Source organism: Pinus tabuliformis, chromosome 2_2 (genome assembly GCF_031772625.1).
Source record: "Pinus tabuliformis cultivar Carrire ecotype Pingquan chromosome 2_2, CPIR1, whole genome shotgun sequence".
In the NCBI taxonomy this organism is placed as follows: Eukaryota; Viridiplantae; Streptophyta; class Pinopsida; order Pinales; family Pinaceae; genus Pinus; species Pinus tabuliformis.
In genome coordinates this window covers 317,795,771-317,939,949 of record NC_142300.1, presented here as the reverse complement: position 1 = coordinate 317,939,949, position 144,179 = coordinate 317,795,771, and positions in this window count along the sequence as shown.

Genomic DNA, 144,179 nt, shown 5'->3' with positions numbered 1-144,179 from the left:
CATGTGTATTGTTGTGTACCAGGAGCATCCAGTCTGAAAATTTATGAAACGTGGTCCATGGAGGAAGAGAGAAGGTTGTAGCCTTATGTAGGTCAGTGCCTACGTACTAGTAAACATATCGGCTAGTACAAGAGCTAGAGCGATGTAGCTCCCTTCTAGTAGAAGCTGGAGAATAAGAGAAGGTAGTAACCTTTTGCAGGTAGAAGCCTGCGTACTGGTATGAGTCTGCACCAGAAGAATGTTGTAAATAGATTTTCTTATTATTAAAAGAAGACAAAGACGACAACAGTAGGTGGTTTTCACCCACATTGGGTTTCCACCTTAAATCTTGGTGTTCATGTGTGTTGCTTATGTGTGATGGTTCATTTTGTTATTAACTACACATGGTTACTATTTAATGTTTAATAAAGTACTGATGCACAGATTAAAGATCAACATATGATGAATTAATTGAATCATTAGTTTTCTAGATATACGCTTGTTTCCTTAAACACACTTGCATGTACATGCAAGTTACCTTCATTGAAGTAGCATATATAAATTTGAGTATGAAAAGAAAAATATTATTGACTTGACTAATACTGATTCACCCCCCTCTCAGTATTATTTCCAATAATCTTTACCTCCCACGCAGGGGTTCCTCTACACTGTCAGGTCAAGCACACCATCAATCTGACCCCAGGTGTGTTGCTTCCCGATGGGCCAATCTATCGGCGCTTTGTTGTGGAGAATGATAAAATAAAGAGGCAGACTCAGGACCTGTTGCAAAAAGGTCACATTCGTCCGAGTTCATCACCCTGTGGGAGCTCAATCATGTTGGTATAGAAGAAGGATGGGACTTGGAGACTCTGTATTGACTATCGGGCGCTGAACAAGATCACTATCCATAATAGGTACCCGATCCCATGGATTGATGACCTCTTGGACCAACTAAAGGGGGAAAAATATTTTAGCAAGATCAATTTGAAGTCAGGATATCACCAAGTATCAATCAAACCCTCCAATGTGTGGAAGACTGCCTTCAAAGCCAAGGAGGGCCTTTTTGAATGGTTGGTTATGCTTTTTGGATTGACGAATGCTCCTGCAACCTTCATGAGGCTAATGGATGGCATCTTGCGGCCATTCACCAACTCATTTGTAGTGGTATACTTGGATGACATCCTGATATTCAGCCAAAGTTGGGAAGAGCACCTCCATCACATCCAATAGGTTTTCCAAACACTGCGGCAACACAAGTTATGTGCCAATTCGGATAAATGAACTTTTGGAATGATCCAGGTTCAGTATCTAGGATACATTATTAATGAACATGGGGTGCATGTCGATCTAGCCAAGATCCAAGTCATTCAGGATTATCCATCTCCAACCACTTTGATAGAGCTCCGCAGCTTTCTAGGTCTTGCCAACTTCTACCGCAGGTTCATGTTGGGATTTTCTCACATCATTTGGCCCTTAAATCAACTCACCAAGGGAGGAGCGAAAGAAAAATTCTTTTGGTCTAAATCTCAACAGAAGGCATTCACAGAGTTGAAAGATCGCCTATGCTCAGCACCAGTGCTCACATTACCAGACTTGCAACAACCATTTGAGGTCGAGACAGATGCCTCTAACTATGCTATTGGGGCAGTTCTTACTCAACACAGGCATCCAGTGGCATATCACACTGAGACACTTTTAGACACATTACAAAAGTATCCCACTTATGACAAAGAGATGTATTCCATTGTGTAGGCCTTCCGACAATGGAAGAATTACATTTTGTGGAAGGAAACAATCATCCACACAGACCACCAACCCCTGCAGTTCATACAGACCCAAGGGAAATTACAAAATGATCGCTCAGAAGTGGTCCACATACCTGCAACAGTTCCATTTGAATATCAAGTACAAGAAGGGCAGCACCAATAATGTTGTAGATTGCCTTAGTCGACCACCGATCATGGCATTAACCACAGTGCTCAACTCTTGTGGGCACGAGACTTTTGATTGGCCACTTCTCTACAAAAGCGTCCTAGAACTCAGCCACACATACCAGACACTCTTGGAGGTTTAACATGTTCAGAATTTTCACCTCCAGGATGCCCTGTTATGCCACCTGGGTCACCTTTGTGTTCCTTCAAGTGAGCATGCCAAGATGATTTGGGAAGGACACTACAGTCGGGCTACTAGGCATTTCGGGGTTGAGAAAATGGTGGCAGTACTGAAAAATTATTTCTATTGGTCGAATCTTTGACAGGATGTCAGGAAGTACATCAGTTCATGCACTTCCTGTGCCATTGCCAAACTGGCCATCAAGAAGCAAGGCCTCTATACCCCGCTACCTATCCCAAGTCGACCTTGGGAATCCATCTCCATGGATTACATGTCAAGCCTTCCTTCCACTAAGCATGGAAACAACTGTGTTTTTGTGGTTGTTGATAGGTTCTCAAAGATGGCCATTATGGCAGCTTGCAAGAAGAATATCACAACAGAAGCCACTACTAAAATATTCTTTGAATGAGTGTGGATTCCCAAAGTTTTTCATCTCAGATCGGGATAGCAGGTTCCTTAGTACATTTTGGTCCAATCTCTGGTCGATGCTGGACACCAATCTCAATAATTCCATAGCCTTCCATCCTCAAACTGATGGCCAGACAAAGGTTGTCAACAGGATGATTGTACACATTCTGTGCATGTAAAACTCAAAACATCCACGCACATGGGACAAGAGCCTCCCCTATGTTCAACATAGCTACAACCACGCTCTCCACAGCTCGACTGGCCACAACCCTTTTCAAGTGGGCTTGGGATTCCATCGACTATGTCCCATTGATGTGGCCATGCCATTTGCAGCTACTCACACAGATTCTGCTCAAGTCCACTCCGAAAAAGATAAGGAAAACAACTTCATTGAAAACATCCAACATATTCGCCAGTAGGTCCATGACATACTGGAGAAATAAAATGCCAAGTACAAGAAACGAGATGATCAACATCGGGTGCCACACACATTTCATGTGGGAGACAAAGTCTGGTTGCATTTGCAAAAGGAACGCCTTACTAGAGCCTATGGGAAACTCAGACCACTCTGATATGTTCCTTACACCATTACCAAGGCTATGGGAGACAATTCATTTGAGCTTCTCATTTTCCCATTCCTTGGCCTACACCCAGTGTTCAATGTGGATCACCTTCGGCCATACTTTCCACCATTACTAGACACATCCGACATTGCAGAACATCTCACACCCACAGAGTTAAATCCAGATTGCATCGAACAAGTTGCAACTGATCGGATAATGGACACACAGGTCAAGAACACTTGCCAGCAGAATATCCAACTGTATCAAGTTGTCAAAGTAGGCCAACACCTTCACCAGGGCAATTGGCTCACCAAGGACTAAGTTCAGCAGAAGTTTCCTCATCTCATGGAGGAACTCAACACAATGGGGACCATTGCTTCCTTAGGGGGGTGGAATGATCAAGGTGGATATTGGTGGCCACCCACCAAGTCCATTTGGACCCCCAGCATTGTTTCTTTCAGCTTTTCAGTTTCCTTAATTGTAGCACAGTTTACTATTTTTAGCAATTTTTTCAGGTCCTGAACTTTCAGAGATGTTTTGAGGCCCTAAACAAAGTTTTTTTGGGAAAACTGGGAGTAACATGGGTCCATAGACTGATTTTCTCTTCCTAAAGTTGTGGTTCTTAGATAGATCTTTCTAATGAGATATTGTGCGCATCAAACGAAGATCATATGCCAAAGTTACAACCCCGGGAAGTTGATGTACCAATTTACCCAAACCAAGCCCACAGTTTGGTGTTTCATCTTCCAGGGTTAGGTTTTGGATGTTTAGGGTTTTCCATTATTTCTCAACAATAAATAGGCCTTCGAGCCTCATTGTAATACAGTTCAGAGGCATGTAGCCGCCACATCTCTTCTCAGAGATAAGCTACCATCGCCCTAGCTGGTTTATTTCCATTTATGTCTGTAAGTATATTTCAGTATTTTACATTAATGAAATGAAGTATTATTTCCACTGCGTCTGTGTGTTTATGGTTATCTATGTAATTTGTTGCATTCCTGTTTAAGTCTCGATCACCACTAGATCGGTCTCTACTGAAGTTTTGTAGTGCTCCAGAGCAGTTGTTGCAAAAAAGGATTCCAACACTAGTAACTCAACTTAGCAAGGGCTCTAGAGTGTTTTTCCAACCAAGGTTTCCAAGACTAGTAACTCAATCCAAGTTGTTACAGGGATTTTAGAGCATTTGTCCAACCAAGGCTCCAGGAACTAGTAACTCAACCAACAGCCAAAGGAACATGAGCACCGACCAGAAAACAAATATAAAATGTACAATTCCATGGTTGTCCAGGAAATGGAAGGGCTAGGTAAAACCACTCTCAATCCAGGCAATCCTCCATGCCAATGACAAATCACAACCAAGAAACCACATGCATGCCAAAACTAACAAGGAAATCATACATGCAATTCGCTATCTACAAGAAAAACCTGTTGTAGTTGTTGATCCCGTTGTCTTCTTGTGATTTCCTACTTTTCCTTTGCCTTCTTACTCCAAATCCCACGTATGCCACACTCCTCCAAGAGTTCTCCCAGAAAACTCTAAGTGTCCAAGAGTATGAGAGAGACATAATAGAAGAGAAGGCTCCAAGATTAAACTCAAAAAACTCTGGGTACTGATCCTCAAAATCCTTTTTATCAATGAGGCCTATATTTTATTCGTTTTCCTCCTCACATGCAACCTGTGACCTTTCACCTTCTTTTTCTCCTATTGTCCATTATTTTCATAAAAAAATGTCAATAAATGCCTAATGTATTTCCAAAGATTTTTCCATTTCCTTTTCCAATTTGCATAGACATTAATTAATTACAAGTGATCCCCATCACTATGTTTCTTTCCCAACATTCATCTTGGAATACATGTCCTATGAACTTGGTTATTATTTTTCTTTTATTAACTTTATTACTTGGATTTTTAACCCAGGGTTGTTACAGACCCCTCCCCCTTAGGGGACAACCATCCTCGATGTTCAATAACACCTACAACTAGAAAGACTGCTAAAAAAGAAAAATATACTTCCTATTGAGCTTTATAATCTTATCACGTTGTGGTTTTTACAATGAAAAACTTGATAAAGAGCAAAACAACATGACAAACATAACAACATGACACCCATACCTCTCATTAGACCTTTATAACACAACTTGTTGTGGTATTTATAATGGAAACCATATATAAATATGTACATATACCAAAATTCCTTTGCCTCAACCGGAAAAAAAGGAAGGACAGATAGCACGTATCTTATCATCCATCTCTGATGTAGCTTCATCGGTCCCAAAGTGCTTCCAATGCACCTTAACCTGCTTGATTGCTCGATTCTGGAGCATGAGCACCTTTCTCTACAAAATGCACTGAGGTTCTAGCTAGAATTTTCCTTTTGTTTCCACTTGCAATACAGACCAATCAATAACATGATAAACATCTTTCACATATATTTTAAGCAATGAAATATGGAGAACATCATGGACTTTCATTTTCGGAGGCAGTGAAGGTCAATAAGCCACTGGTCCAATCCTCTCAAGGATCTCGAAAGGCCCACAACACTAAGATTCCAGCTTCGAACATGACCCAATCTTCAAGGAGTTCTTCTTGTGCTTGATGCACAAATACACATGTTCCCCAACCTGAAACACCTTAAACAAGCTTTGGTTATATGCATAACTTTTATTCCTATCCTGTGTTGCCTTAAGAATCTTCTTGATTACCTGCATTTCCTGTTCCATCTTTGCCATTATGTATGTTCCTATTAATACCATGTTCACTGGATCACTCCAATTGATGGAAGTATTACAACTCTTCCCACATAGTGACTCAAATGGACTCATCCTCAGTGACTCATTATACCCATTGTTGTATGAAAACTCAACCATTTAAAGATACCCTTCCCACTTTCATTGTTGATGCATCACATATGTTTGCAATATGTACTCCAAAATTATGTTGACCCACTCTCTCTGTCCATCTATTTGTGGATGATAAGTTGTGCTGAAGGCTAACTCTGTACCCAAACCGGCAAATAACTCTTTCCAGAACTTGGAATTGAACCTAGCATCCCTATCTGACACAATATTCTTCGGAACGCCATGCAATATTACTATATATTTGATGAATACCCATGCTACATCATTAGCTAAATAAGTAGAATTCATTGGAATGAAGTGTGCTACCTTTGTCAACATGTCAACCAAAACCATAATAAAATCATGTTGTCTAAATGTCGTCGCTGAATTGGCAATGCAATCCATGGAAATGACCTCCCATTTCCACTTCGAAATTAGAATTGGCTATAGTAATCCACCTGAATGCTTGCACTCTTCTTCTACTATTGAAAAATCAAGAACCTAGCCACACACTCTTCCACCTCCTTCTTTAAATTAAGCCAATAGTAGAACTTCTTTACCAGTGTCAATGTATTATAATATCCTGGGTGATCTAAATACAACGTAGCATGAAATTTTCTCTAGATAAGCACACTTCAGCTCACGTTTTTCTGGCACATAGATCTTATCCCTAAATCTGATCAAACGATCCATTATGAGACGATGGTCCACATCCTGATCACCTATATCCTATTTTAACCTACGCTTAAGCTCCCTATACCTGTCATCCTTTTAACCTTCTTGTAAGATACGATCCTATAAATCCGTCCCATAAGAAATCACGGCTACAATGTGATTTACTTGTACTCTCCTACTAAGAGCATCCATAGCCCTATTCTCTTTGCCTTTAATGTACATGGTCTCAAAGTTTAACTCATTAATTGTGGCCAACCATCTAGCTTGCCTAGCATTTAGATTCAGTTGGTCAAACAAGTATCTCAATCCACTATGTTTATCATCATTATAAACCTAGTTCGAAGAAGGTAGTGTCTCCACATATTCAATGCATGTATGTTCGTGCCAACTCAAGCTCATGTGTAACATAATTATGCTCGCGCTCATTTAGTTTCCTTTATTAATAACATAACACCCATCCCTTTTCATCAAGACTCCACCAATTCCTCTCTTGTAAGAATTTCTACACACTACAAACTCTTATTCTAGATATGCAATCTTTATAACTTGAACATTTGTCAACAACTACTTCAACTTCTCAAAACTAGCTACACATTCTTCTATCCATTCAAATTTCTTACCTTCCCTTTGCAACCATGTAATAGGATAAGAAATTTGTGAGAAGTTCCTAATGAACCTCCTGTAATAACCTCGTAACCCACAAATGACCTTACCTCATCTACATTACTAGGAGTTTCCAATTCCATAATATATTTTATATTTTTTGGATCCACTGTTGTGTCTTCCTTAGAAACAACATGTCCCAAGTAATGTACCTTTGTATGAAAGAAACTGCATTTGCTAAGTTTGGCATACAATTGAAGCTCTCTTAGAAATATCAGCACTAAAGTTAGATGTTCAGCATGTTCTTCCTCATTTTTATAATATATTAATATATCATCAATGAACACAGTAACAAACTTGTCCAGATAAGGACAAAACACACTATTCATCAAGAACATAAAAGTAGCTGGACCATTAGTAAAAGCAAATGGAACTACAACAAACTCATAATGCCCATACCTGGTCTAGAAACTAGTCTTGTAGATGTCCTCTTCTTTAATATGTACCTGATGGTATCCTCATCTCAAATCAATCTTCGAGAACCATGGAAAATTTTAAGGATGGAAAATTATCTTCAATTTTAAAAACGTTGACGAATATCACTAGTCCCTAATATGCAAACTATAAAAATTTTATTGATATATTTGTAAAACTATTCAAATTTATAATTATTTTATATATAGTCTCTATATAATGTTGTCAATTTTTAAGGTAAAATAATTTTATATTGTAAAATTTGGGCGAATCATTTGTAGAAAAAAGAGAAATTGGTGAATCTATTTTTTGGAAAAATTATCGAAAATTATCCCACCTGCAAATATTAGCCCCTAAAAACATCCATGTCGAGAACACTACTGCGCCCTTCAACTAGTCAAACAAATCATCAATTCTTGACAACGAATACATGTTCTTGATGGTTACCTTGTTCAAAAACCTATAGTTAATGCATAACCTAAGAGTACCATCCTTCTTTTTCACAAACAACAATGGTGCTCCCTAAGGTGACACACTTGGCCTGATGTATCCCTTGTCAAGCATTTTCTTTAACTGCAACTTCAATTCCATTAACTCTGTTGTGTTGATCCTTTATGGTGCCTTTGATGTTGGTGGTTCCCATGGAACCAACTCAATAGAAAATTCCACTTCAGTGAGGTGGTAAATCTATAATCTCTACGGGAAATACATCCTAAACATGTTGTAGAACTAGGTACCTCTTCAAAACTTCTTCATCCTCAACATCCTTACCGTTATCACTAGAAATATGAATTGCAAATAACACACACCCTTTCCTGTGACTATACTTTGCTAGCATAGCTCTCACCATTCTAGCTGATGTTGCCTTATTCTTACCCTGCAAGATCCTTTGTTCTCCTTTCTCATCCAAGTATCCAATATCCTTGTCACAAAATTCCACTTTGGTCCTATGAAGATACAACCAATCCATACACAACAACATACTATATGATCTCAATGGAAGGAAATTCAAATGCTATGATGTAGGCATACCATTCAATTCAAATGCAAAAGATCTTACCCAGTGATGAACTCACTTCCTTATACCTGTAGCCAACTACACTAACGAAAATTCTCCATGCACTTGTTTATTGAAACCACACTAATCCACCAGGTGAGGATTAACAGAAATATAAATTGATCCAAGGTCAATCAAAATAGAAATAACTTGATCACAAAGCTTACTATCCATCTCAACAATAGATGCTTCATGATCTGCATGTCTGTTATCCAGCACTGCAAACATCCAAGGAATACATTTTCCAACATCCCCCACTCTCTGTGCCTCTTGAGCACTGTAGATGTGTGGTCTACCACCTTCATTGTATGTACAAGCTCTCATGCGAATCTCTCCTCCATAAGACCAACACTACAAGGGCTTCCTACCATCACCCTTTTTCTTCTCCTCAGATAGAAATCCATGTCCTCTATTAGACGCATTGAACTTATTAGGTGGTGTTTCATTCTCTTCATTACCTGTGTCTTGAGGTCTTGTTCGCTTCTTATACCATTTTCCTTTATTCCTCTCATTACCTTTCCAATCCTCCTTAGTTTTAGATTTCCGCCTTGATTATTCATAACAATGCTTTATATTTCTGATGGCTTCCTCCAATGATCTAGGCTCATGAAACTAAATCTTGCCTTTGAGTTCTACAAGAAACAACTGATGAATCTCTGAATCTTTTCTTTCTCCTCCTTCAGATAAGGCACACACCTCAACAACTCCAAGATTATGCTAGTGTACTCCTCATCGGTCATGGATCCCATATTCATCTCATAGAATTATTTTTCCATGTCATCATAATATCTCTCAAATAGATACTTCTTCCTGAAAAGTCTCTCAAACTCACTCCAAGTAAATTATTCTTCATGAACCCTCTGAAATTATTTACATCTTCCCACAAAATTTCTGCTCTACCTTTAAGACTGAACATAGTTATTCTTGCCTTCATGTTCTCTGAGTAATCATCGAATATGAAGAAATTATTCATCCTAAGAAACCACGCTTCTACATCTTGTGACTTTTTCATTTCTCCATCTAATGTACGTGGCTTTGCTTTCTTGAACGCATCCGAAAAATATCCCCTGTCACTTCTCATATAAGGATGATAGTGATGATGGCCATGGTTCCTATTTGAACCAAAACAAGAGTAAAGCCCATGCCCACTACCTCATCTATCTGGTGTATCGATGAACATGCTATCTCTAATAGTGTCATCTCTATCCAACCTGAGCCAATTATGAGACCTGCTACCATATGCTCCATTCGATTTTTTCTCTCTTCCATGACTGATCCTAAGTGGTCCTTGTCTCTGTAACCCTAAAAAGCTCTGAAGGATAACTGCATTAACATTTTCTTATCTCACCTCTTCCCTGGCAAGTCTCTCTTGTGACTGAATTATTTTTTCATTATCTACTTTACAAATTCTTGTTTTTCGCTTCAAAATTCTCATAGTGTTTACTATGTAAGGAGAGTACCCATTACCATGTTTCTCATCTGATCTATAGGGAGAGTCTAGCGAATTGTAGTCTACCATTTTTCTAGTCATCTTTGATCCTGTTCTTCTTGCAAGTATATCATGCCAGCTAAAACAAAACATAAACATAACCAACATACCTCAGTATATTTCAGGGGAGGATATGCCATCTGCAAAATAAATCGAACTAGAACAATGCATGTATAAACATAATCATATAAGTATACAAACATCATCTCAATCATCATCCCAGTTACCATGTATGATGTCACAACTACAACACCAACTAGACATAATGAATGCACAACATCATATAGACACTAACATGCATAACCAATCCATATACAACCGACATGCATTCATGACATACACATCCCAAAAATAACGACATCAACTTCTATGTGGCAACATAACTGTAATAATGCTCAATGTCATGCACACATAACAAAAACATAGACCACAAGCATAATCAACACATATGCAACCGACATGTATACACGACAAACACATTCTTCCCATCAAATCCAAGGGTTGAATCATGCTCTAATACCACTCTATAATGCCCACCTCCAACATTTACCTAAGATAACCGCTCCACCGAGGTAAAAATGTGATGAAGAGTTACTATGATATGATTCAACTCCCAATGTATAGTTAAGGAAGCGGAACTAATAAGACAAGACCAATCTGACCTTCCTCAGGAGCTACAGAACCTAGAGGAGACAACCAACCCTTCAAGGTGCCCGACCCCTGAGACAACTTGATGTTTTACTTAAATAGAAGCCCAGGCACTCCCATGACAAGTATTCGACGTGACTAAGACCTCTAGTCTCCCCCATAACAAGGAATTCATTCATTGTGGCCCTTTTTAGGTAGTTTTGTGCCAATGAGCCCAAATTTTGAGCCACTTTTTTAAGGATAGGACTCAAGCCTCTGTCCATAACTTCATGAAAATTCTAGAGTTAATAAATAACAATGAAATAAGGCTACTAATACAAAAACTTGAACAAGGACTTGGCCTGACCCCTACTAGCCATGACAGGAATTTCGTCAAACATATCATAAGCATGTAATCTATAGGTCATAACAACATATCTAAACATAGTGACATCATACTTATATGAGATTTGTCAAGGAGAACTAATGTATCCTCCCAATAGCTATATTTTTATCTATTTGGTCATTAATTCATTAATATTTCATCTACTAACCAAAACATGATCAGTGTCATTCATCGAGATTATCGTGAAACATGCCTATAACCAACAAATAACCAGAGACATATAAATGATGAAACAAACATTAAAGCCACATAATCACAAGCGCGTTTACTCATCAGATACGAAAGGAAAAGGATCTCTTATTAACACATGTAAATCCAACCAATTCAGGGGCTTCCACGTACCACCTGACCATGGATTAGGATGAACCAAATCTCTCTTTCACGCAATCACCCCCATGCCATATTCGAAACATGAATGTGGGATCTCATGGAATGAACCAAGAACTCCAAAGCATAACTTCCAGAGGATAAACCACCTCAAACCTCAACCAGTGATTCCACCTCATGGTCAAGCATCACTAACCATCACCAAATTGGTCTCTACCCAAGTTGTCCAGGGCTCCAGAGTGTTTGTTCCAACCAAGGCTTCTAGGAATAGTAACTCAACCCATAACTATTGTTGGGATCCAAAGGATTTTTCTAACTAAGGATTCTAGGACTAGTAACTCAACCCATCAAGGAATCAAGAGGATTTTTCCAAGAAAGGCTTCCAGGACTAGTAACTCAACCAAAGCTCTTACAGGGTTTCTAGAGCATTTTCCAACTAAGGCTCTAACAACTAGTAACTCAAACCACATCCAGAGGAACATGAGCACCAACTAGGAAACAAAGATAAAACTCTCATCACCATGGTTGTCTAGGAAATGGAAAGGAAAGGAAAAACCACTATCAATATAGGAAATCCTCCATGTTGTTGGGTGTGGAGCGTGATTATCTTCCTGATTCCATGGTGTTTGTTTTAGTTGAATGTGTAACCCAAGAATATTGTACACCCTCCTCATGGGGGGTAATTTCCCCCCCATAGGAGGGACCATCCCCCCTGCTGGGGGGTTCGGGGGTAGCACCCTGAAGATTAAAATAGATGAAAAATTTCCTTGTAAAGTATTGTAATTTCATAGTTAATATGGGTCATTCATTAGGTGGATGATCTGATAGTAGAAGTTATGTTGATTTAAGGTTTTTCATCCTGGATGAAAATCCTCAGTTTATATGAGAGAATTGTATCATGACTATGTATTATTATTCTGAGTGAGAAAGAAAGAGGAGAATGTATGAGAGCGAAGAGGAAATTACAACAAATCTACTATAGGTTATATCTCTTCATTTTTCTGGATAATGTAAAACGAAGGGGTGTTTCTTTCTCTATGGATGTAGCCCAAATTTGGTGAATCACGTATGTCTATGTCATTCTTGTTTTATGTGTTTTCTAAGTTTGTTTTTCTATAATATTTTATGTGATCCATTGCTTTGTAATATATATTTCTAACAACTTGTATAAGAGCTGAAGCTCTCTTTGGTTGATAAAATCATAGGAAATATGGGTTCCTGGTTCGAGTGGGAGCAATGGTGGAACATTGTAGGTTAAGGGTCGAGAAATTTGATGGAAAAAATTACTAGCTATGGAAGAAGCAGATGGAAGGTATTTGTATCAAAAATATTTGTACCTACCTTTGAGTGGAAAATAAAAAAAACTAACAAGTATGATAGATGTAAAATAGGAGATTCTCGATATAAATCCACTTGGAACAATACGACTGTGTTTGGACACATCAATGACGTTCAACATTTCAGAGGAAATAATAGAGAACAGTTTAATGACAACATTGGCCAAACTATATGACAAGCCCTCATCCATAAACATGGTATTTCTTATGAAGCGTATATTTAATATGAAGATGTCAGAAGGTGGATATATTGTTGATCATTTAGATGAATTTAATACGGTTACCGGTCAGTTGAGTTTTGTAGGGGTAAATTTTGATGATGAAATTAGGGCTTTATTAATTCTATGATCATTGCTAGAAAGTTGGAATGCTTTAGTTATTGCCACTATTAACTCTGTCTCTGGATCCAGTACTTTAAAGTTTGATGATGTCATTGGTGCTATCCTTAGTGAGGAATTGTGATGAAAAATATTTTGTGAGACAACAAGTAATGCTTTAAATCTAGAGACTAGAGGCAGAAAAATGGAAAAAGGAAAGAACAGAGTAAATCACAATAAGTCAAGAAAAGGAAGATCCAAGTCTATATTGGGGATAATGTGCTAGAAATGCGGTAATAAAGGAATCCTGAAGAAAGACTGTAAGCCATGAAAGGGTAAAGAAGGAGATGGGCAGCAAGAGAACAATTATGAAGTGAATGTGACATTTGATGTGCTACAAGATGCCTTTATTCTTTCTTTAGAAAATATTATTGATTCCTTTGTGCTAGATTCAGGGGCATCATTCTATGCCACACCTAATAGGAAACATTTTCATGACTATGTTGAAGGAGATTTTGGACAAGTTCATCTGGGTGATGATAGACCCTATAAAATCGTTGGAATGGGTAAGGTTTTTATAAAAGAGCATAATGAAAATCAATGGCTATTAAAGGAGGTAAGGCATGTTCTAGGTCTAAGGAAAAATATAATTTCAATAGGGTAGTTTGGAGGTGAATGTTGTGTAACTACATTTATAGACAAAACCTAGAAGGTCACTAAAGGTTCCTTAGTAATAGAAAGAGGAGAAAAGGTTGGTACATTGTATATATGCAATGTAATTTCTAATTTTTTTAATAACTTAACCTCGTTCGGAGAATATATGAAATTGTGGCTTCATAGGCTTGGGCTCATGAGTGAGAAAGGAATGCAGATTCTTCAAACAAGAAATTTTTTGCTAGGTTTGAAGCATGTTGTTTTGATTTCTGTGAAAATTGTGTTTATGGAAAACAGAAAAGAGTCAGATATATCAGCGTTGGGAAGGAAACGAAGAGAAAAAAATTATATCTTGTTGATATAGATGTATGCAGACTTGCTCAGGTATCATGTTACTTTTATTGATAATGAAAATAGGAAAACATGGATTTATTGTATTTGAAATAAATATGATGTATTTGATACTTTCAAGAAATGGAAGGCTTTGGTTGAGAATGATACATCAAAGAAGTTGAAGTGTCTTAGATCAGAAAATGGAGGTGAATATTGTAGCAAAGAGTTTGATAACTTCTATTAAGAGCATGGAATTCATGAAGAGAAGATAGTTCCAGGTACACCACAGGAAAATGGTGTGTGGGAAGGGATGAAGAGGACAATCATGGAGCATGCAAGGTGCATGATATTCCATAGAAGATTGCCTTTACAATTTTTTGAAAATGATGTAGATATTTTTTTTATCTAATAAACAGAGGGCCTTCAATTTCCTTGGATGGTGGTATTCGAGAGGAGGCTTGGATAGGTAAAAAGGTAAAATACTCATTTTTAAAGAGTTTTGGTTGTGAAGTCTTTATCCACATTAATAAAGAAAACAAGAAAAATCTTGAGGCAACATCAATGAAATTGGGTATCACTTATATGATTATTAAAATCACAAAATCATTAGGAGTAGAGATTTCATATTCAATGAAAAGGTCTTGTATAAATATTAGATGCAATGAAAGAAACAAGAAAAGGGAAAAAAATTAATACACAATGCTTGATGAGATAAAATAAAAGGTAAAGGTGCACAAAAATCGTAACGATCAACAGCTAGAAAAACAACAACAATATGCACCTAAAACACCTGAAAGTGTTGTTAGAAGATCTACCAGGATAAGTAGACCCCATGACGGATACTCGCCTTCATTATATTATGTATTGTTGACTATTTGTGGTGAACCAAAATGTTATGAAGTAACAATCTAGGTAGAAACCAGGAATAAGTTGGAGCTAACCACTAAAGAAGGTATGGACTCATTAATACATAACCAGAGATGGTACTTAGTTAGGTTTCGTGCAAGTAAAACAACATTGCAGAACAAATGGGTTTATAGCTTGAAGGAAGAATATGGAGGTAAATAGAGGTACAAGGCTAGACTGGCTGTGAAGCATTTTGCATAGAAGAAAGGTATATATTTTGATTAAATATTTTCTCCATTTGTTAAAATGACTTCAATAAAAACTATTTTAAGTATTGTGGTAGCATAATATTTTCATCTTGAGCAATTAGATGTAAAGACAACCTTTATCCATGGGTATTTGGAGGAAGATTTCTATATGAAGAAATCACAATGGTATGAGGTCAATGTTGGCATTATGATACATATGTTGTACTTGATGGAAACCCACTCATCTCAGATAATAAATTATAGTGTAGAGAAAAGTTCACGCACTTATGTGCAGAGAAAAGTTTATTTCATGTAGAGAAAAGTTCACGCACTTTTATGTAGAGAAAAGTTTATTTCATGTAGAGAAAAGTTCACGCACTTTTATGCAGAGAAAAGTTTATTTCATGTAGAGAAAAAGTTCACGCACTTTCATGCAAGGAAAAGCGCGTATATGTTGGAGAACTTACCTTTGGTCCATGGTAGTTAGTCCTTGGTATTTGAACCTATGAGGAAAAGCACGTATATGTTGGAGAACTTACCTTTGGTCCATGGTAGTTAGTCCTTGGTATTTGAACCTATGAGGAAAAGCGCGTATATGTTGGAGAACTTACCTTTGGTCCATGGTAGTTAGTCCTTGGTATTTGAACCTATGGTTTTGGACCTTGGTACGCACTTTCATGCAAGGAAAAGCGCGTATATGTTGGAGAACTTACCTTTGGTCCATGGTAGTTAGTCCTTGGTATTTGAACCTATGGTTTTGGACCATGGTACCTCGTCAAAAGTGTTGATCTCACGCAATTTCATGGTTGGTTCATGGTATTAGTCTGACAGTTTTGATCCTATGGTTTTGGCCCGTGGTATTGCATCCAAAAGTGTTGATCTCACGTACTTTCATGGTTGGTTCATGGTATTAGTCCAACAGTTTTTTGATCCTATGGTTTTGGCCCGTGGTATTGTGAAAGGCCTAAGACTATAAAAGAGGAAGGAGATCATTTGGCATAGCATCTTCTGAATTATCGAATATCTGATAAAGTGCTAGATCTAGAATATTGTGATTGGGTTTTGGTGCAGATCTGGATCTGAATGAAGAAGGAACCTGAGCATAAGGAGAAGGATAAGTTCTATTGATGGGTCAAAATCTTAAGGCTGGAATAGTGGTATCTCTATATGATTTTGATCTGTGATATGTGGCATACGCTTGATCTATAAATCTAATAATCTGGTTCTGAATTATTGATGCATGTTTTATTTTACACATGTTATGATCTGGGTATGTCTGATGTAACAACTGCAAAGTTATAAGGAAATATTTGCAGATCTGTATGCGGGTTGGCTTTGGTGAAATCAGAGATTGATGATGCAAGTGTAGTTGATGGGTTTTTGATGTTCTTGGATCCAGTTTGAAAATTTATGAAAAGTGGTCCTTGACAGAAAAGAAGTAGGGGGTTGTAGCTCCCTTCCAGGAGAGACTGGAAAACGAGAGAGAGTTGTAGCTCTCTGCAGGTTGCAACCTGCATACTAGTAAAGGACTGCACCAGTACAAAACCATTGTAAAAGGAGTTTCTAATTTAAAATAAGATAGAGACATATTGCAGCAGGTGGTTTTCACCCACATTGGGTTTCCACCTTACATCTTTGGTTCTTTGGTGTGACTATCTGTTTTCTTTGTTCATGCTCATTATTTTATGGTACTGACATACAAAAATAATTCAAAGAATAAATAAGGAAGATTTATTAAAAGAACTTGATAATACTGATTCACCCCACCCTCTCAGTATTATTTCCAACAATTGGTATCAGAGCAGGTCCTTCAGAGAAGCTTGATCACTTGAAGGAAGATCATTCATCACGAGCAACTACAAGAGGGAAGCATCAATCAGGCCACCAATTTGATGGGACAAACTTCAATTATTGGAAGGTAAGAGTTACTGCCTATCTTCAATCTCTTGGTACAGAATTTTGGGATATCATAGATACAGGCTACACTTTTCCTTCAGCTACTCCTACGAATACGGCCGAAAAGAAGAAATATGAAACAAATGCTAAAGCAGTCAATACTCTGCTAGGATGCTTATCTCAAACAGAATTCGTGAAGGTTATGCAATATAAATCTGCAAAAGAAATATGGGACAAGATTGTCTTGAGCTACGAAGGAGATGAACAGGTAAAGCGTGCTAAACTTCAAACCCTCAAGATTCAGTATGAGAATCTCAGAATGTATAATGATGAAAGTGTGGCTAACTATTTCCTTCGGGTAGATGAGATTGTTAATTGCATGAAAAACTTGGGTGAAGAAATAAAAGAGGCTATTGTGGTTGAAAAATTTCTAAGATCATTGTCCCCCAAGTTTGAATCTATAGTGTCTGCAATAGAAGAAAAGGAAAATCTACGAATTCTTACTATTTCTCAGCTACACGGAATTCTAACTACTTATGAAATGAGAAAGGGAGGTCCATCAGACAGAAGAGAAGCTGCTTTCAAGGCTTCAGGCAAAGGAGACTATTATGAAGCAAGTCACGTGCTAGAAGAAGAAGAAGAAGAATCAAATTTTGTCAGAAATCTTCAAAGGGGAACTGGAAGGTTCAGAGGTAAGTTACCTTTTAAATGCTTTGCTTGTGGAAGAGTAGGTCATTATGCTGCAAAATTTCCTCATAAGGATAAAGGAAAGGAACCTGCTAGATGGAACAAGAAACATATTGCAAATAAGAAAAGCTACTACACTCATGAAGATAGTGATGGTCTATCAAATAGTGATGAAGATGAACGAGGTAATGACTATAAACTCTTAATGGCATTTGAAGATGATGATTACATGGATGCTATAGATGTGGATAGCTTTTGTGAAGAAATTTCTAGACTCAAGACATGTATAGAAGAAAAGAATAGGATCATTGATACTCTACAACTTCAAATTGATGAAAAAGAAAAATATCTTGAAAAGTTAGAAGGCGAAATTATTGGTCTTAGAAAAGAGATTGAGAAAACAAAGGCTATTAATCTTAAGTTTGTCAAAGGATCTGAAACTCTGGATGAGATCATCAATGTACAACGCTCTCCTCTAAACAAGACAGGTCTGGGCTATAATGGAGAAACTTCTCAAACATCCACCTCAAAGAGTTATCTTGATGCAGCAAGAAGGAATGAGCAAAAGCACAATGGAGATCACCAAGTAAAGCAGGGAACAATTACAAACAAAGACTATCAGGCAAATCAGGGGCAATCTGTCTTAAGGATGAACAAAAGCTACAACCAGCCACAGGTAAAATCCTCTCAATTTGCTTCAAGAATGAATGACAATAGAAATTACAACCGTTTGGCCGGAAGATTTGATAACTGCAGAAATTTCTTCAATTGACAATGCTTTTCTTGCCATAACTTTGGTCACAAAGCAGTTCAATGTGTTGCATATAAAACGATCATGACTAGAGAAGCTCAAAAACAAAGAAGTATGACCGGGATTACAAAAAGGACCTATAACAACTTTTCGGTTCTTGAAAATGAAGTTGAATGTTCTATTTGCAATAACTTTGGTCATGAAGATTCTGAATGCAGGAGCAGGTTTCAGCAGACAAAGGAACAAGCCTCAAGCACCAAAACATGGAGAATAAAGGAACCACAAACAGAAAGATGTGGGATAGCATTTTATGCAGAGGGACAGGAAAATCTATGGTACATTGACAGTGGATGTTCGAAGCATATGACAGGTGATAAATAAAAACTTGAATCATATTCTGCTCTAGAAAAAGGAAAGAAAGTTTCTTTCGGAAATGATACTCCTGCAACTATAAAAGGAAAAGGCACTGCTCAGTTAAAAGAAAAGGTCAAAGCTGGAAATGTTTTGTATGTTCATGGATTGAAACATAATCTTCCAAGTGTCAGCCAGATGTGTGATCAAAGAACCGAGGTGATATTCAGATCAAATGGATGTCTTGTTCGTGATCTTGATACAGGTAAAACAGTGATCAAAGGTAAAAGAACTCCAAATAATCTATACATATTTGAAGAAGGACAACAACAATGCTATCTGAGCAAGGATGATGAGCACTGGTTATGGCACCGGAGGTTGGGGCATCTAAGCTTTTGACAAATAAGGAAAGCATGCAAATATCAGGTAGTTCGTGGTCTTCCAGATATCAAAGTTCCAGACAACACCATATGCAAATCATGTCAGTTTGGAAAGCAAACCAGAACTACCTTTCCGAAAAAGGAAGGATCAACTAGCATGCCTCTTGAGCTAGTACGTACAGATACATGTGGTCCATTTAGGAAAAGGACACCTCGAGGAGAAGAATACTTGATATTATTCATTGATGATTTCTCCAGGTTTGTCTGGTTAGGACTTATGAAGCACAAAGATGAAGCATTCGAAAAATTCAAATCCTTTAAAGCCTTGGTTGAAAATGAATCAGGATACAAAATTAAGTGTCTTAGATTCGACAGAGGTGGGGAGTTTACCTCAAATGAATTTTTTGATTTCTGTGAAGAACATGGGATAAGAAGAGAATTCTCTACAGCTAGAACTCCTCAGCAAAATGGAGTGGTGGAAAGAATGAACAGAACTGTCCAACAAATGGCTCGTGCTATGCTTGATGAATCTGGAACTCCCGCAACTTTCTGGGGTGAAGCAGCACATGCTGTGGTTATTATTCTCAACAAAACAAATGTCCGAGTGAACAGCACTCAAACCCCTCATGAGCTCTGGTATGGTGAGACTCCTTCGGTAAAGCACTTCAAAATCTTTGGGAGTAAATGCTATATTAAAAATACTGATGAGCAACTTGGAAAACTTGAACCTAGAGCAGATGAAGGCATCCTTCTTGGTTATTCTCCACACAGCAAAGCATACAAGTGCTATAATAAAAGACTTGGAAGAATTGTTGACAGCATTGATGTAGTGGTTGATGAGAAGGGATACATTCCTAGGCAAGTAAATCATGAAGATATCGAAGAAGATGAAGGCCATCCTCAAAGACAGAATGATGAAGAAGAAGAACCTCAAGAAGAACCAGAGGAGCAGATAAGGATAGAAGAGAAGACTCCATCCAGATATGTTCAGAAGAATCATCCAGAATCTTAGATTTTGGGACAGAAAGAAGCAGGTGTACAAACAAGAAGAACAATTGTAGAAGCTTCAAGCTATTTGGCATTACTCTCTTCCACTGAACCAAAAAATGTGAAAGAGGCATGCAAAGATGAATGTGGGGTCAAAGCAATGGATGAAGAACTTGAGCAAATTGAAAAGAACAACACTTGGGAGCTGGTTCCTAGACCAAAGGATAAGAATGTTATAGGAACAAAATGGGTCTTCAAAAATAAATTGAATGAAAATGGAGAAGTAATTAGAAACAAGGCCAAACTTGTTTGTAAAGGGTATGCGCAGCAAGAAGGAATAGATTTTGAAGAAACTTTTACTCCTATTGCAAGACTTGAGGCCATCTGAATGTTCCTTGCTCTCTCAAGCTTTCAAAACTTCAAAGTATTTCAAATGGACGTGAAATTAGCCTTTCTGAATGGAGACTTGGAAGAAGAAGTATACATTGAGCAGCCAGATGGTTTCATTCTTGGAAATGATCCAAATCTTGTACGCAGATTGAAAAAGGCTCTCTATGGTCTCAAACAAGCTCCAAGGGCTTGGTACTATTGTTTGGACAAATATCTTCATCAACAAGGTTTTTCAAAAGGATCAGCAGACAGCAATCTTTATATAAAAGTTGAAAATGACAAATTGTTGATACTTGTTGTGTATGTAGATGACATTATCTTTGGCAGCAATGAAGAAGCTATGAGTCAAAGCTTTGCCTTGGTGATGCAGAAAGAATTTGAAATGTCCTTGCTGGGAGAACTGACATATTTTCTTGGTTTGCAAATCCAACAAAATGAAGGAGGGATCTTCTTGTCTCAAACCAAGTATCTCAAGCAGATTTTGAAGAAATATGGTATGGAAGAAGCAAAACCAGTATGTACACCCATGGTCACAGGATGTAACCTCAGTGCAAATGATGAATCAGCAGAAGTGCATCAACCAACTTACAGATCTATGATTGGAAGTCTACTTTATTTGACAGGTACCCGACCAGACATCATGCATGCAGTGGGAATAGTTGGAAGATTTTAGGCAAATCCAAAGGAAACTCATCTTCAGGCAGTAAAGAGAATCTTCAAATATCTTCAAGGGACTCAAAACTATGGCTTATGGTATCCTAGAGATACAGATCTCACACTTCATGCTTATACTGATGCAGATTGGGCCGGAAGCATGGATGATAGGAAAAGCACAAGTGGTGGTGCATTCTTTATGGGTTCCAGATTCGTATCTTGGTTCAGCAAGAAACAGAGTTCGATTGCCTTGTCTACAGCTGAAGCAGAATATGTTGCTGTTGCATCTTGCTGCACTCAACTCCTTTGGATGATGCAGACCTTGCAGGATTTTAAAATCACTTGTACACCACCCATCTCCATCTTATGTGATAATACAAGTGAAATCAGCATTTCAAAGAACCCAGTCATGCATTCAAAAACCAAGCACATACCAATCAAGTATCACTTTCTCTGGGAACAAGTGCTTGAACAAAAGGTCAAGTTGGAGTATGTTCCTTCTAAGGAACAGGTTGCTGATATACTCACCAAACCATTGCCTAGGAAAACCTTTGAATACCTCAGGCAAAAGCTGGGGGTTGTTGATGCATCATCTTGTTGTTGAATCTCTTCTGATTGTTGGTTGTACGCAAGGTTCATCTGAATTATATGCATACATGTGCTGGGTTGTGGATTGGTCAAAGATCGAATGGCACAGGTTTAGGGGGAGCATATCATGCACTGTTGGCATTATGGAGGAAGTACAGAAGGAGATCATGGATGCTGGTCTGAATATTGCTGCAATATGTCTCTATCTCTTTCATGGTCATGGATTATGGTTCTTCTTTGCAGATCTGGTTTATAGTCAGGGGGAGCATGTTCTTAGGGGGAGCATAACCCTTTGCCCTTGATGTCAAATGGGGAGAGTGATTGGTTGTTGTTGCCATCAAGTCCAAAGGGGGAGATTGTTGGCATTATGATACATATGTTGTACTTGATGGCAACCCACTCATCTCAGATAATAAATTATAGTGTAGAGAAAAGCTCACGCACTTATATGCAGAGAAAATTTTATTTCATGTAGAGAAAAGTTCACGCACTTTTATGCAGAGAAAAGTTTATTTCATGTAGAGAAAAGTTCACGCACTTTTATGCTGAGAAAAGTTTATTTCATGTAGAGAAAAAGTTCACGCACTTTCATGCAAGGAAAAGCGCGTATATGTTGGAGAACTTACCTTTGGTCCATGGTAGTTAGTCCTTGGTATTTGAACCTATGAGGAAAAGTGCGTATATGTTGGAGAACTTACCTTTGGTCCATGGTAGTTAGTCCTTGGTATTTGAACCTATGAGGAAAAGCGCGTATATGTTGGAGAACTTACCTTTGGTCCATGGTAGTTAGTCCTTGGTATTTGAACCTATGGTTTTGGACCTTGGTACGCACTTTCATGCAAGGAAAAGCGTGTATATGTTGGAGAACTTACCTTTGGTCCATGGTAGTTAGTCCTTGGTATTTGAACCTATGGTTTTGGACCATGGTACCTCGTCAAAAGTGTTGATCTCACGCAATTTCATGGTTGGTTCATGGTATTAGTCCGACAGTTTTTGATCCTATGGTTTTGGCCCGTGGTATTGCATCCAAAAGTGTTGATCTCACGTACTTTCATGGTTGGTTCATGGTATTAGTCCAATAGTTTTTTGATCCTATGGTTTTGGCCCGTGGTATTGTGAAAGGCCTAAGACTATAAAAGAGGAAGGAGATCATTTGGCATAACATCTTCTGAATTATCGAATATCTGATAAAGTGCTAGATCTGGAATATTGTGATTGGGTTTTGGTGCAGATCTAGATCTGAATGAAGAAGGAACCTGAGCGTAAGGAGAAGGATAAGTTCTATTGATGGGTCAAAATCTTAAGGCTGGAATAGTGGTATCTCTATATGATTTTGATCTGTGATATGTGGCATACGCTTGATCTATAAATCTAATAATCTGGTTCTGAATTATTGATGCATGTTTTATTTTACACATGTTATGATCTGGGTATGTCTGATGCAACAACTGCAAAGTTATAAGGAAATATTTGCAGATCTGTATGCGGGTTGGCTTTGGTGAAATCAGAGATTTATGATGCAAGTGTATTTGATGGGTTTTTTATGTTCTTGGATCCAGTTTGAAAATTTATGAAAAGTGGTCCTTGAAAGAAAAGAAGTAGGGGGTTGTAGCTCCCTTCCAGGAGAGACTGGAAAACGAGAGAGAGTTGTAGCTCTCTGCAAGTTGCAGCGTGCGTACTGGTAAAGGACTGCACCAGTACAAAACCATTGTAAAAGGAGTTTCTAATTTAAAAGAAGATAGAGACATATTGCAGCAGGTGGTTTTCACCCACATTGGGTTTCCACCTTACATCTTGGGTTCTTTGGTGTGACTATCTGTTTTCTTTGTTCATGCTCATTATTTTATGGTACTGACAAACAAAAATAATTCAAAGAATAAATAAGGAAGATTTATTAAAAGAACTTGATAATACTGATTCACCCCCCCTCTCAGTATTATTTCCAATAGTCAAAGAGAGGGATAAATTAGTGTGTTGGTTGAAGAAGAGCTTGTAAGGCTTAAAACAAGCTCCAAGGAAGTGATACATAAAATTTTTCATGTTTATGTCGGAACAATGTTATATTAGATGTCACTCTGACCACTTTGTTTATCCTAAAAAACAAAATGACTCAGCTACATTATATTGTTATTGTATGTAGATTACATGCTTTTTGAAAGGTCTAATATACAGGAAATAAATGTTCTAAAAGGAAGATTAGCAAATTCATTTGAAATGAAGGATTTGGGTGCTACAAAAAAAATCCTTGGTATGAGAATAACTAGAGATGGGAAAAATTGCAAATTAATTTTGTCTGAGAGTGAGTACATACAAAAGGTGTTGGAAATATTTAATATGAAGAATGAAAAACCAAATAGTACACCTTTGGCTAGCCATTTTAAACTAAGTAAGGGGATGTGTCCCAAGACCAAGGAAGAGATGGACTATATGTGTAAAAATGCATATACATCAACAATTGGAAGATTAATGTATGCAATGGTCTACAAGAGACCTGATAATGCACATGGAGTGTTAAATGTAATAAAGTACATGAAAAATCCATTAAAATAACATTAGATAGTAGTGAAATGGATTCTCAGGTATTTGAGAGGTACTAGAAATCAAGAATTATGATTTGGTGGTTCAAACATTGCTCTACATGGATATGTTGATGTAGATATCAGAGATGATAAAGATAATAGGAGGAGCACCATAGGGCATATGTTTACTATAGCTGGAACAACTATCAGTTTGGTTTTAAAAATGAAACGTGTTGTTGCACTTACAATAATGGAAGCAGAGTATATTGTTGTTACAAAGTTGTTGGGAAATAATACTGAGAGGGGGGGTGAATCAGTATTATCAAGTCAAATATTCCCTTTTTCAAATCCAGATAATATATGCTACTTCAGTTAATTAAACCCACGTAAATACGTAACTATGTAGAAGGAAACCCACGTATACAATGCAAACTTATAATTTACTTTATCTTTCAGATGTTGATTGTTAATCTGTGTATCAGAATTAAATAACCAGTAACCAGAAATAGTAAAACAGAGCAGAAGACAATCACACACAAGAACACAAGATATAAGGTGGAAACCCAATGTGGTTGAAAACCACCTGCTGCAATTCGTCTCTATCTTCTTTTAATTAGAAACTTCCTTTTACAAAGTACTGGTGCAGTCCCTTACCAGTACGTAGGTTGCAACCTGCAGAGAGCTACAACCCTCTCTCATTCTCCAGCTTCTCCTGGAAGGGAGCTACAACCCCCTTAGCTCTTGCACTAGCCAAGAAACTAGTACGTAGGTGTTGGCCTACAGAAGGCTACAACCTTCTCTTTCTTCCAGGGACCACGTTTCATAAATTTTCAGACTGGATCCATGAACATCAATCAAGAATTTATGCTTCAATCAATCACCTTTTGACCAATCAAAACTGAATAAAAAATAAACACTTCTCTGACAGCTGTACCTAGAACACAGTAACTGTAACCATACACTAATTTTGAACCCAGAACACTGCAGCAATAAACAGAAGTAGCTAGAATATAAATCAAGAGATGTACGCTACTTCACTGTTCAGAAACCTACGTGTATACGCTTCTGTGTCAAAGACAACCTGCGTATACGCTTCTTTCCCTACCAAAACAGCGTGTATATGCACCTTCACTTCACTAAACCTGCGTAGAGATCTATAAAGGATAATTCACTCTTTCAAATATTCAGACAGTAGTTAACCCAGATTTATAGATCAAACCTGCGCCACATATAACAGATCAAAATCATGCAAAGATACTATCATTCAAGCCTTAAGATTATGACCCGTCAATGGAACTTATCATTCTTTGTGCGCTAAGGTTCCTCCTTCATTCAGATCCAGATCTGCACCATAACCCCAATCACCAATATTTCAGATCTAGCACTTATTAGATATTCAATTAATTCTGATGATACTTTGCCAAATGATCTCCTTCCTCTTTTATAGTCTTAGGCCTTTCACAATACCATGGTCCAAAACCATAATAAACAATACCAAGGACCCAATACTTGGGATCAACACTTCTGACGAGATACCATGGTCCAAAACCATAGGTTCAAATACCAAGGACTAACTACCACGAACCAAAAGTAAATTCTCCAACATATACGTGCTTTTACTTGCGTGAAAGTGCGTGTATACGCATACGCGCCTTTGTAACATATAACCCACGTGTATACGCGACTTCGTCTAGGTGAACCTGCGTATATGTCTTTTTCTTCATTCTAAAAGCCTGTACTGAGATCTTGTCACCAAAGAGAGTTGCCATCAAGGACAACACCTGTGCCATAGCTCCAATCTTATGCCATAATGCCAACAATCTCCCCTTCTGGACTTGATGGCAACCCAAAGATCCTAAAAGTCATTCTCCCACTTTGTCATCAAGGGCAAAGGGTTGTGCTCCCCCTGAGTATATGCTGAAATTTCTGCCTTGTTGTGCTGACCATGCTCCCCCTGACTGTAGGCAAGATCTGTAAAAAGATGTTCTTCAAGAAGAGCCATGACTAATACATCATAAAAGACCATCCTATCACCAAAAGACTCAATACATACATCCATCACCCAACCAAGTGGGGATACATCAGAAATTTACATATGACAACCAAGTACATTACATCTTCATCCCAGGCATAGTGGGGAAACCAAAATAGGCTGTTACGTGACCTTGACACCTTAAAAGAGATACATGACATAGAGACGAAATAACTAGAGCAAGACTTATGGAAGTCACCAATAACTGATATCAGCAGCATTTGTCAATCACCATTCAGATTAGCAACCAAGATTTCCTTTTGTTCTCCCTTTGCCTTTGTTCCACCTGAAACCAACAATAGCTGTGAGCTAGAACCAAAAAGCTTCTAAGAGAATGCCAACAATGCATCATTAGAAGTTTATCTACTCCCCCTGAACCTGTGCCAGATGGTCTATGTCAGACCCATATCAGAATATCTTCAACCAGAGCCTGTCCCCACTGATATCCATCAAACCTCCATATACGTGACTGTCTCTGCACAAACCGGCGTATGTATGCGGATCCTCCTCAAGCAACTCCTGTACACCCATTTTTCTCTGAAACAGACAAGATTTAATAGCAAGATGATGCCTCAACTACTCCCAGCTTCTGTCTGAGGTATTCAAAAGTTTCCCTGGGCAGTGGTTTAGTGACAATATCAACAACTTTTTCCTTAGAAGGAACATACTCCAATTTGACCTTTTGTTCCAACACTTGTTCCCGAAGAAAGTGATACTTGATCGGTATGTGCTTGGTCTTTGAATGCATGACTGGGTTCTTTGAAATGTTGATTGCACTTGTATTATCATATAAGATGGAGATAGGTGGTGTACAAGTGATTTGAAAATCCTGCAAGGTTTGCATCATCCAAAGGAGTTGAGTGCAGCAAGATGCAGCAGCCACATATTCCGCTTCAGCTGTAGATAAAGCAATCGAACTTTGTTTCTTGCTGAACCAAGATACTAATCTGGAACCCATAAAGAATGCACCACCACTTGTGCTCTTCCTGTCATCCACGCTTCCGGCCCAATCTGCATCTGTATAAGCATGAAGAGTGAGATCTGTATCTCTAGGATACCATAAGCCATAGTTTTGAGTTCCTTGAAGATACTTGAAAATTCTCTTCACTGCCTGAAGATGGGTTTCCTTAGGATTTGCCTGAAATCTTCCAACTATTCCTACTGCATGCATGATGTCTGGTCAGGTACCTGTCAAATAAAGTAGACTTCCAATCATGGATCTATAGGTTGGTTGATGCACTGCTACTGATTCATCATTTGCACTGAGGCTGCATCTTGTAACCATAGGGGTACATACTGGTTTTGAATCTTCCATGCCATACTTCTTCAAAATCTGCTTGAGGTACTTGGTTTGAGACAAAAAGATACCACCTTCATTTTGTTGGATTTGTAGACCAAGAAAATATGTTAGCTCTCCAAGTAATGACATTTCGAATTCTTTCTGCATCACCAAGGCAAATTTTTGACTCATAGTTTCTTCATTGCTGCCAAAGATAATATCATCTACATACACAACAAGTATTAGCAATTTGTAATTTTCAATTTTTATATAAAGATTGCTATCTGCTCATCCCTTTGAAAAGCCTTGTTGATGAAGATATTTGTCCAAACGATAGTACCAAGCCCTTGGAGCCTGTTTAAGACCATAAAGAGCCTTTTTTAGTCTGCATACAAGATTTGGATCATTCCCAAGAATGAAACCATCTAGTTGCTCAATGTACACCTCTTCTTCTAAGTCTCCATTCAGAAAGGTTGATTTCACGTCCATTTGAAATACTTTGAAATTCTGAAAGCTGGAGAGAGCAAGAAACATTCGGATGGCCTCAAGCCTAGCAACGGGAGAAAAAGTTTCTTCAAAGTCTATTCCTTCTTGTTGAGCATACCCTTTACAAACAAGTCTGGCCTTGTTTCTAATCACTTCCCCATTTTCATTCATTTTGTTTTTAAAGATCCATTTTGTCCCTATGACATTCTTATCTTTTGGTCTAGGAACCAGCTCTTGAGCGTTATTCTTTTCAATTTGCTCAAGTTCTTGATCCATTGCCTTGACCCAGCATTCATCTTTGCATGCCTCCTTTACATTTTGTGGTTCAGTGGAGGAGAGCAATGCCAAATAGCTTGAGGCTTCTGCAATTGTTCTTCTTGTTTGTATACTCGCCTCTTTCTACCCCAAAATTTGAGATTCTAGATGATTCTTCTGAACGTACCTGGATGGAGTCTTCTCTTCTATCCTTATCTGTTCCTCTGGTGCCTCTTGAGGTTCTTCTTCATCATCAGTCTGATTTGAAGGATGGTCTTCATCCTCTTTGATATTTTCATAATTTACTTGCCTTGGAATGTTTCCTTCTTCATCAACCACAACATCAATGCTGTCAACTATTCTTCCAAGTCTTTTGTTGTAACACTTATATGCTTTGCTATGAGGAGAATGCCTTCATCTGCTCTAGGTTCAAACTTGCCAAGATGTTCATCATTATTCTTAATATAGCATTTTCTTCCAAAGATTTTGAAATGTTTACCGAAGGAGTCTCACCATACCAGAGCTCATGAGGAGTTTGAGTGTTGTTTACCTGGACATTTTTTTTGTTGAGAATAACAACCGCAGCAAATGCAACTTCACCCCAGAAGGTTGCAGGAGTTCCAGACTCATCAAGCATAGCATGAGCCATTTGTTGAACCGTTCTTTTCATCCTTTCCACTACTCCATTTTGCTGAGGAGTCCTAGCTGTAGAGAATTCCCTTCTTATTCCATGTTCTTCACAAAAATTGAAAAATTCATTTGAGGTAAACTCCCCACCTCTATCAGACCTGAGGCACTTAATTTTGTGATCTGATTCGTTTTCAACCAAGGCTTTGAAAGATTTGAATTTTTCGAAAGCTTCATCTTTGTGCTTCATAAGTCCTATCCAAACCATCCCGGAGAAGTCGTCAATGAATAATATAAAGTATTCTTCTCCCTGAGGTGACCTTTTCCTAGATGGACCACATACATCTGTATGGACTAGTTCAAGAGGCCTGCTAGCTGATCCTTCCTTCTCAGGGAAGTTAGTTCTGGTTCGCTTACCAAACTAACATGATTTGCATATAGTATTGTCTGGAATTCTGATGTCTGGAAGACCATAAACTGCCTGGTATTTGCATGCTTTCCTTATCTGTGAAAAGCTTAGATGCCCCAACCTCCAATGCCATAACTAGTGTTCATCATTCTTGTTCAAATAGCATTGTTGTTGTCCTTCTTCAAATATGTATAAATTATTTGGAGTTCTTATGCCTTGGATCACTGTTTTTCCTATATCAAGATCACGAACACTACATCCATTTGATCGAAATATTACCTCAGTTCCTTGATCACACATCTGACTGACACTCAGTAGATTATGCTTCAAGCCATCAACATACATAACATTTCCAGATCTTGACTTTTTCTTTCAACTGAAGAGTGCCTTTTTCTTTTATAACTGCAGGGGTATCATTTCCAAAAGAAACTTTCTTTCCTTTTTCTAAAGCACTATATGATTGAAGTTTTTCTTTATCACCTGTCATATGCTTCGAACATCCACTGTCGATGTACCATTGATTTTCCTATCCTTCTACATATAAAGCTATCCCACATCTTTCTGGTTGCAGTTCCTTCATTTTCCATCTTCTGGCATTTGAGGTTTGTTCCTTCTGAGTTGTCTTCCGAAACCTGCTCCTGCATTCAGAATCTTCATGACCGAAGTTATTACAAATAGAACATTCAATTTCACTTTCAAGGGTGGAAAAGTTGTTATAGGTCCTTTTCGTGATTCCAGTCATACTTCTTTGTTTTTGAGCTTCTCTAGTAATGATTGTCTTATAGGCAACATATTGAGCTACTTTGTGACCAAAGTTATGGCAAGAGAAACATTGGCCATTGAAGAAACTCCTGCGATTATCAAATCTATCAACCAACCGATTGTAGTTTCTACTGACATCCATTCTTGAGGCAAATTGGGAAGATTTTACTTGTGGCTGGTTGTGGCTTCTGTTTGTCCTTAAGGTAGATTGCACCCGATTTTCTTGATAGTCTTTGTTCATTCTTGAGGTATACTGTCCCTGATTTACCTGATGATTTCTATTAGGCCTTTTCTCGCTCCTCCTTGCTACATCAAGATAACTTTTGGAGGTGGATGCTTGAGATGCTTCTCCATTATATCCCAGACCTGTCTTGATTAGTGGAGAACACTGCACATTGATATTCTCATCCAGAGTTTCAGATCCTTTAACAAATTTAACATTAAGAGCTTTTGTTTTCTCAATCTCTTTTCTAAGACCAACAATTTCACATTCCATTTTTTCATGATGTTTTTCCCTTTCAGCCAGTTGACATTGCAGAGAATCAATAATCACATTTTTCTCTTCTAAACAAATTTTGAGATTAGAAATCTCTTCATAAAGACCTTCTTCATCTATAGCATTCATGTAATCATCATCTTCAAAAGCCATTAAAAGTTTATAATTATTACCTTGTTCATCTTCGTCACTATTTGAAAGTCCATCACTATCTTCATGAGTGTAATAGCTTTTCTTACTTGCATTTTGTTTCTTGTTCCATCTAACATGTTCCTTCCCCTTGTCAATCTTATCCTTATGAAGACATTTGGCAGCATAGTGACCGACTCTTCCACAAGCAAAGCATTTGAAAGGTAACTTACCTCGGAATCGTCCAGCACCCCGTTGAAGGTTTTTGACAAAAATTGATTCTTCTTCTTCTTCTGACATGTGTCCTGACTCATAGTAATCTCCTTTTCATGAAGCCTTGAAGGCAGCTTCTCTCCTGTCTGATGGTCCTCCTTTCCTCATTTCATAAGCAGTTAGAATTCTGTGCAGCTGTGACATGGTAAGGTTTCGTAGATTCTCTTTTTCTTCTATTGCAGAAACTTTAGATTCAAACCTAGGGGACAAAGATCGTAGAACCTTTTCAACCACAACAACCTCTTTTATTTCTTCACCCATATTTTTCATACAATTAACAATCTCATCTACACAAAGGAAATAGTTAGCCACACTTTCATCGTTGTGCATTCTGAGATTTTCATACTGAATTCTGAGGGTTTGAAGTTTTGCTCGTTTTACCTGATCATCTCCTTCATAGCTCAGAACAATCTTGTCCCATATTTCTTTTGCGGATTTATACTGCATAACCTTCACGAATTCTGATTGAGATAGACATCCTAATAGAGTATTGACAACCTTTGCATTTGTTTCATATTTCTTCTTCTCAGTCGGATATGTAGGAGTTGCTGATGGAAAAGTGTACCCTGTATCTATGATATCCCAGACTTCTATACCAAGAGATTGAAGATAGGCAGTAACTCTTACCTTCCAATATACAAAGTTTGTCCTGTCAAAAATTGGTGGCCTGATAGATGCTTCTCTCTCATAGTTGCTCATGATGATGGATCTTCCTTCAAGCGATCAAGCTTCTTCAGAAGGACCTGCTTTGATACCAATTGTTGGAAATAATACTGAGAGGGGGGGTGAATCAGTATTATCAAGTCAAATATTCCCTTTTTCAAATCCAGATAATATACGCTACTTAAGTTAATTAAACCCACGTATATACGCAACTATGTAGAAGGAAACCCGCGTATACAATGCAAACTTATAATTTAGTTTATCTTTCAGATGTTGATTGTTAATCTGTGTATCAAAATTAAATAACCAATAACCAGAAAAAGTAAAACAGAGCAGAAGACAATCACACACAAGAACACAAGATATAAGGTGGAAAACCAATGTGGGCGAAAACCACCTGCTGCAATTCGTCTCTATCTTCTTCTAATTAGAAACTTCCTTTTACAAAGTACTGGTGCAGTCCTTTACCAGTACGTAGGCTGCAACCTGCATAGAGCTACAACCCTCTCTCATTCTCCAGCTTCTCCTGGAAGGGAGCTACAACCCCCTTAGCTCTTGCACTAGCCAAGAAACTAGTACGTAGGTGTTGGCCTACAGAAGGCTACAACCTTCTCTTTTTTCAGGGACCACGTTTCATAAATTTTCAGACTGGATCCATGAACATCAATCAAGAATTTATGCTTCAATTAATCACCTTTTCACTAATCAAAACTGAATGAAAAATAAACACTTCTCTGACAGCTGTACCTAAAACACAGTAACTATAACCATACACTAATTCTGAACCCAGAACATTGCAGCAATAAACAGAAGAAGCTAGAATATAAATCAAGAGATGTACGCTACTTCACTGTTCAGAAACCTGCGTGTATACACTTCTGTGTCAAAGCCAACCTGTGTATACGCTTCTTTCCCTTACCAAAACAACATGTATACGCGCCTTCGCTTCACTAAACCTACGTACAGATCTATAAAGGATAATTCACTCTTTCAAATATTCAGACAGTAATTAACGCAGATTTATAGATCAAACCTGCGCCACATATAACAGATCAAAATCATACAAAGATACTATCATTCAAGCCTTAAGATTATGACCCATCAATGGAACTTATCCTTCTTTGTGCGCTAAGGTTCCTTCTTCATTCAGATCCAGATCTGCACCATAACCCCAATCACCAATATTTCAGATCTAGCACTTATTAGATATTCAATTAATTCCGATGTTACTTTGCCAAATGATCTCCTTCCTCTTTTATAGTCTTAGGCCTTTCACAATACCATGGTCCAACACCATAATAAACAATACCAAGGACCCAATACTTGGGATCAACACTTCTAACGAGATACCATGGTCCAAAACCATAGGTTCAAATACCAAGGACTAACTACCACGGACCAAAAGTAAATTCTCCAACATATACACGCTTTTACTTGCGTGAAAGTGCATGTATATGCATACGCGCCTTTGTAACATATAACCCGCGTGTATACGTGACTTCGTCTAGGTGAACCTGCGTATATGTCTTTTTCTTAATTCTGAAAGCCTATACTAAGATCCTGTCACCAAAGAGAGTTGCCATCAAGGACAACACCTGTGCCATAGCTCCAATCCTGTTCCATAATGCCAACAAAAGTCGAGTAAAGAAATGATTTGGTTATAAATATTTATGGATGAAGTGGGCAAGAAGTAGAAGATTGGTAGTTTATACAGTGACATCCATAGTTCCATTCATCTTGAAAATAATTCAACATTTCATTCAAAGGCTAAACCTATAAAACTCAAGTACCATTTCGGACAGACAGTGTTGGAAGGTGGACAATTGAAGCTCGAAAAGATACACACTAGTTAGAATCCTACATATATTTTAACTAAAGATCTAACTAGGGAGAAATTGATATTCTGTTTAATTTCAATTGTTCGTCAAGTATGATGATCAATATGAGAAACAACTAGGTCTAAAGTGGAAGCATTTTCGAGTAAGTGAAGTAATGTTGGAGTTGCTATAATCAGTCTCCAAGTGAGAGATTATTAGGTGTGGAGCTCAATTATCTTTCGGATTAAGAGGTCTTTGTTTTAGCCCAATGTGTACCTGAAGAGCAATGTACATCCCTGCACGTAGGGGGGACCATCCCTCCTAGATAGGGGGTTTATGGGTGAGTGGGCCCCTGATAAGGGTTTGGGGGAAGAGCCCCCAAAGCTAAAAATAGATGAAAAGTTCCCTTATAAAATATTGTAATTTCATTGTAAATATGTGTCGTTCATTAAGCGGATGATCAGATGGTAGAATTTATTTTAATTTAGGGTTTTTTCCCTGAAGGCAACCCTCAGTTTATATGAGGGAATTTTATTGTGTTTCTGTATTATTATTCAAAGTGAGAAATGAAGAGGAGATTGTGTCAAAACGAACAGGAAAATACAATAGATCTACTTCATGTTGTATCTCTTCATTTTGCTGGATATTATCAAAAGAAGGATTGATTGTTTCTCCGTGGACATAGCCCAAATTAGGTGAAAATATATATTTTTGTCTCTCTTATTTTATGCATTTTCTATGTTTGAGTTTCCACAATATTTTGTGTGTTTAATTACTCTGTAATATATAATTTTCTAACACATTACAATGACAAATCATAACCAAGAAACCACATGCATTCCAAAAGTAACAAGGAAATCATACATGCAATTTGGTACCTGCAAGAAAAACCTATTTTAGTTTTTTATCCCATTATCCTCTTACACTTTCTTTATTTTCCTTTGCCTCCTTGCTCCAAATCCCAGGTATTCCACACTCCTCCGAGAGTGCTCCAAGAAAACATTGTTTCCAAGAGTATGAGAGAGAGAGAATAAAAGAGAGAGCTCCAATGAGGCCTCTATTTTATTCATTTTCCATTATTTTCTTTCATTTTCCTCCTCACATTCAACCCGTGACCTTTGACCTTCCTTTTCTCCTATTTTCCATTATTTTCATAAATTAAATGCCAATAAATGCCTCATGCCTTTCCAAAGCCTTTTCCATTGGCTTTTCCAATTTCCATAGCCATTAATTAATCACAAGTGATCCCCATTACTATGCAGTTTTCCCAACATTAAGCTTGGAATGTATGTCCCATGACCTTGGTTACTGTTTTTCCTTTATTAACTTTATTACATGGACTTTTAACCTGGGGCTATTACAAAACCAATGACAGGAACAAAAGTTAGAGATAGGGAGAAGGTTATTTTGTGTTACATATTGTAAGATAGAGGGTAGAGAAATGAACATGATTCTAATAGCATAGTTGTTAATTTTTTTTCTAGAGTAGAGGGGAAAAGGAAAATTATATTGGAGTCTGGGAATGGTCTCCAGTGAAACACTGACAGCTCCAACAAATTCCTAAAATAAAAACAAATGAAAACTTCAAAACATAATGCGAACCTCTTTCAATGAACAATGACACAAATATTTCGACATTCTTTAGGCATTATACTTCACATGGTGGAGAATTTCTTTGTAAAATGGTCATGGTGGTAGCAACAATCTTGCAAGATAAACATAATTTAGTGTCAAGCATATTGAATCTAAAAGAAATGTAAAACAAGAATGAATGTTAGAGTTGGTTAGAGGGTTTCCTTGCATTTTCTATTGTCAGACAAAGACTAGATCCATGAACATAATTATAGAAGTGTCGTTGTTAATCTGTTTGTGGAGCAGAGAGTAAGAAAAAAACCCTCACGCAGGTCAGAAACTCAACTCATCTCCATGAGCACAAGAATTGATAATGAATGAGTCATCAATACTACTAGATAGTCATAATTTAGTGTTGAGCACAGTGAATCTGAAAGAAATCTAAGATATGAAGGAAAGTTAGAGTTCGGTAGGGGGTTTCCTTACCTTTTCTATTGTCAAACACAAAATAGAGCCATGAACATGATTCTAATAGCATCATTGTTAATCTCTTTGTGGATAAGACGAGAAGAACCAAACCTGGTCACTAGTTGAAAGCCTAGCTCGGCTCCACGAGAAAAAGAGTTGGCAATGAATGAGTCTTAGTTGGTTACCTTGGCGATAAGTAGGCAGAAATTAGGGCGAGGTTATTTTTTTTTTTGTCAGTAATTTTACTTTTGTAATGTTACTTTTGTATCTTAATTTTTTAAGATAATGTTATTTTTTTTCAATAATGGTTTTTTTAAGTGTTTACGAAGCATATTTTTAACATATTTAATATCATAATTTTCATGTTTAATAAGAAAAGTATTTTTAAATATTTTATCCTTTGCAATGTAACATACAATATTTACTTTGTTTTCAGGAAAGATGTTGATTTTGTCATGGATCCAAGTGTTTGGAGGTTTCTTCCATTTGAGATTGTAGACCTTATATTTTGTTGGCTTCCTTTATAGATGATAATAAAATTTCAATTGGTTTGTAAAGAATGGAGTGTTCTATTGGAAAACTTGATGTTTCTTGCTACTTGCAATCAATGTGCCAATAGAGAATTTGGATTTGTTTCTTTGTCAATTGATATCGAGCATAACTAATTTGTTGGATCATACCTTAATGATAAAGGATACATATATCCATTGCTTTTTCCTTTCCTTCATTCTGGATGCAAAGTTCAATGTACAGTTGGATCGATGATTATGCTTAATTCACATGAAAGTTCTTGGCATCGTAAGAAATATTTCATAGTAAACTATTCTACAAAGACCTTTAGAAATCTTGCAGCTCTGCATGTTGGAGGGTGCGGATTCTTTTCTTTGTTGGAGAAATTTAGTCCAAGGAAATATGATTGAGTTATGTTAAAACATGTGTAGAGAAACATAGAATCACTTTTTTTTGTTTGCACCACTATAGACATGGTTTGGAGAAGGAAAAGACGTCCTTTGGGTGGTGTAACAACCCGAAAGGAGGTTATCTTTCACAAAGGAAATTTGTTCTAGCTTTATTTAGACAAAGATTATGATGATTACCCTTCTTATGGTTATACTATCTATTGGTTGGATCTTATAAGAATCGAGTGGGGGTTTCCACTTGTTCCTATCACTTACATATGATATGAGTCATTAGGATTGTATGGGAGGTAGTTGCTTTATCTTGTAAACAATGATTATATGTTTGTTTGGTAACTTGAAGAGATAAACAATTTTGAATGTTACAAATATTCGAATGGATGAAGCTTATAATATTTTAAGGATGACTAGGGGAAAAGATGGATATTGCTTGATATTATCTCAATGGATATAAATAGTAAATTCCCATAATACCAACATTTTCATGTAGTTTAAGGAACACTACTTATGTTAGGTTGCATGGAATTGGAATTAAAGTTATATTATTTACATATTGGATTATGCACAACAAAAATTACTGATGGTGTCTCCCTCTTAGAAATATTTGGGTTCCATGTGTAATCAGTTGAAGGTTTCAATGATGTTATTGAAAATGGAAATATTTTCTCACTTTTTCCAAATACAGATTCTATTGTTGATATACCACTACTACCTTGGATATCACAAATTAGCCTTTGAGGCTTCAAGATGGTTTCTCCTAGACACTATTGTCAATGTCAACTTTGTTTAATCTTTCCAGATATATTTTGAAGATCATTGTAGTACAAATTTGGATTGCTTACTGAACTTACTTGCATTGATATGGTATTTTGTAGATCGAACAATGCACTTCAGTGTCAACTTTTGTTATCTATCGATGGATTATATACATTATTTTTCTATTTCTTATATTAAATTACATAATTGGTGGTTCTCTTTGTATTACAATATTTGAAATATTGTTTATTTATGTATATCTTTGTGATTTGAAAGGTTTATTGTTAGTATTTAAAATTATTTAGTATTGAAATTTAGTTGATGTATAAAGTTAGTGAACATTAAGATTTGAACTTGTTCAAGATGTAAGATGAGATGTAGGATTGAAAATCGAAATTACAAAAGAATTAAAAAAAATTTGTAGAAATTTTAAGTGAAGGAACAAGCAAGTGTACTTTGAAAATAAATTAGTCTCCATGTTCATGCGAAAGGGAGAATGAATATCACTAACAATAGTATCAACAAAATAAGGATGCAATAAATGCACGTAGAAGAGTTGTGTATCAAAAAAAAGAAAATATCTTCAATAAATCATCAACATGATGAAGTCATTAATTGTAAGTATGGGAAAATGAGTAGTATCATGCGAAGAAAATTTACTTCAAATGTTTGTTTTCACGGATATTGAAGATTTTCAAATTTTTCCACTATAGAAAGTTTTTCTAACAATAGTCTTCTTTGGGAACAGTGTGTTTACAAAGAGAGTGTTCATACTAGTGAGAATCAAGGCTCCTATGAAAAAAACATAAGAAATGGAATATTGGAAGATGGGCACAATGATGTCGATGAACAATTTGCAACATCTGGTTTATTTGGTGATAGAAATGTGCTTCCTAACATGCTTGAGAATTTTGAACATTTTGCTGGAAATCTCAGTTGGGGTATTCCTTTGCAAAAACTATATAGTGAATATCGTTATCCATCAAGAATCTATGTGCACTCAGTCTCTTGGAACAGAACCAGTGCTTCAAGTATATTTTCTGTTCATAGGATTTACACATCTAAATGGAATATATTAATTCTTATATGTTTTTTTTTATTTCGTTTATTTTTTCATAACAATGTTCCAACAAATATTGGTCCAGAAATAGATTCAGAACAAATACAAGCTTTATCCATTGCTCAAGTTGAACCTCGACCATTTAACTACCTAACTTAAATAAATCGTGAGAACGATGAACTATCTAACTATAACTATTAAAAGTCATCTATTTATTGGAAAGAACATTTCATTTAAATGTTTGTTTCCCTTGATGTTGTGCATCTCCTAATTTTTCATGTTTTTCAAATATTGTTGATATTAATCTTATTTCAAAACATTGTGTTTACATAGAGAGCCTTCATAGAAGTGGAAACCATGAGTGTTGTTGAAATGATGGAAGATATGTAATAATTCAAAAAATGCACAATGATGTCATTGAACAATTAGTGGCATAATATGTTTTTGCTGATAGTAGTATGCTTGCTAGGATGGTTGACAATTTGTGACATTTTGTTGCAAATGTGGGAACATGTGTTTCTCGACGCAACTCTGTAGACAATATTGTTATTGCTAGAGAATCTATGCATACTCTATCTCTTCAGATAAGATAGGTGCTTCAAGGGGATTTATTTTCGTACGATTTGTACATTTCAATATGTATCTTTTAACTACTTAGTGCATCTTTTATTTTTTTATTTTTTGTAGAACAACATTCGAGTGACTAATGGTGGAGAAATAAATTCAAAACCAAGGAAACATGTATTGGTTGGACAAGTTCATATTAGAGGATGCATTTTGAAAGAAAATGTATATGTTTTCTCTGTTCAATTTACTGTTCACTTCAAAAATTTAACTTCCCATTTTTTATATGTCATTTTAGCATTATAATTTATAATTTATGTAAGCAGAATGAGTCCAACTCCAACCAATTTAGAAGAATGGATTTCCATCATTTTATGGAAACAAATGTTTAAGTCATTCCTCCAATTAGGAAATTTGTTTCATATCATCCTCAATCTAGATTCTTGTTTGGCATAGAAAATGGAAGTGCTCGCCATAATTTTAGTAGAGATATGATTGAGGTGCATAAAACTTTCAGTACAAGATTGATAAATTGTCTGTTCTGCAAATGTTCCAACTGTGTAATGAATGTTATCCTGTTATACAATTTGTGAGATGGCATGAAGGGCCCATCTATAATATATGGAAGAGCGATAAAGGTTCTCACCATTTCTCTCATTTTAACATCATGGATCCTGGTGAACAACCTAAGGCTCTAAGAGTTTTAACAAAAGTTGAATAAATTCTAATAGAATGAGTAAATCCAATATTGCAAGTGACACTTGCTCATAGTGGGTAGTATAAATATAGTGGGCATACAATTAGTTTTCCATAAGACATATCTTTCGTTGCAAAGAAGCTTCAACGATGAGTAGAAAAACTTGATTTTCTGACTGCCAGAAAACATGGTGTTGACTCAAAATATTATAAATGTTATGTGAAGATACAATGTGTGATGGATGCATTGATTTACAAATTTCAGATGTATAAATATTGCAGGGATGTTGAAATTGATATGGATTATGTTGCTTCTCTCCCAGAAATACGTATTGATGTGTCTAGCAAGATACAATATGTAGATGATCATCATGGATGAAACATGGAGAGGCGATGAGTATATTTGTATGTTGGGGGCTAATTGTTTACACTCCCATCCATCATCATTTCCTTCTCGCATGCCTAATGAATGCAGGGAAGTGGACTGAATAAGAAGATTCATTGAAAACACAGATTCTAGAGTCGATAAACCATTGGATTGGCAAGATATTAGTACATCTCCCATCAACATATATAATATTGAAAGGTTTCTAGACATGGTATTCCCTACTTTATTCCCCAGCGGTGATGCTGATTGGCTACATCAATGTATTTGTAATTTTGAAATGCATCCATAGGATTTACATCTACTAAGGTATTATGATCAAATATTTTGAAATCATCCTCGATTTCAATGTTTCCTACTGAATATGATTATGTAGCATTGTAACCAAGGGACAAATTATTTCTTTTTGAAGAAGAATATCCATGAGAATGCACCCACAACTGTTTAAGTGTCATGCCAACAACTTGGGGATATTCCTGACAATAAATTTCCTAAGAAATTAATCCACTTGGTTATTGTCTTAGGGGTACAAGGGAACATTGGAAAAAGTGGCATTCTAAAATCATTAACATGATCACATAGTTGGGTTGCCCAACTTTGTTTTTTTATATTAAATGCACCTGCCATAAATGGCATGACTTGCATTATTTTATGCCTTCAAACACACATTGTAATCTGAAAAATGAGCATACAAAAAAATTTGAAAATGTTATTTAGTAACCTTATAGTTTCTAGGTATATGCACCAAAGAGATAATATATTTAATGAATTGGTTCTTCAAAAATATCTTGGAGCTAAATAATTTTCGTATAATTTCATCCTCGTTTATTTTGTTGTATTGTTTATGGGTTGGGAAAAATGTGTTTTCTCTTTTGGTTAGTTTATGTATCTTAACCATATATATTTTTTGGCGAGGTATGAGTGGTAGCATAGAGTTTCAACACACATCCATGGTTTCCTATGGTTTCCAAGAGATTTGAATATGGAAACACTGGATTGGTCTAATCATTTGAATGTTCATGCACAGAATTGCTACTTTCAAAAATATGTAATAGATTGGAATCCACATAACAACCGCCGTCAAAATGACATCGTTCCTCAAAGTCTTAATGATGACCCCTGCCTTTTGATGACCTCACAAAATTTTTCATGCAACCCTTACAAAGATTGAGCATTTGGTGAACAAAGTCCAAAGACACACAAAATTCAGTGTCAAGTCTTGATTACAGAAAAAGGGGTCTATCCTTTCATGCAATTATAATGATCCATTGAAGGTTCATGATGAGTCTAAAATATTCATAGATGAAAAAGGGAGAAAGAAATATGAAGCAACCTAGAATGATGATTGTTTAAATGTTCACAATGTTGATCTTATGACAATGTGGTGAGAAACTTTTGACTGTCAACTAGATGTCTCTCAACATGCAGTTTTGAAATATATTGCAAAATATGCTTCAAATGTAGAAATAATATCAAAATGTTATCATGAAATGTTGAAAATGGTTGTGAGTGCAAATGGATCTGACGATCCCACATTATCAACATATAGAAGGTTTCTTACAAAAACGCTTGTTGAGCATGACATTGGAACACAAGAAACATGCCATATGTTACTAAATCTACTTGTTTTTGTGTTTAGTCGCAAAATTTTTCCCTTGAATTTCGGAAAGAAGGTATTCAAAAATCTATTGGTGTATTCTCATGAAATTTCATGCAAAAAAATTTTGTTCAGGTTTATCAAAACTTCCACCATTTTCTACAACATTTGTGTTTGATAGAAACAACAAGATCATGGACTTTTAATGCCAATCATAGGTAAGATCCATAGAGACCACGAGATGTGCATTTTATTATTCATTTATGGAAAAGGTTTTATTTTATCATGAATGATGATTCACAATAGTTTGAAACATTTTGTTGGACTGACTTTCTTTTGTACAATCCATTTCGTTATATTGACTCAAATATAGGACATTCAAGTGAAACTATCATTTATAATTTGAGGAATTTAAGATATCATGTGTGGCATGTTGATCGATATTCCTTTCCAAATGAGATTAATGAACAAGATGTTTAGTCCCTTGTTCATGTAGGTAATGTTGATAAATATTTTGAAGAGTGGCAGGTTCTTTCCCGAGTTATTCCTCCAAACAACATTCACATTTCTGACCTTGAAAATCTTGGTAGAAAGGACTATGATATTCCTTGTAATTGGTAGGAAACAATGGTGTCAAATAAAATTGTAGAGTACGCTATTCATTTTATAAAATATTCCTAGTCTTCAGGTGTTTTCAATGGTGACTCAATGGGGGAGACAATAGTGTCACCTTCATCTTTATCAGAGAAACAACGAGATTATTTTGAAATTGTTATACACCATTTTGTTGATGTTGGAAGCAATGCTTATTTGAAAATGATTATGCAAGGAACAATTGTAACTATCTTGAGTCTTCTCTTATTCACTATATTTCTCATGCTCTTTTTGCTTCTACAATGGATGGTAGAAGACCACTCTTATTGCTCGCTCCAATTGGTATAACTTCTTATAATATACATGGAAAAAATGCACTCATATTTACATATTCCGATAAAATATATGAAACCGTTGAATGACTAGGCTCTAAAAATGTTTTAGGAAGAAATGAGGCACATTTGATATGTTTTTATTGATGAAATGAGCTTTATAGGTTCAAGGTTGTTTAAATAGATAGATTCACATTTGTGAGAAGCCTTTCCTAATAACAAGGCTTCTCATTTTGGTGGAAGGTATATGATTCTTGTGGGTGACCTTGGGAAGTTTCCTCTTATTAAGGGTAAACTTTTATATGTAGCGAAAAAAATAGGGAAACTGTTCTAAAATTTTCAATATTGTTGTGACTTTGGATAGAAATTTCACGCAACAAGGACATGATCCTAGAGAAGCCTCTTTTCATAATCTTTTAACTAATAACAAGAATTCATAACATTTTCTACATGATTGGGATCTTCTCATGTCACGTCTTGATAGTTACTTACGTCCATAGGAAAATATTTTATTTGATACTATAGTTCACCTGTTTACAATAAATAATTTGGTCAACTTGCACAATCAAAAAATGTTAAAATCATAAAATTAACCAATTGCAAGGTCTATGTAGTCCACACTAGAAAATAATAAATATTTGAGAATGATGATGATGTGTTGGACCATGAAGTGTTGTTATGTCATGGAGAGCATGTCATGCTGAAATGCAATTTGTGGGTTGAAGTTATGTTGGTTAATGGTGAACTTGGATATATTGAAGATATCTTCTATATACCTGGTTCAAAGCTTCCTAAGGTCGTAGTGTTCACTATAGTTATTTATGAAAAGTACAAAGGTGTTCCATTTGATATAAATTGTACAAGCATTGTGCCCATAACACCTATTTTTACCGGGAGTATTAAACTAGTTCCTTTAAAAATGGCATGGGCCTTGACTATAAACAAATTGCAAGGGATGACTTTGAAATGATATACTGTAGATATTGGAGATGGAGGGAGACATGGATTGAAATTATTAGATGGTTTACAAATTTCAGCACCTTTTTCTTTTCAATGTTTTGCAAAAATGAAAGAAACTGCATATGTCACACTTAGGAAGAGAGAGGACAAATGATTAAAGCCCATATCATTGTAACATGTTTTTATTTTCCTTATAATATTTTTTCATAAATATATTTGCATGTAATGTCAAAAATAAATTACTTGAAAATAACTTACATTGAAAATGAGAAGAACTAACTACATCATAGTGTGAATATAATGCTTCACTATCAAATACATATGTAATCAGAGAATGCATAGCAATTTTCTTTGGGAGAGAAAATAGACTTTAAGATATCCTAAGGAGTGTTTAATAGAATATCCCAGTACTTGGACATAGATAAACATGGATAAAGTTAATAATTGAGTACCAGATACATCCATTGAGAAATTAAAGTGCTGACAAGAAATCAATGCCATAGCTCAATACACATTCAACTCCAAATTTTGGTCTTCAAAAAGATTTCACTTCAAAAATTTATTGAAAAATACAAGTATTTTATCAAAAATATATGTGCATTTAATGCCATAAATAACTTGAAAATAACCTATCTCAAAAATGAGATAAATTTAGTGCACTATAGTTTGGATATCAAGCTTCATTACCAAATAGATATGGAATGACATAAGAGATATAAAATTGTAGTGAGAAGGAAAATAAAGTGTAACATTTTTTAAGAAGTATTTAACATAATATCTTAATATTCAACCACAACTAAACATGAATAAAGTTAATAAATTGAGTAGCAGATACATCCATTAAGAAATTAAAGTGATTACATGAATTAAATCTCATAGCTCAACAAACATTCAACTCTAAGTTTTCATCTTCATAAAGATTTCATTTTAAAAATACATTGAAAAATACAAGTCTTGAGCTTCATCCTGTTATGGAACATTACTGCAACGTAATAGATCATATAAATACAAATTAAAATAATTTTTTTTGTTTAATTGCCTTAAATAACAAAATTTACAAGATTTTCTCTCATAAAAAAAATAATCTTCTCTAAAAAATTAATCCTTGTTTAAAGAATTTTCTCTAGAAAATGTTATTAGTCCATTTAAACTTCCTCCTCCTCAGCAGAGTGTTTTTTCTCCATGTTGAGTAGATGTGGTGCATTTATCTCAATATACTTAACCCATTCTGAGAACACTTAGAAATTGTTGAGAAGTGGATAGGAAGAAAATTATTGATATTGACTTCGCACATTGATATTAAATTCTAAGCAATTTTTTTTATATTTAATTCTAAATTTAGAAATTAGCTTGATTTTCACAAAGAGAAACTATAGATATCATTGTAAATCTTCCTTAGTTCGGGTTTTAAGTCCATCTACGACTTACTGGTCATCTAGAGCGTTGTCTTTCAAATGATGTTTTATTAACCCAGATATTGCTTTTTTTAATAGTTTGGATCCTGAGAAATTGAATTCTTCTATAAAATTTGTTCCGATCTCCCATACTAACAGAAAATATTTAGTGGTCCTTTTGATGCATTATTTGATTCATTTGCCCTTAAACTATCGTTGATTCAAAGAAACATACATTAGTCTTTTAAACATTTTAGAGATTTTAGAAATGATTTTAGGCTGAAGCTGTGTTTATCATTTAATAATTCATGTAAATTTTTCTTTAATATACTTATCTTCTTCGACTAAAGATTAAATTCACTCTTCAAGATCCAAAGTATCTTGATAAAATATGCAAATTTTATCTATTTGTTTATAAAAAAAAAATCATCGTCTTTCCTTAGTATTTGAGTAACTTGTACTTCTTTCACCTTAAAAACCTTCAGACTATTTTTGGTTTTGACTTGATTGATAAAAAAGAGTTTCAATTTATTCCTTCATTTCCTTGGTCATGGTTTCAATGTTGTTTTCAGATTCTTCTTCCAATATTTTATTATGGTTTTCATGTGTCTTTTCAATTTCCTTGATCTCTATAGAACGCTTGAGCTTCAATTCATTTTGAAATTGATTCTGTAAGTTTCACTTTTAATGGTGAACCCTCCTTGAAGTGTTGCAGAATGGGATTTCCATATTTCTTCACATAATTATTTACACTTTTCTATTTCACATTCTAGAACATTGACCTTTTGTAGACTATTGGTATAGGCCATGAAAATTTGACCAACATGGTGTTGATTATAATTGAAAAAGGCTTCTAGAGTTTCTGAGGATTCTTCAACATTTTCATCAACATTTCCCATTGCCTGCCAATTGAATTCTAAAATCATTTCAAAAATTCCAAACTTCTTTTTCTTATTTCTTCTCACAGCTGAATTAGTTGGATAATTAAAGTAATACTCATTCAAGAATAGAATAGTTTAAGGAACAATTTCCACCTTAGACGCATGTTTAAGTAACAAAGAATCAAGAAGAGTTTCAGTAGAAATAGGAGTCATGGAAGTGTCATGAGAATTCTATGGAATAGAAATTTTAGTATTTTTCTCTTCCTTCTAAACAAACTCTTTTTCTCTAAAAGAGAAATCAGTCAATGTTGATTGAGGGTTGCTAGTAATTTTCTTACCTTTATTCGTATCAATCTGCATATTTTTGACTTTCTCATCAATTTTCTTGGACTCTATATATGCCTGAGTTGTGTCATCTGGACCATGAATAATAATGATAATCTGGAACTTTTCTTTTTTGTTACCTATTCTTTCTCTGGCTTTTGTTTTATCTGATCTTTGATTATGTGATCCTTTAACCCTATTGGTATATATGGCTATCTGGTTATTTTTCTTTAATAGTATTTTCTCTTGTTCTGCTTGTCTCTCAAGTTGTAAAAGAAACATTAGGAACATTTTCAACTTGAGATTCTGCTATTTTTTCAGAAGATGAAACAAGGTTTCAAATAATGTTATTGAAATTGTATTCTAGAATCTTAAGAGATTTCATCTCTTCAATTCGAATGTTAATATGGAAACTATTCTATTTAAGGAAGTCCTCTTAAATATTTTATCTGAACTCTTGATGTTTAGTTCTATCCTCCCTACTCAGCAATTGTCCTCTTTCACAAGCTTGCTAAAAATGATCAATATCAATGAAAATTTCATCAAAAAGAGGCTTTCGGTGTGTGAATTTTTCGATGAAGATGACAACCTTATAATTTTCATTAATGATTCCTCTAGGATCATAATATTAAAGGGTCAATGAGTAAAACCAAACATGTTGGAATTATTCAACCTCCTTAAATGCATGTCCTCAATCCTTGAGGCAAGTTTTTCCAAAGATGATTGGGAAGTTTGGCCAAATTTTCTTCTGAAGTTTGCTCACTTCCCAAGCTTGACCATTTAGGGGAGTTTGATTGGATACGTATCTTAAAGAAATTCCCTCTATAATATGTATAGGAAGAGAATGAGGGACAAATTCACTTCCATAGACTCTGATATATGTAAATAATTCTTCCAGTAACCAGATTCCTATTTCTTTTAATGCATCCTTAAGGGCTTGATTAACCCAAGGAGTGTTTTTTCCAAACAAAATGCCATGGAAAGGGATAATAACATAATTAAAAATGTCATAAAAATATAATTTGAAGCTACTATCCCACAAATTAGGGGCATAATTCTTAATAGGAAGTTGTTGATCGAGTGGGTAATTCCATTTCATCAAAGGAAACAAAAATGATGAAATTATAATATCCATAATATAGGCTGACATGAAAAACATATATTCATATTCTAGAGGTGATAAAATGGATAACTTTAGGGCATATTTTAAATTTTGAGAAAGAATATCAACCCAATTGAAACACTTTGAATCATTGAGTAGACTGTGTATTAAAGCCATCCATTGCAACTTGCAATGCTCAGGGTGTTTCTCTCCATATAATCAGGACAACATTTTGATGGGGAACCTAATGGGTTTTTTAAAAATGACAAGAGAATGTTATTTTGATGACTTAAATGTCAACCCTTCTCTATATTCTCGTAACCAATATTTAACAACTTTATCATAATTCCTTTCATAGTTTTGGAATACTCTGTGTACAACCCTAGTTAAAAATCCATGTAATAAAGTTAATAAACGGAAAATAATAACCAAGGTCATGGGACACTTATTCCAATAGGAAGTTTGGGAAAAACATCCTAGCAGGTGTTCATCTGGTCTGTTATGGCTAAGGGTAAATTGGCAAAGACAATGACAAAGGCTTTGGAAAGGAAAGTAGCAACAATTGGCATTTTAATTATGAAAATAATTGAAATTTAGAGAAAAGGAAGGTGAAAAGTCACAGGTCACATGTGAGGAGGAAAATGAAGGAAAAATAATGGAAAATGAAGAAAATAGAGGCCTTATTAATAAAAATGCTTCTGAGGATGAGTTCAAAACCTTTTGTCAGTTCAATTTTGGAGCTCTCTCTATTCTCTCTACTCTCTCATGCTCTTGGACACTTAGAGTATTCTTGGAGCACTCTAGCATTGGAGGAAAGAGGGCAAAGGAAGGAAAATAAAGCAAGAGGAAGAAAGGATCAAACAAGGAAGAGTAGGAATCAAGCAACTATAAAGGGATTACTTGCAGGTATCGAGTTCCATGCATGTTTTCCTTTCTATTTTTGGCATGCATGGTACATGCATGTGTGTATTTGGTTCTCTTGTTGTCATTGGCATGGGTTTTTCCAAGTGTGACAATGGTTTTCACCCTTGCCTTGTCATTTCCAGATAGCCATTCTGTCATGGGGTTCTCTTGTTTTCGTTGATCTAGATTTTTGAATGGTTTTTGAAACTAAGTGGGGTGGTCTTATCAAAGAAATACAAGGCCTAGGAAACCTTGGAACGGTGAAGGTGGGATTGTGGTAAATTCTGATTATTTACGACCTCAATAGGCATAGGAATCCTTGACTAGTGAATGGAAGGATAGAAGGTAAAGCCTAAAGGGTGGAGCCTCGTTGGGCCTAGGAATCCTTAACTAGTGAATGGCAAGATATACAGTAAATCCTAGAGGTGCAGACAGACAAATTCATCACAGTTTAGGTGGAGGCATCTGAAGGCGACATCTGAAGGCATCCATTCTTGTTTAAGGCCTAGTTATCTGGTGGGATTGTAATAAAGCCTAGATGTATTGAGGAGGTTTTTGGGCCTAGGAATCACTTGCTGGATACACAGTAAATCCAAAGGAAGCCTTGATTGGTTATATTATGAGTCCCACATTCATGCTTAGAATATGGCATGGGGGTGATTGGTTGAAAGAAATATTTGGTTCAGCCCAATATATGGTTGGGTGGTACATGGAAGTCCCTGACTTGGCTGGCTTCTGCATATGTTAATAAGATCACTTTTCATGTTGTGTTCTATGTGTAAATATCCTTGCTAATATGTGGCTTTTATGGCTATTCTACTCTTGTTATTTTGTTGGATATATGTTGGTTATAAACATGCTTCATGACAGACTTTGGTTATGGCTATCATCATGATGTGATTAGTACATGAAATGTGAACGATTATATGACCAAATAGATGATTATGTAGCTATTGTGATAAGAAGTCAATTCTTCTTGATGATTCTCATATAAGTATGAGACCTCTATCCTCAGATTTGTTGTTATAACATGTAGATTACATGTTGGTGACATATTTGATGAAATGCTTTTCATGGCTAGTAGGGGCCAGGTTAAGTACTTGTACCAGTTTTAAATTATTATCTTTAATTATTTGTTATTTAGGGCCTGAGACCTAGCCCTAAAAAAGTGGCATAGAATTTGGGGTCACTGGCTCAGAACTGCCTAAAAAAGGCCATAGTCGCATGTATTCCTTTTTGTGGGAGAAATTGAAGGGTATCAGTTGCATGCATGTCTTGTCATGGGAGCATATGGGGACCTAGCTCAGGTAACTGACAAGTTGTCTCAAGGGTTGGGCACTTAGAAGGGTTGGTTTTCTCCTCAAGGTTTTATATCTCTTGAGAAAGGTTAGATTGGTTTTGTTTTGTTGGTTTAACTACCTTAACTGTACATGGGGCATTGAATCACATGATAGTAACTCTCTGTCATATGTTTATGCTAGTGGATCAACTAACTTTGGTATATGTTGGAGGAGGGTGTTACAGAGTGGTATCAGAGCATGGTTCACCCCTTCGACAGGATGGGAGGAATGTGTTGGTCATGCATACATGTTGGTTGAATATGTGTTCTTTATTCTTGTGGTATATATACTTGTTATGTAGGCATGGCTCCATTTGTGTTTCCATGAGGAAGTTGATGGTGTTGATTGTTGGATATATTTGTAGCGAGTGCATGTCAATTATTCACTTGTTATGCATGTCAGTGTCTATACGTCATTATGCATACATTGACATGGTTATAGTTGTCGTGCATAAGGTTATGGTATGTGGTTGGTATAGTCATACATGGCTATTGGATAATGGTTGAAATGATGATTATATACTGATATGATTATGATAATACATGTATTGCACTAATCATCTTGATATTGTGGATGAGATATCTTCCTTGAACTATACTGAGCTATGTGTATTATGTTATCTTTTCGTTTAAGATGACATGGTATACTTGTAGGAAGAAGATAAAAGATGACTAGAAAGATGGTATACTATAGTTCAAGAGACTCTCCCTATGGATTAGAAGAGAAGCATGGTGGTGGGAACTCTTCTAACTTAGCGGACACATTGAAAAGTTTGAAGGAATAAATAAGAAGTTGTAAAGCATACAACGACAAAATAATTCATGCATAGGAGAAACAAGAATAAGTTAATGTAGTAATTCTTCAGCACTTGTCATACTTGTAGAGACAGGGACCACTTAGAATTAGACATGGGTAGGAGGATAAGACTAATGAGTCATATGGCAATAGATCTCATGGTGGGCATAGGTCGGACAGGGATGACACGATTAGAGATGGTAGGTTCTTGGACACACTAGCTAAGAGAGGTGATGGACATGGGTTCTATTCTAGTTTTCGTTCTAATAGGTATCATGGTCATCATCATTATCATCCTTACACCAGGAGTGGCAAGGAATATTTTCTAGAGGAGTTCATGAAATCTGAGCCACCTACCTTTTATGGGGATTTCAGGAAGTCATAGGATGGAGAGGCATGGCTAATTGGGATGAAGAATTTCTTTGAGTTGTGTGATTACACAGAGAACATGAAGGCCACAATAGCTATCTTTTGTCTCAAAGGGAAATCAAACATCTAATGGGAAGATGTGAAGTAGGTTAGAGAAAGTAGGACAAAGAAGTTGAGTTGGCATGAATTCAAGATACTTTTTAGGAAGACATATTTGTTAGAGAGGTACTACGACAACAAAGCTAAGGAATTCTATGAGCTAAGGATGGGGTCGATGATGGATGGGGTGCATATGACTAAGTTCTGAAGGTTTTTGAGGTATGTGCAGTATCTTAAGGATGGAAAATCAAAATTTCATATATTTGTCGGTGTTTTTCCATTAGCATTTAGAGATAGGATTGAGTATGATGAACCTGAGTCGCTTGAAAAAGTCATTGGGAAATTGAAGCATTGTTATGATAAATCAATGTGTAAGTACAAGGTTGAAGGTAAATGAAATTCAAAGCAAACAAGACCTTAGGATGTAGGTGAGAAATAAAAAGTTTCACCTTACAAGAAGTTTGATGGACCTCAGCCTACAGAAAATAGAATAAAGGTGATGGTAAGGGATGGTTGCAGTGTTGGACATGTAGTAAGTTGAATGGTATACCTACCTTAGCACATTTGAATTTATTGTCGTTGGGATCATCTATTATGATTTTGGGTATGGATTGGTTGTATCTTTAGAGGACTAATGTGGAATGATATGAAAAAGATATTGAATTCTTGGATAGTAATGGAGAACATAGAATCTTGCAGGGTAAGAAGAAAGCTACATCAGTTAGAATGGTGATAGCTATGCAGGAAAAGCGCAGTCACAGAAAAGGGTGTGTGTTATTTGCAGTGCATATTTCTAGTGATAAAGGTAAGGATGTTGAGAATGAAAAAGTTATGAAGAGGTACTCGATCTTGCAGTAGTTTCATGATGTGTTTCCAACAAATATTTTAGAGTTTCTGCCTCATAGAGAAGTGGACTTCTCTATTGAGTTGGTACCAGGGAAAACAACAACATCAAAGGCACCATATAGTATGAGCACACCAAAGTTAGTAGAGTTGAAGTTCCAGTTGACATAAATGCTTGACAAGAGACAAATGAGGCCAAGTGTATCACTTTGGGGGTCACCCGATGTTGTTCGTGAAGAAGAATGATGATACTCTCGGGTTATGCATTTATTACAAGACGTTGAACAAGGTGACCATCAAGAATAGGTGTCTGTTGCCAAGGATTGATGACTTGTTTGATTAGTTGAAGGGAGCAACAATGTTCTCGAATATTGACTTGAGATCTGGATATCATAAGGTATGCATTAAAGAAGAGGACATCTATAAGACTTCTTTTCAAACCAGGTATGGGCATTATGTGTTTTTTGTAGTTCCTTTATGTTTAAATAATGCTCAAGCTACTTTTACGTGCTTGATTGATAGTGTGTTGTGTCCTTATTTGGAAAGGTTTGTCATTGTTTTCATTGATGATATATTGATAAATTCTAACAATGAGTAAGAGAATGTCGAACACTTAGCAACAACTAAGATTGATAAGAGAGCGTTAGTTGTATGCCAAGAATAGAAAATGCAATGTCTTTGAGACAAAGGTACATTACTTGGGATAGGTTGTTTCCAAGGAACGCATAGCGGTGGGTACGGAAAAGATAAGAGCAATCATGGAGTGGGTACTTTCTAGAAACGTGGATGAGGTAAGATTATTTATGTTATTATAAAGTTATTATAGGAGGTTCATCATGAAATTCTCTTGAATTGCATATTCTATTAAGTTACTACAGAGGCAAGGTAAGAAATTTGAATGGAGGGATGAATGTGCAACAAGTTTTGAGCAATTGAAGAATTTGTTGACAAATGCTATAATTATAAAGATTGCAAATCCAGACAAGGAGTTTTTGGTGTGTATAGATGTCTGCAAGAGAGGACTTGGTGGAGTCTTAATGCAGGAAGGACAATTAGTGTGCTATGTGTCGCGAAAGTTGAATGAGCATGAGCAGAATTATTTGAGACATGATCTTGAGTTTGAAGCAATCGTCCATGCATTGAAGATGTAAAGGCATTATCTTCGTGGTTGGATGTTTGTATTGATGAGCAATCATGGTGGATTGATGTATATGCTTGACCACTTGAATTTGAATTCTAGGTAATCTATATGGATGGCTACGACTAGTGATTTCAACTTTGATATCAGGTACATTAAGGTAAAGGAAAGTAGGGTTGCAGATGCTTTTAACAGGAGAGTGCAGGTGAATCATATAACAATTATGAGCTCCTATGGGACAGATTTACAGGATCAGATTTTATATGTAGGGCAACAAGATGACGGGGATATGGATCTTAGGAATAGGGCACAGTAGGGTACAGGTGATCAGGATGTGGGTTGTCATCTCACGGTGGATGGTTTGGTAATATTTAGGGACAGGATCTATGTGTCAAATGAAAGTGAGCTCAAGAAGGCTATCTTGCGATAATTTCATGCAAAATCGTATCCAGGGCACCCAGGATATCAAAATACATTTGTAATGGTGAGTAAGTTCTATTATTAGCCAAATTGGAAGAAGGATGTGGCAGAGTTTGGGGCTACATTCTTAGATTGTCAATAGGTAAAATCAGAATGTAAGCACCTAGGTGTATTACTACAGCTGATTCTAATTCTAGAGTTGAAATGGGAGTTGATTTCCATGTATTTCATCACAATTTTTCTAAGGACATATAGACAACATGATTCCATCATGGTTGTGGTGGAAAAGTTGAAAAAGTTGGTGCACTTTATTCCAGTGAAGTCTACCTATTCATCTAGGGATGCAACATAGGTCTTCATCAGAGATGTAATGAGGTTGCATGGTGTTCCAAGGAAGATTGTGTCAGAGATGGATGCTAAGTTTAGGTCTAGAGTCTGGAAGGAGTTGTTTGTAGGTTTGGGTACATAATTAGCCTTTAGCACAACTTATCATCCTCCAATAGATGGACCAACAGAGAGCGTCAACATAATATTGGAGGAAATTTTGAGGATGTATGTGATGAATCGACAAAGGATATGGGAGGAATACCTTTTGTTGCTTGATTTTACTTAAAACTATGGGTATCAGGAGTCGCTAGGGATCAGTACGTTCGAGGCATTGTATGGGAGGACTTGTAATACTACCATTAGTTGGAGTAATCTAGTGAATAAGGTGTTGATAGGACCAGACATGTTGGTAGAGATGGAACAAGTGTTGGTAATCAAGAATAATGTAAAGGTAGCACAAGACATACATAAAATTTATGCAGATCAGAATAGGATGTTTAAGGATTTTCAGGTTGGGGAATAGGTATACTTGTGCATCAAGCCAAAAAATAACTACTTGAGGATTGGCTCATGTGCCAAGATGGCACCTCAATTTTTTGGATCGTTAGCCTATCGACTTGCACTACCTCTGACAGTGAAAGTGCATGATATTTTCCATGTGTCAATGCTTAAGAAGTATGTTAAATATATTGATCATGTGGTTGACTGGTCTGCATTGCAAGTGGAGTGAAATGGAGAATTCTAGTCGACAGTGTATTTTGCAGAGAAAGATCCTCACGCTTTGGAACCGTGCAATCAAGTAGGTTAAAGTGTAGTGGAAGCACTTTGGGCCCGATGGAGTTACAGGGGAGAAGGCATATCAGATGTAGGCTATGTATCCTTCTCTATTCACTAGTTGAGTGAATGTTTTTGGCATATGTTTTGGTATATGCATATATGTATATGGATGTAAATATGCTATGCGATTTGTTATAAAGATCCAATAAACGGTATGGGTTTCATGTCGTTATGGTTATCATGTTGTTATGTTCCTCATGTTGGTTTGTTTCTTAGCAGGGTGACCATTGTAAATATTGCACCAAGCTATGTTATAAATATCTATTGGTAGTATGTTTTGCTTACAACATTCTTATTGGTTGTAGGTGTCATTGAACACCAAGGACGATTTTCTCACAATGGGGAGGGTTATGTAACAACCTAGTTAAAAATGCATGTAATAAATTTAATAAAGGAAAAATAATAACCAAGGTCATCAGATACTTATTCCAAGTTGAATGTTGGGAAGAACATCCTAGTGGGTGTTCATTTGGTTTATTATGGTTAAGGGTAAATTGGCAAAGGAAATTGAAAAGGATTTGGAAAGGAAAGTGGTAATAATTGACATTTTAATTATGAAAATAAAGGAAATTAGGAGAAAAGGAACTTGAAAGGTCACAGGTTTCATGTGAGGAGGAAAATAAAGGGAAAGTAATGGAAAATGAAGAAAATAGAGGCCTCATAAATAAAAAGGGTTATGACAATCAATTGACAACCTTTTGTCAGTTCAGTTTTGGATCTCTCTATTCTCTCTCTACTCTCTCATACTCTTGGACACTTACAATATTCTTGGAGCACTCTAGCATTGGATGAAAGAATGGAAAGGAAGGAAAAGAAAGAGAGAGGAAGCAAGGATCAAGTAAGGAAGAGAGAGAATCAAGTGGCTATAGCAGGATTTCTTGCAGGAATCAAGTTGCATGTATTATTTCCTTGCTATTTATGGCATGCATGGTACATGCATGTGTATATTTTTTTCTCTTGTTGATATTGGCATATGTTTTTCTTGGTGTGATAGTGGTTTTCAACATTTCCTTACCATTTCTAGATACCCATGTTGTGATGGGGTTCTCTTATTTTGGTTAAGTTGGTTTTCTGGATGGTTTTTGAATCTGAGTGGAGTGATATCAAGGGAGAAACACAAGGCCTAGGAATACCTCAACTAGTGAAGGTGGGATTACAATAAAGCCTGATTGTGTATGCCCTTAATAGCCCTAGGAATACTCAACTAGTGAATGGAGGGATATAGAGTAAATCCTAGAGGGAAGATCCTCATTGGGCTTAGGAATCCTTGACTGGTCAATGGCAAGATATATGGTAAATCCTAGAGGTGGAGACAAACAAATTCCTCACAGTTTAGGTGGAGAGATCCAGAGGCATCCATGCTTGTTTAGAGCCTAGTTATCTAGTCATATTTTGTTAAGGCCTCACTGTATTAAGGAGGGTTTAGGTCCTAGAAATCCCTTGGTGGATATACGGTAAATCCTGACGAAGACTTGATTGGTTTTTTGTGACTCCCAAATTCATCCTTGGTATATGGCAGAGGGTTGATCAGATGAAAGAAAGATTTGGTTCATCCCAATCTATGGCCAGGTGCTACATGGAAGTCTCTTGATTGGTTGGCTTTTGCATATGTTAATAAGATCTCTTTTCCTTTTATGTTATATGTGTAAATATACTTGTTAATATGTGGTTTTTATGGGTGTTCTACTTTTTTTATTCTGTTGGATATATGTTGATTATAAGCATGGTTGATGGCAGACTTTTGTTATGGATCTCATCATGATTTGATTATTACATGAAATGTAAATTATTATATGGACTAATAGATGATAATGCAACTACTTTGATAAGGAATTAATTCTTCTTGACAATTCTCATATAAGTACGATACCCTTATGCTCAGATCTATGGTCATGACCTCTAAATTACATGTTAGTCATATATTTGACGAAATTCCTATCATGCCTAGTAGGATTTAGCTAAATTTCTTGTACCATTGTTGCATTAGTATATTTAATTCCTTTTTATTGATCATTTCTGGAAGTTTCATGAAGTTTTGGACAGAGGCCTGAGACCTAGGCCTGAAAAAGTGGCATAAAATCTGTGGCCGCTCTCTCAAAATAGCTTAAAAAAGGTCACAGTCACATGAATTCCTTGTTGTGGGAGCGATTGGAGGGTCTCACTCACATGCATGACTTGTCATGGGAGCGGATGGGGGCCTATCTAAGAAAAATGAAAAGTTGTCTTAGGGGTTAGGCACTTGCAAGGGTTGGTTGTCTTCTTAAGGTTCTGTAGCTCCTGAGAATTGTCAAATTGGTTTTGTTTTATCAGTTCAGCTTCCTTAACTGTACATGGGTAGTTGAATCACATCATAATAGCTATTTGTCACATGTTTATGCCAATGGATCGGTTATCTTGGGTAAATGTGGGAGGAGGACGTTACACTGTGTTGTTGAAATTATCTATAAATTGAGTAGTTAAGAAAACCTTGGGAGGACTAAGCTTATAAATTGCTGAAAGTATTTCCAATTTATTAGAGGATATAATATTTTTTCAACTGAGTGTTTTTCTCCATACTCAAAGTTTCTAAATTTCACCATATTTTATTCTCAAATAAATTCTAAATTTCTTCCCACTTTATCATACCTACCATCTGAGTTTTGAAGGTGGTGTCAGAAATCAGAGTTGGGTTGAGATTGTAATCTTCTGGTTCTAGATTTTTTCTCCCTTTAGTCATTCCTTAATCTATTGGATAGCCTAATTTGACGTGGTATATTTACCTTTCTTACCCATCTTATGTCCTAAGAAATAATTAAAAAAGTGAGTTTTCTGCAATGAATATTGAATTTATTAATGGAATTCTCTATCAGAGTGCATGTTCACCAAAAGTTAAAATCTTTAGAGTGATTTTGAACTTCTTTCTTTGTAATCATAGATAAGTTTCTGACAAGAAGTGTAAGTAGGGTGTGAAGAACATATTAGAAAATAGAAAGCGTAAAGGAGGAAACTTACTAAATTTCGTTTAAACCCCCAAGATGATCAACAATAAATTCCCGTGAAAGATGTTAATTTTTCATTAAAGTGATGAGATATTTCAACTGCTTTCATCTGAAAATCAATGTGAGGTTGGATGTTCCGAGGTCAGGGAATGATTTATTCAAACATAAGTGATGGTAATTTGTGATTTAATTTTAAAAAATAAAACAAAACTAAAAGAAAATTATGGTTGGCATGCAAACCAATAAATAAAACATTTTATTCGTAGTCGTGATGGAAGCCAATCAGATAGTCTAAAGTTGGCATGATATTAGTTATAAATTTATGGCAAGGGTGACCTTGACCCTGACATGCATCATAGTCGGGGTAAGATGGACATTGGGAGTCGGGTGGTTAGCTGCCAAGAAAGTTGTTTATTATGTTTGACTATGAAGACTGACCTTAGTTGGAAGTGAGAATATTTGTAACAAGAGTTTTGTTTTTACCAAATAAATAGGTCTGACTTCTGAATTTCATATTTTGTAATTGTTTTTTACTTTTTTCTGTTATCAATTTTTTTTGGATTTTGAGAAAAAAATAACTATTTACAAAATGAAGGGGTCCTTTTTAGAAAAGATTTTATTTATTTATTTATTTATTTTTATATAGGGTCATTTTTATTCCCTTTCTTTTATACAAATAATAGTGAAAAGGAGGTTCTTGTAGTCATAACAACACCGTTGTACAATGTCACATTGTTAGAAAAAATTTCTCAATATGGGAATACACCATGCTCGAACATCTCATTATGAAAAATATTGTCTTGATATGGAAATACATCATGCTCAACCATGCTCAAGCATCATTGAACGTCAAATTGTGACAACGATTTTCTCAATATCAAATGAACCATGGTCAACCATGGAGATCCATGTTCATTTAAGGGTTTATATTGTTTATCTTTGGGTTTATATACCTTGGGTTTATAATATAAATCACTTAGGTTTAATATTATTCACTTCGGTTTGCAATCCCTTGGGTTTTTAGAATTGATCCCTTGGGTTTATTATTCACATGGGTTTATAATATCAATCCATTGGGTTTATTAATATAAGGGTTCATATTCGTAGGGTATATTATTATTCATAGGGTTTATAACATTAATCCTAGGGTTTAACATAAATCCTTTGGGTTTATAATCATCGTTAACCATGGTTAAGAATGATCTAATGAAAAAGATTTTCTCAATATTAAAATCAACGATGTTACAACATCCCTTTATGACAAAGATTGTCTCCATATAAAAATCAATCATGCTCAAGCATGGTCAAATTTCGCATTGTGACAAATACTATCTCAATATGGAAATGAACCATGGTAAATCAGGTCAACCATGATTAATTTAGGGTTTATAATTTTTCTCTTATGCTTTATATATGTTGGATTTATAATATTAATCCTTTGGTTTTAATATTATTTTCTAGAAGGTTTATAATCCCTTGGATTTTTAAAATTTATTGTTAAGCCTTTAGGTTTATTATTCCCCTAGGTTTATAATATCAATCACTTGAATTTATTAATCTAATCATTCATATTTCTAGGGTATAATATCATTGATAGTGTTGATAATATTAATTCTTGGGTTTAATATAAAACCTTTCAGTTAAATTAATTAGCAAAAAATAATATAAATTATAAAAAATAATATTTAAATTATTAAATAAATAATAATAATTAATTAATTAACAATAGAACTATAAAAGAATTATTTCATTTTTATTAATTAATAATGATATTAAATTTAATGAAGAATATTATTTTTTTATAATTTATATTGTTTTCTACTAATTATTATTATTTTTATTATTATATACTTATGAATATGAATATTAATATGGTCATTAATATTAGATCTATACCATTAATGCCTATTGATGCTTTTGGACCATATTTACTACTGTGGTTGTGCGTGTGATTGATGTTAAACAAGCCTAGAGAACTTCATGATAAAAATAGAGGGTATTCTACATACTTTTATTAATCGGAGGAACAATATTCATACAATCAAATTTAAAGGGAGACATTTCTGTCTCCATAACTAGAAATATAGGAAATAACTAATATATTTCCTAACTATGATCTTATATATAGAATACTAAAGTATTGGTTAACATTTACCCACCTTAATTTGAAGGGACATCTGACATGCCAAGTAGAGATATGAAGGTTTCAAACTTTCCACGTCCCAACGCTTTGGTAAAAATATCTGCAATTTGCTCTAAAGTAGGATAATGTGTTAGATGATTTTGTTTGGCATTAACATGATGTCTAATCAAATGATACTCAGTGTTGATTTTTTCGGTTCGATGATGAAATTTTGGATTCTTAGAGAATCTAATTGCAGAAGAATTGTTATCGAATAACAAAGTTAAAGCCTTTTGTTTCTCCTGCAAATCATCAATTATTTTGCGACGCCAAATTATTTATTTTGTAGCTTGATCTGGTGCAACATATTCAGCTTTGGTGGTAGAATCAACATGAACAAATTATTTTCATCATCTCTAACTCATAGTTGTTGATCCAAAATTCATCAAATAACCAGAAGTTGAGACTCCATGCTCCTTATCACCGTCAAAATATGGGTTTGAGTAACCAGTAAGATGGAAGTTTTAAACTTTTGAGTATTTGATGCGATATGTTTGAGTCCCTTTTAGGTATTTAAGGATTCATTTTGCTACTGCCCAATGAAATTCCCAATGTTGATGCATAAATATGGAAAGTATCCCTATAGAAAAAATTATTTCAAGATGAGTCGATAAAGATAAATAAAACTTCCAATAAGTTGCACGTACTTTGTTGGATCTTCAAATGGTTTGCCTTCTTCTAAGGTAAGTTTCAAATTTTGTTCCATTGGAGTAGAAACATGATTACAATCCATCATTCCATATGTGTTCAATAACTTTACAACATATTTCCTCTAAGGGATAAAAATATGTTGAGGTTTTTGATCAACTTCAATTCCAAGATAACAATGAAGTAAACCTAAATCTATCATATCAAAAACCTTTTGAAATTCCTTCTTAATAGATGATATATAGTCATCATTGTTCCTTATAATCATTAAATCATCAACATTCTTAATAGATGATATATAGTCATCATCGTTCCCTATAATCATCAAATCATCAACACAGAGAACTATATATACAACTAATCTTACAACATTCTTAACAAAATGAGTTGCATCATCTAGGTCAAAAATTTTATAATCCAACATACGAAGATGTTTGGTTAGTTTCTCATACCATGCACAGGGTTCCTGTTTCAAAACATACAAGGACTTCATTAGTTTGCATACCTTCTGTTATTTACCTTTGATCAAAAGCCCTTCTGGTCAAAACATGTAATCGTCTTCCTTAAAATCTCTATTTAGAAGAACAATTTTTACATCCATATGATTAATTTTCCATCCTTTCTGAGCTGCGATAGTAAACAAGGTTTTAATAGTGCCCCATTTAGCTATAGGAGAAAAAATTTCTATGCAATCAAGACCTTAATTTTGTGCATATTCTTTTGCTACAAGTCTCATCTTGTACTTGTCAAGTGAACTGTAAAATTTATATTTCATTATATAAACCCACTTACAACCAATGGGTTTGATTACATTAGGAGGATCTACAAACCTCCAAGTGCCATTTTAATAAGTGCATCATATTCATTGCATTTTCCCATTCATTACAACTAATATCTTCTTCAAAACAAGTAGGTTCACTGTCAAAAGATAAATTATATTCAGAAACATGAGAATAGTTACCTAAAGAACTTACTTTTTCAAAATCATCATATTTTCTTGGAAATTTTCTAATACGAGTTGATCTTCTTAGTGGTTGATCATTTTGTGGAGGAAGATGATCATCTTGTGGAGCAGACTCTTCTACAATCCATGTACAATATGTCCCTGCAAAAACATTTCTATCATCGATTTTTTCTTCACTGGAATCATTATCATCATTTAGAGGAAAAATTATTGAAGGAAAATCCACTAACTGATCTAGAATGGGAATCCCCCCTTTAGGATGTGGAAGATTATTATCAGATTCATAATAAAATTCCTTAGACATAAAATTTTCTAAATAATTAAGTTGTCTATCAACACTAGATGTATCTTTATCAAATTCAAGAAAATCTACATCTCTTGACCAAATAAACTTCTTATTCTCTTCATCATATAACCTGTATGCCTTAGAAGTCATGGAATATTCCAAAAATATACATTTTATACTTCTAATGCTCAACTTATTTCATTGTTGGCTAGGAATTAACTCATAACATTGAGAACTAAAAACTTTGAAATGTTAAAAAATAGGAAGATGATTATACCATAATTCATTTGGAGTTTTATTGTTGGTAACAGAAGAAGGACAACAATTTATGATATAACCTGCACAAAGTACTACTACTCCCCAAAACATTAAGTTTACATTTTTAAAGAATATCATTGATCTAACCATATTAAGCAGCATTTTGTTCATTCATTCTGCAACCCCATTTTGTTGTGGATTATAAGGAATTGTTTATTGGTTGCAAATGACTTTCAAAAGAATGTGAATATACTCTCCACCATTATCCATTCTCAGAGTGCCTATATTAAGTTGTGTTTCATTTGAAGTCAAGAGATGAAATTTTTTAAATACATCAAAAACTTGTGAATTTTCTCTTAAAAGATCGACTGAACACATCCTGAAATAATCATCAATGAATGTTACTATAAATTGCTTACCAATTGCAGTAGAAAAAGGCATAGGTCCACATAAATCAGAATGTATGCGACCTAATTTTCTTGAACCTCTAGAAGTATAACTTTGAAAATATTGTTTATGGTGCTTCCCCAAAATACAAGCATTACATGGAGTAAGTTTTCTTCGAACTGTTGGAAGCACCTTAATTCCTTAATGTCTAATAATTCTTATACTGTGATAATTGATATGACCAAAGTGATCATGCCATAATAAACTTCAAGATAAGGTATCATTTTGCTGCACTGAATGAGTAGTATGCAATGCCATGGATGACATACCTTTCAACTTTAAGAGTTTGTCTTCTTCCACATAAGTCATTACAGTCTCAATATTAGCTTCTCTTTGAATCTCCAATTTTCCAGCAAATATGTGTATTGAATGTCCTTGTTGTCTGATTTGTATAAGAGACAGTAAATTCCTTTGAAATTATGGAATGTAACGATATCATTTAAGATATAGTCTGCAAGCCATGACATATTTATTTGAATAGATCTGATCCCTAATGGTTTAATTTGATATTTATTAAAAAAATAAACTACTCCATCAATGTTATCACTAAATTTTTTAAACAAATATTTCCTAAAGGTCATATGATGAGTGGAATTTGTGTCTAAGATCTAACTGTCATGCCATGAAGAAAAAGAGGTACTAAATACATCATCCATGTTAACATTATAATGGGAAACAACTTAATGTTCATTCGCAGAAGAATGACCTTTATCTGGAGGTGGTTGATCTTTCTTTTCATTAATTTGTTCTCTCCTTTTAGTAATTTTCTCCCAGAGAATTATACAACTACAAGATTATTTCCAACTTTACCAGATATAAAGCATTTCATAGTTGTTTTATTAGTAAAATTTCTTTGTATTTTATCATTTTGTTGTCTATCTCCCTAATTATCCCCCCCCCCCCTCCTCTATAATTCCTCCTACCCCGACCTCTTCCACCCTTATTATTTCTGGTTGATTTTTCTTGACGTTTTTGATATTTTTAAACGACATAAAGTTTTAGCATTAGAATTGGGTATGGCTTCTCTCTTGCCAAACCTTCTTTCTTTCTACAAATTTTGCTACTAATTTGCCAAAATCTAAATCTTTTAACTCTCCACTTGCTTTGAGAGATTCCAAGTAGTGTGAATAACCAGGGTAGAGGGATTTTATAAAAGGGGTAAACTGTATACCAACCTTAACATTAGTAGATTCAATTTCATGATTGATGGCTTTAATTTTAGAAGCAATTTTCAATGGCTCATTATCTTTCATCTCAATATTAAATAACTTCAATAACAATTGAATGATCTCCAATTTTGAACGTGAATCATAAAGTAATTTTAATTTTTCTAATTATTCATATGTTGTCTTACTCTGTATAATAAATCTTATTACCTTCTCTAAGATTGAAGTAGCAATTAAAGCATACGCCTTTTTATCCTTACTCTGCCATATTGCTAGTTGCTTTTCCTCATCGGGGGGCTATGGTTGAATTTCATTTTTTTCTTTAAAAACTCCATCCAAATATCATTAAAAATGAGTGTATTTATAATTTTTCTATACCACTCCCAATAATTTTCCTTTCCAGAAAGGACAACACTAGCTAGGGAGACTGAAGAATTCATTTTTACAGACAAATGTTGTAGTAAAAAAATGTGACTGTAGATAAATCCTTCTGCTGGAAAACAAATAAATAAATTTCCTTTTTGGTAATCTAATAATTAAATGATCTATATATGTTTAATGTTACATCTGATGGTGAATACAATGGCCTGCGGTCAAGCACAATAAATGGTTTTAAGAGTAGTGGTCCCACACGTAAGGGTCGAACTAAATCGATGGCACATAATGACTTTCAACTCATCCACGGTTTGCGTTGGCACAAAAATTTTCATTCTTTAAACTAGTGAGGTGGTCCCATATGAACCATAACGTTCACACAAAACTAACAGTTGAGATGACCCCTTCACATCCAACGGTGATAGATGGCACAACGATTTCCATATCTTAACGAGGTGAGTGGTCCCATAGGAAGTTTTTCTAAATGCCATATCGACGACACCCACTCAATTTTAAATACCACCAGAAGTGATTTTGAGAGTAGTTTCCAAAAACACCAGGGTCCTTCACATAGTCAACAGGACATGGTCCCACACACCAACTTTTCCAGGTACCCACGCACTAACTCTGCTAAGCCAACACCAACTCTTCTGGATCGGATCACCAACTCCACAATTAATCCACCTCACATTGTCCACATTGACCACATCAAGAACTTCTCCTCATCAATGGAGTTGGAACCAAGCACAACCAAGAACAATGACTTCAGTTCTTTCCAAACCTTTCTCTGATACCATTATTAAATAGGCCCATAGAATTTCATGATAAAAATAGATCATACTCTGTGTACTTTTATTAATCAGAAGAATGATATTTATACAATCAAATTCAGAGGGAGAAAATTATGTCTCCATAACTAGAAATATGGGAAATAATTAATCTATGTCCTAACTATGATCTTATATATAGAATTCCAAAGGATTAGTTAACAATTGATATACACCCATCAACGTATCTTAACCACATTTATTAATTGAATGTGGTTGTTCTAGTTATATGTATATACTATATTCTCATATTTAACTTATGTCAACCAATCTTCTCATATCTACTCTTGTCAATCTCTAAATGTTTTAGAATCCCTAAATTTTTCTAATTTCTTCCTAAATTTAAGCATACTCGGTTCCAAATTTCTCATTTTATGACCATTATATTTATATTTGTTAGACTACAACACTTCTCTAAGGTACTAATATGAAGGATATAATCTATGTGTGCATTCTTTCTAAGCTATTTGTAATTGTAAACTATATTTCCAAATATAACATTATAAATATATGTATTTTATTATTTATTCTTAATATTGACTTTGTAAAATATAGGAATAATATCGTTTTCGACTGCACGATTGGTTGGAGTTGATCGGGGAAACAATTCAATTTTGCATAACATGGGGAAAAACAAGCAATATGGACAAAGGTGACTTTTATGGCGGCACCAACTAATAACCTTAATTGTTTGACACCACCCACCTTAACTACCCCACTCAGAGGACCCGAATCCCCTTAAGTTTAATAATCTACCTAAAACATCATCCTTGTTACATGTCTTATTAAATAATTAACATTCAATAATCAAAATTTAGTGTAGTTAAAAATTTAACAGAGGAAATACTCGTATTTGTTTAGGAATATCTAGTCAACATTTTAGTAAATATTATATCACCCTTTAACTTCTGAAATGACCACATCAACCATAGTTCAATAGGGGGCCTAAAGAACTACACATTTGGTGGTGAAACATGACATCTGGAATAACTACTTTAGCTTTAAATGAGTGTGCAGGGTTTGATTCTAGGATATTTTAATGCATTCTTGGCAATGGGAAAAAGTTGGCAACTCCGAGGTAAGTCTGAGGACTAAGCCATGTTATAACTTGAAATAGTAATTTGTGATGCTGGTATACTAATTTGGATTATTGATATGAAATTGATTGTTTTTGTACATCATTTTCGAAGTACCTCCTCTTGGCACCATTGGTCATCAAGGCTACTCATACCAATTTCCTTGGAGGACAAGAAGAAGATAATTCTATGTTAGGTATTATAATTTTTGTGGTTATTCATTACCTTCATAACAAGTTATGCATAAGTACTTATCGGTATCAGAATACAAGGATTAAATTCCAAATTCATTCTAAAATTATCTAGTTTAAACAAGATGATCGAAAAGGATCCTGGTAGGTTCATCTCTTATGCAATCTAAACAAAAATATTATTGATTTCTTTGAGTTTTGCAATAATTTATCATCATTTATGTCATGGGGTCTACTTCATGGAAGATTATGTTCTATTGTATGAAGATAAGGTTTCTTTTCCACAATTCCATGCTTCTTATTTTCTTTTTGTCTGATGTTTTCCCAAAACCAAAACTATTAAGGATGGTAAAATGCACCCAAAACAGAAGGTTCAAAAACCTTTTCTTTAAACAACTTTTCCAGAGTAGGTAGAACTTTATGTTATCACCAAAAAATTGATCATCTACCCTAATTTACTAGAGGGATCGATGTACACCATGTAGAGCCAATTTTACCATAGTAAAATTGCTTTCACTGTGAGAAATTACTTAATAAAACCACCTTTGTTAAGTAATTTATAGTTAAAACCATGAAGAATAATTAAATAAATGACTATTTATTTGATTTTCTTCTAGGAATAATTAATTAAACCATTGTTAAATTATTATTCATTTTCATATTTGACTCAATCATTAAAAATAAACATATAAAGCATTAATTATCTTATTTTTGTCTAATAATAATTAATTAATCACTAATTAATTATTATTCTTTGTCAAATTTGACTAAATCACTTAGGAATAATTAAACAAATTCTTATTTTCTTATATTCCTTAACTAATTCCTTGAGATGATGAATAGATCATTTATTTATTTATTATTTCTAAATAAAAGTTTAAATACTTTTTCCCTCCTAACCCAAAATAATAAAATATTCCAAGTGGTTATTCCAAGAATGGGGTTAATAATATTTTATTATTGCTCATTATTCAAGGATAACTCAATGTTTTGTTATAAATAGAAGGGTTTTCCATTCATTATTCACTTTTGATTATTTTCATTATTGCACTCACTGTTGTACCTTTGCTTATTTTCATTGTCACACACCATATTTTTGTTGGGTTTATACATTATAGAGGAGAGAGACTCTACACAAGCTGAAGACGTTTGAGGATAGCCAAGAACCCATCCCATAGAGGGGGACTGGTAAGATTTATTTGTCCCCTTCACAGGTGTTATAATAAAATTGTTCTTTGTATATCTAGTTTCCGTTGGATGATTGGAGTTATTATTATTTCTTTTTGCTTTTTAACTATGACTGTGGTATAGATCAGAATTTTGGCAAGTTTTTTTTTTATCATTTGTTGCATATCTACAATGTTTAGCAGCCATTTATACTGTTGAGAATTTTTTTCATCCACAATCTTAAGTAGGTTCTTTTCGTACATCTTTGAGAAGAAAACACTACAACAAAATTGGCGACTCCACTGGGGATTTTCTAATTGTTGCCAATCCAAAAATTGATGACTCCACTCAGTTTATACTTCAAATCCAGAAACCTAGGTGACCTTTGACTTTCAGCTTTGGGTTTCTTCTTTTTTCAATTCTCTTAATGTTTCCTCTTTTTTTATCCCTAGATCTATTAAAATTTTGATTTCCACAAGCTTTCTGGTCTTTTCCACAGGTCATATGAACCAGTTGCGGCAAAGGTGGCAGTTTTTTCCAAGATTTTCCAACTGGGATCCATGGAGTAGAAATCACACTATTTAGCCCACAAAGTGAGACATGGAGGCTACAACGCACTTATCAGCCCAAAAACTGTGATCCCACTAAAACAGGTTAGTACCTGCGATTTTTGGGTTTTAGGGTTTTCTCAGATCTGTTTCTAGGTTTTGCAAAGAGTTGTCTGTTGGGTTGTCTAAACTCTATCTCATCCCTCTTAGGCCTTTATCTACTCTAATTTACTCGTTGAAGTGGAATTTAGCCCCCCCTAGGGCTTCCAGTGCGCTTCCACCTTTATATGAGGAGTTTAGCTAAGTGAGTAGTCTGAGTTTCTGCAGCGGTTTCAGCCATATTTTCTAGATCTGTACCCTTCTATTTTAGATATATAAAGATAGGTTTTTGGTGGGCCCCAGTATTGTAGCAATAATGCTACAACTCCTGGGGCTTACTATCTCTAATTTTATCAACCCGGTAGTTCATACAAACTTGGAAGCGATGGTGCTGTATGCACAAGTACTAGCTCTTGTCGCAGCTGTCACTTGGTCAGCTGGCACAAGTCCGCTAGGGCTCAAGCCAACTTCTATATGTTCTCAGAAGAAGCTTTCTAAACGATGGACGAAGGCTATCTCAAAGGAAATTAATCTACTTTGCAAAAATGAACTAAAAGCTAATCAAGACATGGAAACCCTAGTAAACCCTAATCTGACTAGTTTAACCTCTATGATGCAATAGTGAGAGTGCAAACTTCTAGAAATGATGCCATGACTGCTAGTGATATGAAATGCATGAACTTAAACTACTTCCATTGAAAAGAACATTGTTTTTGTATTTTTGCTTAAGTGGTTGGAGTGATTATGATTTTGTTTCTTATTAGGGTTTGGCTGTGCAGAGGTGGTGCGAAGGGAAAGAAAGCTTGGGAAAGGTCAGGAGGGCTAGGAGAGGTCCCAGGGGATCCCTAACATCATTCCACAGGAGTCCACAACATTCAGATGCTCGGCAACCGAGTTTGCAGGCTTCTACAGGATGTCTGCAGGGGATCCTACAGGAAACTCAGGAATTCTACAGGAAGTCTGCTAACTTCTACAGGATGTTCTACCATGGGAGTTTTGGGTGATGGTGAAGTGATGGAGTGGTATGGGTGGATGGGTGAGATGGAGATGGAGCTTGTGATGGCTCAGGGGCAGAGAAATCAGATGGAGAAAGAGTGCATGAAGTTGGTTGGTGGATAGCAGAATGGAAGCAACGAAAGGTCAAGAAAATGGAGCTACGTGGACAATGAAAGAGTTGGAAGGTAAACGAGCTGAACAAAGGTCGAGTAGGTGGCTTCAGGCATGGTTAAGAAGAAGAAGAAGGAAATGGGATGATGCTGAGCAGTGTAAATAAAACAAATTGCTTACGTCTTGCACCAAAAACGAGAATTCATTAACCTGTGCTACCTGTGCTATTAAACAAATGAACAACAATGTAAATCGTGAAGAGAAGTCGTGCATGGAGTTGGAATGAAGAAGTATGGCTCAAGATCAGAGTGCATGGATGGATCTATAATTAAAATGACTGTGTTGCAGCTTGCATGAAAGTAAAAACACTGCGCTTTTTGGTGGTTGGTATAGACTGCACCCCAATCTCTAAACAGAGATGGCAGTGAAGGCACTATCAACCTATTCATGGAGCTCCAATGAATTACAATCCTCCTACTCTAATCTAAGCAACTGAAAGCGATTTAACCATAAGCTAATCCTTCTCAATCTCATTAAAGAAATCAAATCAGCGAACTGTAAATTCTAAATGCATGTCAAAACAGAGGAAATAAAGTGCTGCAAAGAAAGGCAAATAACACTACAAAGAAGAGGAGGTCTATTGCTCTCAGGTTGGGCCTTAACCTGAGAGCTATAGCTCCCTTAAAAACTCAGAATTAGATCCAAATCTGCTTGCCTTTATTCATAATCAAGAATCTAATGTCATGCCAAAACTGGCTTACAAAAACAAACACCGAGCTGTAACTTGTGCTCAGAAATTACAATAGTAATTCAAAAGTTCAAAAAGCTCCTGTCAAAGGCTACGGCCTTCATATTTATACACAATGAAGATCAAGCTGGGTTCCTCCATTCGTGGAGCTTGGCTGTCCAACTAAAAGTTAAATTGCTGATCCTGTAGAATCCGTTGGTTGCCTTTAAGCTCGGTGGGGAGAGCTGTTGGAGCTCGGAGTTAAGGTGAAAATCACGAGGAAGGTCATCAAGACTGTGGACAACCTCCCTATGAACCCGCAATGTCACCTTTGCTGTCTCCTTATCTCCATTTATGTGGTCTTTGCTCCCTTTAATGCCAAAAAACATGAAATCATCATGTATTAGCCACATAGATATAATGCCTGCCCCTCTTCCTACAAATAACACGAATATACCAAGAAATGAATGCATAAGTGATAAAAGATGGATGGTTGAGCAAGGTAAGTAGGCCAAATGAGCCCAAATTGTACCAAAAATTGGGGCTCATCATCACCCCCCAGCTAAAATATTTGCTCATCCTTGAGCAACTTTGCTCCAGCTCCTTGTCCTTGGCCGAGAACTAGGGCCCGGAACATGCTCTTCCTTTCCTGTTCTTGGTGGCCCTGCCTCTTCTGTCCCTGGCGGTGACGAGGGTGGCGCTTCTTCCCTCTTTTCTGTTTCCTTGAGCCGGGCTTCGGAAGCCGATTGGTCTATCCTTCGTGTCCAGGTAGTTATTTTTGGGCTTCCCCTCTCAGGGGTGGCCAATGTTTTAGAGGGGGATCTCTCACTAGGTGAAGTAGGGACACCCCCTGAAATGGTTTGGCTGCTGGGTGGAGGCTGCGGCTTGCCCGTTTTTATTCTCTTACTTCTCCTAGCTTCAAAAGGTAGAGGGATCTCCCTCTCTCTCTTCTCCTTTGGTTTTGGAGGTGTACTGAGGGCGGCCAGCGCAACTGCTGCCTCCTTTTCGAGAATGCCAGCCTTCTCTTTCTTGCGTTTTGCTTTCCCAGGGCTCCCTGTAGAGGACCCTGCCTTGACCAATTTCGGGCTTCCTGTAGGAGACCCCTTCTCTGTTTTCGGGCTTCCTGTAGAAGCCTGTTTCTGCTTTCCTGTAGACACAGGTGTCGCCACCTTGGCTTGCTTTGCTGCATGGGTTTTGCTTTTTGCTTTGGTTGTGGGTGCTGATGAGGTACTTGGGCTGATGTGGACCATCTCATCTTTGTCCGTTCTGCTCTGCAACCTCTTCTCTCTTGCTGACAAGATGGGTGTGTCACCTTTTTCTTTGTCATCCTTTTTCTCATGCTTCTTCTTTTGTTCTTTCTTCTGCACTGTGGTCAGGGTCTTCTGGCCTGTTTCCTTCTTTCCCTCGGCCACTGATTCTTTTTCCTCACTACTGGAGGAACCACTTTCTTCAGTCAGCATCCTTATGTCTCCGTCTCTTGTCAAATTCCTGAATGCTTCCCATGAGAGGGGAACCTTATATAAATGAAGCGCATCCTCCACAAGAAGTTTGATCAATCCATGGTGGGCTACCTGATCCGGTATGCCTTCTTTTAGCTTTGTGGCACACTCAATTAGAGACTGTAGCAGGAAATAAGGGATGCTCAGTTTCTTTTCTACAGTAAGATCAATCCGGTGCCTCAATTCAGTGAGCAACCGAAAGTGATATCCGTACACGATGCTATAACGGCCTTCATAGGTTATATACTTCATGATCTATAGGCTAACTTCATTCCATGGTGGCAACAAGCTTGTTCTCTGCACCCCATTTTTGTCCTCCGAGAATTCCTCCTCAGGTGGAAAGAATTCTTTCTTGGCCTGCTGGCTCAACTTCCTTTCTTCCTTATCCCACGGCAGACCCATTGGAAGTTCAGTAATTCGATTGATATATTGCGGGGTGAGCTTGAGGCTTAGGCCCCTGAAATTCACTGTGGCCAATGTTTTGGATTTCGGCCTCAAGGCTTGTAAAAATTTTTCTGTCACTTCGTCGTCATAACCTTGCAGCTTGTCACAAAAGGATATCCATTGTGCTCGTGTGAAGAGCTCCACCACCTCCTAGTTTTCTCTTAATTTTAATGAATCAGTGGGTTCCCGTCTAATAAACCCGCCCGGCATGATAAAAATTGTTGCTAGAGGTGGCGAATGCGGGAGAAATTTAGCTTATTGGGACAGGGCATAGAATTACGCTTTTGTTGTGCAAATAATCCACAAAACTTATCCCTGAGGACCTTAACACAGTTTAATTCACTGACATCCTGTAGAACGACAGTATAGGCACAACAGACAACAATTTCACCAATTTTCTATGACCAGACTGTGGAAGACGATTCTGCCACCTTTAAAAACCAATTGCATGAAGAGTTCAGGGTTACCTTTTTAATTTGCCACACTTTTACGTGAGGCACCCGCCTTCCTATAGAAACTGTGTTCCTGTAGAAAGAGCGTTCCTGTAGGAGCAGCGCGCGATTTTCGGGAAAGACTGCAGTTGGTCTGCGCTCTGGGTGTGCTTCACAAGCATTCTAATAGCCAAAGGCTCGGTGTATCGAACTGCAGAAAGATTAGGATAGCCACTCGAGTTCAAAACGGTGGTTGATAAATGCATGAGGGCAATCTAGCCGATTAGATTTTGAATCGGCGAAATCCGTGGCGTGGGGGTGAGCTGTCCCCACCGGACCGTTGGGCGACGTCACCCCATCATTTGCCTGCGAGTTCCCTTGCTGCCGCATCAATTCCCGCAGATCTGCCGCGACCTCTTCTGTTAAACTCATTTTTTTCGATGGGATTGCTCTCACGTGCGTGCTGCCCATTCTTTTTGTCATGGCCGCCACCCAAACATCCAACTAGACCATTAACTAGCCGACGTGGCCGGCCAAATGGCCATATGGCCGCTCAACCCATTCACCTTTACACTTTGCAATCGATTCAAAGTGAAATTCATGCAATCTGATGGAAGGAAGGGTCGAGACACTTACCTGTGCGGCTGCACACGATGTTTCAGATTTTGGACGCTGGTGAGTGGATTTACCTGCTGCTGGCGAACTTACACAGGCCCGGAGGTTCATGTTTACAGGCTGCCGACGATGGATTGGATGCTTTGGCTGCATGCGTCCGCGTTCATTGCATATGGTCAGCGCTGTGAAGAGTATAAACTCTAGCAGGCTCAACTATTACAGGACTCCTGCAGGATGTCTTGTAACAGTTCTTCCTCCTTGGGTGCATGCTGCACGACGAAGGATCTGGCCTCACGATCACGCTCCCGGAGCTTCTGGATGACTGGGATGAATATGGTGTGAGATCTCCAGCATTTTTTTCATTTGAAATTTGCTTTTTCTTGAGGACTCATCGATCTGCTTTGCTGGTGCAGGTAACTTCGTTGCATGTCGACAAGGATGGCAGGACGAGGTGACAACAATGTGCAAGGGAGTTAACAATAGCTTGCATGCGTCCAAACCGATCCTTAGTCGTTAGATCTCCTCACAAAATGGATTCTGGGCCATTCTAAGCTTCTACAGGAAGTTTTCCGTAGAAATACAGAGCTTCCTGTAGAAAGGCTGCGCTTCCTGTAGAAAGTCTGCACCTTCCTGTAGAAAATCTGCATCTTCCTGTAGAAAATCTGCGTCTTCCTGTAGAAGACTCAAGCTGTAATAAAATTGCACATACCTTGGAGAAAATGAGTATTCTTGGAGGAGGTGCTTGTGAGATGTCCTGACTGCATGATAAGGATCCTTGGCTTTGAGTTGAGAGGCTCCCTCTCCTCCATAGAACACCTGCAATCTGCATGCAATTTCACATGATAAACTTGTTGTCTTTGTCTTTCTTGTTTTTTCTTCTTTCTTCTTTTTCTTTTTCTTTTTTTTTTTTGAAAGATAACAGGGGCACCTCAATGAGGTTTTCACCCTTGCCATCTGCCCTGAGCGCCTCAGAAAGGTTTTCACTCAAGGATCTTTTCCAAATTTTTCTCTTTTTTTTTTTTTGAAAGACAATAGGGGCGCCTCAATGAGGTTTTCACCCCTACCACCTGCCTTGGGCGCCTCAGAAAGGTTTTCACCCAAGGATCTTTATTATTTATCTATTTTTTTTTATTTTTTTTAGATTCTTCAGGGTATGCCCAAAGTAGAGGCAGAACCCTTCTCTATGACCAACACTACCTTCTCCATAGTTTTGATGAACTCTTGTCTTGAGAGAGGCTTCCTGTAGATCTTCAATCGATGCCCATTGACAAGCATGGGGATGGCTTCCTCATCAATGGTCCGAATAAGAACAGATCCATTATCATGACATTTTTCCATTGCATATGGCCCTAGCCATCTGGTTCTTAGCTTCCCCTTGAAATCTTTGTATCTGGAGTCATACAACAAAGCCCAATCTCCCGGCTGAAATTGCTTGTCATGGAGTTGTTGGTCATGCCACACCTTTCTCTAAAGTTGAACCACTTCTGAGTGAAGGAGGGCCTGCATTCGGTGCTCATCCAGCCCATTCAGCTGCAATAACCTCTCTTATTGTGCATGGCTGAGATCTAGGTGCAGCTGAGCTGCCATCCTCAAAGTGTTGTATTCAAATTCAATGGACAACAAAGCTTTCTTCCCATAGACCACCTCATAAGGTGTGAAGCCAGTGGTGGTCTTCCAAGTAGTGTTGTAAGCCCACGTGGCTTCAACCAGGCGATCTGCCCAGTCCTTTCTGCTGCTGCTCACCACCTTAGTCAAGATCCCTTCTAATGCTCTATTGGTGACTTCCACCCGCCCATTTGCTTGAGGGTGATAGGGGGTGGAAGTCCTATGCTTGATCTTTTGATGAGCTAGTAGATCTTCAACCAGGTTGGAGGTGAACTGGCTCCCTTGATCGGTGACCAGCTCTCTTGGATAGCCAAACTTATAGAAGATGTTTTCTCTTAAGAACTCGACCACCTTTTCTTCTGTTGCTGCTTTGATTGCTTTGGTCTCTGCCCACTTTGTCAGGTAGTCAGTGCACACAATGATGTAATGCCTTTGCCTCGAAGGAGGGTTGATTGGGCCCACAAAGTCCAGTTCTCAAATGGCTCAAGAGTCACCTGAGGTTGGAGAGGCATCTCATCCCTTTGGGTCGGTTTCCCCATTCTTTGGCATTGGTCACACTAGCTGACATATCTTCTGACATCTTGATGAAGTGTGGGCCAATAGTAGCCTGCCTGCAGGATTTTGAAGGCAGTCCTCTTTGCTGCAAAGTGTCCTCCACAAGGCCCATCATGACAGGTGAGGAGGATATCAAAGACTTCCTCCTCCCTTACACAACGCCTTAAGATCTGATCGGTGCCAAGCTTGAACAGATTGCCCCCGATCCAAGTAAATGAGGCACTTTTTCTGATGATTCTGCTCTTCTCTCTTGAACATAGGTGCGGAGGGAACTGTGCTAAAACAAGGTAGTTTGCTATATCAGCAAACCATGGAGAGAGTACTGAAATAGCAAACAGATGTTCATCAGGCATCTGGTCATCCACTGTTCCATCCTCATCTGCAGACAAATCCAATCTAGATAAAAAGTCAGCAACAACATTTTCTCTACCTGGTTTGTCAACAATGGTCAAATCAAACTGCTGCAATAAAAGTAACCATCTAATAATACGAGCATTCACATTTGGTTTATTCATTAAATATCTAATTGCAGCATGGTCAGTATGTACAAATGTTTGATAGCCAGTGATATAATGTCGGAACTTGTTCAGTGCATGGACCACAGCCAAAAACTCTTTCTCGGTTACAGTGTAATTCAGCTCGGCTTTGGACAAGTTTTTGCTAACAAAGTAAATGGCATATGGAAGTTTTTGCTCAACTTGTCCTAAGGCTGCACCTATGGCTTTGTTCGAGGCATCAGTGTGGATGTGGAAAGGTAGGGCCCAGTTTGGACCTCTCAGGATTGGGGCTGACACCAACTTGTCCTTTAATTCATTCAAAGCCCTCTGACAATCATCAGTCCAGTTAAACTCCACATCTTTTGCCAACAGGCCAAACAATGGCGAGGCTAGCTTGCTGAAGTCTTTAATGAATCTCCGGTAATATCCTGCTAATCCCAAGAAACTCCGAACATCCCTTACTTTTTGACGAGGTGGAACCTTCTTGATGAGAGCAATTTTGTTAGGATCCACCTGTAACCCTTGGCAAGAGATGGTATGGCCTAGCACGGTCCCTTCAGTCATTAGGAATTCACATTTTTCAGGACTAAGGGACAAGTTCATCTCAATGCATTTGGTTAGGACTTTTCCCAGATTGGACAATGCTTCCTGGAAGTTGGCCCCATAAGGAGTGAAGTCATCCATATAGATTTCCACTGCATCATGGACCAGCTCCAAGAAGATGCTCAAGACAGCTCTCTGGAAGGTAGCAGGAGCATTGCATAGCCCAAAGGGAAGGACACGGTAGGCAAAGGTACCCCAAGGACAAGTGAAGGTGGTCTTATCTTGGTCTTCCGGGCTGATTTGAATCTGGTTGTACCCGCTAAACCCATCCAGGAAAGAGAAGAACTTCTTTCCTGCCAGTCCATCCAACACTTGATCTATGAAAGGTAGATGGAAATGGTCTTTCTTGGTAGCTTTGTTCAGTTCTCGGTAGTCCACACAGATTCTCCACTTCCCATTTTTCTTGGGAACCAAGACCAGAGGGGACACCCACTCACTATCTGAGATGGGGTAAATGAATCCGGCATCCAACAGTTTTTGCAATTCTTCCTTGACAATGTCCTTAAGGGCTGGATTCATTCTCCTCTGAGGTTGCCTAACCGGCTTACAATCCTCTTTGATGTATATGTGATGGGTACAGACCGAAGGATGAACTCCTTTCATCTCCTTATAGCTCCAAGCAAAAGCATCTAGGTGGCTGGCCAATAGGCTACACAACTCCTTTTCCTGAGAAGGAGATAGGGAGGAGCTGATCTTTAACGTTCTCTCAGGGCCGAACTCCACATTTTTGACTCTGGGAGTGACAGGGTTTGTTGTACAAAGATCCACTAAGGTGCTGGCTTGGGCATCCTCCACCAATTTTTCTAAGGATAGTGCACTGGAAGGTGGATTCTGGATCAAGGTCTCGATCAAGTCATCCTCGGTTGGGGGGTCTCTTCTAGTGGTATCTAGGGTGCACAGAGGTGCTGAGTACACCTCGTCTTCCTCTCCTTCCTCCAACCAGAGTGGTAAGTCATGCTCTAAGGAGGGTTGGGCAGGAGGGTATAGGACTAGCTGCTTGGACATAGGACCATTTTTGATGGTCATATTTCCTGCACGACAACTTATGTAAGCATCTGCAGTGGCTAACCAAGGTCTTCCCAAAATGAGAGGATATCCAGTAAGCTTTGCCTTTGGTTGCAGAACCAGGAAGTCTGCAGGGTATTCCCAAGAGTCAATAGAGACCAAGACATCCTCCACAATCCCTTCGGGAGTCACAGTGGAGCGATCTGCTAGTTGCAGTACTGTCGAGGTCTTCCTCAAGGAACCCTGAAGATTGAGTTTGAGCATGGTATCCCTGGTCATCACATTAATGGCAGCCCCCAGATCAATCAAGGTGTGAGGTATGATGGTGCCATTGATGTGGACATCTACTACAGGACTCCCAGGATCTAGATACTTCGGGCAGATGACTTGTCCTAGCATAAGGTCAGAAAGTTGTCCTATGACATTGATGGTTGAAGCATCTTTCTTCCGCCTGCCTGGGTGTTTGAAACACTTTTCCTTAACCAGTTTGTTGTATATTGGCACATCCTTGATGGCCTCGAGAAGTGGTATTTTCACACACAATTGCTTGAGCTCACACAGAAGCTCATCCTCCTCTGGGTTGGGTTGTGTGGTGGCTGTTAGTCTCTCAGGAAAGGGTGGAATAGCCTTTGGTTCACTTTCCTGTTTATCTTCCTCATCCTCTGGGGGAGGAGGTTGGTGATCTGGAAGAGTCTTGCCAGATCGAAGATTGATCTCCTGGATCTCCACAGCATAGGTAGGGCATGAGGTTTCCCCAGTGTATACCTACTGGGCTTGTCTATTGTTGGGGTTCGGGTTTGGTTGAGCTGGTATTTGAGGTTGCCTTGGAGGAGCAGGAGGTAATGGTTGAGGTTGAACTGGTGGTGGAGGCAAAATGGCAGGAGGAGTGTTGTATTGGGGCCTCCACCCTGACTGAGGTGCATTCCACTGAGGCTTTGGTTGGGCATGTGACTGATATGAATGAGAAGCAGGTTGAGTAGGGTACTGAGGTGGATAAGACCACGGAGGAGGCATGGACCAGGAAGGATGAGCAGGGGGACCCCAGGAAGGCATAGGAGTCGATTGGTTGGGGCTGTAATAAGCTTGAGGTGCCCCTTGCATTCCCTGCTGATAAGGTCTAGATCCTTGTGGCCTCCTTTGGTTGATGAAATAGAGAGGTTCAGTGGGGGCTTCTGTCCCTTGGTACATTGCTTTAGACCCAGGTAAGGTTGGACACTGATTTGTGGGATGGTCCTCCTCACAAACGAAACACACTTCAACCGAATGCAATGGGCATTCGTTCTTAGGGTGTCTCCTTGTGCACCTAGGGCAGAAGACAGCCAAGGCTCTCTCAGCTTCTTCTTTCTTCTGCTTGATCTTGAATGTGTCCAGTTGCATGGCAATGGTCTGTCTCACCTCACTCTTAAGATCTTCTAATTGATTTGCAAGCTCATGTTTGGAGAAAGGGACACCAGTTGAGAGGAGGTTTCCTCTACCTCGTTTCCGTGCTGCCCTGGAGTGGTTTCTAAACACAGTCTTGATGTCCTCATAAGGCAGTTGGTAAATCTCCCCCCCAGCTAACATGTGAAGGGTATCTAAGAGGTCTTCAGGGACTCCTCGGAGCGGAACCAACTTGAGGGATTCAGGGTCAAGTGTGCACCTGGCCCGCTTATAGCTAAGTTGGAACCTTTCCTCATAATCCTCTAAGGACTCATCATTTCCCATGGTCATCTGAAAGATTTCTCCCTTGGTTTCCTTGGACCTATAGTAGTCCCGGTACTTGGTATTGAAAGCTTGTTTCATCTGAGCCCAAGTGGTGATACTATTCCCAGGTAAGCCCATGAACCAGCGTAATGCTGCATCCTTAAGAGTTGAAGGGAAGAGTTTTAGCTTCTGCTCATCTTCAGTATAGTCATAGGTTCTACAAAGGACAACAAACTCAAACAGGAAGGTATCAGGATCTTCAGTAGTCAGTCCATGGAAGTGAGGTAAAGCGGAGGGGCTAATGTTCTTCATTTTCATCTCTCCATTGGTCTCTCGGATGGGGAAGGCACCTTCTATTCTCTCATCTTCTCCTCTATTGTCAGCCATAGCTTCAGATGGAGTGGTCTCTAACTCTTCTTCTTCTATAGGATCTTTGTATATCTCAGGAGGTTCACCTATAGGTTCTTCTGGGTCACTGTCACCAAAGAAGAGAGAAGGGTGACTCAGTGATGTGGTGGGGGCGTTGGGTAGGAATTTGCCTGATTTATCTCGGTTCCTACGAGGCATGAAATGGAAAAGACTTTCTTTTTTGATTGCTTTTGCTTTTTTCTTTGGTACCTACAAAACTGAAACAGATTGATCTACAACTAACTATCTTATTGAAGTGAAGATGCAGAATTGAATTGAAAGCAGGAAAGAACTAGTCTACTTTGCTCAAATGAAATTGCAGGAATGGAAATGCTAGTCTACGCTTGCAGAATTGAAATGCTAATCTACGCTTGCAGAATTGAAATTGCAGAATTGAAATGCTAATCTATGAAAGCAGGAAATGCTAATCTATGAAAGCAGGAAATGCTAATCTATGAAAGCAGGAAATGTCTATGCTACTTTTGCAGAATGGAAATGAAATAAACTACTGAGCAGAAGGCAAGAGTAAGAAAATAGAAGAAAAGCAACAATTACTAATACTCTGATGCTTCCCCGGCAACGGTGCCAAAAAGATGGTGGGCCCCAGTATTGTAGCAATAATGCTACAACTCCTGGGGCTTCCTATCTCTAATTTTATCAACCCGGTAGTTCGTACAAACTTGGAAGCGATGGTGCTGTATGCACAAGTACTAGCTCTTGTCGCAGCTGTCACTTGGTCAGTTGGCACAAGTCTGCTAGGGTTCAAGCCAACTTCTATATGTTCTCATAAGAAGCTTTCTAAATGATGGACGAAGGCTATCTCAAAGGAAATCAATCTAGTTTGCAAAAATGAACTGAAAGCCAATCAAAACATGGAAACCCTAGTAAACCCTAATCCGACTAGTTTAACCTCTATGATGCAATAGTGAGAGTGCAAACTTCTAGAAATGATGCCATGACTGCTAGTGATATGAAATGCATGAACTTAAACTACTTCCATTGGAAAGAACATTGTTCTTGTATTTTTGCTTAAGTGGTTGGAGTGATTATGATTTTGTTTCTTATTAGGGTTTGGCTGTGCAGAGGTGGTGCGAAGGGAAAGAAAGCTTGGGAAAGGTCAGGAGGGCTAGGAGAGGTCCCAGGGGATCCCTAAAATCATTCCACAGGAGTCTACAATGTTCAGATGCTCGGCAACCTAGTTTGCAGGCTTCTACAGGATGTCTGCAGGGGATCCTACAGGAAACTCAGGAATTCTACAGGAAGTATGCTAACTTCTACATGATGTTCTACTGTGGGAGTTGTGGGTGATGGTGAAGTGATGGAGTGGTATGGGTGGATGGGTGAGATGGAGATGGAGCTTGTGATGGCTCAGGGGCAGAGAAATCAGATGGAGAAAGAGTGCATGAAGTTGGTTGGTGGATAGCAGAATGGAAGCAACGAAAGGTCAAGAAAATGGAGCTACGTGGACAATGAAAGAGTTGGAAGGTAAACGAGCTGAACAGAGGTCGAGTAGGTGGCTTCAGGCGTGGTTAAGAAGAAGAAGAAGGAAATGGGATGATGTTGAGTAGTGTAAATAAAACAAATTGCTTACGTCTTGCACCAAAAACGAGAATTCATTAACCTGTGCTATTAAACAAATGAACAGCAATGTAAATCGTGAAGAGAAGTCATGCATGGAGTTGGAATGAAGAAGTATGGCTCAAGATCAGAGTGCATGGATGGATCTATAATTAAAATGACTGTGTTGCAGCTTGCATGAAAGTAAAAAGACTGCGTTTTTTGGTGGTTGGTATAGATTGCACCCCAATCTCTAAACAGAGATGGCAGTGAAGGCACTATCAACCTTTTCTTGGAGCTCCAATGAATTACAATCCTCCTACTCTAATCTAAGCAACTGAAAGCAATTTAACCATAAGATAATCCTTCTCAATCTCATTAAAGAAATCAAATCAGCAAACTGTAAATTCTAAATGCATGTCAAAACAGAGGAAATAAAGTGCTACAAAGAAAGGCAAATAACACTACAAAGAAGAGGAGGTCTATTGCTCTCAGGTTGGGCCCTAACCTGAGAGCTATAGCTCCCTTAAAAACTCAGAATTAGATCCAAATCTGCTTGCCTTTATTCATAATCAAGAATCTAATGTCATGCCAAAACTGGCTTACAAAAACCGAGCTGTAACTTGTGCTCAGAAATTACAATAGTAATTCAAAAGTTCAAAAAGCTCCTATCAAAGGCTACGGCCTTCATATTTATACACAATGAAGATCAAGCTGGCTTCCTCCATTCGTGGAGCTTGGTTGTCCAACTGAAAGTTAAATTGTTGATCCTGTAGAATCCGTTGGCTGCCTTTAAGCTCTGTGGGGAGAGCTGTTGGAGCTCGGAGTTAAGGTGAAAATCACGAGGAAGGTCATCAAGACTGTGGACAACCTCCCTATGAACCCACAATGTCACCTTTGCTGTCTCCTTGTCTCCATTTACATGGTCTTTGCTCCCTTTAATGCCAAAAAACCTGAAATCATCATGTATTAGCCACATAGATATAATGCCTGCCCTTCTTCCTACAAATAACACGAATATACCAAGAAATGAATGCATAAGTGATAAAAGATGGATGGTTGAGCAAGGTAAGTAGGCCAAATGAGCCCAAATTGTACCAAAAATTGGGGCTCATCAGTTTTCACCATCCATAATTTCACATTACAACTTGTTTGCTCATTGGCATTAGGGTCCCATCGGTTTCCCTAGGTTTTTCACCCATCTCCCTATATTTTTGTAGTGATCTTCCTCTCTAGTCTTTTGTTGTTACTCCATCACTTTCTAGTAGCTTAGTGTCACTTGATCCCAGTCAAACTAAAATTTATACCTCTTGATTGTTTTAGTGTGTTTACCATCAATTTAGCCACCAACTAGGACAGTGTTTGCAAACTCAGTTTGTGTGGGGTTTAGTTAATGGTTTTACTGTTCATTTTATGTTGTTAATTGTAGTTTATTTTCAGCAAACTTTTTTCTTTTTTAAAAACGTGATCTGGGCTTAATGAATAAATACACTTGCACACATAAGCACACCTTAAGAGAAGGGTACTTGGTTTACACCACCAAGCCAAGACTTAACATAATAAATTTATGTCCCCTCATCGAGACAAAGGCATATTTTTTATCTCCCTTCACGATTTTGTGTCACGTGTGTCTTACCACCATAGTGCCACCAAGGAGTTTGTTGCAGAGACTCTTAGGCCTTGACCCCTAGTTTCCACTTGGGTATATTACTCCTCCCCATCAGGTTCGATTTCATAGCCCTCCGAGTCCCCACATCGACTCTTCTACTGGTTCATATGATTCCTCATCTGATTCCGAGCCCCCTTCATTACATATCGTCACCATGTTTGGACCCACAACTAGTGCAGGAACCCAACATGTTGTTGGCTCCAGTTCTATCCTAGTGCTCACATCAAGTGGAACAGTCTCAGGAACCATTTCGGCAACCCCCATGCTCCCCTTTATGGCTAGCTTAACTGTACTAGATTTTAGCGAGTTGAGAAATGACCCCATACACCATGATGTTGGTTGGCCTTCTATGCTGACTAAGCTTCCCTAAGACATCACAAAGTTTGAGGGTAATGCTAGAGAGGATCCTACCGACCATGTCCACTCCTTCCACATGTGGTGTTTGTCCAACTCTATTACCGATGACTCCATTCATCTTCGACTATTCCAATTCATGCTCACTAGAGATGATGTAAAATGGTATGTAGACCAGCTCGCTGCATCTCGTTCTGTTTTCGCGACACTTGCTAAAGTGTTCCTCCCATATTTTCAGTTACCTCTCCAGTACGATAATGGTATGGATCTATTGACCTCATTCCGTTAGTCCTCTGCCATTCGCCTTTCCAACCATGTTCAAGAGTGGTGTCAAAGGAGGAGAACATGTCATTCCCCGCCCTTCGAAGACTGTGTCTATCTAGATTGGTTTCTTAAGAGCCTTTTATCTCCCATTGGAAAAGATGTCACGTCCCATTTTCCTTAGACTGAGGAAGAATCTCCCCAAACCGCTCTAAGATATGACCTAATTTATGCGCAATATGGTTATGTCTATACCATCATTCCAGGCCTCCCATGTCTTGGAAGTTTCAATCCACCAAGAGCATCTCACGCCATTGATGGTATCATTGGAACCTTTTCACACCCTTTTCCATATACTCGAGAAAGTTATGTTTATCCACAGGGGGGCACTAGTTCTTCCAACACTTATGCCCCTCCTACTAGCAACATGCTTTCAAGGCCCCAACTTGTCTACCAAATTGTTCCTCCTCTTTATGCATAACTGAGTGCTCCAGCCCCTCAAGCATTAGTGTTGCAACCTCCCATGCATCCTCAACCCCAACATCCATTGCCCCCTCAGGTTCAGGTGTTTTCACAGCAGAGTGCGACCAATCCAAAAAATTTGAAGAAAAATAATAAGGGGAAGGGTAACAAGGGTAACTAGGGTAAGCAAGGTAATCAGCCTAGTGAACTCAAGGGGAACCAAACTAACACCAACAACCAGCAACAGGGCAACCAACCCAAGCAGAACATGAATATTTGTAGAAACAAGACTTGTGCATGTTGTGGTGTACATGGCCATTATATACATGAGTGCCCTCTCTTATCCCAGATGTGCCAAACGTGGGAAGCTCAAGCAACTTATATAGGTCAACAATCACCTTAGAATCCTTCCCATCTCAACCGACAATGCTCACAAATCCTTTCCCTCAACAAGGACTTGTTACTACTGAACCTCACCCAAATCAAGCAACCCATCCTCCCCAACCTTTTGGTCCTAGTGAATACTAGATCCTTATGATGAACTCTGATGAGGTTAATCCCTCAGATATCAACCTAAAAACTTGGTCACGTCAATATGACAAGCCATTGACTTCGTCCACCATTGAGTCCAAAACCAAAGCATCTGCTGAGCCTGTTATGACACCAGATAGTCTGTTACAAATCCCTCATACTAAATTTTAGGACATCCCCAAGATCCCAAAGGTACCATTACGCCATAATGCGGCTTCTAACGAGCTTCCCATACATAGAGTATAGTAGATGACTTGGCGCAATCACTTGCTTCCATGTTGACACTGGAAGTCCTCTAGTCATGCCCATCTCAAGAGAAATATCTACTAACTACCTTAGGTGCATTAGATCCTTCTAACGATGGTTTGATTTTCTTCCCAGTTGATACATTAGAACATCCACCATTTCCTTCCTCTGTTTCTTTCCAAATATCAGTTTGAGTCCGCAATGCCATCATCTCCTGATGCATTATTGATGAAGGTGCATCCACCTGTGTGATCTTTGCTACCATTTGGAAATAACTTAAGTCACCTGATATTTCCCCCTCCACCATCACTTTGTGTGCTTGGGACGGACGGTCCTCCCAGGCCCTTGGCATGTATTGCAACTATCCAGTGACCCTTCCAGGAAAGACTATTCATGTCAACATTGACGTTATTGACGCCCCTTTCGATTATAAAATTATGTGAGGTCATAGTTACACATATGCCATGCCAGCTGTCGCATCTGCGGTTTTCCTCAAGGTCTGCTTCCCTTATCAAGGGAAGATATTCACTATCGATCAATTAACTTACTACGAGCTAGCATCTGTGACCTCCCTCGAGAACATTATGTCGTTCATGTCAGATAAGCAATCCTAAAATACTCTCACTGGTGTTTCACCTGGTGTCTATAAAGATTCCGCATTTATGGGTTCTTTCCCTGGTCCTCCCCCACTCATATTAGAACCTAACTCTATGAATGTTCGCATGTTACAATTGTCATGGGCTACTCTCAAGTAGTCTGGTACATCCGATCAACAGCCAGCTCCTGAGCACCCTATTATTTCCATCCCAGCTAAGCCCTCTGGATCCACCCCACCAGGACCTCCTCCATTTTCAGGTACCTCTCCTATGTTTCCACCAGAACTGTTCCTCCAGGTCTCAACCATCCAGGAGCTATTCCACTGGGACATTACCCTACAGGCCAGATACCTCTCATATTCCCCCCTCTAGGAGTATTTTATGTCCTTGTCATGGCTTCACTAGTCCTTCCTAACATGACTTTGGGGATTTGAGTATGGTAAATAGATCCCCCTGCAAGCATTTCGCCTGGTCAGCTAAGACCTTATCATGCATTGACCGCTATTCAACCGGTCCCTATAGCCCCTACCACTGGTTCAGTTCCATCACAACCTCAATAGGAACCCACTCCTATTGTGAAAGCATCCTAACAGGGGAGAAAATCTAAGAGGAAAGAACCTAAGGACAAGGCTCCCTAAGCTACTCCAGCCGCTAAGGCCCCAAAGTCATCACCTTCGTACATTTTATGTAATGTTGTTGGGCATGCCACCAACAATTGTCTTGAAATTCCTCAACTCAAACCTTTGGTTCATGAAACATTCCCTCAGTCAAATATCCTTGAAGTCCATGTTAACTTGCCAAGTCCACCCAAAGAACTCAAAACATTGCACACAAATCACCCTTGTGCCCTGTGTGATCATCATGATCACTATTCCGATTATTTCCCTCATCTCGATGAATTTTGCGATTACCTCAAGGTGCTTCACGAATATGAGGCCACTCGTAGTGGATCATCTACTCCTCTAACTATGAATTTTGGCACTCCTAGTAAACCACAATAGGAAGACTCTAGTCCCACCATCGTGATCCCTCCCCTTGATGTTGAGATGATGGACACCACAGGCCATATCCTTTACCTATGATCATCCTTGAGTTCCTCACAAGTAAACCTTTCTAAGGTTTTTGCACACACTTCTATTGAACCTCTTTCAATAGAATTTGAGGTCTCAACATCCATAGATCCTCCATCTACTAGCTCGCTGTCTACCATTCAAAATTATGCGTATGTGAACCTTATTTCTCAGGTTGATGCCCTAGGTAACACTACCGCATCATCCAGTTAATCTTCCTTGCGTCTAGCCATCTCCCAGTATGATGAGGACATCATGCAATATATGTCTACCCCTAATTACCCTTGCACTTAGGCAAGGGGGTATATTTTGGAGGATTCTGAAGGCCATTTCCTTCCTCATTCTCCCTATTTTCTCTACCCCAAGAAATTTTGATTATAACACATCCCTTTGATTTGCGTGTCTTTATTTTTGCCATGAATTTAGGTGGATTGCATCATCTCATCCATTATCTTTTGCACCTTTCAGATGGATCCACCATCCACACCATATATCGGTCATGCCGATGGTGCGAGTCACTTCTCCAGGAATCTAGCCTCAGCAACCTAGGCCATTTTTAACCCCTTGAATACATTAGTCCTTTCGAATGGCGTGTGAATTGGATGTGCCACTAATAACCAAGCTAAATATGATGCACTGATAGGTTTGTTAGTCGATGCCCTCGCTCATCGCATCCTTCATCTTCATGTTCGCTTAGATTCCTTGCTCATTGTCATGAAATTAAATGGTTTTTATCATGTGCATAACCAAGTCCTATTTAGAAAATATCTACGAGTTATGTTTTTGGTATGGGAATTTGAAACCATTACTTTCAGTCATGTTCCCAGAGCCTAAAATAACTATGTAGATACATTGCAAATAACATTCTAGATTGGCATTTATCACATGTATCCCATAGAAGACAACCATAAACAACATCACATGGTGAACCATCATCGTCATATAAAAATTCATAATCATATTATGTATCACATAAAACATATACATGTTTGGAGTCCACCACTCTAAATACATCCAGTACGCCCATAGCATACTGGGGGCACATAGGCCCCTACATCTCATTATCATCATTTAGAGGATCTCGTGCCAAGTTCGGTCGAGATGCTTGAATCCCTTTTTCGAGCACTCGAAACACAATGGCGCTCCACAAACTCCTCCTACTAGGGGTCATGATGGTTTTCTCCTTGCCATCTTCTCAATTATGTCTCGACCTAGATCCCACCGAATCTAGGTATGGTCCATTATCCTCCAATTCCTTGGATAGTTTGTCCTACTGGCCACTCCAGCAAGCCATATGAACATCACATATCATAGATGTTTGATACCATATCTTCATATATTCTACTCTATGTCCACATAGTCCTCATGCTTGACTTCGTCTGTGAGGATGATTCTAGACCTCCTCTGGTAGTTCATTCTCGTTTCCCTCTTCCCTTAATTCTTCACCAGGAACTATAATTCCAAGAAGCATTAAGGTCATCTTCAGACAAGTAAGGCCACTTTATTGAAAGACGTAGATCCTAATTTCGATGGTCATTTTTTCCGCTAAGATCTCCATAAGATTTAGGGCCTTCTCCTCCTTTCAAATTGGAGGGAAAACACCCTTTTATAGGAAAACCCACAATTTTCCTGTCACACATTGAAACTAGACCATAGCTCCCTTTGAACAACCATCAACGCCGTTGGAAATTTCTCATCGAGTACTATAATGGCTCCTCCTCAGCTTTTGATGTTTTGACACTTCACCAGCAAGTCATTTTTCCAAGAAGGGTCACGTTATCACCTCTCAAAATTCAATTTCTTCATAAAGAAACACTTTTACTTTAAGGTCCGCCTCTTCTTAATACTTGGCATACCATGTGTCGATTTTCCTCATGAGTAACCATCACTTACTCATGTTTCCATGGTCCCCACTGGGCCTATTCTGTGTGGCAGTGTCATCGAGTCACCCTTGTTTAGAGCGTCCACAAAGAGTCACCCTTGCATCCATGGAGTGTGTTTAATGTCACATTATATCATGTCATAGTATTCCATCCATATTTTCATATTGTTCATCCTATGTTTCTCATATTTACCTCTAGTCATATTGTCCCCATCGTCTCTGGAGTTGAGTGAGTCGCTGCTAGGTCAACCATGCACTTTATGCTCTGACAAGGAAAGTCGTATGTTTGTCCCTTGGTCTTAATTTTCCCCATTATTCCAGGTGTCAGTCCATAAGTCACATTACTATTTTCCCATGTTCCTTAGTTGAGGATCCTCATTGCCTCACCTATTGCGGGCCCTATTCTGTCGACATCAGCTCATTTATTCCAGAAGAAAGGCCTAGAGGGCGGTGTATCTTGGTTCCAGCATCCATTCTTGTTTGGCACCTTGGATCAAGTAGAGGGACTCATTATTGCCCTTTGACTTGGCCATTTCATGTTCGTGATTCATCCACTTGATGTTCTAGTGGTGCAATAGACTGTACCAGTGATTCCTATGTGTGTGAGATGTTTTAGACCTCATGAGGTGGTGGCCTTTCAGGTAGCCCCGCTCATGCCTAGATGCATTCCTATTGTGTTACAAACTCAGATGTAGTTCCACGGAGTTTATGGGTTCAATTACTACCGATCATAGTGTTCATAGCATGCACGTATGCTTTAGATGATCCATTCAGTTTTGCAAAGCCCCTCCTTGTTCAACAGGGCTTCTTCAGTTGTTTTACCCTCCCTCCAACAATTGTATTGAGGGAAGGGCCTCTGTATCCAATGTACTCATATATTATTGTATTAAGTCCTGGCTCAAGTTTTTTCCAGGTGCATTATGTATATGGGACACATTATATTATTTTTTGGCTCTGTTATGCCAACATGTCATGTACCATTCAGCATGTACTTCATTGCTAAGTTTTATGTTTCTGGGTGCACCATTATTTTTGTACTAAGTTATCTTGGCAGATATGGGTATGCCTCCCTCGCCTCATTGAGGTCTAGTACCACAACATAAAAGGAGACTTGCAATAGTCTCGCCCCATCTGTCTGTATCCTCTTTCACTTTTGCTTTATTGGTCTCTCTCTCTCTCTCTCTCTCTCTCTCTCTAATTCCCCTGTGTTGTCTAGTGATTGTGTCTTTACAATGTACTTCAGTCATACATTTTTCTCCTAACATTCGTACATTAGGGGGCAATTTGTTATCACCAAAAAATTGATCATCTAGCCTGATTTACTAGACGGATCGAAGCACACCATGTAAAACCAATTTTACAATAGTAAAATTTCTTTCACTATGAGAACTTACTTAATAAACCACCTTTTTTAAGTAATTTATAGTTAAACTGATGAAGAATAATTAAATAAATCATTGTTTATTTGATTTTCTTCTAGGAATAATTAATTAAACCATCGTTCAATTATTATTCCTTGTCATATTTGACCAAATCATGAAAAATAAACAGATAAATCATTAAATATCTTATTTTTCTCTAAGAATAATTAGCTAATCATTAATTAATTATTATTATTTGTCAAATTTGACTAAATCCTTTAGGAATAATTAAATAAATTCTTATTTTCTTATTATTCTTTGACTAATTCCTTCAGATGATAAATAAATCATTTATTTATTTATTATTTCTAAATAAGAGTTTAAATACTTTTTCCCTCCTAACAAAAACTAATAAAATATTCCAAGTGGTTATTCTAAGAATGGGGTTAATAATATTTTATTATTGCTCATTATTCGAGGATAACTAAATATTTTGTTATAAATAGAAGGGTTTTCCATTCGTTATTCACTTTTGATCATTTTCATTGTCGCACACCATTTTTTTGCTAGGTTTATAAATTATAGTGGAGAGAGACTCTACACAAGCTGAAGACATTTGAGGATATCGAAGAACCCATCGCATAGAGGGGGACTGGTAACATTTATTTTTTCCCTTTACAGGTGTTATAATAAAACTATTCTTTGTATATATGGTTTCCATTGGACGATTGGAGTTATTACTATTTCTTTTTTCTGTTTAATTATGATTGTGGCATAGATCAAAATTTTGGCAAGTTTTGTTTCTATCAGTTGTTTTAGTTCTACAATGTTTAGCAACCATTTATATTGTTGAGATTGTTTGTCATCCACAATCTTAAGTGGGTTATTTTTTTGTACATATTTGAGAAGAAAACACTACAACACTTTAATCATATGAATTATTAATCCTTTTCTAAATCTTGAGGGAGGTTCCTTTTTTCTTTTACAGACGAAACATTAATCTATTTTTAAATCTTCACGGAGGTTACTTTTTTCTTCTTCCTTTCCCTTTTGTCTTTTCCAGATGAAACTTTAATCTATTTTTAAATCTTCCAGGAGGTTCTTTTTGTCTTCTTCCTTAGCATAGTTATATGATGGAAAATCAAGTTTTACATGAGTTAATTGATTAGATTTATCCATTAGGGGATCATTTTTTATCCATATTATTGATATATTTTCTAGGTCAATTTAGTAAGGGGTGGTTTATCTATTTTCTTTTTCTCTATTGTAATTGGGCTACCTACCTTTTCTAGTTTATCTATTGTCCTGAATGACTAGTAAAATTTCTGAAATGTCATTATCAAAACTATCTTTGTATATATGTGGAAAAATACATCAAGATTGTTAATATGAGTGATGGATACTGTAATATACTTATGGACTATTGTCAAAACTTTTCAACAAGATTAGCAGTCAACAACAATCTTCTTCATAGTGAAGACCTCCTTCCACTTTGCTAGTTTTGAATCCCTTGTTACAGAAATAGCTGCATATGACAAGTGTGGACACTCATGTTTCTAAACTTTAAAGAAACTACTCCATATTATGTTTGAGACTCCAACCTTATTCTTCCAATGGCCCTCCGAGATGCATTTGTAAATTTGGCCACTTATTGATTTTTCCACAGACTTCCAAAACAAATTAGGGTTGAGTGCCTGCTAAGTGAGCAAATAGATATAACATTTTTTATTAATATTTTAATAACTCAATTATATTTAAACAAGTCCCTCCCTCTCCCATGAAGGTTCAAATAACAACATACTAGCTAGAAAACAAACTCTGACAATAACTCGTAAAATTTCAATAAAGATTTTGTTGTGAAATTTGAATTTAAAAAAACAAAAAAATAATCTCTAAATCTAATATACTTGTCTCTTTAGTTTTTTAAGATTTAATTATTTATACATAAAAAATTGTATTTAAAAATAGAAATAAAAATAAATATTTAAACTATTTAGATAAAATATACAATTCTATAAGTGTCATATTTTTATTACTTTTAAATAATAACAAGAGATGTTTTCCATTCTGAAAATAATTATATTTGAGTGTGAGCTTCATAAGTTATGGTAGTGTGTTGAAATTTAGTTGATTCATCTCTGTAAATGAAAATGAAAATGAAAATGAACCATTATTGTTTGAGTAAATTGTTCATTTATGTTTCATGTCATCTCATAATATTGGTGTTTAACTAGATGTTTTGGTTTCCACAGACAATAAAGAATCCTTAAATTTATCCATCTTTGTAGTCTTTCTTAAAAATTAATGTTCCTTATTTGACTATACAGTTGTACCTTTACCCGCCTTCTAAACTTGTATAAATTCATTTAATATATTATATTCAAAAACAACTTATGTAAATTTACATAATAATTTATTACAATTAAAATAAATTATGTCAAATATATTGTATACAATTTTTTGTTGAGTTGAGCAGCGAAAGCATAACATGCAAATAAATTGAAATTGTAGAAAATAATGGAAAATAGACAAAATAACAGAATAATCAAACACAAATATTTATACAATGTTTTACGTGGTAAACCCCTCCTTGTGAGGGAAACATCCACGAGGCAATGATAATCCGTATTCTTAATATTTAATGGATATTTACAACGACCAACTCACAAGCATACATTATCCAATCATTCAAACCACTCTCCATTTATTTTATGTTTATTTTAGGCTTACATGGATAAATAACAACTTGTCAGTATTTTTCTAAATCCTACCACAATTTTTAAAGCAATTACATAAGAAATTTCTTACATAAAACCAAAAAGGTTCATTTTATAGGTTTTTTCCAAAACCATAGATTAAGAAAAACAAACCAAACCAAAGGAACCAATGTTAGCTATTCTCATAAGAATAGGGGGGCTTCACTCAGTGAACCTTCGACATAGCACATGCATTCATCACATACTAAACAATACCTTTAATTTAACTATATATTGGAAAATAGCTCTAAAAGTCACTTTATTTAACCCACTACCAATACGAACCCAATAAACCTTCCCAATTTAAAAAACTCCTACTTTAACTAGATATTGTATGTATCCATTTTTTCATTAAAATTTTTTATACCCCTTTATATTTTTTCATTAACTTTGAGCTCCATTTTTTATACACAACATATAAAAACCCTTTAACCCATATTATATGCTCAATATATTATGTCAATTTTTCCTCGATATATATCCCCCAATATGAATGCATGTGGTATGGTATTTGATCTGATAATGAGATCTAAGACAATTAATAAGGTTTTATCGACTCACGTGCATGGATTTGTCTATGTTATTTTATGCAATGGATGGACAAGATTGCGAAACACACAGACAATGAAGCAGTAAACAAAACATAATAGACAACACATAACACAACAAATTTAATAAGGAGTTCACCCAATACTCCTGGGCTACATCTCTTGGTCCAGCCTTCAGTGGTGGCCTCTCTATTATGTCTTCAAGCATAGTTTTTACAATAGTATGAGCTTAGTTTGAGACTCAATACACAACAGTTATAACAGTAAGAGTTTGGTTGAACCTCTCAAGCTTTCTCCGAGTGCACTGACTCTTTGAATCACTCTCTGTCTCTATCTTAGCTTTGTCTCGACACTGCCTACTCTCTCTTCTGTTTGCTATGGCTTTAAAGCCAAAATAGCCCTGCCTGTTTGTTTCTTCTGCTCAGCTTTCTGTCTCCTAGGCCTCTGTCAACTCAAATCCATCTTCCAATATTACGCAATCATTGCATAACACCTAAAGGGGAGGTGGCCACCTATTCACAATGTAAGAGTGCCTCGGCCCTTGAAATCTTTCAGAATCCCGAACGCGGTTGTTTTTTGTTTCACACAAGAAAATGCATGCATAACTGTGAAATTCCATCGAACACAATTCATTTCAGACTTCAAAAGTCCTTAAACATGGTTTATTCCCCTATTGGGTCCATCCCTAATCACTATCTCAAGTCGCTCCGGCCTCTGTCCAAGGTTCCCCTTTGTATTTTTCAAATATGTTAAAAATTGCGAAAATGCATTAAAATGGCCTTTCTCTGGGCTTGAAATAATATATAATAGCCTTAAGGGACCCTTTCAGGGCTGACCTATCACATCAGCCTTCCTCCTTCATATTTCATTTAATAACCAAAAACTATGAAGATACATTAAAACTAGCTTTTCCGCAAATCTTAAATCTTATGAAATATTACCGATAAACTCGTTGGGTCCAGTTCATCGGATCACAGCTAATGGTTTCCCCAATTGCGATATCTTAATTTCTCATCGGAACAACCCCTGGGCCATTGTAAGTGCTCTTGTAATCGCCGATAGTGATCCTGTGATGTAATATCGGCCCTCGATCTAGTGCTTGTTCGACGATCCATATTAACTCTGCCAATCGTCGTCGCCATATATATATGTTAAGTGTTGATATCTCTGTCTACGAGTGCCGATTGCGATTGCCGATCAGATTTGGACCGTTGATCGGCCAGATCTGATGGCTTCTGTGCATCTATTGTTCCATGCCTCCATACTCTATTTTTTTCACGATTTTCTCTAGTTTTTACCTCCCGATAGTGTTTCTCAACCATTCTAAAGGCTCTTGGCATGCGGTTATGTTGATCTTTGGCATGATTTTTTTTATTTTTTAAGACTTAGAGAGTGTTCTAGGATCCTTTTGGATCACGACTTCCCACTGAAAAAGGCTTTTGGACCACCAAAATTTGGTTTTAAAGCATCACTTAAGTGAGGGTATAGCTACCTCACTTGCCCAATCTCTATCCATTTTGCACTGCTGGGTTTTGAACCTTTGAGTCCAATACTTAGGTACTCAACATCCCCTCTACGTGTAGTTCTCACCTTCCTATCTAGAACTATATCTTCCTTCAACTCATTGAGATCTTCAGGCAACAGATCATCAATATAAGGCAATTGACTTTGCTCTTCGGGATCTTCAATTAGTGAAGCTTCAAACAGTCTTAAATTTTCTGCATTTGCTACTGAATAGATGTGCATGTATGGTGGAAAATAAAGGTGAAAGGCATTCTCACCAATTCTCTTGAGTACCTTAAAAGGCCCATACCTTATTGGCTTCAGTTTCTTTCCTTCACCTTGCATTCTGTCCTTACTGATATACAGCCAGACTTGATCACCAACTTGGAAGCTGTGCTCCACTTGATGTTTATCATGCCTTACCTTGTACTTGGCTTGGTTCTTTTCCAGCTGTTCCTGCACTACCCAGTGAAATTCTTGGATCTGTTCAATGAACCTGGTTGCTTTATCCACATCATTGTGTCCAACAACTATTATGTCTTTTTCAAAGACAAAATCCAAGGGAGACCTTGGTATAAAACCAAAACAGGTCTCAAAAGGAGATCTCTGTGTAGAAGAATGTTTAGCGTGGTTGTAAGCATGTTGCACATAACATAAATGTTTAACCCAAAGCTTTTGATTCTTACTGCAATAACCCCTAAGCAACTGGATCATTGTCCTATTGACTACCTCTGTTTGGCCATCTGTTTGTGGGTGAAAGGTTGTGCTCTTCTTCAATCTAGTGTCCATCAATGCCCACAGACTTGACCAAAACTTCCCAACAAATCAGGAACCTCAATCAGATACTATGGAAGTGGGTAACCCAAAATGCACCTAGACATGCTGAAAGAACAACTTTGTTATTTGTTTAGCTATAATCTACTTATTACAAGGTATTAAAATACACATTTTGCTGAACCTGTCCATAATAACATATAAATAGTCATGTCCCTTTCTAGATTTTGGCAATCCCCCAACAAAGTCCATGGAAACGCTTTCCCAAGGACGGAAAGGAACTGGTAGTGGAGTGTACAATCCTAGTTTTCTATTGCTGGGCTTACTTTTAGCACACATTGTACACCCTCTTACATATCTAGCAACTATTTCATGCATTCTTGGCCAATAGCAGTATCTTTGTAGTTGTGCAATTGTTTTACTTACACCAAAATAACCTGATATCAGAGAAGTATGTGCTTCCCTAATTATGTTGACTCTTTCAATTTGTGGAATGTATAGCTTTCCCAAATGATACAAGAGTTGGTCCTTAACATAGTAATCCAATTCTTCTACCTTTCTTCCATTACTTAAAGCTGCATATACATCTTTAAAGTCTATTTCTTGAGCATATTGTTCAACGTAGCTTTCATGAATGACTGAGTTATGCTTAAGTATAGTAGATGCATTTATGATTGGTCTGGACAACATATCTGCAACTTTATTGTGTATGCCCTTTTTATATCTGATGACTAAATGAAATTGTTGTAGGAGACCCATCCACCTATAGTGTCTTTATTGCTACAATTTAGTTTGTGAGTGCAAATACTGAAGTGGCTGATGATCAGTATGTATGATTGTTTCTTTGCCCATTAAGTAATGTTTCCACTTTTTCAAACTCTGGACTAATGCATACAATTCTTTATCATATGTAGGATAATTAACTATTGTAGAATTAAAAGTCTCAGAATGGTAGCATATGGGTTTACCATGTTGCATCAATATTGCTCCCATGGCATAGTCACTCGCATCGGTTTCGATCTCAAATGGTTATTGACAATTTGGCAATGCTAGTACTGGTGCTGTATTAAATTTTTATTTAAAGGTGTCGAAGGCTTTCTGCTATTTGCCTCCCCACTGAAACACCTTGTTCAATCGTGTTAAAGCATGTAAGAGTGTTGCCATTAAGGAAAAGTTAGCAATAAACTTTCTCCAATACTGTGGTGCTCCTAGGAAGCTTCTAACTTCTGTAGCAGATTTGGGTTTAGGCCAGTTCACAATGACTGCAACCTTAGAGGGATCTATCTTCAATTCACCAGCCCCTACAATATGACCCAAATAATTCAAAGATGTTTTACCAAATTCACATTTTGATAATTTAACATAGAAATTTTCTTTCTTCAAAACATGTAGGGTCTTCTTTATATGCTTCAAATGTTCTTCCCATGTTTTACTGCAAACAAGAATGTCATCCAAATATACAATTACAAAATCATCAATAAAAGGCCTGAATACATCATTCATAACTCTCATGAAAGTGGCAGGAGAATTAGTTAAGCCAAAAGGCATAACTAGCCATTCTTACAGCCCTTGCTTTGTTTTGAAAGCAGTATTCCATGCATCTTGCTCTGCTATTCTGACCTGATGGTAACCACTACACAAGTCCAACTTGGAAAAGTAAACAACTTCTTTCAGTTGATCCAATAGATCATCAATGCAAGGAAGGGGATAACAATTCTTGATCATTATTTTATTCAATTCTTTATAATCAATGCACATCCTCCATGAACCATATTTCTTCCTCACCAACATGATTAGAGATCCATATGGTGATGTGCTTGGTCTTATGAACCCTTTCTCGAGTAGCTCTTGTACCTGCTTCTTGATCTCTGCATTCTCTAAAGTGGATAACCTTTTATACTTGTGGTTGCGATTGTTGTTTCATCACCTGAGTCTGACCCCAAATATTTTTGTATAGCAGCAACAGTCTTCTCCTTCTTGCCATCGAACTTCTTACGTTTTAGCTCTGGATGCAAATACCAACAATGTTCATCATCATGTCCATCCTTTTTGCAATGAGTGTATGAATGTTTGGCCTACTGTGCAGCATTTGCCTTCCTCTCTTTCCCTTTCTACTTCTTCTTCTCCTTGTTCTTGCTTGCAGTGCATTTTGATGATCCCCCAATCTCTGGGTTCACATTCTTGCCTCTAGCCTCTAGATGGGTAGCCTGAGAAGATACCTCATCTATGCTAGTAGGGTTGAACATTAGAATGGTGTGCCTCAAATAGCTGTGTAGACCACCTATATACTTCAGAAAAGTTTCAAGTGAGTCTAAAGAAATTCCTAGAATCAAAGCTCCTTTTCTAAATTCTTGGGTGTAGCTTTGTAGACTTTTCCCCTTTAGTTGGCGAAGGGTTTGCCAACTCATCATAGCTTGCTCCATATAAGCTAGTGGATAGAATTGCTTTTTAATTACAGAAACAAATTCACTCCAGACAGAAATAATTTTACCATGCTTTTTCAAGTCAGCTTGTGTCTTGCCTTCCCACCATACCAAAGCAGTTCCTCCAAGGCGTAGGCTGACCAGCTGAATTTTACTCCTATCTGAATCAATGCTCTGCACCCTGCAATACACATCAATCTGTCTAATCTAGTTGTCTAGCTTCTGTGCATTTAATTCTTAATCATATATTGGAAAATCAAATTTGACATCTAATTTAATCAAAGATGTTTTCTTCTTTTTAATTTTTAGGGCTGTCAGGAGGTGTGGACAGAGGAGCCTCTTTTCCTTTCCCTAATGGCCATCTATAAGAGATTCTTCTATTCCTTTGTCTGGTTTGGAGGTTGAAGAGTCTTCACTTCGACCTTTCTTAAATTATCAATACATTTCTTCTACCATGGCTCTCATGGTCATGAAATTGTCCATGAACTGAGAGTCTGATTCCATGGGATTTTCATCCGTCATTTCCCTCCTAGGATAGACTCTACTAGTTTCTAGGTTATCTTCAACCAGTTCTTCTTCTCCTACTTTGAGGTTTGACCCAGTTATCATTCACCAATCAAGCACAAGCTTGTCTAACCTTAGTAAACCTAAAGCTCTGATACCACTTGATCTGATAATGAGATTTAAGACAATTAATAAGGTTTCAGAGACTCATGTGCATGGACTTGTCTATGTTATTTTATGCAATGGATCAACAAGATTGAAAAACACACAGATAATGAAGCAGTAAATAAAACATAATAGACAACACATAACAGAACAAATTTAATAAGGAGTTCACCCAATATTCCTGGGCTACATCTCTTGGTCTAGCCTTCAGTGGTGGCCTCTTTATTATGTCTTCAAGTATAGTTTTTACAGTAGTATGACCTTAGTTTGAGACTGAATACACAACAGGTATAATAGTAAGAGTTTGCTTGAACCTCTCAAGCTTTCTCTAAGTACACAAACTCTCTGAATCACTCTCTGTCTCTGTCTTAGCTCTATCTCGACACTGCTTGCTCTCTCTTCTGTTTGTTATGGCTTTAAAGCCAAAATAACGCTGCCTGTTCGTTTCTCCTGCTCAGCTTTCTAACTCCTGGGCCTTTTTCCACTCAAATCCCTCTTCCAGTGTTACAAAATCATTGCATAACACCTAAAGGGGAGGTGGCCACCTATTCGCAACGTAAGAGTGCCTCGATCCTTGAAATCCTTCAGAATCCCTAACGCAGTTGTTTTCTGCTTGACACAAGAAAATGCATGCATAACTATGAAATTCCACCAAACACAATTCATTTCGAACTTCAAAAGTCCTTAAACATGGTCTATTCCCCTATCGGGTCCATCCCCAATTGCTATCACAAGTTGCTCTGGCCTCTGTCTAAGGTTCCCCTTTGTATTTTTGAAATATGTTAAAAATCGCGAAAATGCATTAAAATGGCCTTTCTTCAGACTTGAAATAATATATAATAGCCTTAAGGGACTTTTTCATGTCTGTCTTATCGCATCGGCCTTCCTCCTTCACATTTTGTTTAATAACCGAAAATTGCGAAAATACATTAAAATTGGCTTTTCTGCAGATCTCAAATCTTATGAAATATTACTGATAAACCCGTCGGGTCCGTTCATCAGATCGCACCTAATGGTTTCCCCAATTGCAATATCATAATCACTCATTGCAATAACTGCCGAGTCATTGTAAGCACTCCTCTAATCGCTAATAGCGATCCTGCAATGTAATATGGGTTGTCGATCTGTGCGCTTGATCAATAGTCCATATTAACTCCACCAATTTCCATCACCATATATATATGCTAAGCGCTGATATCTCTATCTGTGAGTGCCGATTACGATTGCCGATCAGATCTAGACCATTGATCGGCCAAATCTGACGGCTACTATGCATCTATTGTTCCATGCCTCCATACTCTGTTTTTTTCACGGTTTTTTCTGGTTTTTACCGCGCGATAGTGTTTTTCAACCATTCCAAAGGCTCTCAACATGCGGTTGTGTTGATATTTGGCATGATTTTTTCAAGTTTTTAAGACTTAGAGAGTGTTCTTGGATCCATTTGGATCAGTATTTCCCCCCAAGTGAAGCCCCTACACCTAAGAATATAGGTAAATAGTTGGAAACTTCTAACAATATCCACGTTGAAAACAATTTACCTGGTATATCATGCCTAAATTATTCATCACCTCCTTGCAAGCCAAGAGAAGTTAGGCACCATTTTAGCTTCTCTGACAATACTAGTTTTGTGAACATGTCTACACAATTTTTCTTGTATCGATTTTTGCCAGATCCACCACTCCCCTTTCATCAATAAATGTTTCTTACAAAATGGTACTTAATAGGCATATTTTATGTCTTACTATGATAAGTTGGATTCCTTTCCAAATGAATAACACTTTGACTATCACAAAATACTTTCACATTGTCTTGCATCTTTCTAGACTCACCTAGCAAACCTTTTAACCAAATTGCCTCTTTTCAATCATGTGAGACAACTATGTATTATGCCTCAGTAGTGGATAAACCAACTATGTTTTGAAGCTTTGACATCCAACTAACAACTCAACCTGAAATAGTAAAAACATATCAAGAAGTGTATCTCCTCTTGTACAAGTCACCTGCAAAATATAAATCAACATAACCACAAACTGAAGCACTACTACCATTATAGTGATATAGTAATTTTTCATTCCTTTAAGATACCAAAGCACCGATTTCATTATTTCCCAATGATCTTTACCTAGATTTTCCATGTATCTACTGACAACACCAATTTCATGTGGAATTTCTAATGTTGTACTAACCACCGCATACATTAAGCATCCTACTGCATTAGCATATGGTACATGAGACATATACTCCTTTTATTCATCCTTACTAGGACACAAACTTCAAGAAATATTGAAATGGGAAGCTAAACAGATTTGTATAGGTTTCACATTATTCATACTGAATCTCAGAAGTATTTTCTCCACATACTTCTATTCTAATAACCACAACTTACCATTTTTCTTGTCTATGTGAATCTCCATGCCCAAGATTTTTTTGATTCTCCAAGATCCTTCATTTCAAAGGTCCTAGCCAATTGAGCCTTTAACCTATTGATCTCAACCATATTTTTTCTTGCTACAATCATTTCATCAACATTAAACAATGAATATGCCATTTTCCAACTTTTGAAAGTAAACACAGTGATCATACTCACTTTTGGTAAAATTGTAGCTCATCATGAAGGAATCAAACTTCTTGTACCATTTCATGGGAGACAGCTTCAGGCCATACAATGACTTCTTGAGTTTGTAAGCAAACCTCTTGTTATGATTTTGAAAAAACCCTTTTGGTTGTTCCATATATATATCCTTATCCAAAGCTCCATGTAAGACTGTTGTTTTAACATCTAGTTGCTTTAAATCTAGATCAAGTAATGAAACTAATGCTAACACAACTATAATTGAAAGAAGCTTAACAATTGGTGAAAAAATATCATGAAAATAAATACCTTCCTTTTGAGAATATCCTTTTGCAACCAGTCTCACTTTGTACTTCTGAACAATATCATCAACTCCTTTCTTCAATTTGTAAATCCACTTGCAACTGAAAAGCTTCATGTCATTAGGAGGCTCCAGAAAATCCCATGTCTTCTAATTTCCATTTATCTCTATCAGATACTTCAATTGCTTCATGATAACAACTAGGTTCTCCATCATTATAAATTAAAGCAACAAATGAATAAAAATCATCATCACTTTTAGGAAATGATTTTATTCATGTAGTTCTTCATACAATTTGTTGCGGTATAACCTCAGTTTCTTGAAAAAAAATTCTCTATCCTCATTTGCTTCTGTAGGGGTTTCTTCATGAACATCTTCATGGTCCTCCTCCCTTGAGGATGATTGATTTTCCAGTTGAAATTGTTAAATCTGTGGTACTTTTTCCTATTTCATTTCACCATCTACACTTGATTTTATGAGTGAAAATTCATCAAATATGATATCTCTATTGATGATGATTTTCTGGGTAATATGATCCCACAATATATATCCCTTAACTCCATCACCATATCCAACAAAGATTAGTCTTTTTTATATTGGATCTAATTTATAATGTTGATTCTTTGGAATAAGAGCATAGGCATCATAATAAAAAACTTTAAGTTTTGAATAATCAGAACGTTGGCTTGGCCATACCTCCTCTGGAAACTTACAACTAATTGCAATAGATGATGACCGATTTACCAAATAACACATTGTAAGAACTCATTTTTCCAAAAATTCATGTTGCAATTTGCGATTACTAATAATACTCCTTTGTCTCCCTAGAAGAGTCGCATTCATCCGTTCAACAATAACATTTTGATGAGGAGTATAAACAGTGGTTTAATGTCTTTCAATCCCATCTTCCTTGCAATAATTTTTTAATTCCTCTAAAGTAAACTTGGTTCCATTTTCAGTTATCAAACATTTAATTGACCTTCCAGTTCTCTTTTCAACCAACCTTTATATTGCCTGAAAGCATCAAATACACCAACTTTTCATTTTAGTAAATAGATCCACACCTTTCTAGATTAATCATCTATAAATGTTGCAAAATCTAAAGATCCTCCAAAAGACACTTTAGAAGATGGTCCCCAAAGATATGGATGGATGTAATCAAGGATACATTTACTAGGATGTTTTCCTATTTTAAATTTCTATATAGATTTCTTTCCATAAATACAATTCTCATAGAAATTCAAATTCAAAGATTTCAAGCTTAGAAGTAGCTTACAATCAACCAATGCCTTCAACCCTTTTTCGCTGATATGAACCAAGCATGGATGCCATAAATGAGTAGAGTCACTTGAACATTCATATGCTACTATTGCATGATATTTTTTAGTCCTTCCTTCAACTTTATAAAGGTTCCAAAACCTTTTAGCCTTTATGACTACCAAGATGCCTTTTGTCACCTTCATAACTCCACCTTGAATTGTACATCTATAACTAGAAAAATCTAACACTCCGAAAGATATTAAGTTATTTCTAAGCTCAAGCACATGCCTCACCTCTATTAATGTTCTAACATTACCATCATACATTTCAGTACTCACACTAACAATCCCGATTGCTTTTCATGTAACATCATTACTCATGAAAACCATGTCGTCATCAAAAGATTGGTATGAAGATAACCAATTCCTATGAAGAAACATATTATGGGAAGAAATAGATTCTAGGAACCAATTAAGATGATTTTGAGAAACAATAGAAGTGGAGAATACCTCATCAAAAATACCTGCACTTGTTTCATATGAATTAGCTTCCTTTGTAGAGTCATTTTTAGCAGCTTGTTCCTTTCTTTTCCAACAATCCTTCTTAAGATGCTATGATTCATTACAATAACAACACTTTAAATTACTCTTCTTTCCTCTTGACTTCGATCTTGATGTGTCTCTCGAATTATGATAATTTTATTTTGATCGACCTCTAACCACCATTGCTTCTAATGTTGAGGTTTCAAGGCTAGATTTGGATTGATTTTCCTTAGAGAAAAAAGCTCCCAAAACAACATCAAAATCAATGGTATCAGTATAACTAAAACTAATAGAGGTTACAAAATATCCCAAGACTTAGTTAGAGAACACAATAGTGTAATTTTTTTGTCTTCCCCTTCGAGAGTATTGAAAGAATTCAAATGATCAAATATCCTTGTATCTTCCTTTATCCTCAAATTGTATAACTGCCACTTCAAGTAGATTTTATTGGTCAAGGACTTTTTCATATAACGGTTTTCTAACTTAGTCCATAAGCCTATAGTTTTTTTCTCTCCAATGATGTTAAACAAAACATCCTCTACCAATCATAGATGAATAGCACTGAGGGATCCTGCATCCATGTCCTCCCAGTCGTCATCACCCATGTCCATGGGTTTCTTTTCCCTCCCCAAAAATGCCTTTGCCACTCATTGCATGAGCATATCCTGCATCTTAACCTTCCATAGTTGAAAGCTATTACTGCCATTGAACTTTTTGATTTCAAACGTTGCACTGTGCATCTTCGCTATTAACACAAACTTTTCCCGAAAGCTCTAATACCACTTTTTGAGTTGAGCATCGAAAGCATAACCTACAAATAAATTGAAATTCTAGAAAATAATGGAAAATAAATAAGATATAGAATAATCAACCACAAATATTGACACAAAAATTTTCGTCGTAAAGCCCTCCTTATTATTTAATGGGGCAATGATAATCAAAATTCTTATTATTCATGGGAGATTTATAACAAACAACTCACAAGCATACATTATCCAACCATTCAACCCACACTCCATTTGTTTTATGTTTTCTTATTGCCTCTATAGGCTACCAACTTGTCATATATTTTCTAAATCCCATATAGGTTTTAAATAATTTACATAATAAATTTTTACATAAAACAAAAAAACTTCATTTTATATGTTTTTCCAAAAACATAGATTAGGAAAAGCAAACCAAATCAAAGAAAACAATATTAGATATTATCCCAAGAATATAGGGAAATAATTGGAAACTTCTAACCATTTCTTTACTCCATAAATTAATAAACCAAAAAAGTTTAATAACCTATTATACAAATAAAACTAAACTCTTAAATTTCAATCTAAAATTTCTAAATTATATCGATAATACACAAAATTAGATGTAATGTGATCTCCCTATGTCAAATATTGTACTATCCACTACTAACTCAAAAAGCTCGTGAATACCTTTTTTGCGCACACTACTGCTACCTCTGCAAGCACCCCCTGCAAACCCTCCTCATAGCCATGGCTCCAGGGGGAGGCTCTGAGCCTCCTTCCTCCATCCCCCCTAAGCTAATTGCCTTCAAACACCTGGTCGGTGAATGCAGCAACAGCCCAATTTCAGCCTTCGAGCAGAAGTTCATCAAGAAGATGGAAACAATCCTGACCATTGCTCTTCCAGCTAAAGAACCCTATCATGCTACCATTAATATTGTAGAAAGAGCATTCATCATCTAGTTCATTGGGTTATGGTTATTGCCAAGAGCCATTGAATCATGGGTGCAACACAACTGGAGACCGCTGGTCTCAGAAGGAATAAAATGCCATTTCGTCAGTAAGGGTTATTTCATTTTCTTTTTTTACTGCATTGAAGATAGGAACCTCATCTTTAGAAAGGGCCATACTTCATGGGACCCCATGGCCTGTATCTGAACAAATGGACTCTGTACTTTTATCCAACAAAAGATGTGCCCTCGGCTATTCCTGTCTAGGTGTGCCTCCCTCATTTACCCTTGCACTGTTGGAGCCCAATGACTTTAGAAACCATTGGAAACACCCTTGGAAAGTACATTGACAGAGCAGACAAGAAGGGTCAATACTCCTGTGCCAGAATTGGTGTCAAGGTTGATTTGGAAGTTGGGCTTCTAGAAGCTATAAAACTAACAGTGGCATAATGGTCTCATGTGCAAGAACTAGATTACAAGCAACTGCCCTTCAAGTGTAGACATTGCCATGGATATGGGCACTTTGTAAGAAACTGTAAAATGAAAACCGAAGAAGAAACAGAGAAAATGAAAGGAGGCCAATGGACAATGGTACAGAAAATGGCCTCATTAAAGCAACACAAAAAATCGAGAGGGAAAGGGGCACAAGTGGGAACCACTGTGCCATCCACATAACTATAGCCAAAAGGGGCAGCACCCCCTAGAATAGACCTCCCCTCAAACTCCTTCACAGCTCTTAGCACATAGGAAGAAACCCTTGTAACGGAAAGTGATGCAGAACAACAGGCAAACCCTAATTAATCAAGGAAGGAAATGTAGGGGCCTACTTGGCCCAAAACAACTCCCCAGAAAGAGGCTCTCCACCATCCTCTTATGAAGACATCATAAGAAATAAGCCCTTGTAATTGATAGGCTCATCGGAAGATGAGACAATTGAAAGGCCCTTGAAGCAGGCAGGGAGGAAATCCCTCAAGGAAGCAAGAGAGGAAGAAGCAAAGAGGAAAAAAATGCAAGGAAGTGAGTCCACTCTAGAAATGTCCATAAGTCGAAATACCAGAGCACGGCCACAAAAGGGAGGCCTCTCTTCCACTACCCCAAATAAATAATGCGTATAGGCTCTTGGAACTATAGAGGCTTGGGGAACCACATGAAGGCTGCAGCTCTTAAAGATGTCATGAAAATAGAAACCCTAGAGATCCTCATGCTCCAAGAGACAAAAATAGAAGGGGAATCCCTTCATGAGTTAAGCAGAACGAACTGGAAGACCAAAGCTAGGATGGCCATAAGTGCAAGGGGAACCTCAGGAGGACTTGTCATGGTCTAGATGGAGGAACTGTTCCAGCTGGAGAATTCCTTCGAGACTCAACATTGGATTTACACCGAACTTTGACATAAAGCAAGTAAGCTCACTCTCGCCCTATTTAATCTTTATGTTCCTATTCTTTACCTTGAGAAAAAAGAGTGTTGGAAAAAACTTATAGATTTTGTAGAATGCTATTCTCCCATGAACATTGTAATAGCAGGAGATCTAAACATCGTTATTGACCCAAAAGAAACAAGAGGGGGTAACAATAATAGAGATTCATTACTACCCCTTTGGAGGAAATAATTCAGCAGTGGGATCTTCTTGATATTAAACTCAAAAAGGGGAGATACACTTGGACCAAGAACAGAACAGGGGCAGCTCACATCTCAGCCAGGCTTAATAGCTTCCTACTACAGAGCACTCTTTTGATGGATAAGAGAATAGTATCAATGAGAATCCTACCAAATCTCACTTCGGACCATAAACCCATCCTCTTACAACTCGACGAGGAAGAAAACCTAGGGCCTATGCCGTTTTGCTTCAGCGCTTTGTGGATAGAGCAGGAAGAGTTTATGGATGTCGTTGACAAGGCCTGGTCTATCACAGTCACCAGGTCACCCAGTTATGTTTGGGAGCAAAAAATAAAGGCAACCAAAGTTGCTTTGAAAGGGTGGGTCAAAACGCCTCCCAACACCTTCACCACACATAGAAACGAAACTGTCCAACAGTTAGCAGATTTCTAGTTGGAGATGGAGGAAAAAGATGTAACCACACATGAATTGGAGAAAGAACAAGTAGCCCAACTTGCTTCTTTCAGCTCTTTCAAAAAAGAAGAAGAATCCTGGAGGCTTAAGTACAGAAACCTATGGTTGAAAGTAGGTGACCGAAACACAGCCTTCTTCCACAGGCAGTCTAGAGAACACCTCTCTAGGAACCACATCTCAGAAATCACCTCAGCAGATGGGACAATAGCCAAAGGTTTTGCCCAAGTTAAAGAAGCTGCTAAAACTCACTTTCAGTGGTTATACACAAAGGATGGAACAAGAGGCAAGGTGATTTCCAATGACTTCCTCTCCCAGATCCATTCCTTGGTCAATGAGGAGAATAACTCAAATCTTATGAAGCCCTTCACTGAGGAAGAAATTAGTAATGTAATTTGGGACATGGAGCCTGACAAAGCCCCAGGCTCAGATGGTTTCCCGGCACACTTCTACAGATCTTGTTGGACAATCATCAAATCTGACCTACTAAGAATGGCAAAACGCTTTTCAGAAAAAGGCTAAAGTGGGAGGTAGCACCAAATCCACCTTTCTCACCCTAATACCTAAAGAAGTGAATCCAACTACCTTTGACATATTTAGACCCATTTCACTACGTAATGTCTCTTACAAAATTCTTGCTAAATTTCTTGCAAACATAATTAAACCTTTGCTTTCTAAGCTCATTTCTCCCAATCAAGGAGGGTTCGTAGCAGGAAGACATATTTTAGATAATGTGATACTTGTTCAAGAATCCATGCATTCCAGTCATCAAAGTAAGGAGAAAGGAATGTTAATCAAGTTGGATATGACCAATGCCTCTGATCAGGTAAAACTTTCATTCCTTTACAAAGTTCTACTTTCCTTTAGATTCAGCCCAACTTTTGTGAACCTGGTTAAGGCCTGCACTGACAAACCATGGATCGCCCCACTGGTCAATGGCCGACCTACCTCTTATTTCCAAGCTTCAAGGGGGATAAGGCAAGGATGTCCGCTATCACCCTTTCTATACATAATAATGGCAGATACCTTGAGCAGGAAACTGATAGCAGAAAGAAATAAAGGTACTCTCACGGGCATCCGACCGATGACTGGATTAGAACCAATCAATCATGCCTTGTTCACAGATGATTCTCTTATGTTGGGAGGAGCTTCCACTCGAATAGAAAAGGAATTCAATGAGACCCTGCATAGATTTTGTATCATTTTAGGAGCGCTTATTAATAAAATAAAAAGTTCAGTGCACAGTTGGACCACAGAGGAGCAAACCACACTCTGAATTGCTAGAATTCTATACTTTTTGGCCTATGCCTCCTGGGAAAAAATTCAATACTTGGGATTGCCTTTAACTCTGGGGGCAAACCGAGCCTCACTCTAGACTAAAGCCATCAATAATATTAAAACCAAGATAGCTACTTGGGGTGGGCAGTGGCTTAACTATGCTGGCAAGCTAATCCTCATAAAGTCCATCCTTTCCTCTCTCCCTATCTATCGGGCCTCCTTCCTCCTGGCACTAAAGACAATCACGGACCAGATTTCACAGTCGCTCATAAACTTCCTATGGCAGGGAGGCAAGGAAAATGAGAATAAATTTCACTTAGTAAGTTGGGACAAAGTGAAAAGCCCAAAGCTGGAAGGAGGTCTTCAGATTAGTGACCCTAACCTGGCCAACATTACCTTAGGTGGAAAAATCCTTTGACTGCTCTACTCCAATAAACAATACCTAGTCAGCCAACTCCTCCAGAATAAATACTTCAAAGGAGTCTCATTGACAAACCTCCAAGTGAACAGAGTTCCCAAAGGCACGCCGCTTTGGAACCTCTACAAAAAAGGGCTTGCCACCTTCGAAAACTAGCTTTACAAGGTGCCTGGAAATGAAGCAAATATTATGATATGGCAAGATAAAATCATGGGAAATTCCCCCCTTGAACACATAGTGGAGTTAGCTAATCTCTGGGACTGGCTCTCCCAGCATGGATTGCACAATGTAGCCGACATTTTTGCTTGGAAGAGTCAAGGGAACTAGGAAGAATGGGTCTTCCACAACCTACCAGCACATTTACTTCACCAAAAGCACTTAATCTGAGATAAGCTGAAGGGCTCGGCACCAGTTAACTTACATACATTGAATCTCTAGAGATGGGGGAAGATAGGGGTCTACACCCCTGTGCTTGGCTTCGAAGCATTGCAGCCCACACAAAATCAAGTTCTCAACCCTTCCATCTAGCAGTGCAATGGGACACATAACGTATACCCAAGGAGAATTTTTTCACTTGGTTACTTATCCACAGGAAAGTGTTGACAGGTGAAAATCTTGCCCACAAAGGCATTATAGGGCTGCATTGGTGCATTTTGTGTAGATCGGCATCCAAAAATGTAGATGACCTCTTTGTAAGTTGTGCCTTTACACAATCAGTTTGGGATCTCATCCTTCAAGGTCTCAATGCACCTGCCCCTCTCCAGTGCACAGTCATGGAACTTTTCTCCACCTGGACTGCTAGGTACCCTAGAGCTCTTAGAGCACATTCTTTATGTAATCGAATCTGGCACTCTATTCCCAATTTCATTTGCTAGAAGCTCTAGCTTGCCGAAAATAATTGGATATTCAACAATGTATCTTCCTCTCCCTTGTCTGTTGTAGCCAGAGCTAAGGAATCCTTTATAGAAGCTCTAGGGAACTACCCCAGAAAGTTAGATGATACCCTCATAACTGAAGAACGAATCTGGCTCGGTACCCTTCTCACTTGGGTCAGCAAGGAAGTACCTACTCGCCCCACATCCAATCCTACTTAGTGCATCAGAACACCAGATGTAGAGTTCCAAACCTCGTGGAGGAAGCAGGGAAAGGTAACAGTTTTCTTCGATGACGCCTCTAAAGGCAATCCAGGCATCTCTGGTGTAGGTGGAGTGGTCTACTCTCAGGATAGTTCCCATATAGATAGCTATAGCTGGGGTCTAAGACAGAGCACAAATAATCAGGCTGAAATTCTCGGGCTTCTTAAAGGCTACCAGATTGCTCAAGAGCATGGCCACAGAGCCCTTTAGGTCTTTTGGGACTTAGAGCTCTTGATAAAGACAATAAACTCAGAAGAGCATCTAAGCAATCTAACTCTCAACAACACTCTCTAGAGGTTGCGGGGCTTGTTGGGTTTCTTTACCTCTTCCTCTTTCTTTCACATCCTCTGTACCTCAAATAAGGAGGGAGATACCAAAGCCAATGAGGGATGTTGTTTGACTCAAGGGTTTCTCAAAAAAAACTCAGATGAGCCCATGTGGACTGCCATCCCATAGCATAATAGCGATGCACAAAGAAAAATATGCCCCAAGCAACCATTGGATCTCAGTGATCAACAGTCCACATCCAGTAATAGATGAGCCTAATAAAACTATCAGAACCGTTCAATGGAGCAGATCAAGGGCCATCGCTCATGAAAGAGCGCAGAAGTTAACACATCTAAAAGGTTGTTTTTCAGGTGGCATTAGCAGTGGTAAGTGGTATCGTGAGCTTGGCTCCGATTCCACTAAGTGGAGGACACATAGTAGCGGTGGAGGGTGGGGAAACCGCTTTATCGGGCGGTTAATGCACGGGTGTGTTATCAACCTAAAACATATGAGAACCATTGGATCTAATCAAAGTAGATCAAAAGCGGAGATTCATCATGCAAGTTGGCTGATCGGGGATCGGGGTTTGGTAGAGTCGAGCTTTTGCGATGGGATGATGGGTGCGGACCTGATGTGGTTATGTGCATGAGCCTAAAAGGTTTGAAGCCCAAAAACATACGGGAACCATCGGATCTAACCAAAGTAGATCAACGGTAGAAGTTAAATATGCAAGTTGGCCGATCGGGGTCGAAGTTTCATAGAGCCAAGAGCCTTTGCGAAGGGCTGATGGGTGCAGACCCGAAGTTGTTATGTGTACGAGCCTAAGAAGTCTAAAGTCTGAAAGCTCAATTGCATATTGGTCACGGAGAAGAAGAGTTGTAAAGAGAGCCATGGTTGTGCTAATTCCCAATAGCGATAAAGGTGGAACCTCAGAATGTGTTCCAAGATTGTACTAAGGCGGAGAGGATTATTTTGCGGACATTCTCATCATAATGGTTTATAAGGATTCAATGCTGATGGAAGGCTTTATGTGTTATTATATACATCCAATATTAAAATCCCGACAAGTATTTAGTGGCCTTAACATTCGGGGGCCGATCATACTGCTAAAATCTTGGTCTTTGTCCTGATACCGCCGTCAGCTCTCCTTCGATGTGATTGCTCGAGGATCGCTAATTGCTCCCTTTTGTGTCTTAAGGAGCCTCTTTGTAATCTTCAATCCCCGATGCGATGTACCTTGAAGTCTCAAAACTTTGAAGGAAATTGATAAGAATAGAAATGTACAATGAACTTAAGTCTCCTTGTAATGTCAGTTGATTATGCTACGACCCAACCGTTGATCTATAAATATATTAACTGTTCTAGTTAAAAAAAAAAAAGCCCGTGAATGGATTTAACCCCAGTTTCATCAGTGAACATCACATATAAATCAAATTCCTCTGAATGTAATGAATATTAGAATAGTCCAAACACAACTCCATTTATACATACACTGTACTAGTCATTATAGTTGGTGGCAATGGCATCATCCAACCCAAAGATCTTTATATACTCAAATCAACGATTAGGGTTGAGGTCCTAAATTTAGATATTCTATAGTTTTGGTGACTGCATCTATGGCAGCCCTGGTTTTTTCATCAGAAATAAAGACAGATAAAAATTAGGGCATCGTACACTCGATAGAGAATTAGTAAGTCGTATTAATGTACATAGGTGTATTTTCTTGAATATATGTTCGTTCCTATTCAAATATTTCACAGTGAGATGTTCACATGGGAGGGATCTAAACCTAATACTTACTAGACTGCCCCAAATTGGCACTACAACACATAGGGGGGTTTTAAGACAATATTTCAGACAATTTTTGGGTAAATTGTCTTAACTTGAGACAAAAAAATAAATGTATTATCTTAAATATTGTCTTTAAGTGGGTGTCTTAAATTATTGTCTTAAAAAGCCGTCTCTATAAAGACAATATATAACAATCATTATTGTATCTTAGCAGACAATTTCATTTTTGTCTTTGGAGATAAAAAAATGAAATTTTCTCCTAAGAGACAATAATGAATATGTTATATATTGTCTTTATAGAGATGATTTTTTAAGACACTCACTTAAACACAATATTTAAGACAATACAAAAAAACACAATGTCTTTAATCCTAGCTATTGTCTTTGTAGAAAGACTAAAGAATTATATTTGTAGACAATACAGTATCACATCACTTTTTCCTCTTTAGAGACAATATAAAACAATGAATCCATAAAAATATCACACCATTGAAATAAATCAATATAAAAAGTATTTAATTAAAAATAAACTACAATATCATTGATTAATTCATGTTAGGGCACAGTGGAATCGAACCACCAACCTCCTTCTTATAAGGCATGGGTTCTTCCATTGAACTAGCACCCTTTAAAGAATTATGTGACAGTATAAGCATTGATTTTAAAAAAATGTTCGATACATATTGACATAATATTTTTAAAATCTATAATCATGCAACCCTTATTTTTAACTTAATAAAAAATAACTCAGTAGAGTAAGCTCAACATCACAGCAATGTGGCATGACCCTCACAAAAATAATTACGAACAATTTAATCCAGTAATACAAAAAGAGTAACTACAATTAGCACAAGCTGTTATCTTGCCACAACTATTGAATGGTTTCTATTTAGTGTGTTTCCACTGTTAATCATTTTTTATCTCTTTGTCTAGTTCCTCTTTGGCCACACCATTGGTTAAAAAATAATATTCAAAACAAATAAGAAATGAAGGGCCTTCAGAGAACACCATCATTTCGCACCTCGCACTCATTACCAATTGCCTATGGTAAGGGAGATGAGCTAAACCAGCTGAGAAGGAAGGGATTTCAGAGAGAACTATCATTCCATGCCTCACACTCATTCCTTTCATTATAGAAAAACTATCGCGAGATGTATGACATGAAATAAATAAAAATATTTATTAAAATAAATACAAATAAATAAAAAGGTAAGTTTAGATGAAACTATTTTTTTTGTCTCAAGTTAATGTCTCAAAACAACTTATCGTGTAGTAGTGCATTCTTAGACAAACCCCCCCCCCCCCCAACCAACAAACTAAAAGAGAATAATATAGAAAACGGTAATCCAAGGGTTCAATAAAATTAACATCATAGGATTCATGCATGGACAACAGGCCACACAACTCCCTCTCTAATTGCCTACAGAGTCAGTGGGGTGGCACTCCTCTGACTATTTTGCCAATTATATACCTAGCCCATACGGGAATCAAAATATAATAATATTAAAAAACTTATTTTAACTTTTTAAAAATAAAAATAAAAACTCTTTAAAAATATTTAAATAATATACCTTCCTTAAATTTATCTTTGGTAAGACAATTATTAATTCATAAAAAAAAAATTAAGAAAATCTAATTAATCTTTCACCTTTCCTAAAATTTACATATTTTAATGTAAATAAAAGTTACTCACCATCATATTTTAAAATATGCCTACTTTATATTTCTTAATAAATAAAAATATATCATAATATATAACTGTAAAACATAAATAAAAGCTATTAATATTATATTTTATAGTTAACTACACATCAAAATTTCAAAAACATGATTATATCTCAACATAACTGCCATTACAAAAGTCATCAAAGGCAATGTGTTGCTCAACACACTTTACAAGGTTGGAGATATATAATTTAGTCTTATGTAGTAAAGGTTTTGGCTAACTGCTCTCCTGCAAACAATTGTTTGAAGTGACATCATTGAGAAATGATGTAAACGAAAAGGACACAACAACCAAGGAACTTATAGAAAGAACCAGTTACTGTGAAGGTCTTGAAGCTGTGGTCATCTCTCTAAAAGAAGATCTTAAAAATTCAAATAAGCAGAATGAAGAACTACTTCAAGCATTTGAAGAACAAGAAAATGAAGTTCTTGAATTAAGGCAACAAGTGTAAAGAGGAAGAAAAGTTGAAGAAATCATGTAAAAGCAATATCTCTAAAAGGAAGAGCAATATCAGGTTGAGGTGAATATCCTAAAAGGTAAGTTAGAAGAAAAGGAGAAACTTTTACGATTTCATAATAGTACTAAGATTTTCGATGATATTCTTAGTAGTCAAAGGTCTCCTGCCATCAAATCTAGTCTTGGTTTTCATGAAATTGTTAAAGGTGAATCTAGCTCACAAACTGAAGCAAGGAACTCTAGTGCAAAATATGAAATGCTCAACAAGGAGATAAGAGGTCAAGCCCATCAACAGCCAAGGAAACAAAGTCTTCAAAGAAAATCATTTACTCCTAACCATGGAAGTGTTAATCGATTATTTCCTTTCATGAATAATTCTGAATGTTTTATATGTCATAATTTTGGACATGTTGCAGTGAGACGCAAAAGTAGAATGGTTCAAGCTAATAATTGTCACATAGAAAGATGATCAGCTTCCAGGTACTTTAAGGAATATTGTTTTTCTTGCAATATGTTTGGTCACACAGCCATTGATTTCTTTAGAAAGAATATGGAACATATAAGATGCTATGGTTGCAACAAGTTTGCGCATATAGCAAAAGAATGTAGGACCAAATTCCAGCCAACATACCAAAAGGAGCAAACATCATCACACTCCAAGGTATGGAAGAAGAAGGAATTACAGTCAGAAAAATGTGGCATAACTCAGTATAAACATAGAATAGACTTAGGAGGAACTGAACATATGAAATTTCTGTGTTCTAATTCTCATACGTAGTTATTATGAATATAAGTTGCATATATACATGAGTTAGAAGCTGAAAACTCACTTATATATTAGTTTGATGTAGAAGAAATAAGATAGACTCAAGAAAAGGGGTCTGATATGGTTTAGTCAATTATCAATTATCCTTTCTGTTTTGATTAATGATGACTACAGTTTGTTGATGATATGTAGAAGTGATTTTGACCCTCATAAGTTGTTGATAGCTTGATGTATAACTAGTTGATGATGATGCCTTGATGATCCTTACTAATATATGTAATGATCAGATCTGATAGTGAATAGTTGGCACAGGTTCAGGGGGAGAATATGATATGCTTCTAATAATGCATTGTTGCCAATATGTTTAGAAGTCTTTAGTACTTATGTTGTTGAGGTTTTTGAATGCTACATCATGCTATGTTGTAGTCATGAGTTGCCTATGATGAAATATCAGTTGATACTTATATTGCTTGAGCCACATAGTTTCTATTTAGATCAGATTTATGGATGATTTTGGATGACCCTTTTGATGATGCATATAGTACATATGGTATGCTGCTTACATGGTGGTCTAACGACAAGGAGAAGAACAAAGTGTAAGTACACAACTTCATTATTTGATAAATGTCATTTCTTTTATATTGTTGTCATCATGCCTTCAAGGATGCATAAACTTCATATGGTGTAGTTATGGATGAGGATTCCTATAGTTTTTGTCTCTCGCATGGTTGAGGATTGCTGCTATTGATGGTATCAAGAAATCTTGACAGATGACTATGTGCTCATAGTTTTCTAGATACATATAGCTATCTCCTTGATGGATACACATTATGCTTGATACATGGATGATTACTTAAGTTGCATATTGATAAATATTGTTGGTTGGCCAAGAGAATGGTGTTATTGCAGGTCTCATAAAGACATAGCTATTTGAAGACATGGATATTCAAAGACATGGCTTACTTAGTCACATAATGATGATGACTTCTTACTTTATGATGATAGGTTTGATACCCACATATGTTGATTATCATCGTTAATGTTTATCAGATATGGGATGTTCCCTAGTAATGATACATGGTTGATATATTGAGGGTTCTTGTGGAAAGATCATGCAGTTCTTGATGATGATGTTATGATCATAAATGGTTACTATGGTGTTTTCACATACATATGATATGATGTGAATTATTTTTTGTTACTGCTTGGAGATATGACATATGCTTAGTTGATTCATGGAAGGTTATGATAAGGTTCTTTCTACTAAGGAAACAGAGCAAGTTGACCTTCATCAGATCAAGAGGATGAGTTGATATCAATATGCAGAATACTTTTTCACGGGTTGATGATATTTACATTTTCATATCTTGGGAACTAATAATTTACATATATAGGTTGTTCGTTTGGATGCTGTTGACAAATGCTTATGGTGGAGATCATATATGGTGTATGATAGTTGCTCATGACTATCATGGTCTTGTTTAGATCTCTGGTATTTGTTATAAATGTAATCTATATCATTTGATGTAAAGGTCATGTAAAGAACTATGATGTAATAATTGTCGTATTTCAGTCATGTATAAACAATTGGTATATCCCCACTTGGTTGGGTGGATGAGTCAAATTTGGTGTATCCCCACTTGGCTGGGTGATAGGAAGGTCATACTCACATGGTAGAGTTATAGAGTCATTTTATTCTTTTGAAAATATTTTTGCAGACTCTGCATGTGCTCAGGGGGAGCATGGACATATAGTGCATCTCAACATGTAGAAAGGGGGAGTTTAATCATAGAATTCAGCATGTGCCTAGGGGGAACATGATCAATGTTCATATTCAATTGTTCAAATATGGAAGTCTTCATTTAACATTGGTCATTCATCCCTTTTCCCTTGATGTCAAAGCGGGGTAGTAGCTTGGTGTTTGGAGAGTTGTGTTTTAGCTTGATGTTTTGAACAACTTGGTGTGGTGACCAAACATGAAAATAGTTACCATCAAGTCCAAAGGGGGAGATTGTTGGGATTATGATGCATGTGTTGTACTTGATGGAAACCCACTTGTAGTAGAACAAGCATATGGCAACTAGATGAATCTATAGGAGAGATCAGAGGTGATAGAATGATGGAACAGAGATGAATCTACAAGTCAAAGGTGATAGAATAATGGAAGAGAATAATGGTCAAAGGTTTGATACAAGGATATTGTTATTTTGTGTTGTCCCTGCTATTTCATGAATGAACTAACTAATAAAAGTATAAACTGGATGTGACAGAATGCATTGAAGTTGTGTTTACAGATTTTACAAAATGCAAGGCAGTTCAGAGTAATCAATTCAGAAGTGATGCATGATGGAAAATCACATTATAATAGGTCAATTCAGAGGTAATAGGGAAATGGCATAAAAGAATAGGATGTTGGAACAAAGGACTATAGATCAGAATCAAGAAGTTAAAGAAAAAGCATGTTTTCGAGTATGTTAAGTTGTATACGCGGGCTCATTGTACAAAAAGAATGTATACACATAGGTTCAATGTACAAAAAGAGTGTATATGTATGCACTCACATTCACAAGAGGAAAAGTGTGTATGGGATTAAAAATTAAGGAAATTAAGGTGAAAGAATAGCAAGGGTCAATACCATGGTATTAGCCCACAATATTGAGCGGAGTAATGGTTATTCGATCCTATCTAAGAATACCACAGGTTCTAAGTGTTGTTTTGGTCTGAGGTATTGAGAAAGGCTAAAAATATATAAGGAGGAGAAGATCAAAGGGCTAAGAACAGAAGTAATGAATATCATATGAAGTGTGAGATCAAAAGAAATTATACATGTTATGGGTTTTTGATGCTTTACTTGATCTGGACCAAGTATGCACCTGAATGTTTGATGATGGATGAGATCTAATGATGGATCAAGATCATAATGACTTATCATTACAATATATGATAATGGATAGGCTAGATCTGAGTGCTAACAAATGTTTTAAATTCTATGATATGGGTATATCTGAAGACTAGAATAGTTGTGAAGTTATATGCTTTTATCTTCAGATCTATATGCTATTTCACCTTCTTGAAGGCACGTTTAGAGGTTGGTTCAACACTTCCAAGTAGCATATGCAAAAGAAAATCTTGTTGTTTAGAGATGACTGATCTATCTTATCAGTGTTGTTGTTTTATTGCTATCTGTCAATGATGTCTTCTCAGATCTAAAACTAGAAGTGAATGCATATGGAGATTGAGTCTAATTGATTGATTGATTAAGTGAGAAGGGTGATATTTTCTACTGTCTATTTAGATATCTGTAATTTGACAGTAGATCTTCATTTTGTTACTGGTTGGTACAGTTTTGATTTAGAGGTTTTTATGATTTAGTAATTTTGGAGGTATACGCAAATTTTGTTAAAGGAAGCGGCATATACATGCAGGTTGGCTTCATTGAAGTAGTGTATACATTCTCATACATGATTTTTGACGTTACAGTTGGTTTTTGTTGTTGATGCAGTGTTTTGGGTTCATATCAGTGTATTGGTTACAATGATCTATTTGTTCCAGTTGATTGGTTGAATTTTGATTAAGGTTTGAATGAATGGTTGATTCAGTTGTGTCAGAGGTTCAGTGATTGTTTGATTCAATGAGTCAAAGGTTTCAGTGATTGATTGATTCAGTTATGGTTGATTTAGAGATTGATGGTTGGGCTTGAGTTATATCAGAGATTGATGATTAGGTTTCAATAATTGGTTGATGCAGATGTATTTGTTGGATGTATTGCAGTGGTGATTGATTTTGAGCTTCAATGCTACTAATGGGTCTAGTGCGAAAATTTGATGAAACATGGCATTCACATTGTGTTGTTGTGTACCAAGAGGATCCACTCTAAAAATCTATGAAACGTGGTCCCTGGAGGATACTGAGGGTTGGAGCCTTCAGTGAGGAAGTCGAAGCTTCCTGCTAGTAGTGGCTGGTGATTTGATGAGGGGGTTCGAGCTCCCTTCCAGTAGCATCTGGAGAACAAGTGAAGGTTTTAGCCTTCTGTAGGCCAGTGCCTATGTACTAGTAAACATATCGGCTATTACAAGAGCTAGGGGGTTGTAGATCTCTTCTAGTAGAAGGTGGAGAACGAGAGAAGGTTTTAGCCTTTTTGCAAGTGGGTGCCTACATACTAGTATGAGTTTGCACCAGTACAAGATTGTAAGCAGCTTATTATTTTTATTAAAAAGAAGATAGAGACAACAACAACAGGTGGTTTTTATCTTGCATTGGGTTTCCACCTTAAATCTTGGTGTTCATGTGCGTTTCTTATGTGTGATGCTTTATTATGTTATTACTGCACATGGTTACTATTTAATTTTTAATAAAGTACTAATGCACTTATTAAAGATCAACATATGATGAATTAACTGAATCATAAGTTCGTTGGATATACACCAGTTTCCTTAAGAACAATTGCATGCACACATGAGTTCCCTTCACTTAAGTAGTGTATATAAATTTGATTATGAAATGGAGAAAGTTATTGATTTGTAAATACTAATTCAAGCCCCCTCTCTTTGTATCGCTTGAAGGAGATCCGTAGTAACAATGGGAAAGAAGCAAAAGAAGAAACCACCTCAAAAGAAGAAGACATCTCAAATGAACTATGACAGTGGGAGAGATGAGTGGCCATTATGTGGAAGCAATTCCTCAGATTCAAAATCACCTCAGAATGAAGATGAACAAGCAAAAGAATTTTCAGGTATGAATTTGTTTTCCTCTGGTGATACATTTCTCTGCTCATTTGAAGATAATGAATGTGAAAACGAGAAAAAGGAATTTTCTGTTATCATTGAAAGAGAATGAAGTCAAATAGGGATAGAATTTTAAAAGCCCATAGACACAATTAGAGATCAAAAAGATCTAATTTATAAAAGGGAATGTGCCTTGAAAGAAGAAGTTACCAAGTTAAAAGCTCAGTTGGAGGAAGGAAACAAAATGAAGAAACCGTACAAAGAAAAGGAAGATCAAAGTCAAAGGTTGCAGGATGAAGTGACATCACTGAGAAATGAAGTGAATGAAAAGGACACAACAACCAAGGAACTAATAGAAAGAACCAGTTACTGTGAAGGCCTTGAAGTTGTGGTCATCTCTCTAAAACAAGATCTTAAAAATTAAAATAAGAAGAATTTATACATACTTCAAGAATTTCAAGAACAAGAAAATGAAGTTCTATAATTAAGGCAACAAGTGGAAGAAGGAAGAAAAGTTGAAGAAATCATGAATAAGTAGTATCTTGGAAAGGAAGGGCAATATCAGGTTGAGGTAAATATCCTAAAAGGTAAACTAGAAGAAAAGGAGAAACTTTTAAGATTTGAAGATAGTACTAAGATTTTGGATGATATTCTTAGTGGTCAAAGGTATCCTGCCATCAAATATGGTCTTGGTTTTCATGAAACTGTTAAGTGTCAATCTAGCTCACAAACATAAGCAAGGAACTCTAGTGCAAACTCTGAAATGCTCAACAAGGAGATAAGAGGTCAACCCCATCAACAACCAAGGAAAGAAAGTCTTCAAAGAAAATCATTTACTCCTAACCATGGAAGTGTTAATCGATTCTTTCCTCTGATGAATAATGTTGAATGTTTTATATGTCACAATTTTGGACATGTTGTAGCAAGATGCAGAAGTAGAATGGTTCAACCTAATAACCATCACACAGAAAGATCATCAGCTTCCAGGTACTTTAAGGGATATTGTTTTTCTTGCAATATGTTTGGTCACATAGCCATTGATTGCTTTAGAAGGAATATGAAACATATAAAATGTTGTGCTTGTAACAATTTTGGGAATATAGCAAAAGAATGCAAGAGGAAATTCCAGCCAACATACCAAAAGGAGCAAACATCATCACACTCCAAGCTATGGAAGAAGAAGGAATTACAGTCTTAAAAATGTGGGATAACTCAGTATACACATGGGACAGGCTTAGGAGGAACTAAAAGTATGAAATTTTAGTGTTCTAATTCTCATATGCAATTATCATGAATACAAGTTGCGTATATACCCAAGTTAGAGGCTGCATAGTCATGTATATGTTGGTTTGATGTAGAAACAGTTAGCCAAACTCAGGAAAAGGGGTTTGATATGGTTCAGTCAATTATTAATTATCCTTTATATTCTGATTGATGAAGATTAGAGTATGTTGATGATATGTAGAAGTGTTTTTAACCCTCATAAGTTGTTGATGACTTGATGTTACTATAACTAGTTGATGATGATGCCTTGATGACCCTTACTAATATATGCAATGAATAGATCTGAGAGTGAAAAAATTGCATAGGCTCAGGGGAAGAATATGCTATGCTTTTAATAATGCACTATTGGTGTTATGTTTAGAAGTATTTGGTACTTATGTTGTTGAAGTGTTTAAATTCTACATCATGCTTTGCTGCAGTCATGAGTTGCCTATGATGAAATCTCAGATGATACTTATATTTCTTGAGCCACATATTTGTTATTCAAATTATATTTATGGATGATTGTGGATGACCCCAGTACATATGATATGTTTCTTGCATGGTGATCTTCATAATGACAAGGAGAAGAATAAAGCTTGAGTACCCAACTTCATTATTTAATAAGTGTCGTTTCTTTTATGTTGTTGTCATCATGTCTTCACAGATGCATAAAATTCATATGCTACAGTTATGGATGAGGATTCCTATAGTTCTTGGATCTCATATGTTTGAGGATTGTTGTTGTTGATGGTATCAAGAAAGGTTGAAAAATGACTATGAGCTCATGGTTTGCTAGATACATATTGCTATCTCTTTGATGGATACACATTATACTGGATACATGGATGATTACTTAAGTTGCATATTGATAAATATTGTTGCTTGGGAAAGAGAATGGTTTTATTGTAGGTCTCATGAAGAAATAGCTATTTGAAGACATGGATATTCGGAGACATGGCTTACTTAGTCAGATAATGATGATGACTTCTTTAGTGCATCTCAGCATGTAGAAAGCCGGAGTTTGATTAGAGAATTCAACATGTGCCTAGGGGGAGCATGATCAATGTTCATATTCAGCCGTTCAGATATGGAAATCTTCATTTAAAATTGGTCAATCAGCCCTTTTCCCTTGATGTTAAAGGGGGAGACTAGCTTGGTGTTTTGAGAGTTGTGTTTTAGCTTGATGTTTAGAACAACTTGGTGTGGTGACCAAATAGAAAAGTAGTTGCAATCAAGTCTAAAGGGGGAGATTGTTGGCATTATGATGCATGTGTTGTACTTGATAGAAAACCACTTGTAGAAGAACAAGTATATGGAAGCTAAATGAATCTCCTGGACAGATCACAGGTGACAAAATGATGGAACATAGATGAATCTACAAGTCAGCGGTGATAGAATGATGGAAGAAAATAATGGTCAGAGGTTTGATATAGGGAGATTGTTAGTGTGTGTTGTCCTTGCTATTTGATGAATGAAAACATTGATAAAAGTATAAACAGGATGTTACAGAATGCATGACAGTTGTGTTTATAGATGTGACAAAAGGTAGGGAAGTTGAAAGAAATCAGTTCAAAAGTGAGGTACAATGGAAAATCACATTTCAACAGGGAAATTCAGAGGTAACAGAGCAATGGCATAGAAGAACAGGATGTTGGAATAAAGGACTATAAATCAGAATCAAGAAGTTGAAGAAAAAGGAAGTTTTCACGTATGTTTAGTTGTATGCATGGGTTTGCTATATAAGAAGAGTGTATACATGTGGGTTCACTATACAAAAAGAGCATATACATATGCACACACTTCCACAAGAGGAAAAGTGCGTATTGGAGGAAAAATTAAAGAAATTAAGGTGAAAACATGCCAAGGGTCAATACCATGGTATTAGCCCACAATATTGAGCGAAGTAATAGTTATTTGATCCCGTATAAGAATACCACAGGTTCTAAGTGTTATTTTGGTCCAAGGTATTGATAAAGGCTAAAACTATATAAGGAGGAGAAGATCAAAGGGCTAAGAACAAAAGTAATGAATATCTTATGAAGTGTGAGATCAAAATAAATTATGCATGTTATGGGTTTTTGATGCTTTGCTTAATCTGGACTAAGTATGCACCTGAGTGTTTAATGATGGATGAGATCTAATGACAGATTAGGATCATAATGACCTATCCTTATGAGCTCCGATAATGGATAGGCTAGATCTGAGTGCTAAAAAATGTTTTAAATGCTATGATATGGGTATATCTAAAGACTGGAATAGATGTGAAGTTATATGTTTTTATCTTCAGATCTATAAGCTAGTTTGCCTTAGTGAAGGCGTGTTTACACACTGGTTTGACACTTCCAAGTAGTGTATGCAAAAGAAATTCTTTTTGTTCATAGATGATTGATCTATCTCATTAGTGCGATGTTTTACTGTTGTTTGTCAATGATGTCTCCTTAGATCTGAAGGTAGAACTGAATGCATAAGGAGATTGAGTCTGATTGATTGCTTGATTAAGTGAGAAGGTTGATCTTCGCTGCCATCTATTTATATATTTGTAATTTGACAGTAGATCTTCAAATTGTTATTGGTTGGTATAGTTTTGATTCAAAGGTTTTTATGATTCAGTAATTTTCGAGGTATATGTAGGTTTTGTTAAAGTGGCGTATACATGGAGGTTGGCTTCATTGAATTAGCGTATAGGTTCTAATACATTATTTTTGAGGTTACAGTTGGTTCTGGTTGTTGATGTAGTGTTCTGGGTTCAAATTTGTGTATTATTTAAAGTGATCTATCTCTTCCAGTTGATTGGTTAAATTTTGATTAAGGTTTGAATGAATGGTTGATTCAGTTATGTTAGAGGTTCAATGATTGTTCGATTCAATGAGTCAGAGGTTTTAGTGATTCATTGATTTAGTTATGGTTGATTCAAATATTTATTGTTGGGCTTCAGTTATATCAGAGACTGATGATTGGGTTTCAATGATTGGTTGATGCAGATGTATTTTTTGGATGTATTGTAGTGGTGATTAATTTTGAGCTTCAATGTTACTAATGGATCCAATGTGAAAATTTGATGAAACGTGGCCTTCACATTGTGTTGTTGTGTACCAGGAGTATCCAGTCTGAAAATTTATGAAACGTGGTCCCTGGAGGATACTGAGGGTTGGATCCTTTAGTGAGGAAGTCGAAGCTTCCTGCCAGTAGTGGTTGGTGATTTGATTAGGGGGTTGGATCTCTGTTCTAGTAGTAGTTTAAGAATGAGTGAAGGTTGTAGCCTTCTGTAGGTTGGCACCTACGTATTAGTTAACATATCAGCTAGTACAAGAGCTAGGGTGTTGTATCTCCCTTCCAGTAGAATCTTGAGAACGAGAGAAGGTTTTAGCCTTTTGCAGGTGGGTGCCTACATATTGGTATGAGTCTGAACCAGTACAAGATTGTAAACAACTTATTCTTTATATTAAAAAGAAGACAGAGACAACAGTAGTAGGTGGTTTTTCTCCCAAATTGGGATTCCACCTTAATTTTGGTGTTCATGTGTGTCTCTTATGTTTATTGGTTTATTCTATTATTAATGCACATGGTTATTGTTTAATGTTTAATAAAGTATTGATGCACTAATTAAATATCAACATATGATGAATTCACTGAATCATAAGTTCACTGGATATACGTTGGTTTCCTTAAGAATAGTTATGTACACACATGAGTTCCCTTCACTCAAATAGCGTATATAAATCTGATTATGAAAAGGAAAAATTTATTGATTTGTAAATACTGATTCACCCCCCACCCTCTGAGTATGATTCCCAACAAACATATTATATACCGTGGCCTGGTAAAACCAGTTATGTTGCAATTGGAATCTCATTATCCTTACTCTTGGTGGTGGGATAGCCATGTGAGCCATAAAAAATAAAAATGGCTTTAACAAAACTTGACAGGTATGGATATCGAGATCCAAGCCATGTTGAAGTTGATTGAATAGGATGTAGATTCATTTTCCAAGCATGCAAAGGTGTTCTACAAAAAGTGACCAGAGCTTATACATTTGGTCGAAGAGTTTTATAGAGCATAACAATATTTCCAAGAATGATGTGACCACATCCCTGGGGAGCTTTTCCAAATGCATAAACCATGGCAGAAGCATTTCCAAACCAAATTCAACAACATAGCAGATTGAATCCTCTTGATTCTAATGAAATTATGAAAAACACTTATGATCGATGTAAGAAATCACAAAGCCAGATTTGCAATAGCGCTACACTATCTTTTGAAAAGGTAGAGGATGGAGGGGAAGTTACAAGGTTCAAAGAAGGTGAATGAAGTAGTTACATAATACAAAACCACTAAGAAAAAGGCATCACAATTGCAAGATGAGATGAATTGTGTGCAAGAAGAAAGCCAGAAGATGAAAGAAGAGTCATCATCTCAAGATGAACAAGTCAATTAGTTGAAGGAGCAAGTATTATCCTTGAAGAATAAAAATGAAGAACTTTATCAAGAAGGACATGTACTGAAACTCAAATTACAAGTTGAACTAGAGAAGCATAACTAAAGTGAAACAAAAATTCAAAATTTAGAAGCAGAATCGCAGAAGTTGAAGGGGAGCCTTGGAAAAGGAATCTAGTATGAAGATGTGAGCCCAAAATATAAATGTAAAGATGATAAAACGACAAGTATGCAATATGGGTAGGTTAAAACAGGGACTCAACACTTTGGAAAAGGAGAAGAAGAAACTCAAAAATCTCTTTCAAAGTCACATGAGGAAAAAAAGGCAATAATTCTTCAGTATCAAGATGTCCTCAATATTTCTTAGATTCTAAAAATAGGGCTAGGGATTTTCAAGTAACACTGGCTCTTGCACAAGAGGAAAATAGAAAGCTTAAAGATGAGTTATCATCTGGAGCTCTACATTTGAAAGTTGTAGAAGAGAAAGCACACCACTTAGAAATGGACAAGAATGCCCTTGAACAGGAGAGGGAGCATTCAATCAAGAAGATGAGCTTGCTAATGGAAGAAATAAGTTCTAGTCTTCGACATATAATGAGGAACAATTTCTTAAAATAAGATTGATTGAAGAGACAACCCAATACAAGAGTATTGATGCAACTTTGAGAATATTCCAACAAGCATTGACTCAATCATAGGAACAAGAAAAAGTTCTGAAAGCAGAGATATAAGCAAGAACTCAGAGGTTGAAGGATGCTAACAGAAAGTTTAACGCAACTTTGAAAAACATCCAACTGGCATTGAGTGAATCACATGAACAAGAGAATGGTCTGACAACTCAGATACAAATGGGAATTAAGAAGTTGAACTTTGAAGGATGCATAAGAAGAAATAAAAAATCTTGAAGATGAGTTATCAATTAGAGATCTACGCTTGACAGTTATAGAAGAGAAAGCACATGACTTAGAAAGAGACAAGAATGCCCTTGAACAGGAGATGGAGCATTTATTCAAGGATATGAACCTGCTAATGGAAGAACTAACTACTACACAATGAGGAACAAAATATTAAAATAAGACTTCAACAAGATACTGACCATAACAAGAGGATTAATGCAACTCTGACAAGCTTCCAATAGGCATTGAGTTAGTCATAGGAACAAGAGAATTCTCTGACAACAAAGATACAAGTGGGAACTAAGAGGTTGAAGGATGCTGATAGAAAAATAAAGCTTCTAGAGGAAGAGATTTTCCAATTCCAAAACATGAATGATGCTCTGGTGGAGAAAATCTCATTTGCATCAATGTCTATTAAAACTCTAGAAGAGGAAGTCTCTAAATTGAAGCAAGACAAGGTCAATTTGTTGGATGAAGTGGTGCTTCATTTGGACTAGAGAAATTGTCTGCAGCAAGAACTTTATTTCTTGAAAGAGGAAAGGAATGACCTAGACAGAAGATTTCAGATAATCACAAGGAAAATCGAACTATTAAGACTAGACCCAGAGAATCTTTAGTTGTGTTTTGTTAGTTGCAAGATGACAATAAAAAATTGAGGGAAATTTGCCAAAATTGAGGAGGAAAAGTTAGCAATGTCAAATATTTCTGAAAAAGTAGAGGAGGAGGTTAGAGATAGAAAGACATATCTAGAAAATGTATTATCATCTCATACAATAGAGGCACAAAGGCTTGGCGATGAATTGAAGAAGCAACAATTACTTTCCCAGGATCTGTAGGAAGAGAAGCATACCCTAATAGTTGAGAATCAACAATGCACTAAGAAGATAAACATTCTTGAAGAAAATTTGAACAATTTCCAGAAAAGGGTTTCTCAACTTGAAAGAGAAAACATGAACCTGAGTAGTGAGTTGAAAAATTCACATGGACATGTGGAACACCTCAATGAATGGATATGCTTTTTCCAAAGTGTGAAAGAAAAAATGAACATGAACTTACAGCATGCAATACTCAAATAATCAATTTAGGAAAGGAGGTTTTCTTGTTACAAGTAGAAGGAAATGATCTAAAGACCAAACTACTAAGAGAGACAAAAAAATGGAAAAATGGTCAGCTTGAGATAGGAGAGTTACATGCCATACTACGTTAAATTTAAAACAAAAAACTACATTTTCAGTTGAATGTGAGAAACATATCAGAGAGTATAAAGTCATGGAAGAGAGGGTGTCAGAACTAGAAAGGACAATTCACATAATACAAATAGAAAAAAAATTCACTGATGAATAATATTTCCTCTGAAATGATATTTGAAAAGGAACTGAAAGTATATATGGATAAGCTTCAGAACATACTTCTTGTACATGATATTGCAAGGGAGCAATTAGAAACACTACAAGAAAAAAGGTCATTGGCGAGGGTTGGAAAATTTCACCATAAGCTCATTTGTGATGGTCAAAAGAGCCTTCGTGACCAAAAACTGAACGTCACCAAAGGTGGCATCGCCAAAAGTGTAGGTGTTGTGGTGAAATTCAAGGTCTGTCACCAATATTGATTTATAGTGATGGATAGTGGACATCACCATTTCATATGAACAATGGTGATGAAACTTACCCTCTGTCACTAAAAAATTGAATGTCACCAAAGGTGGAATCGCCAAAAGTGTAAGTGTTGTGGTGACATTCAAGGCATGTCACCAATAATGGTTTATAGTGAGAGATAGTGACTATCACCCTTTCATATGAGCAATGGTAAAGAACCTTAGCTTCTGTCACGAAAAAATTGAATGTCACCAAAAGTATAGTTGTTGTGGTTACATTCAAGTTCTATTATGAATAATGATTATAATGATGGATAGTGATTGTCACTATTTCATATGAACAACAACAATTTATTGTGATGGACCTTTCATGGCCTTCACTATTGATGCATATATATATAATGACATTCGTTGACTATCGCCATTTCAATTTTTGGGTGAGGGTCAAGAAATGTCACCATAAGCTCATTAGTGATATTCAAAAAGGATTTTGTCACCAAAATTGATCTTCATCATTCCATATGAATATAAGGGTGCAATGGAATTGAACCGCCAACCTCCTTCTTGTAAAGAAGGTGCTCTTCCATTGAGCTAGCACCCTTTAAAGAAATAGACTTTAAAAATTTAGACTTTGAAACTTTATAAATTGTAAATCCTACAACTAGCAATAAATTATAAAACTTTGTAAAGTATTGGCAAATCTTTTACTAAACAAGCAAAATAACATCAAAGTTGCAAGTCCCTACATAATGGTTATGGAAGTTATGAAAAGTGGGTGGAGGGAAAAATAGTTACATATACGATACTCAATATGTTTAGTTGAATACTCAATTATAAAACCTAAAATCTTTAATTACACTAACGATTGATTTCTCACCTTGTGAATCATGTAAATATGTTTTGATGACATAAAAATATGCCTTTAAATGGCCGATTTCATGCCAGAAAGTAAAATATAGTGAGTATATATGAGATAGTTATGAATAATGGCAAAGAAAATGATCCCATTCATAGTTTTCATAAAGAAGAAGATGCCTTATACTATTTAGCTTTGAAATATTAGCAACAAGTCTTCCAACTTTCCCGACACTAATGATGGCCTCTTGCAACAAACCCTCTTTGAATTTGATAGATTGCATCAAAAGAATGAATTAATCTAAGAAGAAATTATTTCCAAATAAGCAATTTCTATAAACAAATATGGAAAAATTCATTAAGTAGAAATATTATTCTAGCATAATATCATGTTAGACAAACTAAAGTATACTAAACATCTTTTATATACCTCTATAATAGCACCTCAAATTTGACTATCTCTTTATGCAATTTTCCTCCTTGATTCAATAACCTTAATACCATAATAAAAGGATCTAGATGTGGCAAATTTTTGTCCTATCTGACAGAGCAAGTTAAAAACCTCTCTAAACAAAATTTCCACTTTATCTACAACCTATACATTTGCATCAAAATGCACATTAGTTTGGATCTGGGGGGTCCTATGCCATAGGTATGATAGGAATATAAATTAATTAGCAAAAATCTACCCATATGTACAATCTGTATCATAAAGTACCTCTACAACTTCCTTTCTGAACCAATCTTGTTGATGTGGATCATGCAACTCTAATATTGAGGGTGGAAAATGCAGAGACAAAACATTGATGGAGGAATATCATAAACATGAAAACATACTGCCAAACCTCTCAAACTGAATTTGGGAACAACGTAGGTCCAATATATTAGTATGGAATAGCCATTAACTATCATACACAATTATGGGTACTCTAGAAAAATCAGGAGTTACATAAATTATGTAATATATCACAAGGTCAATAAAAATAATAATATGAAAACTAATTGAGAAATATAAAGCAGCCGAATTCAGTGGCATACCCATAAAATGGAAGGAAGCCTCAATGTAATGAATGACCACAGTTGACAACTCTACTTTGTACAACATCATCAGAAAAACTAAGCTCTAGGAATGTTCCAAAGTATAAACCCCATGCAACATCAAACATGATTACCGATCAGGTTTCTTCTTGAACTCCATCTTTTCGTGCACATTTTAAGCACCTATGCCACATCCATATTTTTCCTTCACATTCACTAGGTAATGTCAACAATAAAGGTAGCTATCTTACCAATATCACGAGGTTGCCCTGATGGTGTGTGTAGCAAAGAACATGTGCTTCTGAGGGTTCACTACATAAATAAAAATGGGAATTATTCATGTTTTTTTTATTTTGTTACATTAAAATTTGTCAATTATTACTATGTAAATGCATAGTCTACAAGATAGTAAGAGAAAACAACATAAGAAGAAATACACATGAAGAAAAAATCTTCTTGAAAAATATAGAAGAAGGAAAAGACATGAAGAAAAAATATACCTGGTCCAACAAATCATCCCAGAGGTACCTTCCTAGTGGCTTGTCAAAACTGCCATAGTACTTGATGTGAAAGAGTTGTGAATGCCCACATATTGTCCCCTTCAACACATAGTGACTCGATAACAAAATCAATATACTTTGATGATCAGAAGGAGAAGGAAGAAAGTCTTCTTTAGAGAAAACTTATTCTTGGTTTATGTACCCTAAAAGTTGCTCATCTAGAAAAACCTTGGACTTCATTTCCTTTTCTGCTACTCCTTGATTCTCTCATGCCACCTTCCCAGATAACTCATCTCTTCTTATTTGATAATTAAGATTAACCTTGGATGAAATAGAAACAGTGAAACCATTTGCAGATCTGAATCTTTTGATTCCTTATCTTGAAGTTCCAAATATGACATGACTGCCCCATATGAACCTGGACCCACAGGAGATATAATTTCATTTGAATATGCCTTTATTGAAGCTAAAAATCTAGATAAATCACCTGAAGGAGTAGTTGGAAGCAAAGGTCTTTGTTCAGATGGATATGTATCCCACTGTACCCATGTAACTTGAGCAAATGTATCTCCTATGGAAGATTTCTTAAAAACAATTTCCGTTTGAAGAAGATTGGTTCCATCAAGACTAGTTTTACTAGTAACATGTGACATAGGTGGCCCCATCCCTCCACTAGTAAGAAGTAGTTTGGACTCTCCTTTATTTTTATCAATCAGAGGGTCATCTACTAAGGCAGAGACATTTGACATTGTCTTATACATTTTCAGGTTTTTCATTTCTCCCTATTGTTTTTGTTTTGGAATAGGAACATCAGAACTGGGTATTGTAGAAATAAATCTATCTAAACTTAATTGTTTGTCTGGCATTGCAACAATTATTGGTGATTTCAAGGGAAGTTCAAGAAAGGTAAAACCTTCATCTGTAAGGAAACGGGTCTCAAAGACTAAATTCTAAGATGGAAAAATTGCATATTTAACATGTTTAACTTTCTTCCATTGATCATGACATGCACCCATAAGTCGAACCTGTGAACATGAGTAGAACAAGTCCCATAAATTTTGACTTCAAGAAAAGCACATATAACATAAGATCAAGATGTCACCTAGTTTGGAGATAGTCAACCACATGATATACTTTCAAGAATGCAATTTTGAGAACCTATTTACTTGGAAATATTTCAAAGAGAATATTAGATTGATTTCCAGGCTCCAAGCTCCATTTGTGACTTATATTATCATACCATACATAATAGAAGTTCCTTTTCTACTAGACAGATTAGACTTTCAATGCATATAAGCATAAATATAATAATTATTTTAGTGGCCGAAATATTTAAAATACACAATGAATCATAGACATTTTGCCACCCTTGGAATCACCATCCTAGGATGGAAAACAAGTTTCCAGTTTGTATTAGAAATGTTGATTTAGTGATTCACATCAGAATCTATAGGATAGAGAATTGATCAGAAAGAGAAACATTTTATGTATAAAATCAAAAATAAAGTTGTAAAATACCTTGTTGATTTTGGAGGGAATAGGTAGAGTGGGTCCACATGGCCTCCCCACACCAGCTAGCATTTGAGGAGGGTTGGCCCCACTATTTAACATTTTTTTCCCCTTGGATCTCTACAAAAGTACTTGAAACCCCAATTCATCTCTTTTTTTAGTTTCATACTTTGGAGAGAAGATTTGGATAGAAGAAATGAGAATAGCTTAGGGTGGACATGTTTGGTAGAACAACACTGAAAAACAACTTCGGCAAGCAGATTTGAAGGGAGGAACTCAGAATAGAGTTTTTGATAGCACAACAACACTCAAAACTCTTATTTGTTCTATTTCTTACTCTCCTATATTCTTATGATGGAATCTCATTCATCTTCGGGAGGGTATGATCATAGAAATCATGGTGGAAGAAGTGGTGAAGGGAGAGGAGATGGTGAAAAAAATAACAAAAATTTCCCATTGATTCCCCTCTAAGGAAGTGTGTCACAGAAAGATAGAGAAAAAGGAAAAAAATAAGGTGGAAACTACTTATGGAATTGCATTAAGTGTAAGGAAAATTTTGGATTCATACTCAAGGGGTAAATCCCTTTTTCTTTGGATTCCTAACAATGGGGTTGAGTTTTGTAATCTATCACCCCAAAGATTGAGGCACAATATCAAAAGGAGCATGACAATGCATGGTTAGTCGAGGAAGAAAGGAGGGGCAACAAGCATGTTCTCATAGGTTAAATAAAGGGGCAGCAAGTTCCCTCAATAGTCGAGGAAACTTGGAAGAGATTGAACTCTAGACTCTTGGAAAGAATGTTTGATTATGGCAGGAGGGAAGAAACAGATAGTGGAGTTGACCCTGCCATACATGCATGTGGTATTCCCTTATAGAGTCTTCTATCTCTATATTGGAAAGTCATGTTTAGAGTGGTCAATGAAGCACCCATGGGTTACAAGAGACAAAATTTCAAAAGTAAGCACCACCATTCTACAAAAGGAGAAGTTGTTGTGGACTAATACAACAAACCAGTCATCAATAAATTTGACAATATGTCTCCTTCAGGCCCATACTTCTTGAGAGCAATAAATACTTCAAATGAGGAGAAGAGCATTGAATGCATGGTTGAGACTTACAAAAGTAATTGAGATTTCAAATCATGGCTACAATATATGAAATTTGAATATGGATATTGATGCTATACAACAAAAATGTGCACCTAAACAAATCCCATACAACCAGATGTAGGTGTCTACATCTCACAAAATGAAAAACATGTGAATTTTCCAAAATGCTAGAAAATTTTAAAAATAAGTAGACAAAATTAAAGATGTGCTATAAGCTTATACAGAGTTTAAGCCATAAAGACCTATTAAATCAAGATTTTGAGGCAATTTTTTTTTTTAGCAATGATTTTAGGGGATATTTTCCATGAATTTGTATAGGGAATATTTTTTGTTGTACCTTTCAATACAGATATAGAATCCAGATGCAATATAATAAATCATGTGTTGACCATATTGTATATGTACAATACAGAAAATGTGTGAAAACATACATACCCCAAGCCCAAACAAGGTTGTATGGTGACTATGCTTCAAACGTCATGCAAGTTATCACAGAATCCAAAGTATACAACAAGGCTTGGAAAAAATTGGAAATGAAAGGACAGCTCCAAACAAATACAAGGAAGTAGTCAATGGATTCAAAGCAACAATTTCTGTCATTTGTCCTTAACCAAAGGAGCTCTAAAGAACTAATTTACTACATTTATCAAAAGGAGTAATGCATTTGAAAATGTAAATGTACTCATTGATATGATTATTATGAAGCTTATTGCATGTCGATCATATTCTGGTTCTAAAACTTTGAAATTGCAGATGCTTACACCTCAATTTTTTTCACTTCCCAACTTATCAATAGCAAAAAGACCATGGAGCACTTATGGGTTCATCCATTCAGTGAAGAGCAACAAACTTGCATCAACCAAGGCAGGGGATCTTATTTACAATCAATCAAATCTTCACCTGATATCTCAATATAGAGGCAGGGCTTCAAAGTAACCTTCAGACTTGGCTGCAAGCTTCTTGCTTCAAGGTCTATTTTCCGGATCTGGTTGCACAAAATTTAGTAATAGTCTGAAAATGTTATAGATATCCATGCATAAGCAATTACACATATTTTCTTACATCATAACCTTTAAACCAAAATAACCATCATAAACAAGCAAATGCAGATAGTTAAAGTATTGGCATACCAAAGCTTCTGCTTTGTCCGATTCAGATTTCAACTATGTAATTTTCTACTTCTTTCACTTTGCAATGCCAAGTCCCAGCATGTAAGTGAGAAAATTGATTTTGAATATACTATCAAATGATTCAAAACAGTGTCGATGAAAAATATTCCCAAAGACTCAACTCGGTGATCTAGTTTTGCCTTTCATTGCTAAGTCTGTAATCATTTTATTAGACAATGTTGTGGAATATTTATAACATTCTTGGCCCTATAGCTTCCATAAACAACTAACTGCAGTGTATTTTGTGGCATCACTGAAAATGACATACAAGAAGCCTATAATAACTAAGAGTAGTAAAAAGGTCTGCAAGCTCCTTGTTTGTGAGTGAAAATATCACCAAATCAATTTTAAAATAGAAAAAATAATTAAAGATAACACATGGTAGGTATGTGGGGCACTATGGTATGACATGGTGCATGTTTCTAGTGTCTATGGTTAAGGTTTTTTTGCATGCCAACCACAAGCCCATCTTCAGTAGGGTGGTTTTGTTGTTGATGTTTAAAAGTGATAGGTGGGTGATGGAATTATGACTCTTGTTTTGTATGTTGATGATATCATTTTCACTAATAGTGATCCTCATTTGATTAGCTAAATGGAGTCTAGTCTTAGGAAGTAGTTTGATATGATATACTTAGGGCACATGCATTATTCTCTTGGTTTACATGGTTCACAAACGGAGGAATATATTTTCCTTTCTTAGCCTATGTATGCTATGGTTCTCCTTCACCAATTTTACATGGATTACTCTAAATCAATCCTAATCATTGTCAATCCACAATTAAGTTGTTTGCAAGTGTTCCACATCACAAATGGATGAAAATTTGTATTGGCAATTGATTGGCATCCTTTTGTACTTAACTCATACATGTCCAAACATTTCCCTTTTTGTTGATTTAATCTCCCATGATATGCGAGAACTGCATAATAACCACTAGAAAGAAACAAAGTATATACTTCAGTGCATCCAAGATATGGCTAAGTTTGGTTTTGAGGAGGTCTCCTATTTTGTGCTTTCAGTAAAAATGATTGGGTTGGATACCCATATGATTGGGATTCTACTGCAGGCTATGTATTCAATTTTGGTTCAAGTCCTATTAATTGGGCCTGCATGAAACTGCATGCTCTTTCTCTTTGTTTGACTGAAGCTAAATATAATCTAATAGTGCACAAAGAACATGAGGTAGTTTGGATTCAATAGATCCATTTTGAGTTTGTCATCAATAAATCCTAGTTTCCATTGGTTTCTAACATGCACATGTGACCACTGAGGTTTCCCATCATCCAACTGAGCATAAGGGCACTAAGCACATTGAGAACATGCAAGTCATTCACTAGCTTATTCATGATCAAGTTTTTGGTTTGAAATTTTACCACACAAAAAATGTTGAACTCTTCATGGAGCCCCTAACATAAGTCAAGTTTCTTCATCATTCAAGCTATGTTAGGTGCACAAGAAGTTGTCATTAAGAGACATACGCATAATACATCCTTCCTTATATCTCATTTTGTAAATCATTATCCCATCCCAAGTTGAATATTAGACAACTAGGGTTGCTTCAAACCAACTTGGTCTAATGTATCTGTATTATAGTCAAGGTGTGATTTTAGTGTGCTTTCATACTTAGTTCTCTGTCAATCACCATTCTATCTTGTTAATAGGCGATGTGAGGATGCTATTATTCTTGGTATTCACAAAAATTGATTCTTGTCTTATCACTTTATTCAAGCTTATTGGTGTGTGATCTCTATCTAAAGGTCATGAAGGGCCACTTGCAAATTTGCAATGCAATATAGACAATATAATATTGCACTAGATGTAACATTTATTTTCTTAAGCACTAATACAACCTTTTGTTTGTTCCATGGATGTTTTCCTCTTTGAGGGTTTTACCACATAACTCATGTTTTTCCTATTTGTGTGACTTATTTCTCTATCGTGTTTGCTCCTTGGTTTCCCACCTGTGAATCCCCAATGCCATAGTCATAAAATGCTCCCACACAATAAAAAATATCTCTACATTTTTTTTCACTGACCCTACATAATTACAACAATATAATAGGAATTATGTGGCACCCCCACCTACAATTGCAGCCATAGGATAGGTAGCCACTAAACAAGAAATTAAAATTCCAACCCTCAGCAAACACATTCACCATGACATAGTAGAGAATTGTATAAAATGCATGCATAAGTGAAAAAATAATAATGTAGCATAATTAAACAAGCATGAATCAAAAGATTTCATTGCAACAAAATGCACTTGATCAAAATTAAATATAATCACACACACAACATGAAAATTACACATGTTTCCATGTTAGTAACAACATTCAATTGTAAGCTCATATATAGAGATAAAAAATTTATCTTTTCTCTGAAGATATTCCAAGAAACTTGTTTCATATAACAAAATTTATGCCTAATCATAGGAATCCAAGGTATATGCCACCAGCACGCCAAGCTATGAAGCCACCATGGTAAAGCATCCAAGCTACAGGCTTCCAGCTCACTCGACCCAACCCATTTTATCTCATGGCTCAGTGAATCTACTCACTATAGAGCACTCCAAACATCTCATCCAGCAATCAAACAACCATGGCACTCTGTTTCACTACCCTACACAATATAAGGAAATATTTCCCTTTCTCTACTCTATAATGATATTTTCCCCTTCCAATGCCCATTAACAAAAGAAGAAAAAGCCCAATCTACTCAACGCCTTCTAGAAATAGCCTACAAAGATAACACTTCGATGTCAAGGATCCAAGACTGACAAATACGCAATAGATGATGAGTCCATAACTTGCCTAGCCTCTATGCTCACTTATAACCTTTTATCTATCAACCAAGGTTTGCAAGTTCCCTTTCATAGTTGCGATTTTGGTCAACCTCCTGAAGAATTTAGCAAGAGGAATGTAAAGCAAGAACTTGAGAGAAAAATAGAATGAATAATAATGAGAGAGGGGAATGATGGTTGACTTTACTTCTAACAATAAAGGGAATTACTCTTGCATTTCCTCATAACAATTGTACTCAGCACATGCTCCAATAACTACTTAGGCAAACTTGCCCACCAACCTCTTCATGCATTCAGTGATCGACTTTCTTAAGTCAATGGATGTGGATGGATTCATTTAAAAGACAAGATAGAAAAACATCTTAGGAAGAGACTTGGCAATAGAAGACCGCTTTCCATAGGCCCCCTTTCCTCTTCCCCTCTGATGGAATCATAGCCCCTCCCATTCTCTCTACAGCCATCTTAGACAATTATATATTATATAATAATAATAATAACCCAATTTTAAGGCCACTGCCAAGTCAAACACCAAATTGGTGTATAATACAACATTGTTTGTTGGACAAGGGACCGGCCTTCATGAAGTGATTTGACTTCTAAAGTCTACATAGTTGCATATACTCTACCACCTTCTAGATTTGAACTTGTGATGTCTTACAAGAAATCTCATGCTCTTAACCTTTAGGCCCACATATATAACTTCATTTTACCATGGAAACCCTACCACAAGGTCCATAGAAGTATATTAACATCATGTACATGCTTACCCAATTATTAATCAGGGCTCAGCCCTAAGCTCCACACTAGGAATCCATTTACTATCGAATGATTCAAAACAGTGTCAATGAAAAATATTCCCAAAGACTCAAGTGGGTGATCTAGTTTGGCCTTTCATTGTTGAGTCTCTAATCATTTTATTAGACAATGTTGTAGAATATTTATAGCTTTCTTTGCCCTATAGCTTCCATAAACAAATAACTGTAGTGTATTTTGTGGCATCACTGAAAATGACATACAAGAATCCTATAATAACTAAGAGTAGTAAAAAGGTCTGCAAGCTCCTTGTTTGTGAGTGAAAATAGCACCAAAGCAATTTCAGAATAGAAAAAATAATTAAAGCTAACACATGGCAGGTATTTGGGGCACTATGGTCTGACATGGTACATGTTGCTAGTGTCTGTGGTCAAGGTTTGTTTGCATGCCAACCAGAAGCCCATCTTCAGTAGGGTGGTTTTGTTGTTGATGTTTAAAAGTGACAGGTGGGTGATGGAATTCTGATTCTTGTTTTGTATGTTGATGATCTCATTTTCACTAATAGTGATCCTCATTTGATTATATAAGTAGAGTCTAGTCTTAGGAAGTAGTTTGATATGATATACTTAGGGAACATGCATTATTCTCTTAGTTTACATGGTTCACAAAAAGAGGGAGAGATTTTCCTTTCTTATCCTATGTATGCTATGGATCTTCTTCACCAATTTTACATGGATTACTATAAATCAATCCCAATCATTTTCAATCCACAATTAGGTTATTTTCAAGTGCCCACATATCAAATGGATGACACTTTGTATTGGCAATTCATTGGCATTCTTTTGTACTTAACTCATACCTGTCCAGACATTTCCCTTTTTGTTGATATAATCTCTCATGATATGCAAGAACCACATGATAACCACTAGAAAGCAGCAAAGCAGATACCTAAGTGCATCCAAGGTATATCTAAGTTTGGTTTTGAGGAGTTCTCCTGTTTTGGTTGCTTTCAGTAAAAATGATTGATTTGGAGACCCATGTGATTGGGATTCTACTACAGGATATCTATTCAATTTTGGGTCAAGTACTATTAACTGGGCCTGTAGGAAACTATGTCCTCTTTCTCTTTCTTTGACTGAAGCTAAATATAATCTAATAGTGCACAAAGAATAGGAAGTAGTTTGGCTTCAAGAGATCCCTTTTGAGTTTGTCTTCAATAAATCCCTTTTTCCATTGGTTTCTAACATGCACACCTGACCATTGAGGTTTCCCATCATCCAGCTCAACATAAGGTCACTAAGAACATTGAGAACATGCACTTCATTCAGCAGCTTATTCATGATCAAGTTGTTGGTTTGAAATTTTACCACACAAAAAATGTTGAACTCTTCATGGAGCCCCTGACATAAGCCAAGTTTCTTCATCATTCAAGCTATGTTAGGTGCACACGAAGTTGTCATTAAGAGATATAGGCATAATGAATCCTTCCTTATACATCATTTTGTAAATCCTTCTCCCATCCCAAGTTGAATATCAAACAACTTGGGTTGCTTCAAACCAACTTGATCTAATGTATTAGTATTATAGTCAAAGTGTTCTTTTAGTGTGCTTTCATACTTAGTTCTTTGTCGCTCACCATTCTATATTGTTAATAGGCGTGTGAGGGTGCTATTATTCTTGGTATTCAAAAAAAATGATTCATGTCTTATCACTTTATTCAGGCTTATTGGTGTGTGATCTCTATATAAAGGTCATGGAGGGCCACTTGCAAATTTGCAATGCAAGAGAGACAATATAATATTGCACTGGATGTAACATTTCTTTTCTTAAGCACTAATACAACCTTTTTTTTGTTCAATGGATGTTTCCCTCTTGAGGGTTTTACCACATAACTCATGTTTTTCCTATTTGTGTGACTTATTTCTCTATTGTGTTGGCTCCTTGGTTTCCCACCTATGAATCCCCAATGTCATAGTCATAAAATGCTCCCACACAATAAAAACTATCTCTATAGTTTTTTTCACTGACCCAACACAATTAAAAAAGTATAATAGGCATTATGTGGTACACCCACCTACGATTGCAACCATAGGACATGTAGCCACTAAACGAAAAATTAAAATTCCAACCCTCACCAAACACATTCACCATGACAGAGTAGATAAGGTCTCCCATGGAGACCTAGAATTGTATAAAATGCATGGATAAGTGCAAAAATAATAATGTAGCATAATTAAACAAGCATGAATCAAAAGATTTCATTGCAAAAAAATTCCCTTGATCAAAGTTAAACATAATCACACACACAGCATGAAAATTACACATGTTTCCATGTTAGTAACAAAATTAAATTGTAAATTTATATATACAGATAAAACATTTATCTTTTATCACAACATATTCCATGAAACTAGCCGCATATAGGAAAATTTCTACCTAATCATAGGAATGCATGGTACATGTCATCCCCGTGCTAAGCTATGAATCCATCGGGGTAAAGAAACCAAGCTACAAGCTTCTAGCTCACTCGACCCAGCCCATTTGCTCTCATGGCTCAATGAATCTGCTCACTATAGAGCACTCCAAACATCTCATCCAGAAATGCAACATCCATGGCACTCTCTTTCACTACCCTACACACCAAAAGGAAATATTTCCCTTTCTCTTCTCTATAATGATATTCTCCCCTTCCAATGCTCGTCAACGTAAGAAGAAAAAGCCCAAGCTACTCAATGCCTCCTGCAAATAGCCTACAAAAATAACATTTTGTTTTCAAGGATTCAAGACCAACAAATACACAATATTTGATGAGTCCCTGAATTTCCTAGCCTCTATGCTCACTTATAACCATTTATCTATCAACTAAGGTCTACAAGTTCCCTTTCATAGTTGTGATTTTGGAACTCCCTTAAGAATGCAGCAAGAGGAATGTAAAGCAATAACTTGAGAGAAAAATAGAATGAATAATAATGAGAGAGGGGAATGATGGCTCACTTCCCTTCTAACGATAAAAGGAAGTACTCTTGCATTTTCTCATAACAATTGTACTCATCAGATGCTTCAATAACTACTTGAGCAAACTTGCCCGCCAACCTCTTCATGCATTTAGTGATCGACTTTCTTAAGTCGATGGATGTGGATGGATTCATTTAAAAGACAATATAGAATAGAATCTTAGGTAGAGACTTGGCAATATAAGACCACTTTCCATAGGCCCCCTTTCCTCTGCGCCTCTGATGGAATAATAGCCCATCCCATTCTCTCTGCAACCATCTCAGACAATTATATATTATAAACTAATCTAATTTTAAGGTCACTGCCAAGCCAAACACCAAGTTGGTGTATAATACACCGTTGTTTGTGGGACAAGGGACCAGCCTTCATGCAATGATTTGACTGCTAAAGTCTACATAGTTGTATATACTCTACCACCTTCTAGATTTGAGCCTGTGACCTCTTACAAGAAAGCTCATCCGCTTAACCATTAGGCCCACATATATAACTTCAGTTTACCATGGAAACCCTACCACAAGGTCCATACAAGTATATTAACATCATCTACATGCTTACCCAATTGTTAATCAGGCGTCATCCCTAACCTCCACACTAGGAATCCATATCAACATATTTATATTATTTATGGCCATTTATTTAAAATCACATGGCTCAACTCCAGTGATTTATTTAAGCTCACATGGCTTGATTCCAGTCATTATAATCACACATTTACAAATTATACATAATCTAATTCGACACATTCTAGGGGTCAAAACCAAGGTAATATTTAAAAATCCTCATTAGGGCCATTTTGCATAGGATATTTGATTAAGCTACATTATGAATGAATTCTTACCCATAGCACGTATTTACTATTGGGTGGCTTCAAGGATAAGGCAAACTAATTTTGAACATGCTATGGAATAATTAATGCACATATAAAAGTACATATAAACTAGTACTATATCAGCTGGTGCCAAATTCTTTTTTAAGGTTAGGAAGTCTTGTTCCTCCAAAGATATAAATAGGTTGATTGTATGATTTGCCTTACTACCTAATAGTTAAAACTGGGAAACTAAAAGATGAAAATTGATTCATTTCAATAGGTTGTCTCCTGTTAATGTTAATATATGTTGGTGGAAATCTCTTGGTTCTTAAAGGATCCCAAGTGGGTGTTTATGTATATGCATTTTATTTTTTATTTAGGGTTGATCTTGATTTTTTTTTTTAGAAATATCACATGTTAGGACTCAGCTGAATATTAGGCACATACATTGCACACCTTCCTCACAATGGGCTGTAAAATGCACCTCTCACTACAATAATTTATGTTACCTTTGTTCATAGTGTTAGATTTTTCGGCACTAGACTCAGTGCGCGTGCGCACACACACAACCTAGACAGGTAACAATCTCAATTTAACTTTAACCCAACTAATTAACAAAAACACACTGATGTGCCTAACCAAAAACAAATTATGCATAACAGAACTTATAAAACTAGCAATTAGATCATGCATAGTAAACACAAAATTTTAGCCCCAAAACACAATTCTTATTAGTCATTTAACAATAATCTAGGGCTCCCATACAAAGAAAAAGGGCCCTTTTACAATTTTCAGTAAAATGCCAACTGTAATTCTCTTAGTAGTCTCTCCTTGCTCACAGCCTCTCTAGAAATCATATGGCCTGCACACCTAACAAATCAGCCGAAGGAAATAACTCAGCCGCCACCACAAATCAGCCTCTTAGCTCAGTCCTTCTCTTCCTACTCAACATCCTTTGAATTTCTTCAGAAATCTCCCCCATCAATTCCTCAATCTTCTTTAGTCGACTAGAGCCTCTTACCCACCTTAGGCCCTCTCAGCCCTCCACATGTCTGAGGTGTACCACAAGCCCTCTTGGCCCTCAAAGTTCTAAGGCCTACTCAACCTTCTCCTCTTGAGACAATCGCCCTGTCAACGACCACCTTCCACGAGCCCTCAAGGTCTCTGCTTGACCTTCACTCCAAGTTTCTCACTTGGATCTCCAATGGCTATCTCAGCCCTCTAACCATCTCAGTCCTGCCTATTTGGCTCTTCTCCTATCACAAGAACACTTAGACCTATGCAAAAGTATCTACCTGAGCTACAAACTCTAATGCTGAATTTATGGAAAAGTGAAACTATACAACCTTTACTGTATAGATTCCATTGTACCCTTTGGTTGATCTAATGTCTCTAAGTTGAATGAAATGCAAACTTGCACCTACCATAAAATGCAAGCATCATCTTCATGTCTTGTAAAGAAAATCTACTCAGTTGCAAAACTAAAGCACTATTGTTGTGATATTCTCGCACATTTTGGAAATATCTCTACAACAAATTTCAAGGCTATCATGATGCATGTGCCCTCAAAATTTTGCGTTGTTCTTCAGAAGCCATACGTTTGATGGGCTCAAGTCTACCTTCCCTAATTCCATTTTAGAACATCAAAGTCAACCTAAGTCACATGACACAAGACATGGATGACACAGAAAAACAAGTGTCCGACACGAGACACAATGACCTTGGAAACAGGACGCAATACACACACACATATTTGTTATATACATTAAAACATATAAAAATTAGTAAATTACATACACAAAAATGAAATACAAACAAAGATTCCACCTTTTTTAGAATTTAGAAACATTTATAATTTTACATGATCATGACAAAAATTCAATCATACAAATTTTTCTCTTTAGCCTATTGTCTTGTTAAAACAATGGTTTTTTCAACATTTGAAGTGATTGTTGTAGCCTCACTTCTAGCAGATGGAGCACTAGCAGACCTTGAAGAAAATGGAGAGGGGATGATATCAGTGGGGGAATTCATCCCTTTCCTTTAGCTTTTCCCAACTTCCCTTGATGATTGAGCCATGATTTATGTGAAATGAGGAAGACAATGGACTGCTATAGGGGAAAACTTGAAGATCAGTGGAAAAATCCACTTGCACAACACTTGGAATCCCTTCTAATAGTACAAAATAACTCTTGATTGCAATCCAAAACATTTTACACCTCCAAACTATTGAGTGAAATGAGCTCAAATGAAAGGGAAAACATTTTTTATGGGCCATAGGCCTCTTTTACAAGGCACACAGTGAGGGCATGTGTTGGACATGTGTTTGGCATGTGTCCTATGAACATAACACAGGCCAAAATATGTTAGAAATGTGTCCTCATGTATTGGTTTCTGACACATAGGATACGAGACACGGGCCCTATTTGGAGGTATCCTATTACTTAGAAGTCAACCTAGACCAAATGGGTATTTAGATGGTAAATTCTAAGGAATCTTCGATTTGTAAAGAATTTAATGTGTCATATGACACAAACTAGTGGCATATTATATCTAAAATAAAGACAAACAAATCTCACATGACCCAAATCAATTATGATAAAATATCTAGAACATGGTGTCAGGTAAAGTTCAATGATTACATTCTGACTGTCTTTTGATGTCCTTTCTCTAAGACTCTCTCATTGGCCTCCTTGGACATCTCCTTTGTCCTTAGCACCTCTCTACCACTTCCTAGATGTGGACCCAAACTTGATTTCCTTCTTGAATATAGCTTGATAAATGAAGTTCCCCTCTTCACCTCTGCTCTGCCATCACAATTCTATCAAACTAAAGAGGAAATCCCATCCTATTTGTCATTCTCCTCATCTGTGAATATAGTTGAGGTGCAATTTGGACAAATCAAACACCAAGCTGCATTGTTCTTCATTATAGTTGTCCATGACTTCTCAACCCATTACCTCACTAAGATTTCTTTCTCAACATTCACAATCATATGCAAAATATAACCAACAAATTGAAACAAATTTTTTTTAAAGTACCATTCATATACTTGAATAATTCCTAAAATCTTTGTTGATGGTGCTGGACCTACCAACATTCAGGCGATCACCCTGGTATGATGTCCTAATTAAACCTCACACCATTTGGTGTGGGAGTCCCATCTGGTATGTTGGCTTGGTTGGCATTGTCTTAAGGATTTGTCTCAACTCTTCCTTGTTAGCATAGGAGAGTGGTCTACTTTGTCTTCGAGAAGTGAGGTTCACATGCTTGGTGAGTGTAAGTGTCACTTGTGTCAATGGTTCTTTCACTATAGAGGGAGAGGGTGGGAGTGATTCCCAAGTTAGTTGGGATGAAGTCCCAACTCGGCTGGGAGGCTGACCTGTTGATCATCACTGCACAATTTATGAGCTGAGTGGACTACTGAGCAATGGAAGGCCTGCACATGAAAATTGTGCAATATCTTGGATGAGCAGTCAGTCGATTGTCGGGATGACTGACTAGGAAAACTGCACAATTTTCTAAGGGAGACAGGGACGGGCACTTGGTGTCTGTCTAGCCTATCTACGCAATTTCATCAATTAGCCGAGCAGGCAAGGTTAGTAGCCTTTATGGAATTTTGGAGGGGAGTCAATCCCAGGGTGGGTGTCGGGACCAACTGTCCAGGTGACCGACATGCGATCGGATTGAATTGCTTGTGATTAGCACAGCTTGGAAAGACTTGCTTAGTTCTTCTGTGCTTCTCTGGGTGATAGTAAATCGAGTCGATGACGAGGTGATGGTATGGCTGTTAGAGGGGAGTTTGGTCATCAGAACTTCATAAAAATGAATAAGTGTGTGAATGATCGAAAGATGGATAGGTGATCATGCAAACACACACTCACATGACTCGACGGCAAGATGACTCAAACCATCCAGACACACATGTTCAACATGACTGACCAACGGTGCAAGTGACAAGCACGACACTCGTGACTGATCATATAT